Source organism: Melitaea cinxia, chromosome 29 (assembly GCF_905220565.1).
Source record: "Melitaea cinxia chromosome 29, ilMelCinx1.1, whole genome shotgun sequence".
Taxonomy (NCBI): domain Eukaryota; kingdom Metazoa; phylum Arthropoda; class Insecta; order Lepidoptera; family Nymphalidae; genus Melitaea; species Melitaea cinxia.
This window is the reverse complement of record NC_059422.1, coordinates 4,973,470-5,117,648: the sequence shown is the minus strand read 5'-3', so window position 1 is coordinate 5,117,648 and position 144,179 is coordinate 4,973,470. Positions and strand designations below refer to the sequence as shown.

At 31.6% G+C, this 144,179-nt stretch overlaps 1 protein-coding gene across 1 annotated transcript; it reads left to right on the top strand.

The window, feature by feature from the left end:
• Positions 1–24,792: 24,792 nt before the first annotated feature.
• LOC123667849 (homeotic protein distal-less) lies at positions 24,793–119,665 on the top strand. Its single transcript, XM_045601686.1, has 7 exons — positions 24,793–25,141; positions 38,515–38,702; positions 110,597–110,726; positions 111,579–111,766; positions 113,268–113,351; positions 116,635–116,768; positions 118,096–119,665. Exons 1-7 carry the CDS (start codon positions 24,811–24,813, stop codon positions 118,112–118,114), a joined length of 1,074 nt encoding a protein of 357 aa, XP_045457642.1. The 5' UTR covers positions 24,793–24,810; the 3' UTR covers positions 118,115–119,665.
• The last annotated feature ends 24,514 nt before the right edge of the window (positions 119,666–144,179 follow it).

Genomic DNA, 144,179 nt, shown 5'->3' with positions numbered 1-144,179 from the left:
CACACTTCGTACTAAAAAAAAAGTCTTAAAGCCTACGGCCGGAGTCTAGATTGATAGCCGTCTGCACGTTCTACTCGCCAGCTGGGCGTGGCCACCATAACAGGTTACTAAAGCCAAAAAATACCCATAAAAAAATATAATGGCAACCCAGGCGCCGACGATCGATCTCGCCTCACCAACCCGAACGCTGTTCGCGTACAAACGAAAAAATCGCGCCATTCCAACCGACCAATGAGGGGGAAGCCCCTCCCATATGGTGTTACACCTTCAAAGAGGCCGCTCCCATCAGGCGACACTAGCGCCATGGCTCCCATACAAGCGGCGGATAGAGGCACTAATTAGAGCGAGAGAGAAATACACTGGGCCGTTCGTTTCTCGGACAATTTCCTTCAACCGATCATTAAGTGTTTAAATTCAACAGGAGTTGGTCGCGTCGTATTACTTCGGAGGGGTGCGCTATTAAAATATCTCCAAACATTATCTTTAATTGGACAGAGTTTTGTGCTTGTGTGCGTTCGGTTTTTTTTTCTTCTGTGACGTTTCCGTTTTTTCGAAAGTTGATGACTATTATCATTCGAGTTTAGCGTGCGGCGATAGTCAGTGATTTCTGATTGCGATTTTTATGTAAAATGAGCGGCGATTAGAGCGATCGTTGATAATCGAGGACCGATATCGTGATTGTGATTAAAAATGACATCAGTGACGTGAACGAGACCGTGGCTGCGATTCGCGATCTTTGAAAAAAATAATCGAAAAAAAAATAAATAATGACGCCACGTGTTTTATAATTGCAAAATTGTTTATGGATCGCTAATTAATCTGTAATTATATTTCTGTCCCGTTCTGTTACCGACATTTTGATTTCGCGCCGTGTGTTAAAGTTTTCTTTTAAGCCGAAACTAAATCGACTAAGTGAAAAGACGAGTGATTTTGTTTTTTTTTTTAAATATATATTTGGACTATTTTGTGCATCTTGAATTGTGATAGTGATGCTGTGTGCTTCAGTTTAGAGTGACATCGTAACCGTAAGTTTTTTTTTTAATTTTTTTTTTTTTATTTTATATTTGAAACATCGTTATAATCCTAAGTTATTGTGCCTAAGAACATATAAAACTAAAGTAATCCATCCATGACAAAGAAAATAGACTAACATAATGCTACCTAAGTTTTAAATATTTGTGTTTTATATTATTAACCTATTAGGTATATACAAATATTTTTAATGCATTAATATTCTCCTAAAACAAAATTTTGTTATATTTTTCTGAATGGCTGTCGATATTGTTACCGGTAACAGAACATAAACATTTTTTTTTTATAATTATAGAATTAAACTACAATTTGCTAGATACTGTTACATCTTAAATATTTTTTTTATTATAATACCATAGATTCTGTTAAATTGTTCCATTTATTGTTAAATTATTTTTATAGTAGGTAATGTACCTAACTATTTTTATGTAGTTACAAGAAGAATTGGTATATATTGTATAGATATTACTAAAGATTACTGTACTCCAAATACGAATGTTGTGGCCGTCTTAAACAGTCGTGTTTATACTGTCATGATATTTTTGTTAATTTTAAAATGTCACTGCTAATGGGCCTTAATAAATTAATTAATAAAATATTAAAAACTATTACAAAGGTTTAGGAATTATAGTAAATATAAAATACGGCAAATTTCAAATTGCAGTAAAAACCTAAGAAATAGGTATATTCAGTTAATACTACTTAAATGAAATTTAAATTGGTCGTAACTAACTGTTATAAGTATAAGTTGGAATTAGAAAAAACAAGCTAATATTAAAAAAAAACCTAAACTCCATTTAGGTTTCATCCTTTATGTCCAAACTACAAAAATTAAAAAAAGACAAATAAAAAAAATAGTTGAGGATAAGTCTTACATAAATACAAAAGGCGTCCTAGAGTTTAAAAATATTAAAGTAATTACATCTGTGCATAAGAAATTAAAAAAAAAAACTACGTTAATTCACACAAGTTATATTTTTAAGTTTTATTACGTGTAGTTACAAAATATTTTTCCTCATACGGTTTCAAAAATGTTTTAATAAATAAAATTAACATATTGTTCTTAAAATACCTAATACCCGTCGAAGATTTTAATAATCTTTGTTAAAACTCGATAAAATTTAAATGTGACCTCATTACAAGCTTACGACTAAAAATTTTTTTATCGAAATCAGTCTACCCGGTCAAAAATTCTGATGTAAGGAGGTACGAAACTATTAAAAGATCATTTTTTATAAGATTTTAGATTAACGTGGTTACTTCTATTACGAAAATTATTCGAAAACGGGATATTGGGTATAACAGGTGATCACGATCACGAGTCTCGTGATCAAGACATTCGAAGTCAATGTCGAAATATCGAGCTCTGCAAAGCGAAAATAATAAACATGGTAACTATCCCGTTTTCGAATAATTTTCGTATTAAAAGATCATGTATTACAATTAGCTATTAAACTGTCTCATTTACAAAACCATGAATGGTATACAGCCTTTGCCTTTTTAAATGTATAAAATACTTGATACAATAAAACCTCGGCCTCGTCTCGTCGTCTCCAAAATACGAAAAAAAAAAATTAAACTGTCAAATATTGAACAAGTAAAATTAACTAAATTGCTAATAATATAAACAAAGTTTAAGCCGTTACACGAAATGAAATAATCGAAAATGATTTCATTACAGCAATTATATTCGAAACACAAGTTTTACTAAAGAGTTGGGTTACATCAGATCGATACATATTAATTATTCATAATAAATAGTCCTCGTTGTGTCCCCCTGGCTTAATAAATGAAACATCACTTTCGTAAACGGACTACTAAAATGTATTTATTTATATCTTAATAAAAAAAGGTTAAGTTTGAGCCGGATTTATAAAGTCCGTAGCTCTACATATCATCATCATCATTACAGCCTATACGGTCCACTGCTGGACACAGGCCTCCACAAGTTTACGCCAAAAATAACGTGAACTCATGTGTTAGATCGATCTGAAATCGCTAATTATTTTTATGTTTTTTTTTTGTCACTATCCTTTATTTACTTTTCTATATTTCTGTTTCTGTTATGTGCATATAACGGAAATAATAATAGAAAATATGTGGAAATTTCATCTACCTTTTTCCTTATTATGGTTCTAAGCAATGTTGTAGACGCTTTTGGGTACAAAAACCTTAAAACATTCAGATCATTTCAAATCTTTAATAAAAATAGTTATAAATACGAAACATAACGTTATAGATCTAAAATATGGTAATTATTTAAATAATAACAATATTGATTACAGTAATAATTAAGAAATTAATATTTCTTTTGTAACTCTCGAAAAAAAAAATCTCTAGGTAACTATTTTTATCCTTAAAGACTGAATTTTTAAAATTAATTTTAACTATTATTATATTTAATTCCAGCGAATCTCTAAAATAATTATGAAATATAAATAATGAAATATATATCTAGCCGGTTTGTAGCAGTATTTTTTTAACCAGAAACCGTCGAAACTTACAAAGCAAAAAAACGCGACAACACGTAACTTCCTATGCCGTAAAAAAAAAAAAAAAAAACAAAAAAGGTGGCTAACTTTTTCTACCAACTCTGACAACAATCACATATTGTAGGCAATAGATAAATCTCATACTAAAATACAAACCCGGATTTACTTGCATGTAATTTAACTTCTTATCACAACGAAAGACATAATATATAATCATTTTAAAAATGAATTAAAGCGTAATTTTACAGACTACATTTTTTTAGATGTTTATTGTGTTATCAAAGCGATTTAGTAGATCTTGATGTTTGATGACAAAAAAAACCGTCATTGAACAAAGAGAGTAAAATGTTTTCTTTCACTTGTCGAATATTATTTTCATACTATATTTTATACTAGCTGACTCGACAGACGTTGTTTTGTCTTGCGAACTGTCAAACACGTGAATATTTAATAATTGTTAAGCTGTCTGAAACTATCCATATTTTCTGAAAAAATAACTTGAACCTTTTCTCGATAAATGCTATCCAACGAAAAAGGATTTCTCGGTTCGACCCAGTAGTTCCAGAGATTAGCGCGTTCAAACAAACTTTTCAGCTTCATAACATAAGTATAGATGCGAAAGATGCTTTTACGATGTTTTGGAAAACTTACAAGAAAAAAACTACCAATAATATTCTAATAATTTGGATGTCCAGTTTTCCCCAATTGAAGTAGCGGTACCTTATGTCACTCAGTTATAGCATTCTACTGTCAAATAAATTTTAAACCACTGCAGTAATTTTTGAGTTTATTCATTACAAGCAAATAAAAAATAATTTAACCGAGGTAGGGCACAGCAGGAAATTTCTTGCTCAAAATATAGAGCAGCCCGACTGGGGTAGTATACCTCGACCTTACAGAAGATCACAGCTAAATAATACTGTTTTCAAGCAGTGTTGTTTCCTGTTGATGAGTAAGGTGACCAGAGCTCCTGGGGGAATTGGGGTAGGGTTAGCAACGCGCTTGCATTGCTTCTGGTAGTGCAGACGTCTATAAGCTACGGTAATCGCTTACCATCAGCTGAGCCGTACGCTGATTTGCCGACCTAGTTGCATTTTAAAAAAAAATTGCTATTAGTAAAAAGTTTGCCAAATTTAACGTTCTTGAGTTTCGCACTTAGCACCATTGTTAGCGATACATAATTTATATAGATAAGTCTTATGTAGTTGTTTTACGACTCAAACAGGAGTAAGAGCCGGGGGCGAAGCCCTATAAGGTTATCCACAAGCCCTTATATCGTTAAGAGATTTATTTTCATCGCTGTGCTACACAGAGCACGCGGTTTTGTTCATTTTACGGGTAGTTTATTCAGTCCAGAGAAATTATACTCTACAAATGGCTAACTTTTACTTAGATAGAGATTTTACTTTATAAATACTTTACTTTTACTCAAATAGAAAAACGTACAATCTTTTTCAATCCGAAAAACGAAGCAACAAGAAAAAAGTGTGTGTACTTATGTACGCACGAAGTTATACTTCATCGGCTAGCTAACTTCACGTTGCTGACTTCTTCGTTGACTAGCTAACTTCAGGGTGTCGGTTTTTTGAGACGGTGTGCGCGCGCATTTAAAAGTTTACTTTCATCCTTTTTCCCTAACACGCAAAAGGAAGTATAACCTCAAAAAAATAAAATATAAGAGATCTTTAGAGTTCTACTGCTGATATAAAAAATGAGAAAGTTAGTAACTTTGTTACGCTTTCACGCAAAAACTACAGAACCGATTGTAATGAAACTTAATATATAGATAGCTGCAGATTTAGAATAACAGATGGGCAATTTTAATCCCAAATTTGCTCCTGGATCGAGAGTTATAGAGTAAAGCCGTGTGACACCAGCAAGCTTACAAAGAAATGCTAGATATACGAGTACGAGTGTTTTAAAGATTTATATGTGATTTATGACTTGTGTGAGCGTATTAAGATCGGTATGTCATGTTGCGTGTCCGTCTGTACGTTTTTATGTTAGTTCGGTGTTAAATAGCGATATGTGATTTATTTGATATTTCTGGAATTTTAAATAGTATTTAAAAGTACGATTTTTTAATAAGTCAATTAATTGTGTTGTTGTTAGAAGTTTTTTTATTATATAAATATTATTACATTATCTTCTATTTAACAGATAAATTACATTAAACTAAAAAAAAAAAACCTTAAGTATATATATATACATAATATAATAACTAATAATTGTGTTTGCTCGCAAACGAAAAAAAAAACCGACTTCAATTACATCGACGAGTAATACAACGTAGATCGACGAAAAAATAGTCAAGTAACAACGCATTATCAAAGATTACTCAAAAAGTAGTTATCAGATCTCGATGAAATTTAAATGTGACCACATGATAAACTTCGGCTTTCGATTAAATTAAAAATCATTAAAATCTTCTTTCTAACAAAAAAAGAATTATCAAAATCAGTACACCTAGTAAAAAGTTATTGCGAATTTTCAAGAGTTTCCCTCGATTTCTCTAGGATACCATCATCAGATCCTGGTTTCCTTATCATGGTACTAAACTAAGGATAACTCCTTACCAACAAAAAAAGAATTATCAAAATCCGTACATCCAGTAGAAAGTTATGCGGTATAATACAACGTAGGTCGACGAAAAAAGCGTCAAGTAAAAACGCATTATTAGATATAGCTCGAAAAGTAGTTGTTAGATCTCAAATAAATTTAAATGGGACCAATTGGCACACACCACCTTTCGATTAAAAGAAAATTTGTCGAAATCGCTCCACCGAGTCAAAAGTTCTGATGTAACATACATAAAAAAAAAAAAAATACAGTCGAATTGAGAACCTCCTCCTTTTTTGGAAGTCGGTTAAAAAATATTAATAAAAGGAGTCCCTTTAGGCAAGGTTCCGAAGATACTGGCAGCGTTCCCCCTTTGAATAGCTAGACTAATTCTTTGTCCGAAGTAGCTGCCAGCTCTTCGGTCTCCTGTGACGTCGACTAATTTTTGCTATTTCCTTAAATAGTGTTATAGCACTAGAAACCTACCGTGTTAGAAGTGAAATATTAATTTATAAATATTATTATGTTATACTGACAAGTTACTTTTTTTTTTATTTTCGCTTTTTATATTTGTAATAATTATATTAAAATGATAAATAGAATATTAAAAAAAAACTTTTAATTTACCTACATTAAATTAAGGAAGTTACTGACAAACTTTTTTTTTCTTATAAAATAAAGCGATTAAAAATGTATATATTTATACTAAAAAATTAAAGTTGCTAATCTGTAAATTAATGCGTGAAGCAAAAACTTTGTACCCCTTTTTAAGAAAATTGCGTAGACGGAGGAGTACCTATGACATTTCGCACACTTGTAGTTTATAGAGAGAAGGAGTGCAGAATGCTAATATTTTTATTTAAATTGTGTATAAAAATACATTATTAATTAAATCAATAAATAAAAACATTACACACACTGCCATGTATTTGACACACACACACGCATATATATCCTTTTGTTTAATGTTCAAACTTCTAATTTAAATTAATTAAATTATTTAATCGCCAAGTGGTCGTAATTCGACCGAATAATGACCACTTGGCGACCACTAGTAAAAATAAAGACCACTAGTAAAAATAAATTAAACTAATTATAAAATCGTTCGAATTGTAGGTGCTAACGAAAATTCTTTTTACGATAATTCACAGAATATTTACAAACAGCTGATCTATTAAAAAAATATCAACATATAAGGAATATAGCTTGAAGTTGCTTCAGAGAAAAACGCAAATATAAAAAACTCTTTGGCAACCGACCTTTTTGAAGTATAAATATTTTTTCCACAAAATCTATAAAATGCAAGCCGTAATGTTTCTGTGAAATAGCAATAGGGAAATATGTTTTTCTTTTAATTAATAGTTCTCCTTTTTGTATATCTTTTTTTTTGGTTTCGTAATAAAAAGGAGGTTATTAGAAGTATTAGAATGATTTTTTTTTTAAATAGAGTTTGTCCATGATGTCGATCTATGAGAAAATTTTATCAAAAAAAAACTTTGGCAAATGTATTTATAATGATATCATATAATATATACTAATATAATTGAGTAATATAATTAAAATAATAGAATTGATTGCCATAAAAAAAGTTAAAATAAACATATACTACAATATATAGTAATAATATAATTCAACTGAAACTTTTATTAAAATAACTTATAGTTTCTAATGATTTATTCGTTTAGAAACCTGTATAATATAAAATAAATAATTTTAGAGAGCACTTCTATATTTCTTTGTTCTGTAGGTACCTACCAACCTATGTTTCAACGTTTTGTAAGAATATTGTAATTTAATTTATTAAAAAAATTACACAAAGAGCAAAAGTTCGTTAATTTTTAAAAATATCTATATCAAAAATTTTTATCTGTTGGATACCGTTATCCGTCAAACATCAACAACCGATGAAACAATAATTCTACTTCAATTAAAATGTCTTGTATAAAAACAAAATGGTGGACGTTTTGACGACACGGAGACACTAATGTCATAATTCCCGCCACTTTTGATTTTTTTTTTTATTTATTTATTGACTAAGATTTTCTCTGCAATGTCACATTAAAAGTTTTTGAAGTAAAAATTCTTTACGCACACTTGACTTGGGGATTAAGCTGATGAATGCGTGACGAGAGCGTTACGAAAAGTGCGATCGGGAGAAGCGAATGGAGCAAGAGAGAGAGAGTTGCGTTTTCTGCCGTGGCCCGTTAGGTTTCTTATATCGAAGACACAGTGCAGGCCTATTATGCAGAAGTTTTACTTCAGTCGTGTGATGCACATTCGTTTTTTTTTTTTTTTTTCATTCATTTAATTGTTTAAAAATTAACAATAACATATAAACTAATGTACTAATAAAACAAACGGTATTAATAATATATAATACACGGTAATTAATAAAAAAAATATATGGTAATTCAAATTTTTTTTATCGAAAATATGATTAACTGCTTGTTAAATAAAAAATCGGTATTCACACCGTAAAATTTTTAATTATCAAATTAGTGTTAGTTTTGTACGCTTTCTCTTTTTTTTCTACAAATAAACAGTTATAGTAAATTCTACACACATCCAGTTTTTAAATAGTTACTATCTATTCATTTTGCTGTATCGCTTTTGCTCGTAATAAAAAAAAAGTGCGTAAGAAAATAAACATTAAAGAGAATATTGAACTTTAATTATTTATGTTAATTATTATTAATGTCTGAGAAATCTAAGTCGATTTTTTTTATAACGGCTTAGAAATAATGTCATAAGGCAGTTACAATTAGACATATATAAATTAGAAAAAAAAATCAAATACTTATTTAAACATTTAAGTAAAAGTAAAAGAAGTAATTGACTGTAAATATATCAAATATAAGACTTTTTACATTAAAAAATATATAAAAAACGATTCGTGTGAATATTGCTTGACACAGATTATATTTTTTGTGATAATGTTACCATGTTTTAAATTTAAGTAGATGCTTCAAAAAGGAAATCATCTTGACTATTAACCTTTTAAAAATTAATTTAAAATGAAAAAAAAAAATAGTTTTGAATTGTTAATAATTCTTCTAAGTTGCTACCTATATTCTTGAAAGGTTGTGATCATCACGTGTAGTGATGTGCTTTACAAAATGTCTTCACTCCTTTTTTCTGGCTATTTTACTTTCGTGAACCTGAACATTCATCCTATTTTTGATACAAGTTTTTAGGCTTTAGCGTATGTTTTACTTAAATGAGATACAAATGTCATTTTCAAACTCCAAATATTTCAATATATTAAACATTAATTATTATTTACATAATATCAAGTCCTGTGACCATCTTAATTAAAGGTTAACATTCAATAATTAACCAATCATTCAATTATGTTAAAAGTAATGAATGCATTTCATTGAAATTTGACATGATTTGAGTTCATACTAAGAGCTAGGACATTAGATACTTTTTTATGTCTAATATCAGTAAGCTCCCCCTTAAGAAGGGGGTTGAAAGTCAAAACATGGTAAATAACGTCAGCAGTATACTTATAAAATCTGAAAGACCCAAAAATATTTATTCAGTCTACTTAAAGTGTTTTAAACAAAAGCAAAAATTAAAATTAAATTAAATTGAATTCTTAACTAGAAAACTATTCGGAAGTAACGGACAGTCTTTTTAAAATTACTTAAAAAGAAAGAAATTCACATTTTACTATCGGAGGGGAGACAGCTAAACTACTATAAAAGTTAATGATTGAAGGAATTACTTTTTTTTCGTGTCCGTCTGTAAAGATATCTTAGATCACTATCTCACGCAAGGCTGATAATCATGACGCTCTACACTTACAACAACTTTCGGGTTTACTCGCAATTACATGTTAAAGAATATAATTCAAATAACACGACCTCCTTGGGAGAACTTGGGAAAATTATAATTATACAAAAGTTTGATTTGGTTTTTGGTATTCTTTCACGCAAAAACTATTGAACTGACTGTAATGAAGCTTGGTACGTAGCTAGCAAAGATCCAGAATACATACATAGGCTACTTTTTATCTTCTTTTATCTGAATCTCGATTTTTGAGGGAATAATCGTAAGAAATTAAATTTAGATTAGCTTAAGCAACGTCATTTATGTGACTGTAACTGTGCTGTGTGGCTACGACACTAAAGAATTTAGCCACCCCCTCTCTTCCCGTGGGTGTCGTAAGAGGCGACTAAGGGATAACAAGGTTCCACAACCACCTTGGAACTTAAGAAGCCGACCGATGGCGGGATTACCATCCAACTGCTGGCTTTGAAATACACAGGCCGAAGACGTGCAGCAGCGTCTTCGGTGCGAAAAAAGCCAGTACTGCGGTCACCAACCCGCCTGCCCAGCGTGGTGACTATGGGCAAAACACATGAGTTCACGTTATTTTTGGCGTAAACTTGTGGAGGCCTATGTCCAGTAGTGGACTGTATAGGCTGTAATGATGAACTAGGTGATCAATTTGAGAGTGTCATGTTTAGAAGATGAAATAAAAACGTTAAAAAATTATTGAGTATTAAAATATAAGAAACTGAAACAACTGTCTTACTGGCTATAAGATCGTATTACATTAAGTTTCCTATAATGCTATCCTGCTGCATATATAAATAGGAAAGTTTAAAATTGTGTTTGGTACTCACTGATGATATAACAGCTGAATTAAAATTAAATTCGCCACTAACATAGGTAATAGAAGAAAAGATAGTTTCAAGTTATATAGTTAGTCAAAAATCTTCTCTAACTCCGTTTTTATAAAACAATTAAGTTCAGCTTGTATACTAGTAGATTCTATCTTCTAATATATAAAATTCTCGTGTCATGGTGTTAAACATTGAACTCCTCCGAAACGGCTTGACCGATTTTAATAAAATTTTGTGGGCATATCGGGTCTGAGAATCGGCCAACATCTATTTTTCATACCCCTAGGTTATAAGGGGGGGGGGGATTAAGGGTGTTAATAACATATATGGCAAAACAACGTTTGCGGGGTCAGCTAGTAAATAACTATAAATATAAATAAATACTCTACCCTCAAACAAAATCATCGTTACATGCCTATTAAACCTGAGTTTTATACGTCCCGTGTGAAAGACTCAAGCTAACAAGCTCTATTGAGGCACAGTAGAAAATATCTTGCAATAACTCACAGAAGGTTACTGCTAAATAAACATACTCTAACGGGTAGCTGAAACGTGCCGGAAACGCTCCTGTATTGCTGGCGTCTATAAATTACGGTTTCTGCTTACCATCAGGCAGAAGAAGGTTTTGTTTGTTACTTGTAATAAACAAAAAATGGTACTTTACCCGTTCCTATCTTTTTTTAATAGTCTGTAAGTTTAGGGGATGGGAAGAATTCGTCATACATTAGAGTAGTCAAGATATAAAGACAATACACATTACATTACATAGTCCACGTGTTTCTTATTGGTTATTTAAAAGAAAATTAAATTTCGCTTCTGATTATGACCCTGATTATGTTCCCTATGCGCCCATGTTATTTAACTCTTGTATAAAAATTGATATATATATTTCTATATAATTTGTCAAGATTATTATAGATATGATATATCTTTAATAGCAGAATTGGCCCACAAGTGACTACCACTACACAAGCTAGCACTTACTCAGCAACTACTATACCTAGACTAGTTTAAGTGTTGCATAGAAATATAAGACCTACTTGTATTTTAAGAGTGTAAGTATTACGCAGGATAGATGCAGCAGATCTGTGTCTGGTCCATAGCATATCCCACGAATACCGTGTACTAATATATTGATGATGGTATGCCATCAGTAGCTACCATTTAGTCTTTCCATGTAGGTACATGGAAAGACTAAATGGTAGCTAAAAACAAAAAAAAAAACTAAACCCGTAACCTGTAACCGTTAACTTTAATGTTGTGCAAAATATGTCAAACTCATTTTCGGACTTCTAATATTCCGCAGGATATCTAACTGATCATAGACGAACACATCCCACGAGCACCGTATATTGATGGCGATATACCATCAGAAGCTACCACTTACCGTCAAGCCTACAAGTACACTTTCTATTCCCATAATATATAGATGACAACGGATGTCGAACCAGTTACTGATTTAAGATATTAGCCTAGAACTTAATATTAGACAGACCGGCGGAAATGATAGTGCAATCTTATCTATCTTAGATTATAGATAAAAAGTACTCCACAGATTAAATTCACACGTTTATTATGTAGTTTTTTTTTTATTTTGCTACAATTTCGAGTAAATGGTTAATGACTTTTATTAAAAAAAAATATTTATTTCAAATTTGATGTTACATTTTTAACTTGATTTGCATACAGTAAAGAGTTATATTTTAAGCGTGCCCTAGAAATTTTAGACGCATTTTGGTTTATTACGTTAGGATCAAAATAAAGAGTCAAAGATAATATGTGTAAAATAGCTTAAGATGTAATAAAATAAGCATAAAGCTCTTAACTTATTTTATTAAGTAATAGGTAAGCAATAGTTGCTGAACTTTAAAATCATCGTCTCAAGAAGTATTCATTACATTTCAAGTCACTTACAGCAACGAAAAAAAAAACCATTTAACATTGACAGTCTGTCAAAACATTTTACATGTCAAATTCACAATCTGTCAATATCAGACGAGGCTGTATGGTTTAACCTTTGCCTTCTTGGTGGGGATAAATGATAACAAAAAAATCGCAATATGTCATAGAGACAAATGACAAATACGAGTGTATACAGGCGGCAAATAAACAAGTTAGGTTACAACTTACTTAATTTAACTTAGCTATAATACCTTAATGCATCGAGTCGTAAAAGTCGCAATAATTTTAAGCCAGCTGCGTTCGATGATAAAAACGAAGATCAATACTGAATACGAGATAAGAATTGAAATAACATATATTTTAATTATTATGATTAAAATGTCAAAGAGAACACTCGTAAGTGTTAATATGTGTTTTAATTTATTATTATATTAATTTTAAATACACAGATTATAAAAAAAAAACTTTTTGTGTATATTTTATACTACAATAGTGGTAAACAATCAGGCTATAGTAGCAAGGGTAAAAAGGGGGGGAAAGGTTCTTCGGGCCTGTTTATACGAGCTATTAAGTAGCATTCTGTATCACTGGTTGAGAATGGGTATATCATTTACTATATATTTGATTTAATTAATATATATATTGTACTAGCTTAAGTTGAACAATTGTATTGTTTTCTAAAACTTTCCAATGGTACTGCGCTTTTTTTTATATTCTGTAAGAACCTTTCACAAAGTTTTACAAGTAGGTATAGAAAATAGCCCAATCGATCCAGTCATCCTTGATTTTTCTTAATATATTATATAGATGTTTTGTGATACTAACTAAAATCAAAGCAACTCTGGCGTCATTTGAAAAATACATTGACGTCATTAAGATCTAACATAGTGAATGACAGCTGTCAGTTTTAAACATACTACGTTGTGAAATATAATTAATTCTGATTAGAAAAAGAGTACGCTTTAGCCTGTAATATCCCACTACTGGGCATAGGCCTCTTTCCCCATGTAGGAGAAGGATCAGAGCTTAATCCACCACGCTGCTCCTATGCGGGTTCGCGGATATATTCCCTACTATGAGTAACGATCGCTATCAGGTGTACATGATAACCACCAGGACCGACGGCTTAACGTGCTCACCGAGGCACGGTGGGGAGACTCACAAGGACTGCACAAACACCCAGACCACGGCAAACACCTGTATGGCCAATACAAATGTTTGTCGTGTGCGGGGATCGAACCCGAAACCGCCAGCGCAACAGGTACAATCCATGGCTGTAACCGTTGCGCCAACACGGCGGCGAGAAAAAGAGTATTTGTTTTTAAAACAATTTTAATATACATCAAGTGTTATCAATCTTAATTGTTATCTGTTTATCCGTATGTGTAAGAACAACTATTTGTTGTTCATTGTAAGCAAGTTGTCATGATAATTAGTTTTCTTATACCAAGGGGTAATAATCAAAACAGGTCAAGTCTATTTTTCAGCGATTCCACCTACAACAACGTTTGAAAGTAAACTCGTATGCAATAGGCAATAAAACAGGGAAGATCTAAAATTATTTTGTTAGGAATCACATTTTATTTGACTTGGTTTGAAAGGTGTTAAATTGGTTCCGATTCTGAGTAGAAGTATTGGGTAAGGTTTTTTCAAAAGTCCATATTCAAAGACGATTTCCTATGAAACTTACATTCTGATATATTGTTCAGAATTTTGTTAACTGTATTTAAAAAAAAAACTTACATTTTTATTACTAGTCACTGGCTGACAGATACTATCTTTTTTTTAATATATCGACTTTTTAATTTTATGCTATGCGAATCTTGTCCTGCCAATAACGAATAAAAAAAAAACTATTCACTTTAAAACACACATACGACTGACAGTAAACCCTACTTGTCTAGTTGATAAAAATTGACTACCATTTGTCATTGTCAAGACACTTAATTTACAAGTGTAAATTATTACATAATGATTGCTCCTTGGTTTTATTCCCACAAGTCCCGATTCTATAGGAGTTTCCAAATAAAAACTGGGCTGTATTTAGCCGGGTCTTTAACTATGTACATACCTAGTAATTACAAATTATTTAATAGTTATAGTAAAATTAGAGCAGTTTAAGCTTCTATTCAGCAACTCTTATTAATATATGCTTTTATAATTACTAGTGGTCGCCCAGTCGACCATCATTTAACCACAGACTTTAACAATAAATAAAAGAGTATATATGCGTGTGTCTGTCAAATACATGGTAGTGTGTGTGTTAATATTATGTTGTAATTTTTTCTTTATTGATTTAATTTATTTTTATGCGTAATTTAGAAAAAAATATTAGCATTCTGCACTCCTTCTCTATATAAACTATAAGTGTATAAAATTTCATACTCCTCCGTCCACGCAATTTTCATAAAAAGGGGTACAAAGTTTTTGCTTCGCGTATTAATACCAATATAAATTGTTACGGATAGTAGATACCTAAGTAGTAGACAAGAAAACCAAAATAAGGCGGTTTCCGGTACATACATGCTCGGCATTAGAATTCAGATGAACCAAAGATATTTGTTTTATAAAATTTTCATCTTTGCTAATATATACACCTTAATAAAAGAAGGAACAAATTCAAATAAAAAAGAATAACAGAATTTTTTTGCCAAAAATTAAAAAATATAAAAATACAAAAGAATGAGGTTTTATATCTGGAAAATTATTATAGAAATAATAATGCCGCTAATGGACAATGAATAAACATTCAGTATCAGTTCACATGAAAGTATTAATCAAGTAAACCATACCATATTTGGTTCGCTTTTAAAGTATCGCTTTTTGTATAATAATTTAATTAATTTGTAACTAACATTGTTAAATGTATATATGTGTTATTCTGGATCCCCGGTTATTTAATTTGCAAATTTCAATACAATCAGTTTAGTAGTTTTTGCTAGATAAAGTTACAAAAATCCATTCTGGCAAAACACATAATATTAGTAGAATTACGTTTAGGGGTAAAATGAAGGCTGCTTTGCCTTTATATTAGTATAGCCAAGCCGTTTTTTTTTTATTTTATAAAAAAGGCTTGGCTATACTAATATAAAGGCAAATATTTTCCATAATATCAAAATATACTTTAATTATGTTTTGATAATATTTATACGTTAAGAAATATCACCCAAATCTTTGAAAAATATGTATGTACAAAGGGGTGCTTATCCCTACTCTCTTCTTGACAATCTGAAATGAGCAGTTAAAGACAGAAGATAAATTTTAAAACACCCTAAAAAGAACCTCCCAGTTTACCTTTAAAAAATTTGGAAGGTACGACTGGCTATAAAACATCATGTTAGGACTCTTACACATAAAGCGGTAGGATTTAAATTTTGAGTGATATAATTCATTAAAGCAAAATAATAAAATTTAAATATATAAATATTTATAATATATATAAAATGGCATTTATTTGAGATACAAACACTGCTTATAGACACACAACTAGGTATAACATAAAAAGAGAAAAACAAAAAAAAAACAGCATTAGCGGCAGCAGCAAATAAATAAATATATCGGCAAGAGATTAGCATAAAGTTTTAAATGAAATTTATATGATATATTCGTTCGGAAATCTATTACTTTTCCGTTTATAATATTTATAATTCTGTTGCGGATGCTCTACCAACCGTAGTTACAAAGTTTATAATCCCTATGATTGTAATCATACTGGCATTAAGTGGCAATGTTTAAATTTTTATTTTTAACTTTTTTAACGCGTCTAAAATACATAATATTATGAAAATTTAAAAAATAAATTATTGTCTATTTAATTCTTCGGATAGTTATACTAGTATAATTCATTAATTTAATTATATTTTAGCTTTACTATTATACTAGAATTTTATTATTTACATACACAAGACGTTAATTTCATAATTTTTTTAAATGCGAAGTTATGGTAGTCATGGTAGCCGTAAAATAACAACAACATTACAAATCAAACAATTGAGTTATCATGTGTATAAATACTAAATGCAAACGCTTCATACTCAATTCTTCAAAAGATCTTTGTCAAATATAACATTTACAACTTATAATTCTAAAATTGCTCGGTAGAAACCCATAAGGCAATTTCCCACTGCTTCTAAAAGTCGATTTGAAGACTGTTATGACATTTCCCGCGCTCAACAAGTAGCCGCCATTACGATGTAACTGTCAACTGTCAATAATGACAACTAACACAAAATGGCTTCCATTGACACGCGAAGTGTTTATTAATACAAAGCAATTCATAATTACAGGTTTGCAATTGTGTATAAAATGATAGGTTTCGACCGCGGACATATTTTATGCTAATAATTTTGTCACCGGAATTCGACTAAGGTGTTTTGTTAAAAATTTGGTTAAATTTTCGCTCATAATTTATTTTCATACATGTTTTTGAGAAAAATATTGCTTGGAGCATCAAAAATTTCTTTAAAATATAACTTTTATAATAATAAGAGGTCTTTGACATCTCGATTTTCCTTATTTAGAATTTAAAAATTTACCACATCCTGTGAAAATAAAAATAAATAATAATCGAATTGCGGTTAGACTAGGATGACGTTCTCCGATAAAGTAGAATTAAATATTAAATAAAAAATAAGTCGTTGCACTTTTCATAGACAAAAAATACCTGTTAAAATAGTACAAAAACAGAATTATTTTCTAAGAATATTATAAAAAAAATATCACAAAGAATTCCTTCGCCTATTAAACATTTAAAACGACTTTTCGATATGAGTTCATACCGATACAAGGCCGCTAACGAAAAAGATATTTATATTTAACGATTATAAAGTCGGATCGTGTAAAATTATCAAAAACACCGCTTAGCGCTCTGGCCATTAATATGTATAGATACCGTATCGAATCTGATATTTTCGATCGTAAAGCTAGCACGCGAACTAATTAGTAACGAAAAACATTTTATTGTCTTTATTAATTAATACGTTTTTATTTAATCACGATTCGTCTGTGTCACGTTAATTTATTTTGAGATGAAATTCTCAGTTTGTTGTCTATTGCGTGTTAAAAATTGAGGGCTACTTTGTTTTTATGTATCTCATTTTCTTAAAAACGTCTTAAGTTTTGCGATCGTTAATAATGTAATTTCTTATAAAAAGTTTAAATTATTAATGAAAAAAAAATATTAATGTGAGAAAACTGATTTTTACATTGCAACACTATTCTATCCCTAATACCCTAAAAACAAAATGAAAAAAAAAACAACGACATCATAATATTTTGTATCTGCGTTATATAAACGTCTTTATAATTTTCAAATTTTGCTTTTTAGATATGAAAAAAACACCATGACATATGTCATTTAGAACAAGAGATAACTAACTTGGGGATGCGATTAAGTTCCTTATCGCGCTACACTGCCTGCTTGTCGTAGATGTCGCAAATTGTCGCGTCCTATCGCGTCTTTTATTACCAACCTAGGACACTGACAAGTAAAGGACACATAGATATTTTATTTTGAAAAGCGATCCACTAGGATTTATGGTTTCAATAATTCAAGAACAGTGTGAACGATTTTACTAATGTTATTTAGACTTTCGAAGACACAAAGAAGTTTTTTTTTTATATTTAGATAGGCTTTCGTTTAACCACTATTTCACCTGATTTTAAGTGAGAATGTGGATGGAGCCCGCTTACCTAGAAGTAGGCTATTCACTCGCGACCTAAAGATCCCCAGATTGTAGCTATCCGGAAACACAGCCGCAGGTAGAGAGTTCCATTCTTTAACCGTACGCATCAAGAATATACTAGCGAATTGCTTAGTGCGTATAGTGGGTATGTCAACCATATAAGGGTGGCGTAACGCTGTGCATCTGGTTGTTCGAAGGTGGAAGGGGCAGGGAGGAATCAGTTCGTGGAGTTTCTGCGCACACTATCCAAAGTGTACCCAATAAAAAACCGACATGGCGGTCACCCTACGCCAATGGTCCAAGCTTTGCAGCTTTGCAGCAACCAGAGTATCATCACCAATGCGCCTCTTTGCTCGCCTCTCGATTGACTCGAGAAGCTCCAGCTGGTACTTGGCAGAACCATCCCAAAGATGAGAGCAGTACTCCATGCATGAGCGAACTTGAGCTTGGTATAAATTTCAAAGTTGTTCCGGAGTGAAGTACTGTCTCACCTTCGAGACGACGGCCAGTTTTTTGGCAGCTGTTCGAGCCTCTGCTTGATGATAGAAGATGATATCTTGATTAGTGCGGTCAAAATTGTAACATCTATTGAATTTCGAAGACCGTATAAATAGTACCACATTTTTTATAATGAACCCTTAACCTAGAATAACGGAAGTTTATACATTTTTAGTTATTTTTACTTTATAGAAGGTTCAACACAAATATATTATTAAACATATTTATAAGATAGTTGCATATGTAGTACAATGGGCGGCTTATGGCTAATCAGCCAGTTCTTACAGACAAGCCAATATTGATCACGATTTAACCACATCGCACAGAGTAATATCCCACTGCTTGGCATGGGTCCCTTTCTTAACGTAAGAGAAGTATCAGAGATTTATAATAAATAAATAAATAAATATCAGAGATTAATCCACCATGCTGCTCCACCCAAGCGGCAAGGGCAGGTTGGCGGATATATTTCCTACTAAGATGAGTAGCGATCGCTATTAGGTGTATTTGATAAAACCGGGACCGATAGCTTAACGTGTTCTCCGAGGCACGGTGGGGAGACCCACAAAGACGGACATCCAAAACGGAAAGAAATATTTGTATATCCATATGTTATAAACATATTACAAATACTATAGATCAAATACTAAATTAAAATATACAACAATGAGTATACGATTCGCGTACAAAATCCCAGTCAGTCAACCGTTGAAATGTTCCAATGAATATTTGATGGAATTTTATGGACACCATTTTATGGGGTGCCTTCTTTCCCATGGTTCCTTCGTCTTGCTTCACTTGTTTAGTTTATAAAGGATTAAACTTGTAAGTTTTAATGTCCTATAAAACTATATACAGGTACTATAGAGTACTCATTTGTCATTCTTATTTATCTAATTTTGTTCAAAAGTGTTTCCAAAATTACATTATTGTATGTACCTACATTCTAATCAGACTTAAAAAGTTATAGTTAAATATTAAACCTATTTTCGATGAAATTAAAAAAATTCAATATTTTGTAATTTAATGTAACAATATTATAAATTAAATGCAAAATTGGAAAAAGTTTTTTTTTTACCAATAACAATTTTTAGTAACCAAGTGTCACATCATTACTCAATATGTTTGCGAGATCGTCGTTTCCTTGATATATATGACAAAAAGAAATTGTTTTTGTCTTACATCATCAATGATTCTTTCTTCATTTCTTAGACATAGTGAGAATTAGGATATGATGGGGCTGACATGTCTCTATGTAGACAAAAGTTCCTACAAAAGAAAAAATTCGAAAAAAAAGTTTAAAGTGAAAAAGAAAATATATCACAATCTTTTCATAGCTTTCTCTGAAATACACCAATACCTACGATCGGTTTCAATAAGAATATATCTATGGTTTTGGCTACTAACGAAAGATGTTTGACACAATTTATATGGAGCCAACACAAATATTATCTCTAGTAAGCAAATTCAGATAAAAATATTGAAATTGGCTCTTAAACTTCAATTACCACCAACATTATCAAAAGATTCGATATAATTAAAAGAGTTTTGCTTTTTATTCTTCTCTGTTAATAACTGTTAGAGCTTTGTCCCTATATTAATATTTATGTACAATTCCCGCTACCCATTGTAAGGGTTGAAAATGTCATGAGGGTCAATATACAAGTCAAACGTTGGATCCGGTTTTCTGGACGTACATTTTTTATCCATATGTGCAATTATAAATTCATCGATCGTTAGAACTTAAGACTAATTAAACTAATCCTAGGTTAAAACTAGTTTTTACTGCCCAGGATACGTTTTACGATTATAAATGAGGTCTAGATTAGAAATTTAAAATTGTAGTTTTTTAATATTGCAATTAAAACACTCACGTCTTTAATTGTATGTTTGATGTTACAATGTTTATCTTTAAGGTCTAATGGTTCGGTAACGTATTTGTCAAGTTTATGGGAAGCATTTGTTTCAATTCACTTTGATGTTTTTTTTTTTAATATTTATAATTTCCAGACTCGTGATTTTTTTGTTCTATGATAATAAATGGTTAATACATAGTGTTACTAGAAGTAGAAATTTTACTACAGTAATGTAGAAGTCATAATGTCTAACGTAATAAGTATTAGAAAGAAGAAATATTTTTTGGTACATACCTACTCGAAAGGGGTGAATCTGAAACTATCAAATTTAACATTCTAAAATTTCATCAATAAGTGAAGTTCCAAAATAAGTCAAACCGCAGAGACTTTAAGTAAAAAAAGTGACTCTTAAACCCTTGGAGACATCGATCTTGTAATAATTTTCAATAAAAGTTTACACCAATTAGTCGAACCTAAACATTATTATTACTGGCATGAGCAATCAACGCGCACACAAACAAACAAACTTAAAAAAAAATAACAAAACGATTTGACCCGACCTTTTACAAGCGTCGTCGAGATGTTGAAAAAGAAACCAATGATCGAGAAAGATAGATATATGTGAATCTTAATGGGATGGAAAGGGATAGAGGTAGTCGTAATTAACTCAAAGAGCTTGCCGAAAAGGGTTTTTATACCGATTCTTGGGGTCATTTGCTTCGAGGATGAGTGACCACTGGGAGTGCAACGATTTAAAATGCTATACTTGCACTGTACAATGCTACCTATATGGCATTATACTACTATGTTCGTTCTCAAACAATACAAACCGGCTTCATACAAGCATTATTAGGGATAACTCAAAAACTACTAGTCAGATCTCGCTCAAAAATTAAATGGGACCACATGAAAACAAAAAGAATCATCAAAATCGGTATATCTATTAAAAAGGTATTCGGTAACACGTATAAAAAAAAACAATCAAATTAAGAATCTCGTTTCTTAAAGTCAGTTGACAGCCTGGCAAAGTAGCTACATGTAAATAAACTTCAAGAAAAACAAAAGTTAATTTCAAGTACTAAAACGAAAGTTCATTCCATAAGTACGTGATATCTCGTCTATCGTGATATCGTGAAATGTATAATGTACAATAAAATGTATAAACTGCTCTCTCAAATAACTTGATAAATAAAACGTTTACAAGTGCAACAAATCAATATTTATCAATATTTGAGGGTACGTGAAGAAATATAATAACTGACCGGTGAAGTTTATACCTTCAAATTAACACAAAAAAAAATATCCAATTTGATGCAGGCCTTCGGAAGTTATGCGCGTATACAGTTCGGCAATTCATTTTTATCTGAGTTTATTTATATATATTAAAATAAATGATCGCTAAAGATATAACAGTCTCCACATTCCACTGGATAATCGACCTAAGGGCTTACTTTTCTCGCGTTAGTTTTGTGAGAAATTGTTCCTTGAATGGTTCTAAGGCGAGAGCCAATTAGTTTTTTCTAATGAAATAAAAGCAATAAAACTAAATGAGATACTCTTAGAACGGACCACCGAGAATAGGATTATACCGATGTTGATTTGCACTAGTTTAAAATTTGATCGCTAACATATTATTAGTGTTTCAACAATAAAATACTAATTAATCGTAGTCTACTTAATTGGGTGGCATAAAACATGAACGAACTGTTGGCTGTTCCCAAGGTAGGCAAGAAACTTAATTCTTGTATCGTAAGTAACGGCCGAGTGATATAGCTACATTTTAAAAAAATATAGTTAGATATAATATGTATACGCCGATCCCGAGCTAAGTGATTTTATTATATTTTAATTGCAACCCACTTGTTTTAGATCATTTTTTTATAGTAGTTTTAGTGTGATAAGTTTTTAGTATAAATTTTCAAAATATGTTACATTTTGCAAACGGTTCTATTGTATACCATAATGATGCCTTTAAATTATTTTATCAAAAAAATATAATGATAAAAAAATGTTGTAATTACTTTTTGGCGTTTATACGTATGTTTGTAAATGTGAGTTAGCCTAAAAATCTATTTAAATAACTAGCTGACCCGGCGAACTTCATATCGCCTAACACAAACTTTATCGTATGGTATTAAAGTTCAAATTGACTTTTAAGTATTATCACATCTTTTGTATGGGAGTATAGAAAAGTGTTGTTTTTAGACTTTTTCAGGAAATTTAATTTTTTTTTTTTAGAATTTTTCTCTCCGTAAGAACCATCCTCGTACTTCAAGGAATATTTTAAAAAAAGAATTAGCGAAATCGGTCCAACCGTTCTCGAGTTTTGCGCTTAGCAACAGATCAGCGACTCATTTTTATATTATAGATAATGTTAATAATAAGTGTATTATTAATTTTTTAAGCTTTTGATAAACTGTGAACTTGTGTGAATCAAAAAGACACTTAAAAATAAAAATCTATACGTGTACTACATTTAGACTCGAGGCGTGAATTGAACAAACGTATAGTGGAAAGTAGGCTACTGCAAACTACGCCAAACGGCCTATTCAAAATATCGATCAAATTGACATGAAATGAAATTACTTGATTCATTTAACATGTTATTTCGAAAATTTATTTTGCCATAAATATCTGTAAAGTATAGTCGTGATATGTCAACTGATGCAATGATTCATGAGTTGGATCATAATTAACAACAAAAACAAGACGTTGGACAATATTGTTTGAGACGCCATCTCGCCCTAAAGTCAGACAAGTAGGGTTATGTGGCCTATCAAAATTTTTTATGTATACAGAGATATTATTATTATATTCTATCTGGTCTAAAATGATCAAGTCGATTCTTACCTTGTCTATATTTTCTTTTTTCCTAAGTTTTCGATAATAATTTATAAATTATCGTAATGTAATTTGTTATTAATTTTTTGGTAAAATAGCGATTCAAATCAAGTGATGGTGGTGGTAACAGTTAAAAACTTGACAAGAAAATTTTGATTTTGTACAAATTGGCACAACAATCCACAGAAAACGGATTACTAATCATTGAGATTCACAATTTGGCAAGATGAGTCAATAAATAAATTGAGGGTGTAATGTTAACTTTTTTTTATAAAATGAAATTTCTAAGAAGGTTTTAGTTGCTCAAATGACTCACAATTTCGAAAACTATTCGTGTGGGAACTGGCGAGTTTCCAGGCCTTGTAAGGCCTGCCCGGGCTCTTCCTCTTCGGCATTACCCACTATCGAGTGACTTCTTTCCGGCCCGATGAGACGAGGATACGCCTACTATAACTGCTAAACTATAAAACTGAGAGGTACCTTATGGGCTAGTTGGACCTATGGGCTAGTTGGGCCTATGGACTAGTTGGGCCTATAATCTTCGAAGTTGGGTTTCAAAACCCAAATTCGCTCAAGATTAGCTTTTACTGACTACACGCTTAAACATTATTTTTCGAAATTTCATTAAAAGCTTAACAATAACCATTTTATCATCAATAAATTATTTTCGAAATCCAAGATCAAGTTTGTTTCCAATGATTCAATTGAGCGTAACGTATAAATTGTTTTCCACAAAACTCTGAACTCCACTGACCCTATGTGGGTGTTTATGTCTGTTACCGTTACACATGATTGCTCAGAATATTTTTTTAATTCACTTTGTAAGGGTCACGACCTAAATTATTTAGGGATATAAAAACTTTTTTCATTAAAAGATTATTAACGTTCACTTCAAACCCTACTAAATTTTAAGTTTTTAAAAGTCCGAGAAATGTATTGAACCTAACATAACTTTCTTAGAATAGAGACCAAATACTGGAAAGAATTTTGTGTGCGCATTGCGACCTCATTATAAAATTGCAAGAAAATATTGTAGAAATGTTCTACACATTACTTACAAAAACCACATACTTAAGACACAATCATAGTATATAAATATCTTTGCTTATTATATTGTAGTAAGCCTAATTAATTTTTTATTTTTTGTCCGACAGGCGTACCAAGCGGCAAAATTCCAGACGAGCGGCAGAAATCTCTCAAAATTACCCGAATTCAATCCCCAAGCACCAAATCCGGCAACCTGAGTTTCTCAGATCCATTCGGGCCTCCTCAGTCCACGGACGGAGGGGGCCCATCCACCCCCCAGCCGGCCATGACCACCCAGGAGCTAGATCACCAGCACCATCATTTAGGGGGGTCACAAACACCACACGACATATCCAACTCCACAAATTCTACACCGACAAACGTATCTTCAAAATCAGCTTTTATAGAATTACAACAGCATGGGTACGGTCCTTTCAAAGGTGGTTACCAACATCCCCACCATTTTGGGAGTCCGGGTGCTCAACAAAATCCTCACGAGGCCTCAGGGTTTCCGAGCCCGAGGTCTTTAGGGTATCCCTTCCCTCCTATGCATCAGAACACGTATGGTTATCATTTAGGTTCCTACGCCCCACAGTGCGCAAGTCCGCCTAAAGACGGTAAGTTTAATTTATTAATACCTAACACAAATGTGAATTTTTTCTCACGATATCTGTACGTTTTCTGTCCAGAAATAATTCAGAAAGTATTAAATCGTTACATTTAATGGTGTATGATTATATCGACACCATATCTATTTCCAAATTATGTCACTTGAACTGGTAATTTAAGAAAAATATAATTTTTGTCAGCCAGTACAAAAGTGCTATAATAGTTCAAATTGCTACTCTTTGTTCCGGAGGCGTCAAACGACGGCTTAGATCACTGTTGCGTAGGAAATTTTTCAAGCCATGTTGATATAAATATTTAATTCATATTTTTATAGGATACGATACGATTTCGACGTATAATGTGTTGATCGTCAAGGCTATTATACTTTATAGGTTCTGCAACTTTTCTATCACAAAAATTATTAAGCGCAATAAACAATATAATATCCAAAATATATACGGTCGAATTGAGTAACCTCCTCCTTTTTTTGAAGTCGGTTAAAAAGGGACTTATCCAGTCCTTATTAAAAAGAAAATTGATAAGAAGGATTTAAATTATAGTTTTTCATCTGTTTCACGTAATCTTCTCCTTGCTAAAAAAGTCTCAAAAAATCTCTTTGTCTCTTGGTATATAATGAGCTATTATAATTATTATTGCCAAGTAAAACCAATTAAAGTATACGAGATTCAAAAAACCAAGTCATAATATCGTTTGTTATAAAAGTCTTAATCTTCACGTCAAAACAAACGTTACAAGTCGACAGTTGTGATACGTCCTTTAATATTCTACAAAGAAGGGTCCCCCCTACAATTTAGCTTCTGTGAATTCTTTAAGCGTCTACCGACATTACTCGCTTTTTATAAAATATTTAGAATGCCATCCTATATCTACTGATTTTAATAAATGAAAGATATTTTTTTTAAGTCTTAGTTTGATCATTAGTTTGCTTAGTTTTGTTCTAAAACTATTATTATATTAATGGCTTAGTTCCCACTTACAACTTGATTTTATGTCAGATGAGTTCTTGATAATATTCTCAGCAGAATCAACATTCTTAATCAGTGGTAGCTTCGCAGTAAATAAAATTAATTAAAGAATAATAACTAAGAGACATTACGCGACATATGATTCATAGGATGGGAATAGTTTCATCAGTTACGAAACATTTAGAAGTTATTTTAGCATAGTTTTATAATAACAGAAAAGTTGACAAACTTGACTTTTTTAAAATCATGGCCATGTATAATATTAAAAGGCTATATAAATTAAAAGATGTGTGATCTTAGCAAAGTTATATTTCATGCTTGAACATATACAAGTTAACAGAATTGAAATTGAGTAATGTATTGACGGTTTTAGAATTAATAACTATTGATTATCTTGACCATTCAGTCCGGAAAGAATTTTCCAACAACCAACAGTAGAGCAGCAAGTTTGTTTAAGGTTCATTACTCCAATATAATGAAGAGGACTTAGCCCAGAAGTAAAGTTTTAGCCTGATTTAGTTTGATTCAATATTAATAGAAAACCGATCAGACGGTTTTTGTGACTTCTGACCAAAGTTAATCTTTGTTACAGCACAATTGGGCAAATTTTTAAATGACTTCAAAAAAGACGGAGTTCTTAATTCGACTGTACTTTATATACCTAATAACTTTTTACTGGGTGCACTGATTTGATGATTCTTTTTTTAAATCGAAATCACTAGCTGGTCCTGGGGTCCCATTTAAATTTGAACGAGATTTGATGAATACTTTTTGAGTTTTACCTAATAATGCGCATTGTTGTCGATGCAACCTGATGTTGGTTTTTTTTTATTTTTTATTTGCAAGCAAGCACAATTATTATAACTTCAACCCAAAACATACAACAAAACACAATATTAAAACGAAGTAACCTACCAAAAACTGAGACCTTCGCGTTGGAAAGTAGAAATCAAGAAAGATGTATACAAGCGGATACTGCAAAGGAAAATCGACCTTGGCGCTCAACGGCCGCTTAGAAACTCGGTCGGATGGCGTACAATTAGAATCGTGTTTCCTTTGAACCGACGGACACCGTGATCGTTTTTTTTTTAACATCGCGTGTTGTAATCGACTGGTCTATGGTACGTAGCGAAAATTAAATGGGTCAAGTATTTTCAACGTTTGAATGTTCTGATTTTTTTGTATTTTTGTTTACTGATAGGTTGTGTACAATAAAGACGTTAGTCGAAAGTTTTAAATTATTTTAGTTTTAATTTTTTACTTTGCTCTGACTACTGTCTTGAGTTAAAATGTAAGTGTTGTAGATAGCAGTAGGTACAAAAAAAATTATTTCAGGATTTCGTTTCCATTACAATCTCATAGTTGAAGCAGATAATAAGATCATATTATATAAATATGCACTTTTTTATCTACAGCAAAATTATACTAAACCAAGTATTTTGGCAATCAAAAGGGCAAAGTTTTGTCCCTTTACACTTGCTGCCCCACGGTTTTACCCGCGTTAGTTTCAGAAAAAAATGTAATAAAATATTACATAGTCTACATACATCAGTCATATACATCGTCAGTCTACATATCCAACACAAAGCCAAGAATTATTCAATTCGAACCAACAGTTAAAGAGATCAGCGCGTTCATTCTAATAAGAGTTGTGCAAAAAGTTACAGTTATCGAATTTCACGTACGTTTTCTTACACATAATTAACTAACTGGTTATAAAATCATGCAGTCCTTGTGGGTCTCCCCACCGTGCCTCGGAGATCAAGCTCAAAGCAAAAGTTAAGATGTCGGTCCCGATTGTTATCATGTACAAATGATAGCAATCGTTACTCGTAATAGGGATATAGTCAATCTACATTGGAGCAGCGTGGTGGATTAAAGCTCTGATCCTTTTTCTACATAGGGAAAGAGGCCGATGCCCAGAAGTATCTCACTTCTGCGTGTAAGCGTAATAAAATCATATTAAGAACAGAACTAAGGACGTGTCCGTTTTGTCCACACTTAAATGATATTAAATGTTATGGTATTAAGTTAGCTAGTTGGTGCTAATTAATTCTATACTCGGATTCATTCGCCTGGCGACATGCAATTTTGTACAGATTTGAACTCTATGAAAATCTATGGCTAAACACAATTTATTCCCATTCTTTGAGTACTATCCATATTCTTTAGCTAGCTTATGGTTACCTGATTTCAAAATTCTATATCAATACATATAATAAAACTCTAACGAATCGCTGTCTATACATGGAAGATATATGAGAAAAAATACTATCGGGACATTTATCAACGCAAATAGCACCCTATGATTGTTAGAATTTTTGTCTGTTTTTCTATGCGTTTGGGCACGCTAATCTCAAAAACATTTTATCCGATTTAGATGTGATTTTCACTAATATATTGTGTTTGATTCATGTCAATCAGTTCATAAATCAAATAAATAAGTAATGTCAATTTAAAAAATCACACTAAGCAAGTTAATATGTACCCAAATGACGGTGTTTATAATCAAAAATAGCCCAAAAGATATACATATCCTAACATGCAGTCACGTCACTATTCCACGCCGACAAAGTTGTGGGCACAGCTAGTCATTATAAATCGAATGTACAAGAAAAGAAAATGTCTTTAGAAACGCTGCCTGTTTCTAAAAGAGGAAGATATTTCTGAAAAATACATATTAGCCAATTCGTTTCAGATATTATGATACATTTTGTTTGGGTACGTTTCCTTGATTGGATACTTACTGGCTTAGGGTCATCGATATCGGCTAACAGACATCAATCCGTCGTAGAAAAAAAAACAAGAGTGCTTTCGAGCACAAGATTTAAGACGCCTTTCATCATCATCATCACAGCAGCTTTTCGCAGTCCACTACTGACTATAGGCCTCCACAAGTTCACGCCAAAAATGGCGTTAACTCGTGTGTTTTGCCCATAGTCACCACGCTGGACAGGCGGGTTGGTGACCGCAGGGCTGGCTTTGTCGCACCGAAGACGTTGCTGCCCGTCTTCGGCCTATGTATTTCAAAGCCAGCAGTTGGATGGTTATCCCGCCGTCGGTCGACTTTTTAAGTTCCAAGATAGTAGTGGAACTGTGTTATCCCCTAGTCGCCTCGTACGACACCCACGGGAAGAGAGGAGGTGGCTATATTCTTTGATGCCGTAACCACACAGCATAAGAATTCTTTAGATCCATCTAACTTATATCTCCCCCTCAACTGCTGTTCGTCCTGCCCTATAACATTTTTCGCAACGCTCTCGTCACGCATTCACCAGCTTACTCCTCAAGTCAAGTGTGCGTAAAAAAGTTTTACTTCAAAACTTTAGAGAACCTGTTACTGGTTGGTACTCGTTTGTAAGAAAACCGTCGGTAACAGTAATACTGTAATAGTAAGCCGCGTCATCATCTATAGCAACGGGCGTTATACAATCAGTTACATACTAGTGTTTCTCGACATACAACATATTTCGGAAGCAAAAAAAGTAAAAATGTGTTAAATGTGATTAAGTCATTAACCGCAACGCTATTTAAATCTAAATTAAAATAATTATCTAGGATTTTATGACCATGTTGATGTAAATATAACACAATTACTATAAAGATATGGTGTTCATTTGAATCACAATATGAATTATTAACGCTATAATCATCAAATTCCAAAAACATTATCAACAGATTATGTTAAGCTATTATAACAATTAAGTAAAAGATATAGTGATTACTTTTGCGTGCATCAATTTTTATATATTATTCGAAATAGATGAGAACAGATACCAATACGTCTTGATATGTCATGTTTCTTTCATTTTATTAAAAGGACATCAATTGGTTCGTTTTAAGCACTTTATTTACGTCCTTATTACAACGAATTAGGGTCAATTTTAATGATGATTATTTAATTATATGTGTGTAATGGTGTAGCCTTTATTTCATTGTGCTAAAGTTTACATTCCCATGACTACCGTTTTATTTCAACAGTCATAAATCTTGGTACATTTAACAAATTTGTAAGTTAATTATATAATTATTTATTGCCGTTTGTTTTAATATATCTGTTTGTCCGTAGATTAGATAATGGCTAGTGTTCATGAGTCACTTAAATGCGGGTATTTTAGTTGTTTTATTCAAATTAATTTGTATTGTACCTATATGGCAATGTTGGCTGCATGCTATCAGAAAAGCAACCTAATAAGCTTAGTTTTTCACAGTGTTCGATGAATAGTTCAAAATTGCAATTAATCTTTCTAAATTATTTTTACAATTATTAGTAGTAGAAAATTTTTAGGTATTTAACCGACGCTAATTTAATGTTATTCTTATAAAAAAATGACATAGGTGCTATTATTTGAGATCTAATTTTAAAACTTTTTGAATTTGAAGATGAAGAGTCAGTTTCAATATTCTAGCTATCGCTGAATTTTCTTACTAGAGATAGAATTTTGACGTAGGCGGTAAGCTCCATTCCATATAAGTTGTGTCAAAAAATGAAAAAACTACCGCTAGTAGGCAAACCAGAGTTACCTACATAGATTATTGAAGAGATTGTTGGGATGAGTCTTTTTTTACGGCGCTAACCAATACGAAAATCTACGGTTTCGATTATTAAATTTTCATTTTCCTTAAAAATTCTATTTATTCAATATATTTACAAACTATATATCTCGCTGTAACCCACTAGAGCAGAACAATAACCGCAGGTGAAACCAGGCGTAGCCTCTAGTGGCGCCATATATAATTATTATTTTTTTATATAATTAAAGATGGGTACCAAAAGTGATGGCGAATCAAACTGGAAATGACATATTTCGTTTTAAGACCCTTTATTAGGAAAAAAAATTGTTGCTACACTGTCCAACCCGGAACCCCTAAACTCACAACTGTTTCGCCCCAAGCGTCATTACAACTAATAACACACCATGAATATGGACACATTTTAATTACAACGTAGTGTTGTACAACATTTTTTAATATTTTTCGAAGAAAAATTTCTCGCTAGCGGCGCAAGCGCAAGCACGTGTGCCGTACAGTTGAATAGATAAGTGGATTTTAATATAGTACTTATATTAAATAAATTTAATAGATATTCTAATATCATAAAAATTAAAAAATGTGCGTTCATTAGCTGTGTCTTTGTAGCATCTCGTAAGCAGTCCAATTAATAAAAACATTTTACCCGTTTATGAAAATTATAGGGCATTAGAATATAGAGCTCTGACAAATAGAATTAGATCATTACGTCAATATGGAAATCACGCAGCCTCTTTGACGTAAAACGAATCTGTATTGTTTCATACAGCCATAGACTTATAAAGCAAAAACATAATTGACTGTCAAAGTACTCATAATCGACCAAAATTTTATATTTATTAAGCTAGGCATAAAAACACATTTAATTGGTTATTTGCAAATTAAAATATGAATCTATTAATGATTTTATATTTGATATTTAATGCGAATTCTGCAAAGAAGATACGGCAAGAAACTCGGCAGTTACTCTTTAAATAGATTATCAGATACAACTGGTAGGTGAGTTAAACAAACTCTTTGATTTATAGTATGACTAAGCATTGACAATGGCTAATTATTTCTTGATAGGTACATGATGTATCTCGTGCGTGTAGTCGCGGAGTGTAATTGCGTTATATATTATGTAAATCACTTTATTTTCCTTGAAACGATGAAAATTTTTAAACGATCGTGTTTGAACTTGTTACAGTGTATATCATGGTGATTGTTATCATTGAGAATTAAATATTAGACTATTTTCGTAATTGCACGTTTTTTTTTCTTGTTGCTGCCAGTTACAGCAAAATTATATTTTCGGTTTGTCATCATTTCATGCCAGTTTTTATTGATCATAATTGAATACTATATAGTTTTGTCATTAAACGACCAACACTCAACGGCCAACACTAGGATTTATATGTCGATTTTAAAGCTACGCTGTAGTTTATTTATAATTTTGGCTATGGTATGCCTACATGTATCTCTAAGTGCTCCTAAAAGAAGGACGCATGTTTTAAAAGTTGAAACACGTTGCATATGTTTATTAGGAATTTTATATATCGTACAACCGAAGGTTGATTGGAAGAGTCATTATCTATTGATTAGACTACCTTAAACACATGCAATACAGGTGCCTACTTTTAATTTCACTCCAAAAATATTAAAATTACCAACCAGATTACAGATTAATAAATATTATAAGAGGCTTCTTTTTTTCCTAAAGTGCTAATCTCTCCAAGGCTTTAAACTGAGGTTACAGTAGGAAATATCTTGCCCATTGGCAGAATTATAGCCCAACTAAGGAAGTACCTCGACTTTACAGAAGATCACAGCTAAATAATACTGCTTACAAGCAGTGTTGTGTTCTTCTGGTGAGTAAGATGACCAGAACTCTTGGGAGAGGGGATTAGAGGTAGGGCAACGCGCTTGCAATGCTTCTGGTGGTGCAAACGTCTATAGGCTACAGTAATCGCTAACCATCAGGTGAGCCGTACGATTTTTAGCCGACTAGTAAAATATAGATACCATTATTCGTTAGTTATAATTTAACAATAAGGTACGGTGCACATTTCTCTTTAATTATTTTATGGTATACAATGAATAGAATTATTATTATTGATGACACTAACACTTTCGAGCGCAACAGTCAACCCTTAACGATCGCGGTCCAGATACGAGCTCCTAAGGCGCGGGACACACCCCTTTACTACGAATCTCCGTCTTATCGTACTTTTTTATCTCCAAAACGACCCGCCCTGACGTTCTAACGCTGAACAAAAACCGATGACGTAAACTTTTTTCACATTTCATTCACCTGTTATTTTTTTTTTAAATGAAGTTTCGACTTGTGTCTTTTTATGTTTTGACATTAAGCACACCAGACGCGGCTTAGTACCATAGGCTATCCCTTGAAGGGGATAAACGACATAAAAAAAGGTTTTTTTGATATGATTTCAATAAAATAAAATAAAATAAAGTACAATTACAATAATCGTCATAAAATATATACATTTGAAATATTTTCTTTTATTGGTATAAATAATAAATTATTTTAATACAAATACTTATACATATTTTAAAAAGTAACTTGAGTCAAACTCTCCGTATGATAAAGATTAAAAATAATATTAAAATATTAAAAACAAAAAATAAAATATCTGTTAAACATTTTTGCTTAAAATATGAGTTTTTAATAATGACGCAATAAAAGCTTATCAATTTAAAAGAAATTTAATTATGACTGTATTAAAAATTGTGAAAGTAATCAATTTTGGCGATTTGGGCGTAACGTTTTATAGATGAGCGGTAATGATGTAACACATGCTTAAAAATTTAATATTAACAAGTTAATATAATGTGAAAGTAATTAAAATTATAATTTGATTCCCATAAGATTTCTGTGTGTTGTTTTTAATATATATATTTTTTTATGTTTTTGTCCAGTGAAAACCGGCGTAGGTATCGGTTACGAAGTTTTGTAAGTATCAAGCAGACTTGAGACGTTTAATAAATTCATAAATAAACAAAGAGAAGTCAAGAATTTATGCCATATATTATTTTTAAAGATTCACATACATAAACTCACAAATGTTAATAAACACGCCTCGTTTTTTTTGAGTAAATACAGGGTATTTTGATTAGTACTTCTTGAGCTGACTTTAAAATACCTAAATCTTGTTTCAGTAAGCATTATGTATTAAAATGTAATGACTCAGGACGAATATGTCAAATGGCAAATGTCCATTTGGGTTCGATAACTGATTGAGGTAATGACCTGAGAAGTATACTATGTTAACTTGACATCTATCGATATTTAATTCGGTTAAAAGTAAAACCGCAAGGGAGGACTAAAATGTAAAAAAAGCGATTACTTTTACTTACGTTTAAAGACCTCTCCATATAACAGAAGGATTAGATCCTAATCAAACAAACTGCTTGACTGTGGGTTAGCAGGTGATTTAGTCCATCATTATTAGTGTTTACAATAACGAACATTTTTTATTATTATTACAAACACCTACTAAGTGACCGCCATAGTTAAAGTTAGAGTCAGTTTTTTCGTTCACCATTATGTCAAAAATGTCTTAAATAAATGCGACAAAAAAGTAGCAAACGCAAGTCTACACTCTCATTGTAGTCTTAAAGTGTTTTTGTGGATGCCTAAATATTTTTAAAGATTTTTATTGTTTTTTAGTTGGTTCGTTTTATCTTCGCTTTTCGGTAGGCGGCCCCGGGGGCGGGGCGGTTTCGACGCGACGCTGGGGTTACCATGATTTTTAACATGGATTTTAATAATAAATTTATATTATTATATTATTTATTTAATTGAAATTTCCTTGTTTAAAACATGTGGATTAACACGAGGGTATTAGTTGAAGGATTGAGTTTGAATCGATAATGGAAACAATTTTCTATTATTTGCAAAATTATAGCACATTTTAAAAGTTTGACAAAAAATCTATATGAATACGTACTGTGAATAAGGAATACTTCTCAATGACAAAAAAGTAAAATTAAAACTTAAATTTTATGGCAATAATTCAGTTCTTATAACTCTTATATGTGGGTACTTAGTTGAATAACGTTTTAAATATTTTTACAAAAAAATTACCAATTGGTTTAGACATATAACACGAAATATATATCAAATATATCAATACAAATTGTATGCACACAACATCAAAAAATAAAATTTTATTTGCGTCTTTGAGTGAATATATTTGTCCTCACTAACAATTTAAATTATTGATAATTATATATTTGTCACATTTATACTAATTTGACTGTAATATAAATTATATAATTTTGTGTTTTGTTTCATAATTTGTTATAGGTATCGAATCCCATAAACCATTCCTTTTCATAAATACATATAGAGTTTTATTTAAAACTAGCTGACCCGGCGAACTTCGTATCGCCTAACAGTGACTTTTAAGTATTATCACAAATCTTTTGTATGGGAGTATAGAAAAGTGTTGTTTTTAGACTTTTTCAGGAAATTTAAATTTTTTTTTAATTTTTCTCTCCGTAAGAACCATCCTCGTACTTGAAGGAATATTTAAAAAAAAGAATTAGCGAAATCGGTCCAACCGTTCTCGAGTTTTGCGCTTAGCAACACATTCAGCGACTCATTTTTATATTATAGAATGTCGTTTTCATTTATTAAATCAATAGAAATATTAAATGGACACTATTTGCTTGAAATCTATGATTTTCAAATCACTGACTATCGCGTTAAATTAAAATATTTTATAGTAACTATAAAAAAAATTAAAAACACATCACTAAAAACGTATCGACAACCTTGTAACCCCATCACTACAGGGGTGTGTCCGGACCTCGGGCTCGCATTGTTTTGTCCGTCTGTCTGTCGGAGGCCGACTTGAACGTAGATATATTTATATATAATAGCCCTGGGAATCGGTTTTGAAAGTTAGTGAATGGATATGTACTTTAACTTATGCGTGACAATAAAACAGTGTAGTGTCTGAATCACGCTATCGAAGCTTTTTAGATCTGTTATTATATATACTACCTATGAATTGCTAGAGATATTAATTCTGTCAGTATATAATCATTTCATTTACAACATAAGTATAAAAATAATATAAATATAGCTGCAACTATTTTAATTATTGATACAGCTAGTAACAATCACACAGGCAATAGTCCTCTTTCTACATATAGGAAAATGGTCAGAAGCTTAATCCACCACACTGCTCCACTGTGGATTGTCGGGATAATAAGCTATATTAAATACATAATTACAAGTAGAATAAATAGATCAATGCTATTCTATAATGGAATTTATTTATAAATTATATAAATATATTTATTATAATATTTACTACAAATAGACCTCCGTAGGCAATTATTATTCTGTGTCAAGGATCCTGTGAAAGCACACTCAAAAAGACACAAACACCTAGACATATTTGTACATGTTCCTACACAAAACATTTGCCATGTGTGGGGATCAAACTTACTAGACTATTAGTGCATCAGCAAGTTCCTTAAGCACTGCGCCAACGCGTTGTAAATATAATTTGTAGTTAGTTATAAATGGATATAAAATAAATATAGAAGGAATACAATTCCTTATTATATTGTATATTATTCATATACAACATACATTTGTAAAAAAAAAACCATTATTTAGATAATTCAGAGGAATTAAATTACTGAATCATGCGGTTTTTCCGTAATCTTAAACAAAACTAAAAGTATATTTTATTAGTGAGTGAAAGTATCTGATGATTATTCATTAAAATATTTATTTACTTATTTCTGTTGAAAAGAACGGACAAGTAATTACTAAAATAATACAAACGAAATTACATCTATCTATAAATAAATCTCAGAAACAACTGGTCAGATTTTAAAAATTATTTCAGTGTTAGATAGTTAATTTATCTAGGAAGACTATAGGCTATATCACGCTAAGATCAACAGGAGTGGAGCACTAATGAAGAATTTTTCAAAAACGGAATATTTTTCCTTTTGAGAGCTTCCCCAGCTAGCCCAAAGTAACTATTCCACACGCACAAAGTCGCGGGCAGAAGCTAGTATACATATTATATACATACATATTACAAGCTTCCAAACCCTATCCTCCCTTACTGATATGAATTCTAAAGTTGGTGATGATGCATGGATGTTTATTACGCTGTCACGCGAAAACTACCCAATGGATTCTAATGAAACCTGGCACGTAGATAGGTGGGGTTCTGGATAATATATAGGCTAATTTTGTCCTAATTTTCTTACCAGATCAGAAATTGCGCGGGTGAAACCGCGTTAACCAGTATAGCGTTTTTAAGTTATTAAGTAAAATAGCGTGAGGTGTCTAGCGTCTATTAATTTCGTTAAGTTACATATTTTATTGCATAGCAATTTACTAGCCAGCTATTAATACCGGGTTGTGTTACAGAATGTAAATGTTTGTTTTGTCCATCGTATATCATAACCGCGAGAACGACTCCCATTACGGTGTTATAAATAGAGCCTATTAAGATGGATTTGTAGGCAGTTGGTGCATATGAATTGTTTAAGAATTTTGACTTTGTTTTAAGTAACATAGAACGATATGTTCCTATTTCTACTGTTAGGTAGTTCACAATTTACTTATGTATATTATACGTATACTAGCTGACCCCGCAAACGTTGATTTGTCATATATGTTATTAATACACCCTTAATACACCCCCCCCCCATTACTTAGGGGTATGAAAAATAGATGTTAATCGATTTTCAGATCTATCCGATATGCACACAAAATTTCATGAAAAATCGATCCAACTGCTTCGGAGGAGTATGGTAACTAACAGTGACACGAGAATTTTACATTATAGGTATAAATACGAGTTTTTTTTTTGTTTGTTAAGCGCATTAATCTCAGGATCTACTGGTTTGAAATGAAATATTCTTTTTGTTTTGGATAGTCAATTTATCGACGAAGGCTATATATATAGACTATATAATATTTTAATACGTTATCAAATTAACTCGAGTGAAACCACGAAGCCATCAGTAAATTACTTTTTGATCATCCATTCAAGTTCATATACATTTTTTAAACTTGTAATGGAAGAAACGGAAGTTATAGGTAACACAGATTAAACAATATAAAATCAATAATATACAACCTCATTAGAATTAAACCTTCACCGTGATCGCAATCATGAAAAAAAAAATCATCACATCCTCTCGAAGCGGGTGTCGGATCTGATAAGCAACGAAATATAATAACAAGCCACACCGTCTATTATATAGTAGCCAGTACTTTACTTACAGAGTTTTATAGTGAATTTATTGTGCTGTTTTCGGCTTGTTGATTTACGAGAATAAGTTAAAGGATGTATCGCCTGGGGCGGTTATGAGGTAGGAGTGCGCGCCGACCTTAAGTACGTAGTTATAGCTACATATACGTATGCACTAGCTTAACGCTCGCGGCTTTGCCCTCGTGGATACACGTTTGTCTGTTCCATTTTCACAACGCACACAGCGTAATATTATGAAAAAAATTGAAAAATTTAATGTTTCAAGTACGTATGTTGTATAATACTATTCGTTTTATATATATTGAACTATAAGTTTTTTCTAAGAGTTTAACTCGATATCGTGTAGAGTTTCTTGTTAGGCCATTGGATATATTCAAACTTTTTCATGCAACTTTTAACTACGTGGGTACATTATTTTGCTGTATGTAGGTTAAGATAGTTGTGTTTGCAGGCAAAACGTTAAAAAACCGACTTCAATTATATCGACAAATAATCTTCATGAATATAATTTAAATTTGTAAAATGGCGATTAAAAAGTCCTTAAGAACTCCACTTGAATATAGTATTTTTAGACTTCATTACTAATCAAATGAATTTTGTTAACAGAAAAATGTGGGCTATCAGATGACCCTGGTCTAAGAGTGAATGGGAAAGGGAAGAAGATGAGGAAGCCTAGAACCATATACTCCAGTCTTCAGCTCCAACAATTAAACAGGCGGTTTCAGAGGACGCAGTACCTCGCTTTACCAGAAAGGGCAGAACTAGCAGCTAGCTTAGGGTTAACGCAGACACAGGTAAGTGGAGTATCTTTAAGACTTTCTCTTTGCTTTGATTTTAGTTTATGAATGATTATTAGTTTAAAAAAATTGTAGTGTATACTGTATTAGAGAAAAAAGTATAAATAAATACAAATACATAGTATATATATATAACTGCAGTTGATCGCTCATTCAGCGATTAGACCACCTTTGTACATCTTTCATTTTATGTTATTATTTTGTTGTTTCTTTGAATGGTGTACAATAAAGAGTATTATTATTACTATGTATTTGTATAGTAAATAAGTTTTATTTTTAATTTTAAAAATATGACAGTAACCAAAAAGGTCGAATATAAGTTATAAGGTTCGCTAAGTAAAAAAATAATGAAACCATCAAAACTAAAAACAAAGTTGTCTTAAAAACTAAATCTACACCAATTTTTTTCCTAAATACCATCTATTTACTGCATATCTAAAAAAATTGTTTAGGTTTTACTGGAAAAAAACAGACGAAACTTTTTACTTCCCTGACTTTAAAATGTAAGACAATAAAACGATATTTTTTAGAAAATGTCATTTTGCTACTCGTTTACTTATTTTTTTAAATATATTTTTATTTTCTGTACAAGGAAAATATCTGGGACATAAAATCATTCTTTTACTTATCAAATCGGTTCTAAAAAAATGAAAAAGTAAAAAGAAGTACAGAGTAGTAATTATGTCGTAGGTATTAATTATGTACTGTTTTTTTGATTTGAAACAAAACACATAAATATAGACTCTATGTTCTTGTAAATAAATAATAAAATCATTTGCTTTAAAATAAAGACGGTAGTTAAACACGTGTAATTAGTATTTTTTTTTTTCATATCTAATCTGTGGCGGACATCGCTAACGTTTAGAAATACCGATTTAGTCTGCGGTTCTTTATTTTTAATTATTTTAAATTTCTTTAATGTTTTTAAGTTAAAATTATTATTAAATTCTACAACAATATACGTAAAATGTAATCCATTAATACGTGATTTAATTGATAAAAAATAAATAATTTTGTTTAAAAACGTTTCGTACATAGAGCACGAAAAATCAAACACCTAACATTACATAAAACCTTCTTAGTCGAAACTTTTTACCGCTTTCCAATTTCATCTTACTGGTTGAAAAAAAAAAGTTTTCGTCCTACACCACAGATACACGTGACTATCGAGACTCATGTCAGATTGATTCAAAATATTACTATGTTTTTTAATGATATGAATAAGATATAAAGTTATCTTATACTGAAATCATGATTTAAAACAATTTAAACCATAAATATAAGATGAAACAGCAATCACATAACATTACATAAAACCTCTTTAGTTGAATCATTTTCCCGCTTTCCAATTACATCTTCCTGGTTGGAAAGAAAAAAAAATAAAAAAATAAAGTTTTCCCGCCACACCACAGATACACGTAAGTATCGAGGCTCGTAACAGATTGATTCGTTATGTGTCACCGTGTTGAATGAATAATCGCTGTATGGGAGACTGGCCTTTAGCGTCTGTAGAGGTGACATGAGAAAAAAGTTTTTTTTTTTTATTGCACAGAGGTATTGAACGTAAAGCCTGATAATAACACTATGTAATATTTATTCTAATAGTGTGAAATTAGCGACGTGTCATATTGAGATGACATTTTGTTTTTGTGCAAAAGGACATCTAGTTTACTAATACAAATATCAAAAAGTAAACATATACTTAAAATTTAATCATATGTAACATTTAAAAAAAATTAAATTGAATTTTAAAAGGTACACAATTACACCAAGGGTACACACTGTACCCACATCCCTTTTTATTAAATATTAATATTTGTTCTAATACTAGACACAAGTCACTTTAATGAGATTAATATATACAGAAATCGTATTTGCTATAGATTTACACGGAAATATTTTTTATTAAAAGCTAATAATTACTTCGCAAGTAAATAATACAATCAGTAGGTATTTAATCCCTCTTTAACAAACAAACCGATGAAACCAACATAGTAAAAATCACGTAAACACGATTATTCAAATAAGAAATAGCTAATCATGCGAAAATATTAAAAAAAATAACAAAGATAAGCCGATATATCAAAAAAACGTCAATTAAGAACATTATAGTCAAACCAAGCATATAATTAGTTCCCTCTATACGTTCTTAGTACTATGGTAACTGTAGAAAAAGTAATTTCAAGTTAATTTTATTATAATTTAATATTACCGAGTTTCGCTTTGATGGAGTCCGTCGTTAGTGATGTGTTCTTGTCGATAGCTACACTTATTAACCGACTACAAAAAAGGAGGTTCTCAATTCGAGTGTATTTTTTTTATCGAGCAAACAATTATTAGTAATCTAGCTTGTATATTGAAGGGTGTAGATTATTTAGTACAACACTATTACTGAGAGAATTTAATTTTAAAAAAAGCATCTGTATACTTATGTCCGCACGTAAGAAGTTATACTTCATTGGTTTACTAACTTCACGTTGCTAACCTCTTCTTCGTTAACTAGCTAATTTTAGGGTGTCGGTTTTTTCGTGACGGTGTGCACGCGCATCGTAAAAATTGCTGTCATAATTTAACCCTGACGTGCCAAAAGAAGTGTAACTTCAAAAAAATTAGGTGTATCTAGATTTTAATTAGTGTTTGATTACAAATATTTTGACATTTATTGTATTTGAGTGTTTTAAAAAGATTTGGTTATGAAAACGTGATTTTAAACGTTGGGTGTTACCTACAAATGTGTTTATGAGTATTGTACATAAAAATAACAATTAATAATATTTAAAAAATGGTAAGAATATTATCTCTATATAACATCGGTACCACTAATAGCATCTATCGATAACATTTAATCCCATCACTAAACATCATTCTATATATCCATTTGATTATTCATTAATATCTTAAAAAACAATTATATACCGGTCTCATTTTAACAGAAAATCAGTCATAATGTATAAACTTAAAACTTTATATTTTATTTTTTAGGCTTTATATTGTAGATCTTTGGCACTTAATTAAAAAAAATGGATGTATATGTATTTTTTTAGTAAAAAAATATGATTTTATTATAACTAGTGCAAAAATAAGTCAGTTCTAAGTTTATCGTTTTAAGTACTTATAAGGCTCTTTGTTTTACAAGGTTTTTACAAAATAAGGTCAAGCGAACAATTTATTACTGACAAAGCAAAAAAAAATATGATTGATTGGTTTACCTTTCACCGGGATTTTTGGAAGCTTACTTACGTACTCATTATGAAAGACGTTTTTTTTTAATGTCGAAATACATGTTTGTATCTTTACAGACTAAAATTAAAAAAAATTATGTCCCTAAATCAAATGTTTTTTTTTATAATAAGAACAATAATAGAATACAAAATGTATATTACAAAGAAAATATAATTAACAAATACAACCGAGAAAAAGAATCTCGAAAACTTAAAAAAGTTTGACATATAATACATTTCTGGCGCCTTAATTCCATTACAACAGATAAAATATAAAAAAGGACACAGAAGTGTCAATTCGGAACACTGTAATAAAATATGTAATATAAAAATATATATTTTAAAGGCTGATTTCATAATTACAAAGTTAATAGAATAACATGTTTAAAATTAACAAACATAATTAAAAGGGAAAAAAAGTTTGACATTAATAAAAAAAAAATTGGTACCTTAATTCCCTAAGAACAGATAAAATATAACAAAGGTGTCAATTCTAAATAAAAAAGAATACAATATAAAGGCTACCGCTACACTTGAGTGTCAAAAAAACTCATTTGTGATCGTCATGTCGGAATGAAATGATGATGGATGGATTTAATTCGTATTATGTGGATTGTGTGACGAAACGCAAGCGGGTTTTATGTTTCTAGTAATGTTATTTACCGCTTCTAGATTCCCATGTGTTGAGGGCTTATTTTATGCAGTATGAAAAAAGCCTAGATTTATAAAAAATGAGATTTTTTTGTAATAACAAAATTTTTAATAAGTTTAAAAGTAATAATTTTGAAAAATTACCTACTAATTATTCCTATGTTCAGTGAATTTATTTTATAAATTATAAATTTTATCATCATCATCATTTCAGTCTATCGCAGTCCACTGCTGGAGATAATTTTGCTCCCCCACAAGTTCGCACCAAAAATGGCGCGAACTCATGTGTTTTGCCCATAGCCACCATGCTAGTAGGCAAGCGGGTTGGTGACCGCAGGACTGGCTTTGTCGCACCGAAAACGAATTATGCTTTTCTAAATTTATAATTTAATTTTAGAATAGTTAAAAGCTACTAATCTTTTTTTATATGAATAAAATGATTACGTATAACGACATAAAATTATTGTTTTATAATGACCTAAAATTATTTGTACAGTGATCTTTACTAATTTAAAAAAATAACAAATAATAATACAACTATTAAACCGTTTTGGGTTACCGTTTCTCATAAAAAAACAATACTTATATATAAAATAGACTGTCTATGCGACATGTACATAGCCACTTATGTATAACGAACGAAATATACGAGTCATCGTTTCAAATGTTAGAAATAATGACTTTCAAAATAATAAAGTCTCTGATTGGCTGTCAGAGATCCACTGCTGACCAATACTCGTCAAATACGATGACTTGCTTATCAGAGAGACAATTGTAATGATAAAAAAGCTATAGATAATAAAAAATATCGGCTTCTGTAAAAGTGGCGGCCTTTTTATCTTAGCTTGAGTCACGATGTCTTAATGGTAGTTTTTAGAAAGTTGTTTTTTTTTGTTTCAATTATTTTTTTTTTAAGTTTGTTTGAGAATAATGGTAAATGAAATATATTTTATATATAAAAAAATTGTTATTTTTCTTATTATTACTTACATTATATAAAATGCTATTGATAAAATGATACTTAAAAATAAATAAAGTAAAAGCTTTATTGGTTTTAAATATACTCATTTTAAAACATATTTAAAGACATTTTTTTATGAAAGTTCATAGACTAAATCGTTGCTCTTAGACTAATAAACGTAGGTGTTGTTACTTTACCCTAAATCTTAATGATTAAGAGAAACAGAAATACAGTATAATTTAAATATGAATAAATATGGTTCGCTTCGTTCGATCAAATGATATAACTTACTTCAGTTAATAATCATCTTTTAAAAAGATAATTGTGTTTGCTCGCAAACGAAAAAAAACCGACTTCAATTACATCGACGAGTAGTACAACGTAGATCGACGAAAAAATAGTCAAGTAACTGCGCGTTATCAAAGATTACTCAAAAAGTAGTTATCAGATCTCAATAAAATTTATATGTGACCACATGACAAACACCAGCTTTTGATTAAATTAAAAATTATTAAAATCGGTACACCCAGTAAAAAGTTATTGGGGATTTTCAAGAGTTTCCCTCGATTTCTCTGGGATTCCATCATCAGATCCTGGTTTTCTTATCATGGTGCTAAACTAGGGATACCTTCTTTCCAACAAAAAAAGAATTATCAAAATCGGTACACCCAGTAAAAAGTTATTGCGGATTTTCAAGAGTTTCCCTCGATTTCTCTGGGATCCCATCATCAGATCCTGGTTTCCTTATCATGGTACTAAACTTGGGGTATCTCCTTTCCAACAAATAAAGAATTATCAAAATCGGTACATCCAGCAGAAAGTTATGCGGTATAATACAACGTAGGTCGACGAAAAAAGCGTCAAGTAAAAACGCATTATTAGATATAGCTCGAAAAGTAGTTGTTAGATCTCAAATAAATTTAAATGGGACCAATTGGCATACACCACCTTTCGATTAAAAAAAATTTGTCGAAATCGCTCCACCCAGTTAAAAGTTCTGATGCAACATACATAAAAAAAAAATACAGTCGAATTGAGAACCTCCTCCTTTTTTGGAAGTCGGTTAAAAAACAACACGTGTTATTGCTTGATATTTAATAATTAGCTTATTATTATTGCCTTTTTATCAATTTTCGATGTGTAACATTATGATTTATTATCTGTGACAACTTAAAAATACTTATTTATTATTTTTAACCGACTTCCAAAAAAGGAGGAGGTTCTCAATTCGACTGTATATATATATATTTTTTTTTTTTTTTTTATGTATGTTACATCAGAACTTTTGCCCGTGTGGACCGATTTCGACAAATTTTGTTTTAATCGAAAGGCGGTGTGTGCCAATTGGTCCCATTTAAATTTATTTGAGATCTAACAACTACTTTTCGAGTTATATCTAATAATGTGTTTTTACTTGACGCTTTTTTCGTCGACCTACGTTGTATTATACCGCATAACTTTCTACTGGATTTACCGATTTTGATAATTCTTTTTTTGTTAGAAAGGGGATATCCCTAGTTTGGTACCGTGATAAGGAAACTAGGATCTGATGATGGGATCCCAGAGGAATTGAGGGAAACTCTCGAAAATCCGTAATAACTTTTTACTGGGTGTACCGATTTTGATAATTTTTAATTTAATCGAAAGCTGATCTTTATCATGTGGTCACATATAAATTTTATTGAGATCTGATAACTACTTTTTGAGTAATCTTTAATAACGCGTAGTTGCTTGACTATTTTTTCGTCGATCTACGTTGTATTACTTGTCGATGTAATTGAAGTCGGTTTTTTTTCTGTTCTAATTGTTTCTTGTTTTGTTCAATTTTGTAACGATACTTATATGTAAATACATATTGTATTAATAAACTAATTTACTCTTTAAAAAAAAAAAACTAACACAAACTTTTTTGACATTTAAACTATTTTTATTTGTAATCTGTCCCAGTTCGTCATGAAAAACAGAAGGCGGGCAAATTGGAAAATCGTTTTCAATTGTAAACAATTAACTTTAATTGGAAGAAGTTGGGAAGCAATTGTTAAAATTATGTCTGTCGACAGTTGTAGGGTTTCAATAAGTTTAAAATAACTTGGCCTAGCTTAAAACTAATTTAATTGTTTATCTATTGTAACGTTTTGACAGTTATATTACCTTTTTTGTTTTTATGTCACAGATAAAAAACAAATTAAAGTTTTAAACTTAAAAAAGGTTTACTGAGAAACTTTTAAGGCTGTAGAGGAGAGTATAATTAAGAAAAATGAATATTAAGTTAAAGTTCTGTACAGAATTGTCTTATAAAATATTTTTTGCTAATTTATAGTACTTTTAATACTATAAATGCAAGTTTGTATTTATGTTTGCAACTCAATCATACCAGAACGACTGAATGTACCTAGGTGAAATTTGTGCAGAGATAGGCTATAATCTCTCTCAGTATAATATAATCTGGAATAGTTTAAGGCTATTTTTCCGAATGAAATTTTCGATCCCCTTGGAATAAATTTTGGGTGCTTACAGAGCAAGGAATCGGCATGACTTCATTATATAAGTAGTTAAGGGTCGGGATAGGTTAAATTTTTTCTTTGGTTCTGGATAATATAGTATCGGCACGATATCAAAATATGGTAAATTTTATACTATTTTAGCTTTAAAATTTATCAATTGTTTTCTTTTAATATTCATAAATGATACATTCTGCAAATATAAACTTTTTTTTCCATTCCCCAAAGTCACACGTAGTTATAGAACCTACAACTATTGCTTATTATAAAAACTATTTCCTCAGAAGGTTATTCATCTACATTACTACATTCAATTCCGATACAAACAAAAGTATCCGCCCGATGAATCGCATACAATAGCTAGTCCATTTATAATAAATCTTTAAATAAAATTAATGTTGATCTTCATCGTCACAATTGATGTGACACAAGGACGACAAGACAATAAATATTGTTTTAGGTTCGTTTCAAGTGAAAAACTTAATTAAATTCAATATTTATCAATGTTATTACAAGTTTTTAATTATACTTTAAATCTGTGTTATAAATTATACTAATAATTGCGAAAATTCTAAGTTTTATGGAAAAGCATTTTACGCACGCAGCTGTGCTCGCGACTTCGTCCCGTGGAATTTAACAAAAAAGTTATTGCTTAGTTCGCGGAGTTATAAACTAAACAAATTTCTAGAATAAAAGTAGCTTAAGTTACTCCTTACTACATTAGCTATCTGCCAGTGAAAGTCCCGTCAAAATCGGTCCAGCCGTTTCAGAAATTAGCTGAAACAAACAGACAGACAGACAAAAATTATAAATAATATGATTTTGGTACTAGCTGTGCCCACGACTTTGTCGGCGTGAAATTTAACAAAAAACTTATCGTTCAATTCACAAAGTAATAAAATAAATAAATTTAAAAATAAAAGTAGCCTAAGCCTTATTCCTTACTATATCAGCTGTCTGCCAGTGAGAGTCCCGTCAAAATCGGTTCATATGTTTCAGAGATTAGCCGGAACAAACAGACAAACAGACAGACAAAAATTGTAAAAAATATCATACATGTGCATTTAGTAAAAAGCGTTTTTTTTTTTAATTTTACAAACAGACACTTTAATTTTATTTATTTGTATCGATGTACAGATTTATTTTAGTGCTATTGAGTATTAGAAAAAGTATTCAGATCGTCCATTTGTGTTAAAACTATTTAAACCCGTTTCGATTTCATATGAAATTACAATTTTACACAACTTTAAATACGGTTACGGAGCTTTAAAGTAATGTCCCGATCTTAGAAAAAGCTTTATTTATATTCTTAAACCATTACTTAAACATACATAAATTATGAAACAAATGGCATACTTCACATATAGACATACAAAACATTTTTACATACATAAATGAAACAAAGGAAACGTTATCAAAGGAGGTTTTATTAATGAGTTTTTTTATAGAATTGTTAATACTATTATGGGCATACTTTTCTAAAAAATGGCACTGAGTATGATAGCTCAGTATATGTGTGAATTAATTATTCATACTAAAAAGGAATGCCGGTCGTAGAAGTATGTAAAGATTTTTATTATGCGTTTATATTACCAAGAATAAATATATATTACTAGCTGTGCTCCGCAGTTTCACTCGCTTTAGTTTGAGGAAAAGCGTATAAAAATATTTATATATAGCTTATAGCCTATAGTCTTCCGCGGTAAATGTAATAAAACCAATTCAAAAAAAATCAATTTGAACCAGTTGTTTCCTTAGACTTATACTAACAAACGAACAAGCGGTTCAGCTTTATAATATTAGTAGATATAGATAAATTATAAATATTCGTTTGTTCATCAATAATTATACTAGCTGGTCAGAAAATTTATTTTATTTTAAATTATTATTATTATTATTTTTCATTTTTATAAGGTTGGTATACCAACCTTATTCTGACAAAAAAAAAGAATTATAAAATTCGGTGCAATCGTTTGCAATTTGAGCGCGATCTATTTTTATTTATATAGTTTATTAAGGAATTTTATATGTATGCAAAACCGTAAAGGAAATCTTGTATATGAACTTAGTTGATTATGAATCGAACTCAAAGAATTCCAAGAATTATCTTTTATATTTAAAACGTTTTCAATATTGTTTGGTAGTGCAAACGCTAATTGCGAAGAAATTTATGGAAATGTACAAGTTTTTATGATAGATCATCAGCAAAATACTAATGAGTTTTAATGTAACCGCTTTTAACCGGATATAACTGGTTGAAACTGGTTACAACTAGATTTTGTTACGTTATATGCAGTGTGTATAAAACGAGTTGGGTACGATTTTTTTTTACTGTTTTGCATGTAATTTAAATGAGTAAAAGTTGACGTGTGTTTTAATTATAAATACTAATAATATATAATCTCATTTTTTTTTTGTTACAACTTAGTTAAAAATAATCAGAATACGAATATTCTCAACTCGGTCGAGCCGAAAAAGTCACGCATATCTAATATATAAAAATTTCCTGAGAAATGTCTCGACTGATTTTCAAGTTTTTTTTTTTTTTTTGTTTGTACAGGTATGATAATAGTTCGTAAAGTACATTTCATACCGCTAGATGATTAAAAGGTCCCTGTAATTTTTTTCTACTTGTTATTAGTTAGAATTAATGGCTTTCACTAGTGTCAAGATAGCAATATCAATAGCAAGATAGCAATAGCGAAGCACGGAGGAGATTGTATTTGTTTCTATCTAAGCTTCACGCGTGCTGTGTGGCTACGGCACTGAAGAATTTAGCCACCCCCTCTCTTCCTGTGGGTGTCGTAAGAGGCGACTAAGGGATGACAAGGTTCCACAACCACCTTGGAACTTAAGAAGCCGACCGATGGCGGGATAACCATCCAACTGCTGGCTTTGAAATACACAGGCCGAAGACGGGCAGCAGCGTCTTCGGTGCGACAAAGCCAGTACTGCGGTCACCAACCCGCCTGCCCAGCGTGGTGACTATGGGCAAAACACATGAGTTCACGTTATTTTTGGCGTAAACTTGTGGAGGCCTATGTCCAGCAGTGGACTGTATAGGCTGTAATAATGAAGCTTTACGCGTTTGACAGACCAGACAGGTCGTCTGTCGGATCAGCAAGTAGGTATAAAACCTAAATAAAGAATATGAAGATATCAAGATCGATCATTACTTAATAAACAAATCGAGTAATTTGTTTAATTGCTTCATAATATATAATTAACTGTAAATTACGAGTCGATGTATGGAAGGCGGTCAATGACTTATTTTAATGAAAAAAAAAATATGATACTGTTTTTTTTAATTATGATTAAAAAATACAAAGTGTCGACAGCCAGGTGTTACAGCTAAAAATATAGGAGATTTTCCTATTAAAACATTTAGGAGTTATATATAAACTAGCTTTTGTAGTGCTTTCTACATTTATTGAGTTCAGCGAAGAAGGTTACAGTAGGATATATTTTCCTATCTGGAGCAGCCAGCAGTCTGAGGAAGTACCTCGACCTTACAGAAGATTATAGCTGTGAGCATATAATATTGCATTCAAGCAGTGTTGAAGTTGAAACCTCCTGGGGGGAAGAAGGGGGGATACAGACTTCTATAAGTTACGGTACGCTTGATCACATCAATATGTTTTTTTAATACAACTTCGGCAAGATCTAGTTGTATAAAAAAAACATATTATACCTCATAACTTTTTATTGGATGTACCGTTTTTGATGATTGTTATTTTAATCCAAAGCTGATGCTTGTCTTGTGGTCGCATTTTATCGAGATCTAATGACTACTTTATGAGTATACTTTGATAACGCGTATTTTACTTGACTATTTTTTCGTCTACTTACGTTGTATTACATTTCGATGTAACTGAAGTCGGTTGTTTTCGTTTGCGAGCAAACACAATTATTATAAATATATAGTTACGCATTCATGTTTCAAATTTTGTACTAAAACACAGTTTATATATTATTTTCAAAAGAGTAACTGCGGAGTTTCTTGCCGATTCTTCGAATTGGTGGTAGCTTCACTTTTACAAAAATAATAATTTATTTTAAAAGTTTTAATTTATAAAATGAAGATTCGAAAGTGCTCTTGGAGCCTATTTGAATAAAGCTATTTTTGATTTTGATTTTTGATTTTTCCAATTTTGTATTGCCTAAGTTTACTGTAAAATCGTATTCACCTATTTCAAATACTAATTATAACTTTAATACTTTGAATAAATATGTTTGCACAGATAAATAGAAAACAGATAACTAAGTCTTAATCTAGAAAATACAGTTACACTTTTATTTATGTCTTCAATTACTGCAACAACTTAATATTCTATAACTAACAAAATTAAAACTTATGCTCAAGAGAATAAGATTCAAAATTACTAAATAAATTCACTTGTAATCAAAGGGATATGCACAATTTATCACGGATCTAAAAGTACCGATTTGCTTGTTTTAATTAGAACTAGGTTTATGTGATGGTTTGTATTTATCAGAGATATGCTGTCAGTAGCGGCCACCTTCGTTAGTTTACTTTCATGATGTTGGTTTTGTAAAATACTGCCTTACAATATAGCTTATGTCATTCAGTTATAACGTAGCATTCTCATGGAAAGAGTTTTTAAAATCGCTTTAGTAGTTTTGAGATTAACCATTATCTATATTTAAAAAAATGGATGTAATTTGTACGTTCCTTAAGGCCCACGGAAGGTTTAGAAGAAGGTTTAGGGTTACTTTTGATTTGACAGAACGAAGTCTGTCTGGGAAACTAGTTTATAAATCTAGCTGACCCGGCTAACGTTGTCTTGCCGCTAAACGCTATTTAAAAATAGGGGTTGATGGTAGAGGGTTGAAAATTTAGGGTTGTATGTTTTTTTTAATGTTGTATCATAAAAAAATAGAAATTAAAAATTTTGTCTAAAAAATAAAAAAAAAGTTTAGGGGTGGACTACCCCTAACATTTAGGGGGATGAAAAATAGACGTTGGCCGATTCTCATAGAAACCGGATAAGCACAAAAAATTTCATCAAAATCGGTCAAGCCGTTTCGGAGGAGTATGGCAACGAAAACTGTGACACGAGAATTTTATATATTAGATGATCAATTTCTTTATAATATTATTATTGATGTACATAAAACGCTTAAAGACGGCTTGCGTGTTTAGGAAAATATTTACACGTCAGTCAATATTAATGTTTGTGACATTTACATGTTTCTACCATTTTCTTTTTTATTACAAAAGCGTTAAAAGTATTGAGTCTTTTGGAGTTTAAAAGTAAATTATTCGTTAATTTTATAATAATATTATGTTAATTGTGTGTGGCTACGGCAATAAAGAATATAGCCACCCCCTCTCTTCCCGTGGGTGTCGTATGAGGCGACTAAGGGATAACACAGTTCCACTATTACCTTGGAACTTATAAAGCCGACCGATGGCGGGATAACCATCCAACTGTTGGCTTTGAAATATACAGGCCGAAGACGGGAAGCAGCGTCTTCGGTGCGACAAAGCCAGCCCTGCGCTCACCAACCCGCCTGCCCAGCGTGGTGACCATGGGCAACACATATGATTTCACGCCATTTTTTGGCGCGAACTTGTGGAGGCCTATGTCCAACAGTGGACTACGATAGGCTGAAGTGTGTGTGTGTATGTTTGCTAATTAAATATTAAGTAATAACAATCTATACTCTTTATTTTAGAGTATTCCAAGAAAAATATATATAATAACTGTTATTTATTTATATATTTATTTATTTTCAAAAGCACACTTACAACATACATATAATAAATTTAAAATTAAACAATATATAATAACAAAGTATCTGATATACGTGCCACTTACAAGTGTACATAACACTTTGGAATACAATGTTTAAAAGCACAAAAAATCACAAATATTTGAACTTTAGATATACCTACATTAATATAGTTAAAGAAAGATGTACAACGGCGGTCTTATCGCTAAAAGAGCGATCTTTTTCAAACAACCTTTATGTATAAGACACCGAAATATACAAGTAACATCTAAATATGTATTTAAAAAAAACTCCGAAATGTATCGCTTCAGATTGTTATAAATATCCCACTGCTGGGCACAGGCCTCTTTCCCCATGTAGGAGAAGGATTGGAGCTTGATCCACCACGCTGCCCCAAAGCGGGTTGTCGATTATATTACCTACTATGAGTAACAATTGCTATCAGGTATACATAGTAACAACCGGGACCGACGGCTTAACGTGCTCTCTGAGACATAGTGGGGGACTGCACATGACCGAAATGTATGTACATACAAAATTTCCGAAAAACTGCACCAAGTTGCATTCTTTTTGTGTTCAATATTGTCAGGCGTTCAGTCAAAGTTTTCATAACAGAAAAGTAAAATGATATATTCATGAAAAAAAAAACAAGTAAATTAAAACTAACTTACTAATAAAAAAAATAAGTAATTTAAAAAAATTCTTTACTAATAAAATTTATAACAAACTTCTTCGTCTAAAGTTTAAATACTGAACTAAGAATGAAAATTACTGTCACAAATTAAATATTCTAACATAAAAGCAATTAAAACAAAATCACGACAAACTATGTCAAATCTTTCATAAGTTATTCGTTTACAAAGGAATTAAAATCAATTAACATACGGGGGTATTTGAAACTTGAATGCAAGTTGACTTTGTAGAATACTCGTATATAATAATTTTACCAGTTTGTTTTAAGATTTGAATATCGAATGTAAGCTTTATTATGAAGGTTCAAAGAACGGGCTATACATAGGCGTATTAATTTGATGCTTTATCGACGTTTTAGACTTTTGGTGGATGGTGGAAATGAGTTTTTCGAGCATTTGATAAGTATGTTAAATGATTCAAGGTAACTACTTCACTGTCTTTGTCAGGATACACATGTATATACAAAAGACAATCAGAAACTTATATAAGAAGATATTAGACTTTATTGTTACAAGAATACAAATTGACATTTAATGAAAGTAAAAAAGTCATAAGTAACAGAGAATCATGACACTATGACATAGAGGGTGTTAAGGTACAGTAGAAAATATCTAGCATAAAATTTGTAGCAACCTTTACAAAAGTCTTGTATTTCTGTGGCTAAGGTAGCCAAAGGTCCTGAGTTGATAGTGGAAGTAATGTCGACAAAGGGCGTATAATGGTCCTGTATTGCAAGTGTCCATAGGCTATTGTAACCACTTACCATCAGGTGAATAGTAAAATTGTTTTTAACCATCACCACATTGTACCTATAAAACAAAGTAGCTTCCCGCTGTCTGTATGGTTAGATCTTTAAAACTACGCAACGGATTTTGATGTGCTTTTCTTTAGTAAATAGTGATTCCAGAAGAAGGTTTATATGTATAATACATGCATAATATAGTAGAGAAACACTGACAGTTTTAGAGGTTTCTAATGTGATGTCGTAAATAAACACGTTTTTTTGCGCTTACATTGCAAATATTTATTTTATATTTTGTATTTTGTATCAGCATTGCACCCGTGCGAAGCCGTTGCGCGTCGCTAGTAGTAATATTTAAAAAAAAACAATTAATTTAAACAGAGTGATAGTGAGTGATATTATATAGTGAGTGATATTACACAAAAAAAACCCTTTATACAAGTTATATAAAAATGTAAAAAGGGACAGGAAATAAGACCTCTTGACCTTTCAGAGGCCCCTCTCTTTAACTGACCTTAATGTAGAGCGAGCGTTCGCAGCGATCTTTTAAAAATTACTTTTCAATATTTTTATTCTGTCAAATCGAATATTTTTTAATAAGTATATTACTACTAGCTACTAGCTTCTGCCTATGACTTTACTCTTCAACATAGTTGAAGATATAATTATTATTGATTGGATTTAATATCTTTCACTCGTGCAAAAATAGAACAGATGATCATAATTGTGTTTGCTCACAAATGAAAAACTACTGATAGTATTATGTTCCTGTGATGAGTAAGGTGACCAAACCTCCTGGGAAGTGTCGGGGGTAGGGTCGACAAAGTACTCGCAATGCTCGTGGAATTGCAAGCGTCAATAAACTACAGCACCCGCTTACCAGACGTCTGATGATTTGATTGTCACTTTTATGGTGTCTACTATCTGTATATGAATACGTGAAACAAAAACTTTGTACCTCTTATTACAATAATTTCGCGGATGGAGGAGTATGAAATTTTGCACACTTATAGTATATATCCGCCAAACCGCATTGGAGCAGCGAGTTGGATTAAGCTCTGATCCTTCTCCTACATGAGGAAACACGCCAACAGTGGGATATTACAGGCTTAAGCGATAGTTTATATGGAGAAGGAGCGCAGAATGCTATTTTTTAATTATGCATAAAAAATACATTAAATCAATAAAAAAAAATTACACACACTACTATACATTTGACACACACACGCATATATACTCTTTTGTTTATTATTATAGAAGTATTACCGTTGACAACAGAACCTTAATAATGTTCAAACTTATAATTTAAATTAATTATGGTCGAATTTCGACAACTGAGCGACCACTAGTAAAAAATAATTTGACTAAATTATCTATGCACTTTTGACACCTCGAGTCACCAAACTCAAGTAAATGATTTTGAGTGATAGATCAAATTGAACTGTTTTCACCGCTGGCTACCGCAAGTGGGCATGCGTGAAGATAAGCGGTCTCGAGATAGGAAGATGCATAGATAAAACCAAGGACGCGGCGCTATTGTATGTTAATCTTGAGATAGAGTTGTAGGGTGACAGTCATCATGATTAGGACTTTGATTGAATCGTTATTTATTTAGTTTTATAATTGTAGTTTCTTTTTATTTTTATTTAAAACAAATGAACGTATATAAAAGACTATTGATTGTATTATTCTATGTATTAAAATAAAAGTAAAACATCCATACATCCTCATAAAATTTTCGAACTATACCTAATATAAGTATTACATATATATAACTTCATAACAATACGTCAGTTTAGAAATATTTTTTATGTTTCAATTTCGGTCTTGAAATTTGAAGCAGTGTAAACCGTGACAAGAAATTTAATTGTTTTTTTTTTGCTAAATGATTTCAGAAGAATGTCATTTATAGTAAACATTTACTGATAAGTTTATTTAAAATATCCATAAAGAAATATGCGAATGGTAATTTGTATAAAAATCTCGAACTCAACGATCACTCAGTAGGACGTGAGTACTATTGGAGATTGGGAAATATATGCAATGCACAAGCACAAACATCCAGACAACATACACGACTTTCATTATCAATATTTTTGATTATTTACAATTGATTATTATGTTATCAGTAATTATATAATGTAAAGATGTTGAGTTAAAAATTACAAACATTTTAAGGTATCATAATATACGCAAGGAATGTTGAGGATAAATTCTTGTCCTTAAATTAAATAAATTCATCCACTTCCACTTCAGCCTTATACAGTCCACTTCTGCCCGTCTTCGGCCTGTGTATTTCAAAGCCAGCAGTTGGATGAATATCCCGCCATCGGTCGGCTTTTTAAGTTTCAAGGTAGTAGTGGAACTGTGTTATCCCTTAGTCGCCTTTTACGACACCCACGGAAAGAGAGAGGGTGGCTATATCTTAATAAATACATTCTTTTATTTATTATGTTTAACACACGGGCGTTCGTCTGTTACTATGATACCTAACCAATATAATGCTTGTATTATAGGTAACACATGACTGATATGGTTACAATTTTTGACAGACGTAAAAAAAAATGATGATGATACACCTAGACGCAAGATGGAAATTGAACTCACAACCCCTTGAGAAAAACAGATTCTCTGCCAACTGTGACAACGAGCCACTAATGATAATTGATTGCCTTAATTCGCCTATATTTTTACTTCTATTTATTTTCACCTTACTTTATCTTAATTTTCTAGAATAATCTTAGAATTCCGCGAATATAACTAATGCTGGTCACAGCACTCGTTTCGCTAGATGATTTAGTAGGTAGCAAGACCCTACAAAAACCGGCTGGGCCAAGGGAAAACGCAACTTCTACTGCATATTCTTGTACTAATTCTTTACTATTCAACGTTTACGATCGTTTTAACACGTTTTCAATGTAAGGAAATTAGAAAAATTGTAAATATCTACTAGAAATGTTGATTTTTTGCTATTGTTTATTATATTGTTATTGTTACAAAAATTTTAGCACAATAATTGATATCAAAATCAAATTAAAATTTACTTTATATAAATTTACTAAGTGTACCCCGTAAACGTTGTTTTGCCATAAATTTTATTAACCTTCTCAATCCCCCCCCCCCTATAACTTAGGGGAATGAAAAATAGATGTTGGCTGATTTTCAGACCTACCCGATATGCACACAAAATTTCGTGAGAATCGGTCAAGCCGTTTCGGAGGAGTTTAACTACAAACACCGCGACACGAGAATTTTATATATTAGACTCGCTGACCCGGCAATCGTTGTCTTGCCGCTAAACGCTATTAAAAATAGGGGTTGATGGTAGAGGGTTGAAAATTTAGGGTTGTATGTATTTTTTAATGTTGTATCATAAAAAAATAGAAATTAAAAATTTTGTCTAAAAAATAAAAAAAAATATTTTTGGGGTGGACTACCCCTAACATTTAGGGGGATGAAAAATAGATGTTGGCCGATTTTCATAGATACCGGATAAGCACAAAAAATTTCATCAAAATCGGTCAAGCCGTTTCGGAGGAGTATGGCAACGAAATCTGTGACGCGAGAATTTTATATATTAGATATTATCAGACTTAAAAAGTAATTTTAAAACGTCATTGTACACAAATGTTCTATTTGACAAAGCGTGATGTTATATAGTGTATAGTCTGAATATCTGACACATTTTTTTTTGATTCAAGTCAGTAGTTAGTTAGCAAAGTCTAGCATTATTTGCACAGTCTCGAGTTATTAATCAATATCTAACGTAACGCTATAATTACGTAAATATGTCGATTTTTTTATTTCTTTCATACAGATCTTATCTTGGCAATAACGAATGCAACAATAAAATAATTATTCCATTTGGTTTAGTCGTTGGAAAGTTATACGCGTACATTTATTTTCGATATTTTCATTTTTATAGATCGACTTACATACAAGCTTAATACTATAATTAATAAAATATAATTAAGTCAATACTAATTGAAATTTTATTATGATTCTTTGTTTAAAAAAAGACGTATTATCAGATATATCAAGATATACTCTGGAATATAACAGTACACCGGCTCCATGTTTTGACGAGTAACCGTCAGAGCGGAAACTTTTTTTTAACCTGACACATACATATCCTGTTACCGATATGATAAAAAAGTTTTTAATACTTTTTAAAAAATCCGCTTCTATGTTTTTTAAATAAAAGGAATACCTGGGTCTTTAAGTTGTGATATTTTGAGTTTAAAGAACTTAGGTTTTATTTATCAAAAGTATTGTTGGATACATGTAATCAGATCTTTTTTGCTTTTTTTTTTTATTCTGTAATCCGTTTAGTATAAAATTAATAAAATAAAAAAGATAAAAATTACTATAAACTGATTTTTTTTTACATATGCCATATTTTATTTATGATCTTTAATTTCTCGTAAATACAAAATAGAACAGTGGCTTTTTCTAATGCAAAATATAGGTATATCTAATTACTGACAAAGCAGTAATTTATTGTAGGCGTAGTATATTCGAAATAGTGTTATGAAAATGTAAAAAGTATGATATCATATATTTCATATCCAACTGCTGACTTTGAAATGGGCTGAAAACGGGCAGTAGCGTCTTCGGTGCGACAAAGCCAGCCCTGCGTTCACCAACCCGCTGCCCAGCGTGGTGACACACATGAGTTCACGCCACTTTAGCGCGAACTTGTTGAGGCCTATGTCCAGCAGTGGACTGCAATAGGCTGAAATGATAATAATGATGATATTTCATATATCATATAATTTTTAAAACATAAAATATTAAATGAAATTTAAAATGATCAAAGACAATTTGAAGATCGCAGAAATATTCAGGATATATTTATTAATCTAAAGAAATGCGCACATTTCCTTAGATTTATTCTTTAGATAAATTAAATTACTTTAAATATTGCAAAATATTGCTCACAATAATGTTTATAGTGAATTTAGTAATGAAATATGTATAAATTACTATATTATATACATACAGCTGTGATAGCAATTTAAAGATATATCTACCATATTAGAATGACAGAAAAAAACACACTCATAGACAAGTCATAAGTTATGTATAAAATAATATATCAAATAATTACATTCTTTATGTAATCCGTATTCTTGCAATTTTAAACGAAAATGAACCTTACTTTCACTTACTTTTTAAATTTACTTTATTCATTTGACATTTTCTTTTTTTTTATATATTTCACAGATCATCTCTTTATTATCATCTCTTATCATCTCATATTATCTTTGTATTAATTGTTATGTATTTATTCATGGGTTATTATAATATTTTAGTTTTCTATCATACTTTATATATTCATATCTCATGTTTAGCTTCAAACTAGATGCATATCATTATAGCAGGAAAACGTACTGTTAACAAAAAAAAATTCTAAATATAAATTAAAAATTAAAAAGATGAAACATCACCTTCTCTTTGATGAAAAAAAAATTAAAATTGTCGATGCCATACATAGACAAGAATGGTTTCGGCGTGAAACCATAGCATGGAAAGGAGACCTGCGCTAATCAATAAAAGACTAACCAATTTTATAATTATGAAAGAATAAAAATTAAAAATATATATATATATATGTTTTTTTTTGTTATGAAATTAGTCTTTTAAAAGGAAATTTATAGTTGGCTAAAAAGCTATAACTAGAACGTGTGAACGCTAAAATATAGATTCTGCAAAAAAAAGAACGCCCTTAATTTGACAGCTATTAAGTATTGTGGAGATAATCTAATAATAGTTAAAAGATTATGTGGTGTCATGAGACACCAGGTAGGAACAAAGTTCCTTCAGATAGTATAGAAGCAACACAATTTGAAAAAAAAAATGTTGAATTTTATATATATTTTCTAGTTCTTGGTTTTTTTTTTTTAATTTTATTGATTGGTTTTTAATTAAGTACATAAAAATATTTAGGAAATTTAGTATTTTAGAAAATAACAAATACCGTAAAATAAAATAAATCAAACAAAATAATAATAATAATAATAATTCAAACTATTAAGTGAAATAAAAAAACATGTCTTTATTTATTTTTGTCGACAGTATAAAATTACATAAATAATTAAAAAAAAGTTTACTAGTAATATTTTACTTTTACAGACGTCAAATTATACAGTCCTGTGACTGATATTACGTCACTTCCGTTATATATTTTTCTTACGGTTTTAGTACCACATTTTTTTTCAGTTCGGTCGCCCAGCCAAATGTCAAGCCTGCCGTAAGGAACTTCGTTCCAAAAGTTCGAATTGTTCATATATATTACGATGATATAATACTTAGGGCCGGTTTCACCGGTTGTGATTAAAATTTATCCTGTGGATAAGTTATGAATAGACTTTAATAGACGGAGGTAGAATAAACCATTAGAACATTTATCGTTCATATTTAGTTAATAAACTACATATTTTAGTTTCAAGCTTGAGAACAGAAATATCCCATGAATATAGCGAATTTCTATGGTAAAATATAATATCATACACTATCATCTGTTGGATATCGTCATATGTTTTCACATAGCATTATCCACAACTGGTATAACTGTTCTTAAACTGTTTGTGTATGTGTGTATGTGTGTATGCTATGAAAATTCGCATGAAAAGAGGTAATATTTAATATACCTATGTATTTTACTTTGTTTTGAGCTACTCAGAAGTACCTTTACGTTTTTCTGCTGTCTCTACAGTACGGTGACTTATGTTATCTATGTGTGCGTAAAACTGTCAATGTCTACGTTTCCTGCAATTAAACAGCATCGAGGTTTCTTATTCAAGAAATATATTGCATATGTTTATGTGTAATGCGCAGTATTGTTAGACCGCGCCGTGGCGTCACTTCCTCTGGATTTTCCCAAGTTTTTTTATATTTTATTATCTGTATTAATAAAAAACAATGTATGTTTTTACGATGACTTTCAACTTGCATAAAAATACGCTTAAAAAACTATATTTTTTACCTTTAAACTCCAAAAAAACAAACAAACTTGCATCATTTTTTTATATATAGTTTTGTCAATGTCAAGAACACTATTAAAAGTAATTAGTTTTATAAATGGCAACATTAAGTAATTACGTATTAAAAAAACATCAACCGCTTTAAATATAAATCATGACGCTTCTTTTTATCTTTACTGCGAGAAAAAATATATATTTTATTTTACTTGATATGGTTAATTATTTATAATAATTATAGTACTATGAATAATTTACACAGGATCATACAACGTGTTTCACGGCCATAACTAATAAATAATACCATATGTACATACTCTTGCGTAATAAATAACTTCATTATTAATCACAAGACTGAGTCAGACCTCCGGAAGTACAAGACATATATTATAATATCTGTAACACTCAAAATAATAACGCAAAATTCAAAATAGCAACTTTACTGTATTGTTCAAAAGCAATACATCCATGTATTTTGAAATAAGAATCAATTGTGTTTTTGAATTTCGAACTCTGACTAACGCGTTGCATGATTTATGAACGATGCAAATTTTATGCATGTGATTGTTCATACATATGGTTTATATTTAGTATATATTAATTTTAGTATAATAAAATGTGTTGTACGCTAATTTATTCGATACAAAAGTATAAAAATTGCATTATTAGAAAACATCGGCCGTCAATCTACACGTTCCAACATTCTTTCAAATAAGTTTCGTAACAGTAGTTAGAGTGAGATGGATATATGAAAGTATGCCGTATTGGAGCAGGATGGAGCGCTGAGTGCAGCCTCAAGGCAATCAACGTTTACTTAGTTCGCGTTTTCCATTAGTAACACCGTGCTAATAATGCGTCACTCGACTTGTGTGGCGATAGTTCTGTGTTCGACACGGTGTTTCATTGTGCAACGCTTGAGTGAAGCGTTGTTTTCTTGATTTCCAAGTATCTGTGTATACTTCTTTTCTTTCATGAGAGCCTAGTACTTCGTTCGATATAAATCCTTTAGAGGAAAAACGATTTGATCCTTTTTTATTTATAAAACTGGTTTTATTTAATTATTTATTAATCTCTTCAATGTCAAATGCTATATAAAATACCTTTTTTTTATCGTTTTAAGACTTTATTTCGTATATTTGATCATTTAGATGCTATTATATATGAAAATGATTAAAAACTTTTTTTTTTGATATTGTTGAATTGTACAACAAATAATAAATTAATATTGAGGCTATATTTTACCTTTACAAAGTTTTATCACTAGTTCAACTAGTGTATTCAAAATATATACAATGTTTATACTGCAGCAATATTTTGTATTACAAATAGTTATTTTTTTTTTTTCTAATAGCACTATAATAAATATTAAATAAACAAATCTTTGCATTTAAAAAAGAAATATATATAATTCTCTTGATTCAAGTAACAAGTCCACCAAACATAATTTTAGTTAAACAATGAGTTATAAATATAAACCGCGTTATTTCTTTCTCATGAAAAATATCATTAAAACATCTTTTTAACCCGATGTTAAATATATAATCTTTATTTTTAAAACAAAGGCAATAAAAATGTAATATAAACACGTTTTCTGTTATATTTATCGCGCTACTTTATGTATTTATATAGTTTTTGTGAGGTAGAGCGTAGCGGGAAATATCTTGCTTTGAATCTGAAGTCCAACTGGCGAAGCACCTGGACCTAACAAAACATCACAGCTATATAATACTGCTTCCAAGTAGTGATGTGGTCCTGTGTGATTAAGGTAGCCAGAGCTCCTGGAGATGACTAGTGTAGACAGCTGGGATAGCGTCGACACCGCGTTTGCAATGCTCCTGATGTTACAGGCGTCCACAGGCTTACGGATTCCGCTTACCATCAGGCATACCGTACGCTTGTTAGACACTATCTTTTACAATATATGTAAATTATACGTCACGTTGTTTGTCCGCGATAAACTCCTAAACTATTTAACCGATTTTAATCAAATTTGCACACCGTGTGTAGTTTGAACCAACTTGAAAGATAGGCTATATTTTATTTCGATACAAATAATTATTATATTCACAAAAAGCTAGTCAGCTAGTAGTGGTATATAAAAATGGGGATAAAGCAATAAATAAAAATGTATGTTATAGCGCCTGGTTATTTAGACATTAAAATCGTATGTCACTACTAAATTTAACGTAGGAGGTAAACAGTCCAAATTAATTTTTAATTATTCACGAACTATCCATAATTGTAAACACTTTTTGGTAATTATTATTTTTAAGTAACTCAACTTCGCAAGTATGTTATTTTTTTTTTCGTAAATATATCATGTCATTTTTTTTTTCTTTTTTTGTACAAACCGTGTAGTTGTCACAAATTTAATAACATAATTTCTAAAGATAAAAAACCTATGATTTTATACATAAGCTGTTTTGTGATTATAAAACTTTAATATTGATTCCTGTGACAATTTTTCATCTCGCTGACGGCCTGAGACGGGCTGAGAGCCGTTTCATACGCGTAATATAATTACGATGCTATAACACTAGATCCAGGTCTTGTTTATTACTATCGCTTTTATTAATAAAACGGTTTACATTACACCTTAATTACTTTGCCTCGAAGTTATTATATAAAGTATTATCTTAAGAGTTTTTTTTTTTCATTATAGTGCGATAAAAATTACGTGTCCTCTCAAATAATAAAAACAGAAGGGTAAATAGAAAGGGGGAGTTTTTTTTACTCTTCCTTAGTCAACAATACATTTATTACTCTTTGAAATCCCCTTAGAGTCTGGTGACCGCTTATTATCTGTTTTTGTAAAATGTAGTGTCTACATTATGACTGGCGTAAGATTCACTTACCATAAGGATTGTAAATTACCTTAAAAAATATTTATTGAAATTACAATTCAAATTTAAATTTATATACATTACAATACGATTGATTATAATACGACAAATGTTTAAAAGATACCTATAGACTATTCTTACTCTGACTTACCATAACTTACCCACCTAAAATTGTCGACTTATCATAACGTTTGCAAAACTTGCCACCTAATCCTGTCTACTTGCCAGAAATAAAAAAGAAACAAACTCGCTTTCATACCGTGAAAGTAACTCAGTCACCGGCTCATGACTAACTAATGCTAAGAACAACGAAATACAAAGTAATTAATATAAAATTTCGCTGTTGGAAAAAACGTCTGTTACGCATCGCGAACATTACGTTGCTGTTTTTTCAGTTTTATACGGCTAATTCTTTTTACCCAACTTCGAAAAAGGAGGTTCTCGATTCGACTGTATTTTTTATATGTGTTGCTCGTAATTTTTTCCTGGGTGTACCGATTTTGGTAATTCTTTTTAAAGGAAAGAATGTACTTATAATGTTAATGTGTGATTTATTGTTAATAATTCTGATTTAATTGATTATTTATCCGACTACTAACACAATTACTACAATTTAACTTATTATACCCCATTTAATAAAGCACAGACTACTGTTATCAATTCGATTCCTACTAATACTATAAATGCTATAGTTTGTAAGATTGGGTGTATGTTTGTTACTCTACTACGCGAAAAATATTTAACCGATTGTATTGAAACTTAGTACGTAGATAGTGGAAGATCCCGAATAACACACTTACTACTTTTTATCCTAATATTCCCGCGGGATTGGAAGTTAGGTGGGTGAAACCCCGGGTTCCAGCTAGTGTAATAACTTGTAAATAGTCATACATTTTTAAGTAAAAACAACGCGAAATGGCTTATAAATTCGCATAAATCTACGAGAATAAAAATGTTACTAAAGAAATTTTCTTTATAGAACTGTCATTCTTCAGCTATTTGTGGTATATTTTAAAAACAATAAAAAAAGTTTGCTGGAATGGAATTGGCGCTCCGGGTAAACAAGTACTAATACGGTTAATAAAATTAGCAAGTCTTATAAACACTTAAATGAATATGTAATACTATTCCAGCCTAATGAATTCTTCCACACATTCGTCCAACGGTTATGTCTAGACCATGTCTAGACATGACCATCGTTGTGTATGGGCCAGGAGAGAGCCAAATTGCCATAAATAGGACAAATAATGACTGAATGACACGCTTAAAGTTTTAATACTTAATTATAATAGCATCATCATTACAGCCTATACAGTCCACTGTTGGACATAGGCCTCCACTAGTTAACGCCAAAAATAACGTGAACTCATGTGTTTTGCCCATAGTCACCGCGCTGGGCAGGCGGGTTGGTGACCGCAGTACTGGCTTTGTCGCACCGAAGACGCTTATTATAATAGCAATATAATCTTTATTGTACACAACAATAACCAACACAATAACATATTATAAATAAAGAAGCTGAATAAAGAAGAATTAGCTCTGTGGTTACGGCATTAAAGAATATAGCCACCCCCTCTCTTCCCGTGGGTGTCGTAAGAGCTGACTAAGGGATAATACAGTTCCACTACCACCTTGGAACTTAAAAAGGCGAAAAATGGCGGGATAACCATCCTACTGCTGACTTTGAAATGCACAGGCCGAAGAACGGAAGCGGAAGACGGACAGCAGCGTCTTCGGTGCGACAAAGCCAGCCCTGCGGTCACCAACCCGCCTGCCCAGCGTGGTGACTATGGGCAACACACATGAGTTCACGCCATTTTTGGCGCGAACTCGTGGATGCTTATGTCCGGCAGTAAACTGCGATAAGCTGTAATGATGATGATGAATGATGAAATAAAGAAAAGTGTACAAAGGCGGTCCTCTCGCTAGAAGAGCGATCTCTTCCAGATAACCTTTGAACATATAGGACACGGCGTAGTGAAAGCGGTAGGAAAGTGTACAGTGTACGTAGTATTATATTAAGTATACCGACAAATTTTATTAATTTATGAATTTATTAAACACTTTAAAACAAACAAATTCCTTTTTCCTTTTTTAAGCATATTAATGCCTGTGCCAGGAGACTGCGCTCTTACATTGACGTATCACAATAATAACATAACGAAAGTAAAAAAAAACCTTACAATATTAACATCACGTTTTGGTTCCTTTTCTGCTTGTATTTTTACAGTCTACTGGAGACAGGCTACTTTAGTGTAAAAAAAAAAAAAAAAAAAACGACAACTTAATGCGTCAAACTTTTTAATTTTCTTATATTATTAAAAAAGTAGGTAATTAAAAAAAAAGTACGACGAGATTCGTTAGCAAACGTCTTTATTAATTTGCAATTAAAATATAATTATCGAAACACCTGTTCGGATTTATGAGAATTGTATAAAAAACATGTGAAATTTCGTTTACCCGGTAAGTTCGGCGAAAGTGGTAGGGTGACTTGCCGGCTTTGACTTTTAATTGACATTGATAACGGTGTTAAAGGTAAAGGTTCTTTAGTTGTCCGTTTTTCGGTACAGTTGTAAAACAAATTGATTGATGTTACGGTTTTATTTTTTATTTTTTTAATTTGTGAAATGATTTTTTGAAGTGCTTTAGATGTTTATTTGAATACAGTAATTTTTTATTTTGATTTATTCACACAACAAGTACAGTAAAAATGTATATTAGAAATGTATGCAAACTAGTAGTTAGTGTTCTAAATTACACTTCACAAATATTAAACTGATCTATTTTTTACTATTCATATTTTATTTTTATGTAGATACCTTTTTTATATATATAGAATTAGGTCGGCAAACAAGCATACAGCTCACCCGATGTACCCGACCGTAGCTTATTGACGTCTGCAACACCAGAAGCATCGCAAGCACGTTGAGGACTTCCTCCCAGGAGCTCTGGTCACCTTACTCACGAACAGGAATATAACACTACTTGGAAGGAGTATTATTTAGCTGTGATCTTCTGTAAGGTCGAGTTGCTACCCCAGAGGAGTTGCTCCGAAACCGTACCTATATAAATAAAAGTCGCCTTTATAAAAAATCGTCAAAATGTATGTACGCCCGTAGCTTCTGAATGACTGCACCAAAGTAATTCTCTTTTATAGCGTTTGTCAGAAATAACGTTTGTATAAAAGAGTATTTAATAATAATAAAAAAACAGTATATATACGAAAAAACATGGTGGTACAAAATTAATTAAGTCCTTATAGTTTATTTTCATTAAATATTGAAATTAAACGGTTTTGTACAGTGATGTAGCAAAGTTAATCAATAATAAAATAAAAATTGATACTGTGAAGTAGAGCAACGTGATTGATTGATCTCTTACTTCTTTCCTATGGGTATAGAGACCTAGTATGAGCGGTGAGGCCTATACGTCAATTGACAAGTTTGTCATTTTTTCTCTCGTCATTATGCGTCCATCTTTTATTCCTAAACTTCACTAATGCTTCTCACTAACCTAAACTCATCATCAAGTATACAGTCACTAAGATAGATAAGGTAGATACTCGAAGATTAAAACTCACATCAAACGACAGACTCATTAAAAAAAACAATTTTTTTTATCAAGCATCCGCTTCTAAAATAGTATCGTAATAAATTTCGTATACATACCATAGACGTGGATTGTCATAATTTTACTATATGTATAAATTTATTAATTATAATCATAGTAGAGCAATGGATCCTGACTGGCGCCGCTCAGCCGCTAACGGCTTATCAATATAAGCTTTCTAGATATCTATCAAGTTGGGAAATTATGCGAAAATAGATTAGTTATTACGGCGCGCTGGAATATAGTGCCTTGCCTGACTGGTCCCTTCTGGGCACGTTGTCACTTCACCTATAGTTGACGTACTTGGTTATATTGACAATGTGTGTATATCGATAGCTCATATATCGTTATGGCTATCGATTTTTTAAAAATAGAATTTCGTAAGATTTTTGACAAACACATAAATCAGTTTTGACCTTGATTGACCCGATTTATTAACTTAGTGCCCCGGGTGAGGACGCCGCGTTGGCGCAACGGTCACAGCCATGAATTGTAACCTGTTGCGCTGGCGGTTGCGGGTTCGATACCCGCACATGACAAACATTTGTATTGGCCATACAGGTATTTGTCGTAGTCTGGGTGTTTGTGCAGTCCTTGTGGGTCTCCCCACCGTGCCTCGGAGAGCACGTTAAGCCGTCGGTCCCGGTTGTTATCATGTACACCTGATAGCGATCGTTACTCATAGTAGTGAATATATCCGCCAACCCGCATTGGAGCAGCGTGGTGAATTAAGCTCTGATCCTTCTCCTACATGCGGAAAGAGGCCTATGCCCAGTAGTGGGATATTACAGGCTGAAACGAAACGTATCAACTTAGTGTCTATGTTTGTACAATCTAGTTGTTTTATAAATTGACAATATTTGTACTCAGCAAAGAAGTTAGTTAGGAGTATTTCAATATCATCACATCATCATCATCACTTCAGCCTATCGCAGTCCACTACTGGACATAGGCCTCCACAAATTCACGCCAAAAATGGCGTGAACTCATGTGCTATGCCCATAGTCACCACGCTGGGCAGGCGCCAGGCGGGTTGGTGATCGATTTTTAATATAGACATACAGTTTCAGACACAAAGTTCCTAGTAACTTAATATCAGTGATTGAGTACTGTAATTTTATTACGTAGTGACATTATGTACCTAAATGTGTGTGTGTGTATGTGTTAAATTAAAATAAAAGTTAATTGAAAGGATTTTTCAACACACGCACAAACACATGTAAACATATTTGACTGTGTTTGTATAATTTAGCATCTAAAATATAATTTAAAATATAAAGTAAATTTTTAATTAATTTATGTATACATACATATATGTATCACGTTTTGTTTTAAAAACATATCTTACCGGTACTTGATTTTCACCTGCGTTGAAAGTTATGACCGTTTTACAACCACATAACGCTATGTTTTATTACGTTATAACTTACTTCCGCACTTCTATTTAAATACTTATTAAAATATCAATAAATTTAGATTTTAAACCAGAAATAAAGAAAAAAAAATGATAATTAAACGGTAAATTATCTAACCCGTACTTTTACCTATTTCGTACTGCCATATTTTTTGTTAATGTATCCATTTTGACATGACAACGTCTAATAGATCGATGAAAGGCTGCTGCATGTGCGAAAAAGGATGACTCATTGTCCCGTTATGTACAATGTACGCTTGCCCCGCATCTATCTCTCTTCCACTGTCCACGTTGTCACCTTAAACTATCGTCCGTAAACCAACTTTACAGACAACCAAATTTTTTTACACGCATTTTATTAGCTTCACCTGTATATTTGTATGTTTGTAACCGCCTCTTTTGGACTTCATTTTGATCCACTTCTAACTTTCAGATTTCATTTAAACTTAGTAGACTTATCGAGGACCGATGACAATACATTTATTTAATAAGATTATTTCTTTTTAGTTTTTTGCTATTTTTTTTTATTGTTTTTTTTTTAGCTTTTATTTGTTATTTTATTTCCTTTTATATACATTTCCCTGACAATAACGAACACAACAAAAAGAATTATTCAATCTGGTGCAGTTGTTAAGCTATGCGAGTACATTCATTTTTATTTATATAGACATTAAATGCTGTAAATTTACAACCCGACAGTACCCGTCTTATGGAGGTCAGAAGGACCGCCTCGACCATTCATTCAATACCTAAGATCTGCGGCGTACATAAAGCGTTACTCGCGAATTCGTAAGCTTAAGAATGTGTTTTAGTTATAAAATGTTAACCAGTATACATATTGTGTCATACTTTACTTTCGCTTTTGAAGCCTCGTTATCTTTCCTTATGTCCTAACTGAGGGATATCTTATGAATAACCTTGATAATAAATGGAATGAGTTACGGTAGAATTGTGTTACCAATTAAAACAAAAATCAAATGAACAAAGAGGTGTTGGTATTTTAAATTAATAAAGTCAAAACCGCGATATTTGTCTATCAGTTTCATAAAACGGGATACACTCATTCCTTCACACAAAATCTGGAATCGTCTGACCGGGGAAGTCGGTACCTTTACCTCACAGAAGATCACAGCTCAATAATACTACAATCAAACAGTGTGTGTCTGTTGTGAGTAGGGTAACCAAAGCTCCTGGAGAGGGGGGTAGGGTCGGTGACGAACTTGCGATTCTTCTAGTGTTGTCGGCAATCGCTTACCATCAGGTGAAGTAAACGTTTGTTTGCTGGCCTACTTTTATTTAAAAAAAATCAACCACAACGTCTGTATAACCTAATTAACATACAAAACTAACACTTGGCAACACTGGTAGTTACCTAAATAACAAAACCTTGAAAAAATGTGTTTTGAGGATTAATCTTGTAACCACAAAGACGACATTTTCTGTAACTATGTTGTAGTCAATTAGTGATACTAGCACTTTCCCTTCTCATTTTACTGTTTCTCTCATTCTAGTTTTTTTCAGACTGCAGCTGAATGGTTGTTGATGTTCTTTATAGGATGAAACAAGCAAATTATTGTACGATCCTAATAGTAAGCGGATATCATAGTCCGTTGACGCCTGCAACACTAGTAGCGTAGCAAGTTGTCAACCCTTCCGCTGCTGTAACACCTGTCGTCCTGTCCTGTCCTACTACGAAATACTTTCATATTATCAAAATCAAAATCATAAACAGCTTTATTCAAATAGGCTCCAATAGCACTTTCGAATCGCCATTCTACAAATTAAAACTTTAAAAATAAATTATTATATTTGTAGAAGTAAAGCTACCACCGATTCGGAATGTAGATTATGTAGAGAAGAATCGGCAAGAAACTCCGCAGTTACTCTTTTGAAAAATAATATGTAAACTGTGTTTTAGTACAAAATTAGTAACATTTTAGGTGTTGTGTTAGGTAGTATTTAGGTTCCTAAAGTATTCTTAATATTAGAATTGTAAACCAAGTATCACTCGTTCAGATTTATGTCAAAAGTTTTGCATCGCCGGGAGCTCCTAGTATGGTACACATAAACAGGAAGGCAACACTACATGAACACAATGTCATTTCTGTTTATATAAAAATTGTTATAAAATTGTAACTTGTAATTTTTCTAATTAGTGACAAGGTATGCTAAATTGTAATTTATATTTATGAAGTTAAAATTGTAATGTAAATCGCTCAATTACCATTTTTATGTCTTCTCGTAAACGAAACTGCGGGTAAGAATATGTTTACTAGTTAGAAATTTTGGATTTACATGCTTTGTCTTGTATATTGTTTGAATCGAATTTGAAATATGAAAAACGTAAATCGAATGAACAAATTTTGAAATATAATGGAGGTTAATGATTTCGACATTTTTTTTTTGTTTAGTAACTTTTCGCTATATTTTTAAATTACGTTTAAAAAAATAAAAGAAATCTTTTTTTTTTTAATTAGTCTGTGATATAAATTAATGACTTGTATTTTAATAAGGTAAATTCTATGTTACATTAAAAATGGCATGTTACATTAAATCAATGAAATTTTGTCATTTCTTTATAAATAAGTAAAATACTTTGTAGCAGTTGAATTGATTTAATTATGTAGCATAATAACAAATAGAATGTTACAATTATTACTTATTTTAAATCTTACTTTAAAACATCAAACAGACATCACTAAGTGTCAATACTACAAGAAACAACAATATATGTATATATTTATATAAGTATATTATTGTAGTTAATTTACGTTACAATTACAAACAATAAACAAAGTCACACAAAAAGTATCACAAACAGACTAATACATAAATGTATGACATGAAAATCTGCATTTTAATGTATTATACAAAAAAAAATCATACATACACAACATTACTTCGAAACCCGCATCGTTCACGTAGACGCATCAGACATACATCTTTACGTACAGACAAACATCAATATGTTCTTTGTGTGCTAATATTATAAAGTTGAAAAGTTTGTTTGTTTAAGCGCGCTAATCTCAGGAAATCCTGGTTCGAATTGAAAAAAAAATATTTTTGTATTGGATAGCCCATTTACCGAGGAAGGTTATTTTTTTCCTAAAGTTAATGTGTGGGAAACCGCGTGACACAGCTAGTGTACTAATAAAAGAAATATTTTAAAAACTTCATTCTGTAGCTTTATCTACGTTAGTATTTTGTCACGACGTTTTTCGACCTGGAATTTTTACTAGAAATTTATATTCTATGATGAAGGTTTTAGAGTTATGGTGATGATTTTTTTTAATATAAAATATGATATAGTGAATAAGGTTTTTTTTTATTTAAAAAAATTGCATACACATCAATCGCTGGTTATCTAACACACACAGGCTTTAAATTCCTTACCTTAGAAGTTTACGACCTTGTGTGTATGTAAAAGATTTTTTTTTATATATAAAGACATTACAGTTAAATAACTTAACAACATTATACATACAATTAGTAACAAATAACTTCTTACAGAAAATAATAATACCAATATCTTCAAAGTCGGTTACAACAGTACCCTAAAACCTGAAAGGTCGGTTGGCACCACAAAAAGTTCCGTAGTTACGTCGTAACTGACATACAATTACATTTTAAGGCCCTCACATCGAGTTGATTAAAAAGCAATAATGTCATTATCTAGCCTCTCACAAAAACTACATTAATACGTGTATATTGTGACACGTGCACACAAACATACAAAATATATCACTCAAAAATCATCCTTAAAGTCTCCAGCAACAAGGCGAAAATCCCTTAAAATTAAACTTTAAGTTAGTATGGAACTAGTGTACAATGCAACGTATAAACTTACAAAATATGTTATACAATATTGACTCTTACTGCATTAAACTAAAAGCGAAATTTATTTCAAACTTTTTGGTATGGAACTAGTTGTACATTGCAACACATCAACACAAAACTTCAAAAATATATCATACGAAATTGATCCTTAACATTGCGGAAAAAAGGTGACATTCGAACTTCTGAAATTGAATTCTTTAATATCGAACTATTATGTAACAAGTTGTATGAAAAACAAGAACAACAGATGTACATAGACGATGTTATCATTATTTTATTTCTCAATATCCATTTTTTTAGTTTTAATAAAAGTTTATTGCAACATTTTACAAAAAAAAGGAAAAACTCTTTTGTCAAATTGTAATTAAAAAAAAAGCAACTGGCTGAATAGATAAAAAAGTTTAAAAGTAAAAACTCTCTATTAAAATTACAATTAAAAAAAGAAACTGTCAATGAACAAAATTAAAAAATAAATGATTTATTAATAAGTTAATTAATTTATATGAGAATACTGAATAATTACACTGATATTACTGTTCTAGAATCGTATATGTAAGTTCTGTGTGATATTTATTACTCGACGCATAAAAACTACATAAAGTTATTATAAAACGGATTCCAGTTTGTGAGAAAACGTGAACATAGGGTTGTCATTTATTAAGAAAATTTAATCAAATTAATTAAAAAACAATTACAGTTATACACACGAGTGATTTTAGATTTGAAATTTTAATACTAAGGATACTTAAGTATCCTAAAAATTAAAAGAAGTTTTTTTTTTCGAAATATTCCGGATTCCCTGTAACAGTAGGGCTAGGGTCAACACCGGCATAGCGATTGTAATGCTCCTGATATTACAGACGTCCATAGGCTATAGTATTCTCATACCATAAGGCAGACCGTACGCAACATGTATATAATTGTGTTTGTAGACAAACGAAGAATAACCGACTTTAATTATATCGACAAGTAATACAACGTAGGTAGACGAAAAAATAGTCAAGTAAATACGCATTATCAAAGATTACTCCAAAAGTTGTAATCAGATCTCAATGAAATTTAAATGTGACCACATGATAAACATCGGCTTTCGATTAAATTAAAAACCATTAAAATCGGGTACATCCAGTAAAAAGTTATGCGGATTTTCGAGAGTTTCCCTCGATTTCTCTGAGACCCCATCATCAGATCCTGGTTTTCTTATCATGGTACCAAAAAAGAATTATCAAAATCGGTTCATAAACGACGGAGTTATCCCTGAGCATACATTAAAAAAAAAAGTTTATACGGTCTAATAGAGTAACCTCCTCCTTGTTTGAAGTTGGTTAAAAATAATTTAATGTTTAAGGGGATAAAAAAAATCTACAATTATAAGGTCTACAACAAATTTATACATAATCTAAACTATAAAATAAAATTACAAAAACAATATAACATAAAAACAATAATAAAATAATACAACCATGATTCGTACAAAAAGTTGTTATTGACTTCTACAATATAAAAAAAAAAAACTATAATACTCAAAAGGATCAAAACAGAGATCAAGTTAAAATGGTCGTTGTATCAGTCGTAAAAATTAAATAGCTTACAACTTGCGATCTAATAATATTTATATTTAAGACTTATCATCTTGAGGTTTTACCTGAATAACTTATTTGAAATTAGAATTCTTTGGCAAAAATAGACATACACTATTCGATAATATAACATATCTCTGGTTTATATCTCACTCAGATCCGGTCAGTTGTGATTTAATAACATGTAGCCAAACTATCGAAATTATTGTATTAGTAAGACTAACAGAACCGACTGGTATTGGTCCATCCGTTCTCATTTGTTGTTGGTTTGGATGTTCTCAAGTCTTGCGCTTAGCAACACATTAATAGATTCATTTTTATTTTTGTAGATACAACGATTACATCAGGGAAAACTCGAAGCCAAGGTTATTGTTCGTTACAACACCAGCTACTCCTAACTCTAGAAGTAACACCGACCGTCTTGAGTAAGCATCCGGCATTCAATAGAGCCAATATAACTGACCATACGGCTTGACCCCTCTTAGAATACCGACAGAGTACATTTAGAACCGTTTAAAACCAACCGAAGGCTCAGATCGAACTGGTCGATGTATTGAGCTATGAATTAACCAGTATAACGTGATCCCTCGTTTTGTATGAAAACGGGTCTCGTTGTACGGTATCGGAAGACGCGGGGGGAGCGAGGTAGGTTAAGTAATATCGGTCCGGCTTAACAACTAGGACGTCACTTGAGCACATTACGGGTTTAATCGGGACTTCCTACTTATACCCCGAGCGTACAGCGCCGAGATTTGTTCCAATTTGAATTTCGAACGTTTTGAAATTCGATCGTAATGAAATGACAGATTCATTAATACAAAAGTACCCCTCTACTTTGTGCGAAAATTTTGATGCTATCACATGTTATGGAATTCTACAGAAACAATAATATCATTCTCTAATCAATAAACAATTATTATGCCTTCCATTAATGAAAACAAAACAAAGCTGCCCTACTAAATTACACTACTACACATTTTTTAATCCAGACTAATAGCCTAGCTCTGTACTAAATTTCGTCTAGATCTGTTCAGTCGTTCTAATGTTATTAAGTAACAAACACCCATCAAAAAGATTTTCGCATCAATATATATTAACACAAAAATAATAATTTAAACTTTCGCATTTACTATACCAGTAGTCAAACGCAACTACAATAAAAATAATAATAAGGTATGATAAAGAAACGGTAGTCATTTACAATTCTATCCCTACAACTCGCAAACCCATTAAAGTTTTACGATAAACACTAGACAATTACTTAACAATAAATAAAACTAATAAAACAACAGGCAGTTAAAATATAATTAAAACGAGAATAATTTATATCTTGTCAATCATTCACATTCCTAAAGAGAAAAAAAATATTACATAACCTGTTAAAATAATGTTTATGAAATTTTTAAGTTCATGACATTAAGACTTATACGCAATCACTTTGACCCTCAAACTGACAGTTGATAAAAAAAAAGGAAAAAGAGCGCGTGAATTCAGAAATTAAATGATTGTGTTTGCTCGAAAAGGAAAAAACGGACTTTAATTCTTATCGACAAGTACGACAACGTTGATAGACGAAAAAATAATTTAAAAAAATTTAATACGCGTTATCATTACATATTATAAAACATAGTCTCTTCCCGCTGTCTGTATTCTTAGATCTTTAAAACTACGCCACGAATTTGATGCAGTTTTCTTTACTAAATAGAGCGATTCTAGGGGAAGGTTTATATCGCACCTTTAATAAAACAAAGATGTAACTCAAAATTTGTGGATTTGGAGATTTTACAAGAAAACCCGTCTTCGTCGCGTAAAGAATAGGTAGACTTCGACTCCGGCGTTTTAACTATAAGATACAGAGAGATACGCGACTGTTGCTCTCTTTTCTATGAACTGGAACTGACAAGTCAGTTCTTATAAAGTGGCGTGATTCAGAGATGCACCGGCAGTGAACGGAGATTAAAGTGCTGCCGTTTTGAGTAACATCAAATAATTCGATATTAGATTAAAAGGGATTTAAAATAAAAAGATGATTTTTGTTATACTTCATTCTCTCAGAAAACGCATTTGATAATGATGTGTAACATTTGGATTTACTTCGGTTTTGTTTTAAAAATTGACAAATTTTACAAAGTTAACGCCTAACACTTCAGTTTTATATTGAAATATAAGCCTTAGTTGTTGGAGTAATTGGTTAAGTATCACTTTATTGTAATAAATAAGGCTATTTATAAAAGTCACTTTTGTTTACTTCTTTTTATTATTTAGAATGACGAAAGATAAGTAAAAACTTTCAACATTAATTCCCTTTTCGTGTAAAAGTTAAGAATAACTTGTAACTGTTGTGCTTATTTGTATAGGTTTTGAAAACGGAGTCGTCTTAGAGCTCACAATTTTTGTTAAGTTTCAGCGTATCGAGCGTAAAAGTTATAAGATAAACATAATAGTGTATCATTCATTACAACCTATACAGTCCACTGCTGGACATAGGCCTCCATAAGCTTTCGCCAAAAATAGCGTGAACTTATGTCTTCGGCCTGTGTATTTCAAAGTCAGCAGTTGGGTGGTTATCCCGCCACCGGTCGGCTTTTTAAGTTCTAAGGTGGTAGTGGAACTGTGTTATCCCTTAGTCGCCTCTTACGACACCCACGGGAAGAGAGGGGGTGGCTATATTCTTTGGTACCGTAGCCACACAGTACCCGTAGCCACACAGTACTAGAGACTAATTGTACCTAATTCTTATAATAGTGTATAGTTTTTGTTTTGTTTAAAAAACAATATTTGTAGCCATAAAGAGATATATAAATATCGAAAGATTAATAAAAATTTGTTTAATTTAAAAAAAAGGTGATAAATTTCAGTTTTCGTTTTATAAAAAAATGATGCATTAGTACATACAGCATCATAATTACAATTAAATAATCATAAAACGAAACATTGTGATTTATTTTTAAAACTTTTTGTTATGTTTTAATACCAAAGAGAATTTTTTTGAAATACTACCTAAAATATTAAGTAATTTTTGGCATAAAGAGATTTAAGTCGGAACTTTTTTTTCATCTCCATTTTACAGCTATTATAGATTTTAACACAGTTGTTTTTCTATTATTCTATTAATCTCTGTACTTTAAACTACTGATATCAATAATAAAAGTCATTAAAAGCATTACAAATAATTGGTAATTTTTAATCAAACACAATGCGGAAAAAGTGCTAAACTTCAAACGCCAATTCCCACAAATTGCGATTTTTGAGTTACATCTTTGTTTTATTAAGGGTGCGATATGTATAATACATGCATAATATAGTAGAGGAACAGTGATAGTTTTTGCAACCGTGCGAAGTCAGGGCGGGTCGCTAGTTAGTACTAAGTCGAAAAGTACTCGTCTCGATCATATTTAAATAAGACCACATGACAAACATCAGCTTTGGATTTAAACAGAATCATCAAAATCGGTACACCTAGTTAAAAGCTAGGAGGTAACACAAAAAATACAATGTAATTGAGAACTTCCTCCTTTTTTGAGAGCGCTCAAAAAAAGCGCGCGAATTCGGAGATTAAAAAAAGTTAATAGACAAATCGATTTATTGTCTGTGGCATCTCGCTTTGTATCTGTGCCTGAGAATTATCTGTGGTTATGCAAAATGGCGCGCATTGTTACATTTTCCGTTGAATTACATTGTTCTTATAGTGCGCTCGTTTGTTGTTTTTGATAGAGACATTAATAGATAAAAGTATGAGAAAATTAATCTTGCTGCCATTAGACATGACGGATTGACGTCACTATAATTTCTTTATGATTAAAGATTGTATACGTGTAGTTTAATAAGCGAAGCAAACGCGATAATATGTATTACTAATAATGAATGAATAATTTTAAATTTAGTTGAAGGCATCGCTGGAAATATTTTGCTCAAAATCAGATGCAGCTGGCCTGGGGCAGTACCTTGTCTTTCCGGAAGATCACAGCTCAATCATATTGCTATAAAGTAGTACTATGTTCCTCTGGTGAGTAAGGCGACCAGAGCTCCTGGATATGAGTTGCGTTGACAGCGTAGTTAAGTTAGTCCTAGTAATGAGAGCATCTATTGGCGAGGTACAGTGAACACTTACCATCAAGTGTTCTAGATAAAATTTAGCATAGCAAGTTAGATAAAGATAAAATTTAGCATAACAATATATTGTATTAAAAATAACACCATAATATTTGGTATGGGGTAAATAACTTAAGAGTAGAAAGTTATAATAGTAAAACGTATATTTTTGTTTACTATCCTTTACTCGTGTTAAGATTTTTCAACAATAACGCATCGTTATCGCTTCGTTTCGCTTCAACAGTATATTCAGTCCTTAAGAGAGCTAAATATAATATTTTCATTAATTCTCATGCTCATACATTTATATGAATATGTGTAACAATTATTATATTGTATGCTTATTTATATTGTTTATAGAGTGAGACATGTGTATTTGTATGGGAATGTGAGATTACTATTGAACTACTTGTAACTACACAGATAAATTTTTCATCGTACATTAAATAGTAAATATACTTAGCATATATATGACATATGACAATAACGAATACAAAAAAAGAGTTATACAATTTGGTGCAGTTGTTCGAAAGTTATGTGCACATTTTTTTCTTTTTTTATGTAACTAGGTCGGCAAAGACGCGTACGGCTCACCTGATGGTAAGCGATTACCGCAGCTTACAAATGCCCACAACACCAGAAGCATAGCAAACGCGTCGACCCCATCACCCCGGGAGCTCTTGTCATCTTACTCACCAACAGGAACACAAAACTGCTTGAAAAGAGCATTATTTAGCTGTGATCTTCTGTAAGGTTGAGGTACTACCCCAGGCGGTCCTCCCCACTCCATATTTTAGGCAGGACATTTTCTGCTTAGTCCTACCTCAGTTGGGCACAGCAGGTTTCAAAATCACTTTACAAACTAAAATTATATTAGTTTTAATTAATTCATTATAGTTAAAAGTGAAGCTACCACCGATTCGAAACGCAGATTCTGCTGTTACTATTTTGACTAGTAAATTTTTTTAAGATTTAAATTTCGAAGTAACCTTTTTGAAAATTAAGTCAATATAATATATACTTACATATAAGGGAATATATCATATCGTGCTAGTCATATTAGCAGTGTTACCACTTGAATAAATCGATTTTTTAGCGTTGCCATTAATCAAACGAGTATCATGCGATCATTTTATGTATCGTTACGTGTTAATAGCATTTATAGTGAATTGATGGTAATTTTAAATTGTTTGTTTATTTTTTTTTTAAATACATACATTTAATATTATGTCATTTAAATTTATTTCTACCTCCTTTTATTGATATTTATTATATATGTTATACTTAAAAAATATATTTTTTAATTAAAGTATATCAACAGTTGCATAGGTTTGTAGAGTTGTCGCAATGAGTTTTATAATATATAAATTCATATAAAAATCAACAAATTTATTTACGTTACATATTTGGAATTAAAATAAACAAATTGAGACATTCATTAATAAATCATATCTTTTAACAATAATAAATTATATTTCAATGTAAAATTCGATTTACAAAAAAAAAATACAATTTTAACTGTCGTGTCTTACGCGTGCTTGAAAAGTTGACATCAGTCGATATAAATTAAGTACAACGTAAATGTAGGACGTTTTACATTAAAATCAAACAAATAAGTCTTATTATCTGTAGAATATAAAGATAACTTTTTGAACGAACATTTTTAAATAACGAACAATTCAAACCACACATAAAAAAAGAACAAGGGATAGCTTTGATTATAATATAAAGAAGAAAAAACCTACCTTTTTCCTAGTTCCTGTTAACAATCCCGCGCAATAGATAACTATGAACTATGTTTTTTAATTTCGAACCTTAAACTATATGTTATAAAGTTTACATTCACTCATTTGTTCATTAGTGAACGGTTACAAATGATCGACTTCACAACTAATTAACCACTAATGACGTAACACACAAAAAAGACATCAACGTATCAATCAATCATTCCCTATTTGAAAAAAAACCGAATGATATAATCGAATGACCATTCATAATTCGAAATTTGAATATTGAGGCCTTTTGTTGGTTATTTTTTTTATATAGAAATGGCTATTGTTCTATATAAGTTATTTTTTTTTTCTTAATAACGGCTACTGCATTACAAGATGCGTTGTAAATTAAACCTAACTCGTTGTGTCTCATGGTTTTGTCTGTATAGCTTCCGACTTCTGGTAACACTGGGATAAAATTTAGCTTGTGATTTATTCTGAATATATAACTATAAACGTACTCAGTTTCATTACAATTAGTTCAGTAGTTTTTTAGTGAAAAAGTAAGAAACGTCCATCCATTCTCATAAGCTTTGGTATTTATAGTATTGATGGTAGTAATTTTTATTATTACAAATTAAAATTACAAATTATATTTGAAATTTAATATAAATTAAGCTGTTTGAGAAACAACCTTTTACAAATAACAACGATTTATTTTATAAGAATTTTTTTTAAAAAAATAACGTAAAAATGCAAGAAATGATAAAAAATAAACACGAAGGTAACGTTAGGTTCCTTTGTAACAATAATAATAAACACAAACACCGTACATCAAGTCAATGTGCTCGACTTTTGGAAGCGGAAATGTCAAAACGTCGTAATTTTTGTAAGTTCACGTCACGGCTCGAAGCGCTTTTATAAAGTTACGTATATTTTTTTTAATTCTTTCATTAGAATAATATTTTTACAACTCACAATGTTCATAGGTATATGTCATACAGATTTTGACCGATAATTATTTATTTTTTTTTTTTTTTTTTAATATCGCTTCTCGGCCTTTCGCTTTTCAGCTAAGATCAAAGTGTGTAATTTTTTTTAATGGTTTCACATCATTTTGACGACTTCACTATCACCATTATAAAGCTCAAAAGTTTGTTTATTTACTTAAACACGCTAATCTCAGGATCGAGTATCTCGAATTGAAATTTTTTTTATGTGTTGGACAGTCCATTTACCGAGGAAGGCTAAAGGCTATATAATATTGAAATTAACGCGGGTAAAACCGCGGGGCACAGCCAATAAATAAATAAAATTACAAGATGCGAGAATATTCATACAAGAATTGGGAATATTTGGGCGTTTTTAACCAACTTAAGTATTCTGTTGCTTTATAGAGTGCTTTATAGTATTGTGTGTGGCTACGGTAATAAAGAATATAGCTACCCCCTCTCTTCGCGTGGGTGTCGTAAGAGGCGACTCAGGGATAACACAGTTCCACTACCAGCTTGGAACTAAAAGAGCTGACCAATGGCGGGATAAGCATCCAACAACTGGCTTTCAAATACACAGGCTGAAGACGGGCAGCAGCGTTTTCGGTGCGACAAAGCCAGCCCTGCGGTCGCCAACCTCCTGCCCAGCGTGGTGACTATGGGCAACACACATGAACTCTGGGAGGCCTATGTCCAGCAGTGGACTGCGATAGGCTGAAGTGGTGAAGTGGATACCCAGTAGATACGGCAACTTTTAATAAAAAAAACTATTGAGATAGATAGAACAAAGCAGGAAAATTCTTGACTGTATAAATATTTAATAGCAATAATTCATAGAAATGTTGCGTAAAACATCTGAATTGGAACACAAACTTTATACTTATATTAAAGTTAACCTAAGACGCCGCGTTGGCGCAACGGTCACAGCTATGGATTGTGCTTGTTGTGGGTTCGATCCCCGCACATGACAAACATTTGTATTGGCCATACAGGTGTTTGCCGTGGTCTGGGTGTATGTGCAGTCTTTGTGGAGACCACCGTGCTCCATGACTCACCGCGCCTCGGAGAGCACGTTAAGCCGTCGGTCCCGGTTGTCTATCTACTCCTGATAGCGATCGTCACTCATAGTAGGAAATATATCCGCCAACCCGCATTGCAGCAGCGTGGTGGATTAAGCTCTGATCCTTCTCCTACATGGGAAAGAGGCCTTTGCCCAGAGGTGGGATATTACAGGCTGAAGCGAAAGTTAAATTAAATATTATTGAACCAATTTTAATGACTCTCAATATTAGATAGCTACACAATCCAGAATCAACATAGGCTATAATAGATAACGGTATAACACACATCAGTGGAACAGTAGCGAAATGTCAAAGCAGATATTGAAGTTGAGATATCGTTCTTCAACAAGAACATTTCAAAATAGTCTCAATGTTTTCGCGAACATGAATTTCCTTACCGAGATCGCAATTAAGATTTCCACATTAATTTTCTTATTTGCCGCAAGAAACACGAATGATATTGATCGAACATAAAACAATGATTTTTCTAGACGTACACAAAGCAACATTTTTATGCGAAATAAAAGAACAGTTTATCGATAATCTCACGATAGCGGAGTTATAACGCTTGTGCATCGAGCGTGGTTACCGAACGATGACGTCATGGTTGCGTGGCCACCGCAACAAAAATATATTGACACTCAAAACGTTCTATATCAAACCCTGCTCTGAGAGAATTAGAGCACGTCGTTTTGTATAGAGGCTCAACAAACTCTGGTCATTGTTAGTCGATTTAAAGTAGTTCTCTTTTCAAATTTGAATGTTTTTTAAATTGCTTTTTTATTGGACTAGAATTTATGACGGCCCGCGTCTGTTTTGCCGCCAAATGTCAGTACGGTAACTTAATTACATTTTTTCTTCTTTTATTATTTGTTTAACTTTGATTGCTTGCGTAATACTCATCAATTTTCATTTGTTACAGGTATGTGCAACAAAGGAGTAATAAATTTGAGTTAGAAAAGGTTTGTGAGCACAGTTTTTTTATCTGTCAGACGGTTGGCGGGAAAACTTAACATAAGCATATACTGTTTTATTTATCTGTGGCAGTACTCGTTATTTTAAATAATTTATGATTATACTATACCTAGAAATGTTACAAGAGGAAGTTGATTTGCGTTTTTTTATTTTTTTATTATTATAACAGTGGTTATAGACGAACGAATTTATCATACATCCTGTCAAAATATAAAAACTCTTTGCGTAACAAAAGGTACGTTTTCAAATGTGAAACCAATTTGGTTTCGCCATATTTTTCCCACTATTACGCTAGCGTAGTTAATAGACAAAATGGCGGCGTCACGGGCGACACACACGGTAATGGCTTTTATCTTAAGTGTGGCATCGGCCTTAGATGCATCCGCAATGCGGACTTGGACTTAGATGATTAACTATAAAAGAAAAATTACATAATTATTTCTTTATGTTTTCTAACACAGATAGCGAAAATAAATAAAAAAACATTTACAACAAACGGGTGCTGTAAGGAATGTAAAGTTACCACTATAAATATTGATTAAAAATATTATTTCTAGTTACCACAGATCTGTTGAGACTTTTTTTACAAAACACATTGCATTTGTTACAATTTAATATCTATATATAAGTATAATTTAATATTTTATAAAATACATTGTAATTTTTACTTTCATGTTTTTAATTAAAATGTTGCAATCATAGTACAGTACATATGACATATGGTACATATGGATAATGTATCGCTATTGCTAATTTCCATTTTCTTATTATGTTAACTTTTCAATAAAAAAACTTCTCAATGTGAATGAATGTGTTACTTTATTTGAATTTCACACACACACACACACACATACTTTTTGCCTTATAATGGCTTTCACTAAAAATTATTCTGCAGATAATCATTTGCAGTTCAGAAATCAGGATTACATTAAAGATTAATCAAATACAATGTTCATTGACTCCATGAACTTTCTAGAAGAATATTTCAAATAATTTCCAATGTATTTTGGAGCTTTCAAAGCTTCACTGATTTTGGGAGTCGGGTACTGAGATCCAGCAATAAAAAGTTAACCCTTTAGGAGAATCCGAACAATGAAGAATCGTCGACGACGACGGAGAGACGGATCGATGAGAGTGGAGATAAAATTGACAAATGCATGTTTTATACAAAAGTGTCATGGCGTAATGTCCTAAAATAGTCCACATATAACTTTTTATTTACAATTCATAACTCACTTCAACTACTTCCGAGAATCAGCTGTAAGCAGAACAATTTGTATGAAGTTTTATAATTTTTTCATTGAAGTCTCGTTATAATTTTAAATTTCATTTTTTTTTTTTCTAATGACAGTTAGACAGCCCCAGCAACTGACTAACGCTAGGCGTTGCCGAGTTTCTTCCCTCAGGACACAGGAAACTTCCCAGTTTATAAAAACTAGCTAAGCTCCGTGATTTTAAACGTGTTAATTTGAGGGGACTGATGGATCAATACACATGAGTTCGCGCCATTTTCAGCGCGAACTTGTGAAGACCTATGTCCACCAGTGGACTGCAATAGGCTGAAATGATGACGATGAATGATGATGATGAATATGAGGGAAAAAATAGCTTATGACCTTACTCGGCAAATGGGCTATAGAACACAAAAATAAATTTCTCAATTCAACTTTAACAAACAAACTTTTCAGCTTCATAATATTAGTATTAAATTTTGTATAGATAATACAAATGTCGTGGTCTGGGCGTTTGTGTTTTGTGTGTTTTTGACACAGTATGTTCAAGTAATCTGAATACAAAAATAAAGGAAAATTTTATTTGATGATCCTTCTCCTACATGGAGAAAGAGGCCTATGCCTATAGCAGTGGAATTTTAAAGGCTTAATCGTGATCTTTGATCTATTTTTTTTTTTCTTTAAGTTTACATTTTGACAAAATTCGTCCTTACAATTAACGAGTAATAGTAAAAAAGACGAGTAATAGTAAGTAAGGCGAGGACATACATTTCGGCAATTCATTTATAATTATATATTATTATAATTTATTTATAAATAAGATGTGTACGTACAGCTTAAGTCCCATAATTTAAAAATAGAATTGAAAATACATTTTTGTAAAATTAATATATATTTTTTTATTACGTACGTGATTCATCTTTAACTCACGTGGTCAACGGAGCGTCACGAGTTTGATTCCCGGCTCACACATTGTTATTAATGTTAGTTTATTATTTAGCTTGAGGATTTTTTGATTCTTGGAAATTTACGGTTGGTAAAGTACACGGTATCGTGACCCCGATCTTGAGCTTTCAGATTTTATATTGTTTTCTAATATAATTATTTCTAAAACTAGTAACGTACGTAATTCAACTACACACATATGTTCATACATATACGAGTAAGATGGTAATGTAGTATTTTTTTTATACAACTAGGCCGGCAAACAAGCGTACGGCTCACCTGATTGTATATGATTACTATTGCTCATAGACGCATGAAACACCAGAAACATCGCAAACGCGTGGCCGACCGTACCCCCGATCGCCCCCAGAATTTCTGGTCACATTACTCAACACAGGAACCCAACACTGCTTGAAAGTATGAAGTATTATTTAGCTGTTAACTTCTGTAAGATCGAGGTACTTCCCTAGTCAGGCTACTCCAGATTTTGAGCTGGATATTTTGTACTAGTAACTTCGACGTACTTCGATCTTATACAAGATCACAGCTAAATAATACTGCTTTCAAGCAGTGTTGTGTTTCTGTGATGAGTAAGATAAAGTTCTCGTGAGTAGGCTCAGGGGTAGGGTCGGCAACGCGTTTGCGATGCTTCTGGTGTTGCTAGCGTCTATCTATAAGCGATATTAATCGCATACCATCAGGTGAGCCGTACGCTTATTGATCAACCTAGTTGAGTAAAATAACATAGTCCTGACTACGAGTAACACAAAAAAAGAAAGAATAAGAAAATTATACGTACATACATATCTTATTCTTATATAGCTATTTAAATGTATTTATAATAATATTTTTACTAGCATGTCGATAACAACAGATGGTTTTATTTATGTGATATTAATGACCAACCCTGTGACAAGAATGGGGGTTGGAATGAGCCATTTTAAAAAAACACGAAGCGGGTTTGGTGATAAAAACTTGAAAGGGCAAAGATATTTATAGTTTTATTATCGATATTAGATCGCTAGAGTAATCATGCGGTTTTGCTCGTGTTGTTTATTATTTCATAAGTTTATATTGATGTTTTATAGCCTATTATGTAATTAAATGTAGATGTTTTGTAATTAAAATAATAAGTTTAAATATAAATTAACTTAATTTGTGTTTAAGTAACAAGCACACAAATTCTAAACTTTATATTTGTAGTTTTAAATTTGGTTGTTTTAGGGTTATATCATAGTTGTTTTGTGTTACATCTATAATATAAAAATGAGTCGCTGAATGTGTTGCTAAGCGCAAAACTCGAGAACGGTTGGACCGATTTCGCTAATTCTTTTTTTTTAATATTCCTTGAAGTACGAGGATGGTTCTTACGGAGAGAAAAATTCAAAAAAAAAATTAAAATTTCCTGAAAAAGTCTAAAAACAACACTTTTCTATACTCCCTCCCATACAAAAGATTTGTGATAATACTTAAAAGTCAATTTGAACTTTAATACCATACGATAAAGTTTGTGCTAGGCGATACGAAGTTCGCCGGGTCAGCTAGTTAGTAATATAAAGTATCATTATTATTATTATTTAATTAAAAATGAACATCCACGGGCTCTAAAATTCCCGTATTTAATTAAACATCATGCTAAAAATATGATTATTAAGGTAGGTTAGGTAAGGGCACAGCAGGAAACTTCATGCGCAGTATCTGGACTGGGGAAGTACCGTAACCTTTTTTTTATATATATATATCACTAGGTCGGCAAACAAGCGTACGGCTCACCTGATGGTAAGAGATTAGCGTAGCTTATAGACGCCTGCAACACCAGAAGCATCGCAAGCGCGTTGCCGACCCTATCCCCAATCCCCCCCCCCCCAGGAGCTCTGGTCACCTTACTCACCAACAGGAACACAATACTGCTTGAAAACAGTATTATTTTGCTGTGATCTTCTGTAAGGTCGAGGTACTACCCCAGTCGGGCTGCTCCATATTTTGAGCAGGGAATTCCTGCTGTGCCCTACCTCAGTTAAAGAAGATCACAACAAAATAGCACAGCTCTCGACTAGTGTTGTTTTCCTGTTGTAAGTGAGGTGGCCAGAGCTCCGGGGAACTAGGATTAGGGTCGGCATTACGCTTGGAATGCTTCTGGTGTTAGAGCCGTCTCCAGGCTGAAGTTACTGCTTACCAGCAAATGGACCATGACGCTTGACGCTTCAGCCTGTAATATCCCACTGTTGGACATAGGCCTCTTCCCCATGTAGGAGAAGGATCAGAGCTTAATCCACCACGCTGTTCCAATGCGGGTTGACAGATATATTCCCTACTATAACGATCGCTATCATGTATACGTGATAACAACCGGAACCGGGAAAATGGACCATATGATGCTTGTGGTATTAAAAAATCCAGTATCATCATAATAAACGTAACTTATAAAGAAATATTAATTGCATTGTAAAGCATTGCAAGTCGCAGGTACAAGTTAGTTAACAATATGACGTCACAGTACATTAGCATACACAAAAGGCCTGTTTTGTTTATAATTTAGAGCATTTTACTTAAACGATTAGCATAAAGCTATTGAGTGACATTAACTGACCGTTAGTTTCTAAAATTGGTAAACAAATGGTTTTAAAGTATTTACTATTTAAATGTTTATGTTTATATTTGTTATGGTAATTTATCGAGAAATGTATTATCAAAAAGGTTTTAGTTGTGTTAATGTAAATAACAATCTCGATACTTTTAAAATTGACTAACTCTATTCTGATTTGTTTTTGATGTTAGATTATCTGTTAAGTGCGATTTCTTTGACATAAAAATTAAGGAAAAAGTATCCAATTTGGTACATAAATAGCTTAAAATATACCATATATTGCATTTTAATGCTACCCAAATCTTGTAAATTAACACTCAACGGACCCCACTAAGATTTACTACTCTTAGTACAGTGAAGATACTAAGTTTGTTAACAATAATTGCATTATATAGCTTCATTTGCTCATTATAATTTTAAAATAAGCCATTAGTTTTCTTTCTGAATGTAAATTAGTTCAACAATGTAAGAGATACTATTTTAGATTTTTTTTGCTTTTTTTATTGTTGCTTAGGCAGTGTTATTTATAGGCAGCGTTTTATGAAAAAATGTAAAAACTTCTTATCATCTAGTTCTATTGTTTTTTTTTTTTTTTGCTTAAGTAACACTAAGTAGTGTATTCTATCTTTTTTATTATCTTGATGTTAATTATTGTGCATATATTAGAAGAAAGCGCAAACGTAAATATATCTTATATTTATAAAAGTTATAAAAGGGCAGATTTTTTTTTAAATTTTATCGTTCTTGTTAATTTTTATTTTTGGGACAAAATTTCTATTTTTTTTTAGTATTAGATCAAAGACACTTAACAAAATCCTTGATATACGTACATCAAACAATTATTATTTATCATACATTTTGATGGATTCATCACATTCATATATTTATTTGAAAATGACACATAAAATAATTACAAACATCAAAAAAAAAACGAAATACGAATGTAACAATTCAATACAATATTACGGTGCAGAATATAGACAACAAAAGAAAAATAAATACACACCAAACGACAACCGGACAGACGGACAATGTGTGTGCACATCAATTATTATTTATAAAATAACAGTTTTGTTCATACAAAATAAATTTACGCATCGTTGCTTCACCGGTTTGTATGTATGTGTGTATGTATATAGGATGTTTGATGATTGATTAATTACGAACGTATTTTTCGTTTACTTTCTAAAACTGTTTGTATATAGGTTGTTTTTGTTTTTTTTTCTTTGCGTGTTCTTGACAGTTTTTTTGTGCCTGACAATGTTTTTCTTTTTTTTTTATAAAGCAAATGATATTTATTTATTCGATGCATTTGAATTAATGGAATTTATTAATGCAAAGGTATGTACTTAGATACTGTGCTTAAGTTTTTATTGACAGTATATTTTTTATGTTGCAAAGATGTTAGTGCGTTGTGTTTAATGGATTTTAGAAAAAAATCTAAAAGGAGAAAAAGTTAAAAGGCATGTTTTTATTTGTTATTACATAAAGTAAATAAAAATTATATTTTATGTAAGTATATTTAAAACTGTACTTTAAAAGAAATCTCTAATATGTGTAAATTAATTTGTAGACAGTCGTAAATTAAAGAACAAAAACTGTCATCACTATCCCATAGAAATCATACCATAGGTCAAACGACATTTTTTTTTTAAATCGAAAATTGGCAACATCGCTGTATAACCCGGCGTGTACATGCACATCAATTATAAAGGCACCGCGCGGAACCGTCGAGGGCGATTCGGAGGTCACGTCTTGCTAACGAGCGGACATATTATAAAAACATGAAAAAAAAAACAAAAAGAAAAAAGCACCAACGGTTTGCGAAAAAGTTTTCACTTAATTCTTTAATCGACAGTTGATCGCATCTGATTGTACCGTTATTGCGCAAGTATCGTTAGATTATTCCATTGATTAAAAGTAGTATTAATTCAGTCAAAAAGTACATTTTCAGTATACCAATAGACTTCTAGGCTCAATTAGGGATGAACATTTTGTATAAAGGATATAACTATTATTATTCAATATTCCTTGTAATTTTCGATTGATTTATTTTTAATAAAAAACGAACCAATAGATAAGACCAAACGTTTGATTCTTCATTTGAATATCGAACTAAAACCTTGTACTTATTGGTATACTTAAGTGATTTTTACTAGATTGATATAATTCTACTAGTGTATTATTAAGAAAGTAAAAGAAAAAAAAAGAAAAAAAATCGTTCTATACTGTTTCTTTAATATTATAAAAATACAGTCAGTGTACAGGAAGTTATGTATAAACAAGAGTTATAATCTCTTAAATCCGGGTAACATTGTAACGTTAAGTTATTACGTGTTACATAATGCAATCATACCCGGATACTTTATTCCGGTATATATTTAATACAATACATAAACACAATGTACATTACATAATAGTAATCTACATACAATTTTTTTTTTCAGCAAAAGATAGTCTCAACTAAGTATATACTAATTAATTACAACAATTTTTTTTTTCGGATTTTTGATTATTTAAACATTTAAAAAGGAGGTTTTAACCTCCTTCTGCATTCTATTTTCCCTCCAGAAATACTGTGTCTGGTCAAAAACACACACACAATACAAACCAATAGCCCAGACAGCGACAAACATTTAGACAGTTTACAAAATATTGTCATATACGGAGAACGAACACGCACCTTTGTCTCAGCCAATTACTTATATTGACCACTGCATCGTCTAGCAACTAAGTTAGTATAGTTCAGCAGCTGCCAAACGTTTTTTTTTTGTCGGTGATTAATAACAGGCTGAGAGTAGGTTCAATTCGACATGGCGCCCAGCTTTTTCCTCTGTGAAAATTCTCGTTACGGGTAGTTAGACTATGCTATCACCGTGCCTCGAAGAGCACGTTAAGCCGTCGGTCCCGGTTGTTATCATGTACACCTGATAGCGATCGTTACTCATAGTAGGGAATATATCCGCCAACCCGCATTGAAGCAGCGTGGTGGATTAAGCTCTGATCCTTCTCCTACATGGGGAAAGAGGCCTATGCCCAGTAGTGGAATGTTACAGGCTGAAGCGTAGTTGGACTATGAGACATCTGTTGAACATTAGATTACCTTAGTGACTTCATATATCTATATGACTTCATTTATCTACATGTTTATTACTTCATAATTTATATACTTAGCTATAGTAGACTTATTTATTTTTATTTCAATGCACCTTTAGTTATTACCAATCAAATTAATAAAATACCTATATTGCTTTTTAAAAGCCTATTTACTCAGAATTTTTATAGTCTATAAAGATAAGAGATAAAAACGGGTAACTCAGGTGCAAACGAACTTCAATACATAATAAAACTATGAATAATAAGCAAATTTAATTATATATTAAAATATATATATAATACAGTTTCTTAATTTTCGTTTAATGGCACAATTATTTGTATTTAAGATCGGTATCAGCTTTTAGCTTCTAGTGTAATTGTTGTAATTGTTGTACGCGAGTGATAATGTGTTGTTTTTTTTTTGCATAAGTAACGATCCGTGTAATAGAATTGTTGTTACATTGTTCTATATTCGCTATTGTCGTTAACAAAATATTGTTGACGAAAACATTTTTGGAAATGGTGAGATTATTTATCTTTTCTATGTTTACTGTATTTTATTATAAGTGTCTATGTGAAGTCTATCCTTCTTACTTAGTGCGCAATACTTTAAGCGATTTTCTATTCTGCCTGTAAATCTGACTTTTGTAAATTTGACTATAAAACCTTTTTAATTATTATACAAAGAAAGCAGGTAATATTCTGCTCATAATCTGGTCCGGCTGGGGAAGTATGTCAACCTTACAGAAGCTAAATAATACTGCGCTCAAATATTTTGTTTCTGTAATGAATACGGTAGCCAGAGCACTCTAGCTCTAACCATTTGTGGGTTAGGGCTAGAGGCAATAACGCGATGCTTCTGGTGTTGTTGGCGTTCATAGGCTACGGTAACCGTTTACCATCCGGCGAACTGTATTCTTGATAGCACCTTCTATCCACCATCTATCCAGCCTTACATAGTCCACTGCTGGTCATAATCCTCCTCTTATGTTTGCCACTACGTTCGGTCCTGCGCCCTCTGAATCTAGAGTCTTCCTGCTATATTCATAAGGTCGTCAGTCTACCTAGTTAGAAGGCAGCCTGTACTCCTTTTGACGATACGTGGTCGCCATTCGAGAACCTTCCTTCTCCATTGGTTATCGGTTCTCCTTGTAAGATAGCCCGCTGATTGCCACTTCGGCTTGCGGATTTTGAGAGCCTTGATGTCAGTGATCTTCGTTTATCTACGGATGTCATCATTCTGGATTCTGTCACGTAGAGTAATAGCAAGCATAGCTCTCCCCATCGATATCTGAGCGACCTTAAGCCTGTGTAGAAAGGCTAATGATAAAAGACCACATCTCAGCTCCGGAGGTCATCACTGACAACACACACTGCTCAAACACTTTTGACTTTAGACACTGAGGTATACTGGACTAGGAAATACTTTGTAATTTTCTGAACTCTGCCTCATAGTACCAGAAGTAGTGATACAACACTATTAGAAGGATAAAACGCTGTAACGATCATCCCGCTGCCCGGTATAAGTTTAGTTTAGCGAAAACATTGTTTATTTATGGTATTACTCTCAAGTAAATAGTATCATCATTTAAAAATCAACCTCTTTACTATTCATTCTATTTCGCGTAATTTCAACAATGTCAAGCAATCATTTTCCACAACGAAATATTAATAAACGAAGAATTCAACTGACCATATCAAGTACAACAACTCCAAAAAACTCAATTTGTAAATTAATTAATGAATCAATTAACATTATAACTGGACAAATTAATAGAATAACAAATTTGCTATTAAAATAGTGATGTCCATTTGAACAAATAACGATAGATATAAAAATTAATCAATTAAATAAACATCGTTCGCTGTGTGGTCGCGAAATTAAAGCGCATTACGATCACTCATAATCTCGCGGAACTAGTTCCATACACACACAGAGAAACACTGCGTTTAAACACACACAAACTTATAAATACACACGCATACGTCAACGATCACGCACACTAAGAAAAAAACTGATATGCATCGACCTACCAAGTAATTATATGTTTACAAACACTGCTATATACTTAGCCATAGCACGGTGTAGTGATGGAGACATGTCGGTTATCGACTCGATAATTATTATAATTTTAGCGTCACATAAATCATCTCATATTTCATATTTAACGAACATTTTTGTATTAAGATATGCATGAGTCAGTTTCGTCGATTTATAGTTTATTCGTTACTTATATTATGATTAAGTCACCTGTCTTGATGTATACGTCCGCTATTGTGTTGATGAACTTTTTGTTTCATTATCATATTTATACGTGATATGAGATATACTGACCATCGTTTATTTACATATTTATTTGTTGTTTAAGAAAAAAATACATTCCTATATGAATGACTATAGGTACTATTAAACACTCCTAAAAACTTAATCAAGTTTAGTTTAAAAATGCCGCACTCGCAAGGGACAAAACAGCTGTGTATGTAGGTTTTTTTCTATTTTATTTATTTATTAGAATTATTACAAACAGTATATACAAATTTATTTCTATATTATTTATTTATTAGAATACATAAACCTACGACAATGTTTTAAATGTAGTCCTTTGTATTCCGAACACAATAGTCAAGTTGGCAAATTATTTGTCAGTAGTTTTTTCTTTTACTTGAGCTGAATTAAAAACCAAAAAACAAAAACATGCCTTTTTTATTGGTCTAACAAGTAAAAACTATAAAACCGCATAATATCGATAGAAACACCCTTCACTATTACTGACGGCTCTCGCACGTACAAACAGACAGTGTTATCAGAATAATGACAGATCTCAAGTCGAGCCGGTACGTGAGGCGAAGATACCGCAAGCAAATGCACCGTTCTAAAGTGACATTGTTAATTTATTCAATTTCCAACCTTATTACCTAACCAATAAAGCCCAAAAACGCATCAAATAGAATAGAAACTAGCACATTTCATACTTCGAAATTCATTTTATGAAATACGTCAAAGATAACGGTAAAAGTATCGATTTAATTGGACGAAAAATGAATAATAACATCACTAAAACCGGTTTTTTGCCAAAATAGGATTTTTATCGCGGATAAAACTTTATTGTGTATGAAACAAAACAGATTCTAAGAATAGATAAAAAATATCCATAAATCAAATTTATGTTATCTGTCCATCGACCGACCGAGTACCAGGCGGACATGAACTTAAAAGAACTTTATCACAATTTTCCGTGCATAAAATTTTATATTAGAATTTTTATTATTTACAATTCTATTGAACAGATAAATTAGCAAGTTATATGTGGAGGTGTTGACACATTAATGTCACAACACGTTTTTTTATGTTTTTTTTTTTCTGAGGAAACCTAATCGAGATGTTTTCAAGGAAAATCAGACATATTTGTGGTAGGAAGTTATCGAAAATCGATTTAAATTACCTACCTTACTTATAACAGTCCCAGTAAAGTAATTAAAGTAACTATTCGAACAACGTGTATCATAATATATCAAGTAAATTGTATTATATGTATATATATATCCTTCTTGGTAATAAGATGAAAATGGTCCTACGTTTTATAAGCCTAGTGTAATATCTTCATACATTTATTTTAATAGTTGGTACAGTGGTACACATTGTTATAAAATAACACAATAACAATTATTCGAGTGATTCTGTTTCAGAAAACTTTCCAGTAAACTATTTATATTAAGTTTTATCGATAGTAAAATTGTACTGATAAACTTATATATTATTTAGGATCTCCAATATTATAGCATTCTAACGTTATAATCGAATTATAATATAAGACGTTTCGATACGACTCGCCTCTGGTATGAAAATGTTTCTAATAATACAATGTTTCTATAATTTTTTCATTAGGAACTTTTTATCACAGATGTAACATCCAAATCATCATTAGATCCTGACCTTCAGTTTCATTATAAGTATATAGTCTCCCCAATGTGCCTCGGAGAGCACTTTAAACCGTCGGTTCCTGTTGCTATCATATACACTTGATAGCGATCGTTACTCGTATATAGTAGGGAATATATCCGCCAACCCGCATTGGAGCAGCGTGGTGGATTAAGCTCTCCATCCCCTACATGGGAAAAGAAGCCTATACCCAACAGTACATGCAGGCCAAAGCGAAGCGATAAGTACACATTTAATTTATGGTTATGGTGTACCTATGTATAAATCCGTATTATCATGCCCAATAATATACAGCAACTTATAACGCTTCAATATTACTGCAGTCTCAGTTTCCAAGCTACTAGGTTATTAATGAAAATCCTTGAAAACCATATTTTACCCACAACAAGCAAATTGCATTTGATTCTGGTCGTCTTGTTGAAGGAAAACACAGTCAATAAATACGTTAGTTTTATAGATCGCGAAGTATCAAGGGGCGACCTTTGTTTCTCACGTTTATACCTAGATCTAGCTTGAGGCAATCTAAGATTTACGCAGGATGTTGTAAACTGGCGGTGATTATCTATACCTTAGAGTAAATACTTGATTGAAAGTACTATGCTTGATATTGGTTGGCAGACGTGGTCTCGAAGCCTTGCTTCAAGTGCTGAAAAATTTAAAACTAAACTCGTTTCTTGTTTGAATATTATACAGCGCTTCCAGCTAAAAAGTGTAGTAATTATAATCTGACTATTGAGTTAAAAATACATATTTTAAATCCAAATATTATGTATTATCTATATTTATTAGGTCTTAGTAGGGTCGGGTCACACTTAGTTAGGTAAATATAAATTACAAGATTTCGTGTACCTATGGTCTATTATCTATAATTTTTTTTTACACCTTAGTAGGGTCGGGTCACACTTAGTTAGGTAAATATAAATTACAAGATTTCGTGTATGGCTAAATGATTTTTTTATGTATAAATAAATTAGAATTAAAACTAACGTAATCGTAACACAAGTAAAACGACAGGGAACCGAGAAACCAGAAACTGTAAAACCAGGAGAACCAAAACATAGGTTTTTTTTTTAAAGATTTTTAAACCGATGTCAACTAAAACTAAAGAACTTCGTACTTCTCATAGTGGTTATGGATATTGTAGTCATATTTAAAAATGCTCATACAAAGAAGATTAAAATAGTTCATTTGACAATTTAAAAATTATATGTACATAAATAGGTTATGTGTGTACTTCACACGCCATTACAACTGAGACATACAAAACGTTAAAAAAAAAATTGTCACAATTTTCCACAACGCTGAGCACTCTCACAGCCCGCAAAGTGGACTGTCCGAAAAATCTTAGAATTGTAACTAATTCGTATATAATTAGGGAACCCGCTTCCGTCTTGTGAGAAAAACCACAATTGCGCTGTTGCGTGCTGCACAGAAACTATGAGAGAAAAAAAACTTAACAACCATATCCAACCTTATTCAGTTCAAATAAAGTTGATATTTATAAGTTATGTATCATGATTTTACTTATGTAAAACCGATATAAAAGTGACGTTTCTCACGCCATCTTGTTTTTTTTCATTTTTTTTTTTGTTTCGTGTCGTAAGAACAAAAATTTATTGTTTAAATTTGACATGTGTTGTGGATGTCTCTTTTTGTCTAATTTTGCCATTATAACCTTTTTTATTTTGTTTTCGAAACGTATAAAATTATTTCCTTTTTGATGTTTTTATTATTTGTAAATTATAACCTAAGTATATTAATGTTATTATGGAATACTTTGTTTGTTTTTTAAGGGAGCTTATTTTAGCACCTACTAAGAAAATTAGTAATTGTATTTGTCTTAGTCTGTCTATTGAGACCTGAAAATTAATCTTATATACGAGTATATATAATTATATTATTATGAAGAGTTAAAAGTAGTAAGGGTTGAAAAAAGCTATTTTAAAACTACATTAAAAATGTAATTATATACATAGCTGTCACTCTTTTCATGACAATAAGTAAAATTGCAAAATAAAATTGCTTTCCATGTATATTAAAACTAGTCTGAAATATATGTAGGTATGTATAGATTTAAAATGTAATTTAATACACAATTCTTAAATATAATCAAGAAAAACACATTTACGTCAAATAAATAAGGATACAGAGTCTAGTATACATTTTACTATCGATCAATTTATTATGTTATTACGATACAACACGATAATGCCAACCTTTAAAATATTTATTGGCTTTTAAGCCGACTTTCATAAGGAGGGGGGGGTTTTGTGTTGGTCTGCATCAATTTATTTTTTCGGCAATAACTGCGTAAATTGTAGACATTCAAATATTAACTCATTAAGTTAATTTATTTTAATTATATTTTATTTTATATGGGAGAAATGGACTTAAGTGGAATATTGATAAAATTAGAAGTAACAAAATAAGACTTTTCTTAAGAAAGTGAACACAAAAAGAAATTTGAATAACGTCATTACCCAAAAGAACGTAACATTTAAATAACCTAATAATAATTCTGTAAAATAAACCGACTTAGAAAATACAATTCCACCGAAAATATTTACCGGCATACTCTCTCAAATCTCATTTACAATACACAAAATCATTTCGTCCATCCGATACAATAATTTTACTAATAAACTCAGTCTGACACTATTATTTCGCATCATAAGTTAACCCTGCGATATCTATTACGTAGTCGAGTAACAAAATAACGAGCCCGGGAACTTAATACCCCTTTGTAAAGGGAAACTTAAATGATATTGTAAGGAGACTATTAAATTGACTATTTCATGGGATTTATTAGCTTAACGATAGATCAGTGGGTTTTTAATATTACTACGAATGTAGCAGTAGGCACCTATATAGAACTAAACCTTATGTTATCTTACTCAAAATACGTATGCCAATCAAAAAAAAATGTTTAAAAAGGTTTTATAATATTTTGGTGTCGTAATTAAATTAAAATATTAGCATGTGATAGGAAACCTAATTTTTTTTTTTTTTTTGAATTTAAAATGTAAGGGATAATCAACATCCGCAAACCTACAGTGGGGTAAACCAAGCTAATTGTGGACATTCAACTAATTTTAGTTGAAAAAAGTATAAAAGAAATTAAATGAAATTTAGACATATGATGAAATCTTGTTCTATCTTAACGATTCAACCTGTAATACCACAGCTGGGCATAGGACTCTTTCTCCATATAGTAATTCTTCCTTATTCTTAATATACTACACTGCTCCACTGCGGGTTGGTGGATATATTCCCTACTACGAGTAACGAATACTTTCAGATGTATATGATAACCACCAGGACTGACTTTTTAACGTTCTTTACGAGGCACGGTGAGAAGACCCACAAGAACAGACATCAAAACCGGAAAGCGATATTTTTGTACTAATGCAAATATAATCATACACGGCGCACGTACCACACCTGAGCAGTTTCTTTATCTTTCTAATATATATAATTAATAATGGCAAGATAGCCATCCAACTGCTGGTTTTGAATTACACAGGCCGAAGACGGGCAGGAACGTCTTCGGTGCGACAAAGCCAGCCCTGCGGTCACCAAACCGTCTGTCTGCCCAGCTTGGTGACTATGAGAAAAACACACGAATTCACGCCATTTTTGGCGTGAACTTGGGGAGGCCTATGTCAGGCTGAAGTGAATATTATAGATATTTAAGTTTGGGAGTATGATTGTATGTATGGATGCTATTATGTAAAAAAAATGGATGTATTTTATTATAATTTAGTTTGTAGATAGGCAAATATCAATATAACAGGAAATCCCATTAGGTAAGGCGCCGACAAAACCACGAGGATTGACTAGTATTTTATTTTATCTTATGGCAATAAGATTGCGAGTTCAGTAATATTAATATTTAAAAACAGCTTAGCGTAAAATTGTATATTTATTAAATTTTATTCTTTAGATAAAATCCAAAATGGCCCTCTAGAATAAAACGAACTCACAACAAGAAAAATATTCAACAAAAGTACAACAAATAAAATAATTAACAAAAGAAAAAATAAAACATATTATTATTCAATCTCTTTTCAAACAAGTCACTTTTCCCGTTAAATTTAAAGCATATGGTGCTATAGCCACCCTTGGATTTACCATGGCAACACTCCCAGAAAATTGCAATCAATTAAAATTAGGGGTATTATATAATAAACCCTATTTGTTTGATTAATCAAATTTTGACTGTGATAATATGGATTGATAATTTTGGTTACCTAGTGATGTATTAGTGTCACATTTGCTATAAAATTTTTTAGTAAAAAAAAATTTTCTAATTTCAATTGTTATTTGATTAAATTTAGTACAATTATAACACGATCACACCTGTAACATCCCAATGCTAGGTAATGACATCTTTCTTCGTGTAGAATAATTATTGGAGCTTAATTTTAAAAAGAAACTATTAAAGTCATTTGATTCCTCAAATCAAAAGTTATGTAGCACTAATATTAACTTATCTTAATTTATAATAGTAATAGTTATGTATTTAGTTCTTTATTTTGTTTGTATTTTTTTTAAATTTTAATCCTATATGTTTAAAATCTTTTGATGCTGATGTCTCAATTGTCTAAAGCGCATGCTGTAACTACCTTTAAGAGGAATTATATGTATATACTTAATACCTTTGCATATATCTAATTGTAAATTTTTTAAACATACAATTCTGTTGGTGGTTCTAATTAAATAAATAAATAAATTAATTAATCCACCATGCTGCTCCACTGCGGCTTGGAGGATAACAGAAAAAAGTTTATAATGGTATTTTGGCCTTTTCCGAAAATATGAATTTCAATTACTATTTTTATATGTACCTAAATATTATACCTAACTTTCTAATGTACAACTACCGTAAAAGTTGCCAAAACTGTTTTTTTATTTTTATTTTATTTAAATTTTATAGCGAGAATAAGCATCAACAGAACCATTGACTAACCATTGACTTATAAGAAAATTAAAACGTAACAACAAAAATTACAAAATAATGAAAACATTACATCGAAAACAAAGAACCATATATGGTAAGTGATCTTTTTCAATGTTTTAAAACTTGAAATACCATCAAACACCCTGACCCCCATTCCGAAAATTTCAGAAATTCGTAATAAATGACGGACAAAAAGACAAAATCATACTGAATTATTCATTTGACGATCTCGCGGGCACATCGTGTCAACTCGCGATTGGTATAAAAAGTCCCGGCGAGGAATAATTTCGCCATGCTTACCGCACTGTTAAATTCGATTTTACGTCCCCTACATATTCATTTTATTTCTTTTGAATTTTACGCGAGGCCTGTTTCTTTTGTGTCGTGAAAAAATATTATCTGTAACAGTTCAACAATGGTTTGCTTTTGAATAACATTAACGTGATTTTAACTGTATAATAATTATACTTTACCCATTTAACTAAAAAGATAGGAAGTAAAAAGATTAGCGTTTGTTTTTGTTTTTTATTTGTTAAATTTTCATCAACTGCCCACTTAAAAATACAACATAATATTTAGGTTCCTGTAATACGAGTAAGGATGTATTTTACGTTAAACGTATAAAAATCGTAAAAATATCCTGTCATTGTTGTCAATTCGATATATTGAGGAGGTTTAATTACTCTCTAGATTTGACTAAACAAACATATTTCATTTCTGACCAAACAATTAAAGTAAGATACATGAATATCCTGTGTCAATCCGAAAACACATACAAAAAAACGACAAGCTCAACCCTGAGAAACATCAAAAACATCTTTTTTTCTTATACAAATATTTGTCATGAGCGAGGAATGAATTGGCGATCGCAACGCAAAAGCAAATTGCTGTGACCACTGCACCAACCCATCATGGCTAATAAAAACTTCTTATCATATACTAAACTTTTATAATTGGTTGGTTATAAACCTACTTATCATACTAAACAATTCTTTGTTTTTACGATATTAGCATTTTAATGTTAGTTTAGCTTTACTTAAATACTATTTACTATTTAATTACTTTAAAGTTAGACATTATAAGCTCAACTCTAACTTCTATCAATCAATTTGATTCTAACTTGATTTACTACTGTTCATTGTTCGAGCATAAATACTTAAGCTAAATTGAAATTACACATTTAGGTCAAAGTGATATATTTATTACTGTACTGAGAAATAATTATTTTATCAGCAATAAAAATCATTCTGTCAAATAAATAAATCTACATGAGATATCTCATTATAATGTTTCCTTTACGAGTATGGCATCATATACATATTTAATTACTTAATATGTTATATTTATATAGACTAGTCCCTTAAACCGGTTTGAACCAGTAACAAAAATGCAGCAGGACTGATTTTAACGCTCATACATCCATCGGAAAATGTTAATATATTTGACAACTGGTTACAAGTTTATCGATAATAGAGAAATAAATCATTTCGTCAACACTAATCAATAATTATAAATTCGATTTAGCGATGACAAAAACGTAACAGTCGATATGACATATACATTTGTGTGGAATAGTGACGTAACAGGACGAGTTTTTTAAAACAAATATCGATAAAAGATATCAATACGATCCGACAGCGACAGTGGGAAAAAATCGAATGCCCGCGCGTCAGCCGTAATAAAACTGTGTCGGCGAGGATAAAGACATTTCGCGAGCGGTCTGCGGGCTTTCACCTACACGGGCAAAAAGTTTCGCTTACTTTTTAACGACAACGAAACCTCGGTACAAAATGATAAAGTCTTTTAAAATCATCAAAAAACAGTAAACACATTGTACTATATTATTATGTAAAATGAATCAAACTTTAAATCGAATTCAATACGAAAAATTTGCAACAGTTTCATGTGCTATCATTATTTCGTTTAAGGGACATTTACGCCCTATAAGTCACAACAAAGTATCGCCATAAATTCACATTGCGTAAACCATTAGTGACGCTCGTTATTCGACAAAAACTGTTTGTCGACATCGATACACCATAAACGTGATTAGCAATCAATGGCTGTTTTATTGCTTGCGTGTTGCTCGATTGCGAGATGAAAGACTTTCATTCATAACGAATGTATTTAAATACATATTAATTATTACTAATTCTTTATTAGTTCGTGTATATGTTTGTCTATAAACATATGAGTTAGCTTTATAATAAATTAAATGTTTTATATGATCTAACAGTATTAAAAAGAATACGGTAGCTTACACTATTATTTTTATATATTATTATAATTTCGCGCATCTAACTTGAGTTCGTATTCGTTTTTACTTCAGTCTGTAACATCCCATTGATGATTGATCCCATGATCCCATTGATACGCGTCTCTTTTCATGTAGGAAATGCATCGTTTATATGAGTCATAAAATAATTAATTATTCGATAAATAAGTTATAATTTTAGAAAGTTTCATCCTAAATAATCCAAAAAATATTCGTACAAATAAGACAGTGAACGTAGGCTACAATTATTTTATTTATTAAAAACTATATGACCTAGCGAACTATGTACCGCCATATTTTAAATATCGCCATAATAATTGTATAATGTCGTCGCTTTTTTGAAATTTTCATTTATATAAACGCTGTCTTGACAATAACATAAAGAAATCCAATTTGATGAAGTCGTTCAGAAGTTATACGCGTACATACATCTCGCCAATTTATTTTAAATATAATATTATAGTTATTCAATTTTCAATATTGAACTTAGCACAGTTTTGTTATACATGAACTTTCAAAGCTATAAAAGAAACAACAAAACTAGTGACTTTCATTTAATTACTATTTAAAAGAATTGTTCCTTATGAAACGACAAAATATCTTTTAGAAGCAACAAAGTACCACACAATAAAATAAATCCAATAGTTTTATTCTCGGTAACTTTTATTTTGTAATCGAAAGACAAATTCAAGTTGAAGTCGCAAACGATGTGACCGCGACGATGACCACTTGACGTATTTGTGCCAAACGAATATCGAGAGGCGTGGAGATTGGACGGGAACGAAATCGAACTTTTTTTTTTATTTCTGGACCGTATGAAAATTTTAATAAAGAAAAGAGTTTTATAAAAAGCAGGGTACACTAATTAATTAATAATGTCTTTATTGAAAACGATACTATTACAAATAAGATTATTAATATAAGTATATTTTTTTTATTGAAATTAAATACTATTTTTAAAATATTTTAACTTATTATCCAAGAACGTCTTTAGATCATAAAAATAAACACAAGAATCTAAACATTTTTTTTTTATATAAAAATAATGTATCAATTTAAAAATAATTATTATCGATATATAAATAATGATATGTACATCACTTAACATCGTTAAAGAAATTTATTACTGTTCGTAATTTAATTGGTCCTACTAATCCACTCATTGTGGTGACTCTTGTTTTTACGGCTATCACTACTCCACATAAGTTGCAGTCATTTATTATAGCCTAGTTTAAATAGGAAAGAAAATTTAATGGTTATGAATAATTTTATGAGAAAATTAGCTTTATGTAATATATTTATCCCTACTAATATTATAAATGTGAATGTAAGTTTGTTTGTTACGCTTTCACGCGAAAACTACTATGAAATATTCGACACATATTCTTGGAAGTATTAGAAGTAACATAAGACAATTTTTATTTAAAAAAATTCAATGCGAGCGAAGCCGCGGGTAAAAGCTAGTTAATTATATTTAAGCTATATTTAATATATTTTTATTACAAAGAAATAAAGAGACTACCTTATGTTAATGACAAACTAATTATTCTATTCAAACGTTAATTCTGAGGAGATCAGTGCGATTGAGAATACAATCTAAGTTATTTTTTAAGACTGGAAAAAATATTGATATCTAATTTGTAATAGAGTTAGCTTAAATCGTTAAAAATCCATGTGGGTCTATAGTAAGTAATTTTAACTTTTTTTTTGCTATGAACAGTATTGATTTACTATACACATAGTGGGACCATTTAATAAGTTCTAAATTGTTTTCAAACTATTTTTGGACACATCAAGACAATTAACTTTTTTGTTAACTTTGAGAGTTAACTTAATTAAATATTGCTTCAGTTTTTAAATATTCTTTATTGTATTTGAAATAGTGAATATCTTTTTTAAACAATAATTTATATTAAGAATGAAAGTTTTTTGTTATATGATTCACTTACTACATTTTTAATCTGTTGGAAAATAAGAACAGTTAAAATATCCTATTTTGTTTTAATTAACATTTATCAAATTTAAAATATATGTACTTAATAACACATCTTTATGTATAAATAACACAGTACATAACAAAATTTTAAATGTATTATTATGTATTACAAACTATTATAATATCGAACAAGAAAAACTGACAGTGAAAGATTAATGTAAAATTTTATTCGTTCATTATTATTTTTTTCAAATTAACATAAGTACTCCTACTTGTAAGACGATTGCGTGTGCTAATAATAATATTTCGCGCTAGCGTCAAGGATAATTTATGTTTTATATATATATATAAAAAAAATGTATCTTAGAAACTACAATTTTAAGACAGTGGTAAAAGACTATACAGCCACATTGATAAATTGCTTGCCATCGTAAATGTCAAAAAATATCAAAAAAGGCATGCCGTAAAAAATTTACGAAAAATATGACGTTCGAGTTCTTAATTTAGAAAAATTCAAGTAAATTAAAAAAATAGGCAGATAAAAAAGAACTGGCAGTATATAGCATTGATAAAAGGAAGACAATTTCAAAAAAGGAACGCTTCTCCACGTCATTCAGTGTCCGGCCTCGGTATGCAGTTTTGTACCAGCTACTGTTTTTTTATTGAAAAAAGCACTGAACAGCGTCATGCACTAACGGACATCGCATTAATATTAAAAACATTTTTAATTCATTATTTATATTGAATATTTTAATTTCGCAAATTGACTCGTTTTAACACTGATTGATAGGTTTTGTAATGTTATACTTATGTATGAGTTGATTGTAAGAACTTGTTTAATTTTAATTATGACAACAAATAATCTTTAAAATGTTAATGCCTTTCCTTGTGGCAAATAATTTATTCGACGCCTTTATTACGAGTGTTTTTTAATATTCGTAAAATTTTAAAACATTTAAGTTTCCGATTCCACTTCTATTAGACGTACAGTGATACTTTATATCAATCATACTCTACTACTACTATACTAGACTTTTCTAATTTATAAGATATCTAACACAAAAATAAAATTAATCAAAAATGTTTCTTATCTCTTAAACGCATTGAATTATCTCTCTCTACCTCATTACAACTTATAACAACGATTAAATAATCTTAAAACTATATAAAGAGAAACGTTCTTTCACCTAAAACCATTCGCCAATTATACAATTTACTATCAAGTTTACTAGATAAATCCATTTGCATGGTAATCAATAAATGTTAACAAAAGACATACCGCATGACATCGTCCATTCGAGTGGTGGAATAGCTGTATCCGCAAGGTACCAAGTTCTTAGTGCTATGCGGTCTATGTCCGATATTTCTTTGTACTCGCCGCCTCGCTGCCGTCCCAAGGTATGCTGGCGTGTGTTGAATACCACCGTCCCTGACGAAATGCTTTGGTAACTGGTAAACGAGTGGCTTATTTTTGTGCGAAAAATTGATAATTTTTTTAAAATTTAAAATTCGGATTTAGTTTTTTTTCGGTTGATTTAAAATTATTATTTATGTAAAAGAAATATTTTAAATTTAGTGTTCTTGTTTATTTAATTTCTTGATATGCTTTGAAAAAAATGTTCGATTTTCAAATTTTGTTTGCTCGTTTTTTTATTTTTATTTGAAGATTTTTTTTATTAAATGAGATAAGGCACAGCACCGAGCAGCACTCCAACTGGGGAAGTACCTCAACCATACAGAAGGTCACACCTAAATAATACTGCTTTCAAGCAGGGTTATGTTCCTGTAGTGAATAAGATGCTCCTAGGGGGATTAGGGGTAGCGTCGGCAACGCGCTGGCGAAGCTTCAGGTGTTGCAGGCGTTTAAAATAAGCTACTGTTATCGCTTACCAATGAGTTGAGCTGTATGCTAGTTGTATCACGTTTCAAACGTTTTAGCCTGTAATATCCCACTGCTGGACATAGGCCTCTTTAACCATTTAGAAGAAGGATCAGAGCTTAATCCACAATGCGGGTTGACGAGTTGTATAAAAGTCATTGATTTGTCAAAAACATTTCTTTACTCTTACTGGACCAACCGTCTACGTAAGATTGCCGGTGGTGGCAGAATGAGGAATGCGGAAAACCGGGATGTTTGGCGCGAACTTGGGGAGACCTATGTCCAGCAGTATACTGCGAAAGGCTGAAGTGATGATTACTTTAGTGTTCTGTGTATATTCTTCGAAATACATATGTATATATTTAAAGGTATCTACATAAATTAGAAGTTAATTATAACTCAATATATTAAATAATTTCTTTCCAGCATAAATAAATTTTATTTCAGAAATGCCAAAATGCTTAAAAATTAATGACAATATTTTTTCTTGACTGGACACTAAATATATATGTATACTCATATTTTTAAGTATATATATAAAATATATACGTATAAAAAAGATATTACTTCCGTATATATACAACGTTTCTCATGGCTATTCCGACAAATGTTACGTTACCGGGAAATAATACAATTGCGGTTGTCCATATGTTGCGGTGACAGCCATCTTGTTTTATATTTTTTAAACAGAGCCCTCGGCTATTGTCAATGATGTGTGGTTAGATTCTGCCAAGTTTGGAATATTACATTTTTTTCGTTTTGACTTTTTTTATTATTTTTGATGTAATTAAACTATTTATTTTGGCTATATTAAATTAAAAATAAAATAAATATAACAAATTTCATTATTCTTAAATAGGATTTAATACATAAATATAAATATTTTTATCAATATTTTATATTTTTCATCACAAAAAAAGTATGAAATCACAATATAGAGTAATTTTATTGTAACCTTTATGGGAGTCAATTGTTGAGAATACCAATAGAATAGGTTAGGTATGAGGGTTAAGCCTTCGTGACTTGACCTGACTAATCGAAGGTAGGGATAGGGTCTAGTGATGGGATATTTAAATATTGATATCGATAAAATGGTGTTTAATATTGTTTTTATCGATAATAAAAGTAGAAGAATAATTTCATTATTTTTTTATTAATTTAATACGTTATCGATTAATGATCAATTACATGTTTAAGTACCAATAAAAAATCAGAATAAATAACTTTTATAAGGTGAAAAGTATTTAATTTAATTTTTAATAATAAGCATATTACTGGCACAACAAAATTACTCTTTAAAGATAAAGTAAACTTCACTTTTTTAAATATGGTTATCGATGGTATCAATCTGACATTTATGATAAAAGGTTTTTTAAATGTCAACCTTTTTTTAACACACACACGTGTAACCCGACCTTTTTCCCTTAATAAAGATGCAGTTAATTTTGATGCAAAATTTTACTAAAATCCAAATACTATTTATTTAATGAAACGTATGGTACAAGTTTCTATAACTATGTTCTGATAAAAATACTGCGACATACTCTTATTCAAATGCTTTTCATTCTAAATTAAATTTCTTAGCAGTTCCAGCTAATGCTAGACCTATAAGTAACTCAACTGTGCTAGTTTATATACAAAATCTATATAATAAGTAATCTAATACTTTTGATTTGTGATTTCATCGCCAGCAATTTCGCTGTACTTCTCTCTATCAGATTTCTGTATATTATCCGTTCTTCTTCTATAAGTCATAATATGATCTTAAACAGCCTATAAACTTTATATATAAATAGGCTATTAAGCCATTAAAGTCATAAGTCATTTACACGGATAGGTAAATTTCGTTTTACGTCTCTTTTGTAAGTAGACATTCGAAGTTAATTTATAATTTTATATATATAAAACATAATTGTTGTCACACGCAGTAACCTGTTAAGTAATTCATCTTGATATATCGATTAGCGTCCGTCGATCTGTTTAAAATTCACTTCACTTAATGTCATATTGACATAAGCTGTAATTTTTCCTTGAATACGTATGATTTTTAATGCTTATTATGTCTATCTTAAGGTTTATTGATACGTTGTAGCATTTAATATCAATTATTGGTTGATACCTGTGACTTTGTCTACTTTGTTTATGGTTGTACAAAATGACTACGAGTTCGCAATTGTTTATACAGTAATAACTTCACTTGGATGGTGCATCAAAATGTAACCTACGTGATAAGTCAATATATTTATTGACTTCTTAAATTTTGGATGGGAGTTATACCTTAAAACAATATGTATCAAGATGGTATCAAGGCAATCATTTTTATAGTGTGAAACATTAGATTTATTCGGCATCGGAAAGGTCGAAAGTTCGGAGCTCAATACACTGTTGGCGGATATATTACCCCTCTCTGAGACACGATGGGGAGACCCTGGGCAGTAAATATTAATCACTTAAAATATGGATTTCCAGGATCAGAACTATGTAAATAAATTATTATATTTTGCAGATTTTTAATTATGGTGAAACGTACAGACAACTTTGTTCTAAAAATGATTGTTTTACGTTTTATTGTTCTTATAAAGAGCCTCATAATTCGATTTTTATAAATATCTCTTATGCGCAGACATTCGTTGTAACATTTTTATTATGTATATAAAAATTGTGTTGTATGTATAGTTTGCGTTGTTTAACAATTATGTGATTTATTAAAAGTAAATTGAAACCAATCTTTGTTTTTTATGTTATAAATGTGGAAAAACTTTTTATAGTAAAAACTAATGGGAAAACTTACTACAAACATAAAAAGGAATGATCCAATTCCTTGCAGTTCGGAAGTTGTCAGCGTACATACATTTCGGTTATTCATGTTTAGTTATATATTTATATAATCATATACACAAGTAAAGGCAAGGTCAACTAGCTTTGACATGTTATGTCACAAAAACTTGATACAATTATATTAAGCTGATAAAACTATTTATAGATTTAGAAATTTTTTATAAACCACATACAAAATGTTATAAATTAATATTCCAATAGTAATTAATACTTACACCTGTCAATATAAAATACTTGCCAAATATTTATTTCGTATTAAATATTTTTATTTTATGTATTACTAGCTGCGTCACGCGGTTTTAGCCGCGTAATTTCCAATCCCGTGGGAATATCAGAATAAAACTAGGCCTATGTGTTATTTTGGATCTCCAGCTATCTACTTGCTAAGTTTTATTAAATGGGGTCCCTTTAGTTTTTGCGTGAAAGAGTCCAAACATATGAGATATCCTCACAAACTTTTGTATATATAATACTAGCTTTTACCCGCGGTTGCGCTCGCATTGAATTTTTGTGTTATTTTGGATCTCCAGCTATCTACTTGCTAAGTTTTATTAAATGGGGTCCCTTTAGTTTTTGCGTGAAAGAGTCCAAACATATGAGATATCCTCACAAACTTTTGTATATATAATACTAGCTTTTACCCGCGGTTGCGCTCGCATTGAATTTTTGTTTTAATAAAAAGTTAAAGTTACTTCTAATACCTCAAAGAATATGTATACAAAGTTTCATGATAATCGATTAAGTAATTTTTGCGCGAAAGCGTAACAAACAAACTTACATTCACATTTATAATATTAATAAAAATAATAGGGAAATAGAGATTAATAAATTTACTATTACAAGTTTCAATAAATAATTGTACACGTTACTAAGAACCTACCGCTGTTTAATATATAAAAATTATTTTTTTTTTTTTTTTAATTAAATATTTTTATTTCCGTATTTACACAACATATTCAAGTAACAAGTGACAAAAAATCAATATATCATCATAGATTTTGAAACTTTATATTTGTATCTACTGAACTTTTAGCTATGTTATAATATTATAATAATAATATTATAAAGAAGAAAAATTTAATTTTAATTTGCTTACAACGAATAATCTCAAAAATTACTGAATCGATTTTAAAAATTCTTTATAGTAGATGATACGTCCTCACTGACTAGCATAGGCTTTATTTTAATACAAAAAGGAACTGCAAAAATCGCGTAAACGATGGGGACGAAGCCACGAACAGAAAGCTTGGATGAAAATAAAATGTGTGACAACAATTTATATATTATATCAACTTGATATTTGTATCTCGATGATCAATATATACAAAGCAAGTTATAATATAATTAATGTCGATAAAAATTCTTCAATACTTATCGATAAATTTTATCGACACGTTCCATCTCTACAGTAGTAACGACTCACCCCTAAGCCCCGCCTTCTCTCACGCAACCCTGTGCGTGCTAGTTGCTGTATTTTTTCCACTGCGTACATTGAATGCCTGAAGGATTTTTTTTTCAATGAATACTTGGAAAAGAAAACATTTTAAAAATTAATATTTGCTTTTGTGAGACTTTTTTTTAATGACTATATTTTAACTAAAATTCACAATGATGATTGATGACTACGAAGATTTTCAATCTTAATATAGGTACTAGCTGACCTGGCGAACTTCGTATCACCTTATTTTTTTCTGAAATATAATAATAACATAATATATCAAAATAAAATATAGCCTATCTTTTAAGTTGGATCAAACTGCACACGGTGTGCAAATTTGACTAAAATCGGTTAAGTAGTTTAGGAGTCCATTGAAGACAAACATTGTGACACGAGATTTATATATATTAGATATAAATTACGCGTCACCTTGTTTTTTTCAAGAAAAAAATAAGGTAGTACGAAGTTCGCTAGGTCGGCTAGTAATATTATTTAGGAACAAAACGATTCGGCCAATTTAGTCAGCTAATGGGTATATACGCTGTATTTCATGCAATGCATGGCTAAATCTTATATAAATAAAAATGAATGTTGCTAAGCGCATAACTCGAGAATGGCTCGTCCAATTCGGCTAATTTATTTCTTTGTATGTTCCTTAAGGCCCACGGAAGGCTTCATTACAACAAAAAAAATACTATTAACTTTTGACAGAACGAAGTCTGTCCGGGCGGCTAGTTTATAATAATTGATAGTTTTCTGAAAGAGTAACTGCTGAGCTAAGTACTTGCCAATTGTTGTCTGCAGAATCGAGCTTCCGAATCGATAGTGTGAATTAATATTAATTACAGCTATTAGGATACAATACATAATAAATAAAGTAATAATTATAATGATAGTGTACAAAATAATGATACCGATCCACCTAATCATAGTATCTCAAAATCTAGGTACCATTTGCCTATTGGCTTCGGTCTACTACTTTTTGTGTCTTTTGTAAACACAAATGAATTTATACCGTTGTGAGCAGTATTTTATGTTTCCTATTCAATTCAAATGTATAGTAATACTTAAAAGAAATACGTGTTAATCCTTAGTTGTACCTAGATACAGTTATTAATCTTATTTTTCCTGTTGTTACCAGGTCAAGATATGGTTCCAAAATCGGCGCAGTAAATACAAAAAGATGATGAAGGCAGCGCAAGTGGGCGCAGCACCACCCGGTTTAGGGCTCCCACCCGGGAGCCCCCCTAATAACAATCAACTACTCCATGGTGAGTAAAAAATAACTAAATAAAAACTTCAATTTATTCAAACTTTAATTTAATTTTTTTATTATTATTTGTTTCAATCGATAAATATAATACAAGTTGTTAGGGATAACTCGAAAAGTACTCGTCAGATTTCATTCAAATTTTAATCAAACATCATGACAGATAACAGATAAAAAAAATCGGTACACCCAGCTACGATGTCACACACATAAAAAAAATTGCAATCGAAGCGAGAACCTTTTTGAAGTCGGTTAAAAATTACAGGCCTTTCATGTCAACAAACTTAAGTTAACTTAGCTTTTACACTTTAGTTACTTAACTTTTTCTTCAAGTAAATATGCGTGCTTTGAAATATAATTAGATTCAGTCACTTTTAGACATAAAGCTATAAGTTTTAAATGTATGCATTTGTGACCATTATTATGCTTTTCGGGTATGTTGTTTACAGTTATCTGTTGTCTTATAGTCATATAAACATCATATAACATATAGCCTTTGAAACATAAAAATATATATTTTAATTTATTTATTACTATATAAAGTCAAAAACAAGTACAAAAATGTATGTTTATAGAAAATATAAGTTAGCTAAGCATGAAGTTGCTTACCTAAGAAGCAGACGATAGTGTTTGAATGTTAAATAATTAACAAATAATAAAAATATCTATTTTTATTATTTGTTAATTATTTTATTAATAGTAACCAAATAGATTATCGCTTTTTAATAGTCAGACAAACGCTTTTCATTATATTTGAAATGCATAAAGTTTTAATGAATCAATAATTTCAAAAACCTACAAAATTTTGATTCTACACGAATCAAGTTATTAAGATAGATATTTCTTTTCCTAGGTGGAGGAGGTAGTTCCAGTGGCTCTCAACATTCCCCGTCCGCGTACCAAAGTGGGCCGACGCAAGCCCACTCGCCCACGCCTAGTTCGACGCCGGTCTCAGAGCTATCCCCAGGCCTATCCCCGACTGGGACGCCGTGGGATGTGAAGCAACCGCCGCAACCGTCTTGGGATGTAAAGGTTGGATATGTAAGGAACATTTAAGACAGATAATATTTGAATTACTTTAGGAAAATGTAGACCAAAATAGGTTTATTAAATTCTCTTTATGTATGAATTAAAATAATTGTATTATTTTCTATTCAAAAGGTCTTTTGAAGTCTAGTGGATTAAAGTAATATTTTAATTGAACTTTGATATAGGATGCTAATAATTATAAAAAAAATTACTTATTTTAAAATCGTCCTTTAAAAATATTTAATGTATATGAGAAAATTACTAAAATCATACTTAACTATAAGCTTTCCTTTATTCTTTTTTATTTGTTTTTTTTTTATTATTTTTGTTTTCATTGATAGCTTATGTTTTATTTATCTAAGAGACGCTTTACTTTTTCACTATTCTGTTATTCACAGTGGATAAATTCAAAGAAGCAATATGTAAACGTCTCCTTTCTGGATTATGGTATTCGCATAATAAATCCCACTAACGATTTTGAAATTGTTTCAACATAAAGTTTTTATTAAAAAAGAGATTAATAGATAAAGCGCATTCGGTGCAGGATTACATCGTTGATTTTTGTTAAAGATGTGTGGACATAGTGACGCTGTATTTCATGCAAGATATTGCTAATTTTGTACTATAACATAGTTTATATATTATTTTCAAAAGAGTAACTTCGGAGATTCTTGCCGATTCTTCTGTGCAGAATCTACATTCCGAATCGGTGGTAGCTTTACTTTTACGAAAATAATAAACACCTTAAAATTTTAATTTGTAAAATGACGATTCGAAAGTGGGGCTATGTGAATAAAGTTATTTTAATTTTGAATTTGAAACAAATGAATTTTTTAATTTCTAATATATAAAATTCTCGTGTCATGGTGTTAAACATTGAACTCCTCCGAAACGGCTCGACCGATTTTAATAAAATTTTATGGGCATATCGGGTAGGTCTGAGAATCGGCCAACATCTATTTTTCATACCCCTAAGTTATAAGTGGGGGGGCTAAGAGGGTTAATAAAATATAAAATTTTGTGTGCATATCGGGTAGGTCTGAGAATCGAACAACATCTATTTTTCATACCCCTAAGTTATAAGGGGGAGGGGGATTGAGAAGGGTAATAAAATATATGGCAAAACAACGTTTGCGGGGTCAGCTAGTATCCCATAGAAATACTTTATTTTTGTAACAAAATGTGCAATAAAAAATATATTACTAAGCGAACTAACAATAATCTTGAAATAATAATAAGTAAACTGTTACAATTTTATTAAGAATATTAAAAATACATGTTTGTATTATATAATGATAATATGCGACACAATTTACAATTTTAATTGTAGATAAACTACTGCCGAGAATGAATTTATTTCTTATGTGATTTAATAAGGAAGTTAGAAAACGGAAACATATAACAACATCCCTCTAATAAATCAACCAACCAAACACATAAAACCACCAACTTTATAGCATTACAAATGGCCAGAGCCAATCTTACTAGCGTCTAATAGATAATGTTGTTACAGCCGACGGCTGGCCGCTCACCGGATGGCACTTCTTGTGATGTGAAGCCTCCACACCAGCAGTCGTGGGACCCGAGGGTCGGTTATGTAAGTATTAAATATCTATAGCATACAAACACGTTCGATTATTCCTAAGATAAGCAATTTAATACTTGTGTCTGGTAACAGCTTATTAATGTAGCTAATTTTTTTTTTTCGATATTTGATAATTTATATATGATACACACACATGCGCACCTCTAGACAAAAACGTATATAATATATACATATATATCTACTTAAAAGATTTTTCGTTTCGTTTACACTAAATTTAATTTTTTTTTATCCATTTTTTTTGTTTATTTAAAAAAAACTATGTTTCACGCAATGTATAGTGCTGTTGTATGTATTAGTTAATAGTGGAAACTTTATTGATTTCAGTTATTGTAATTAGTCATAATATAATAGATAATGTAATATAAAATTGTATGTTTCCCAAATAAAAATAAAATAAAATAAAATATATAAAATACCCCTGTGATAAAAATACATTTTTACAATCGAAATACTCTTATACATACAAAAACATATAAAAACGACATATAAAAACTCTTAACTGTTTTCAGAACTTTATTTAGCTTTAAATTATTTAACGGTAACTGTAAAACTTGTGGGACTTTTACGATCCTACTCGTTCTCTCTGCGCCGTAAAAATTTGCTGCTTCATGTACCTAAGCTATTGAGAAATCTGTTACAAAAAAACAGTAGCTATTCATTACTGTTATAATTCACTGTATGGTTACGGCAGTAAAGAATATAGCCACCCCCTCTCTTCCCGTCGGTTCCACTATCACCTTGGAACTTAAAAAGACGACTGATGGCGGGATAACCATACAACCGCTGGTTTTGAAATACACAGGCCAAAGACGGGCAGCGGCGTCTTCGGTGCGAGAAAGTCAGCCCTGCGGTCACAATCCGCCTGCCCAGCGTGGTGACTATGGGCAAAACACATGAGTTCGCGCCATTTTTGAAACGAACTTGTAGAGGCCTATGTCCAGCAGTGGACTGCGATAGGCTGAAGTGATGATGACTGTTATAATAATTCTTATTCAATAATTCAGAAAAATGCAGAGTCACGTATATGCTTTTTAGTTTCTTTTTAAAAAAATAACGTGTTTTTATAAATATTGTGTACAAGGAAAATCAGTTTACCCAAACGCTTTATTATTAACATCAGTCAGTCAGTTCAGTCAATTTAGCCTATTGCAGTCCACTGCTGGAGATAGGCCTTCCCAAGTTCGCGCCAGACATCCCGGTTTTCCGCAATCCTCATCCAGCCTACACCGGCAATCTTACGTAGATCGTCGGTCCAACGACAATTTTAACATAGTTTTGGTGAATCTAATGACACATTATCTGTTAAAATCTGTCAAATAATTGAAGCTGCGATATCTTGTATACATAATGTATTTGAATCGTAAAACTTTTATAATCGTGCTGTACTACCTTAGATTTAAATTTTCAAACTTTTAAATGTACATAATTAAAGAAAGTATGACAAATGAATGTTTCACCAGTTTTGGAAAACTCTATTTGACGGATGACAGTATCCGCTCGTAAAAAGTTTTTGATTGGTTATTTTTTTTTTTTTTTGCATCACATTCTACTAAATTTATAAGATATTTCAATTCACGTATATTAATATTAAAGTTGCAGTTAATTGATTGAGGAGAAACAAGTCCTACTAGCCTATTCTACCTCCTGCTTTCAAAGTCCATTTCTATCGTCATCCGTCAAATATCCACAACTTGTGAAACAGGCCCTTAGTTTTATCTTTATTGATCTTTCAATTATTGACCTTTCCTACAAAAATATTAGCTCTACAAACATCCACGTGATATCCACTCTTACCATTTATTTTTTCTTGTTTAACAATAATTCATTCAGGCTTAGACCACTACCGAAAAATAAAGACAGTTTTACAACTCACGCACAAAGTATTAAGACTGTCAATTCGTGCATCCGTCCTACCATGAATGGCGTAAAGCTAATAAAATAAAGTACAATATTTTCAATTTATGTAAAACGTTAGGTGCGGCCGTTAACGCCCATTTTCCATATATAATATTAAACGTACAGACACGCATTCTTTATATACATAAATGTGTGGGAGTCTATCACGCTATGCTTGATGACAATGTCATATAACATAGTAAATGTGTGTGTAATCGCTCGTAATTATTGTGATTTTGTTGATTAAATGTTTGTTTTAGTTCTTTTTTTTAATTAAATTAACTCGTGCTTTTATTACTTGATATTAACCTTCAATTGCATAATTAAAAAATTGCTACGATAAAGTTAATTTGATAAATTTTATACATTTTTTGTCCATATACAGAAGGGTATATTTTTAGTGTTTCTTTGGTTCGTAATTATTTTATTATGAAGATATAAATACTTGGTAATAGTATACAGATGAGGTAGAAGTTTAGTTCGTCTCTTTGTGCTAGATTCAATTCAAATTATAGTTTTAAGCTTGCGGCAGATTCATCGTTTAAGATTTGCTGTAAAGCTGGCCAAGTACGAGGTACTAAGGATTCGGATAGGATACACTAAAAATAATCAACGCAGAAGGAGTTAGGGATAAAAAAGTGTGCCAATAAATAATAATAATAAATTGTTGTGTCATGGGACACCAGGCAGGAACTAAGTTCCTTCGAATAGTATAGAAAAACACAATTTTTAAAAAAATGTTGAATTTTATATATATTTTCTAGTTCTTGATTTTTTTTTTTAATTTTGTTGATTGGTTTTTAATTAAGTACATAAAAGTATTTAGGAAATTTAGTATTTTAGAAAATAACAAATACCGTAAAATATAAAATAAAATAAATCAAACAAAATAATAATAATAATAATTTAAACTATTAAGTGAAATAAAAAAATATGTGTCTTTATTTATTTTTGTCGACAGTATAAAATTACATAAATAATTTAAAAAAAGTTTACTAGTAATATTTTAGTTTTACAGTCGTGTGACTGATATTGCGTCACTTCCGTTATATATTTTTCTTACAGTTTTAGTATCACATTTTTTTCATTTCGGTCGCCCAGCCAAATATCAAGCCTGCCGTAAGGAACTTCGTTCCAAAAATGAACAAGTAGATTATTATTATTATTATTATTAGATTAACAGAATCTTCCAAAACTCCCAAAAATTGTATATGTTGTTGTATTGTATTTTAGTATATGTACAGACTTTCAAACATTAAACTAATAACATTAGCATTGATCTAGATCAGGCGTGTAAAACCCGCATTAAACAGTAACTTTAATCATAATTGTTAAACATAAATCTTCAACCCTAAATAACAAATCTCTTTTCCCCCAGGGCGCGCCCCCCGGCCCTTGGGACATGAAGGGCGCGCACCACGCCCTCCACCACCAGGGAGCCCCGCAACCGCACCCGCCCTACGTCCCTCAGTACTCCTGGTATCAGGCTGATGCAAACCCTGGACTTTTGACGTGAGTATCTTCAATATGGGTTTTCTTTCCATTCATTAGTATGTGTCTGGTCTTTGAGGTTTAGAAGATCAGACATTTAAAAGCTTTGTAGTAAAATGTTACAATAAGACTGATATTTTTTTTTTTTATAAAAAGAAAGATTTGATTGATTATTTGTATACTAAAATTAGTTTACTTATTTTTATAATTCCTTTCATTTTTCATTTTTTATTTATTTTAGTTAGACATTTTATAGATTTTTTTTGTTCTATATCCTCTTTTTTGTAAAAATATCACCCTAGATAACGCTCTCTTTATATTTATTATAATTTTTCTTCTGATACTTTCGCGTTTTAAAATCAGAATCAGAAATTCTCATTTCATACCTTATCAGGTTTTATTTATCTTACTTTATTTGGGGTTTTTCTTGCGCTTACTTCAATCAAATTGTTTCAAATTTTTTTCTTACTAATCTTCAGGAATATACTTCCTATCTCTTATATTATAAGGCTTTGGAAATGTTTTAAAAATGTTACGCTTTATAACTTATTATTATTTCTCTATTTTCTGACTATCAAAACAGTAGCCATAAAATTTAATATTGAAAAAACTCAATTTAAAAGTCTATTTAAAATATTTAAGGCCAGATATTTGGTTTAAAAGATTTAAAATTATAAAAAAATCATTAAAAATATAATATTGTTACAGCGAAAATGGCTTAGCTCTGTTCCATCGGATGGGTTTACGCAGTCAGTTCTTGGGATCAAATGAACAGAACAATTATGACAGCTGAAGCATTCACTGAATAGAATACCGAATTATAGTTACTAGAATTATAAAATTATGACCAGGTTATAATTTATATTATATATAGGCAATTCTATTAGGGGCTACGTCTGAATTTCGTTTCAATAAAAACTATTAAATGTCTCAGTTTTCTATTATTTTGTATTTAATATGAAATAAATCGGAAATATTTGTGAAACAAAAAGGATATAATTATTTACGTTTCCTATATTTCCTCTCTGTATATCTTCTGTGACATGAATTTTTAAATAATTTCTCAACTATTAAACCTTGGTCATAATTCATTTAGTGTTTCAATTGATAATAATGGCATACACTGCGATGAAAAATTATAACGTATTTAATTTTTTTATTATTATTTATTCTTTATCTGTTTTAAAAGAAGAGGAAGCGTAATTATTTAATATATTAAATTTTTTATTATTAATATATTCATTATTATTTTTCGTGTATAATAGGAAAAATTTATAACAAAATTACGTCCTTCCTCGATTGATATGGATTTATAAATTATTAATAATAGAAAATTGTTTGTCTACAGGGTCTGGCCTGCCGTCTAACGATCGTCCGGCTCGAAAAAAAACAAAAAATAACACTAAATAATAATAATATATCACGTAACGCTAAACGCGCACTATGCGCATGAAATGGCGCACCGCGCGCACAAAATGGCGGTCCTAATAAAGAACGGCACAACCAAGATTATTGTTATAAAAATTATTTAATAGTAATAAAGAAAAATCATTGTAAATTTCTAATAAATAATAAATAGGATAAATGTTTATAATGGTTATTGTAAATTTAATGTAAGAAATGCTGAATTTAGTAACGGTGGCCACGACGAATTTAATAAAATCATTTAAATAAATAAATAAATATTATAAAGTTTGTTATAATTTTTCCTCGCAGCGTATGCCATTATGAATTATATAATAAAAAAAATGTACAATGTTGACTGATGTACATAATAATGTCATAGAAATTGTATTCTTTTTTATTTTTGTTGTATATATGTTCAACAATGTTGTATGTAATATAACTATATATTCATTGGAAGTTGTGCAATAAATGTGTAAGGATGGAGTTTTTTGTGATTTATTTGGATAGTTTTTCCATTTTCAGTAAAAATTTCGTGTGGTCACCGAGGTAAGTTTTAAAGTCAGTGTTGCCAGCTGACAATTGAAAATAATATTATATAGAGTAATCTTGTGTATGTACAAGTTTATGATTGCAACACTGACAGCAATAGCAAATTTTTATTTCACTTTTCAGCCGTCTTTAAGAATAGTTGCTACATTTAATAATTTTGATTTTTTTCTTCTTATGTTTAATTATTTTTTAAATAAAAAATATGTATGTAGTTCCAAATATATCACCTAAATATTGGTGCTGCTTATTGTAACGATGGCTGACAAATTTGCTACCATTAAAAAGTTAACTAAGCTTTAAAGACATTTTTTTATTTATTTTATAGTATTTATCATTAAAATCAAACGGGAACACAAACCAGTCTGTTGTGATACATAATTTTAAGTTTTTTTTAATGGCGTCGTATCAATAAACGTAATTTTAATCTAAAGAGTCTCTATATAATTAATTAACAGCTACCTAATAAAAAAATACATTTATTTATATGACGTCCAGTTTTTCCGGTGAACTATGTTGTATTTATAACAAAAAATTGTTCAAAATCGTGTTCTATATGCAAATCTATTTATGCTGTTATTATTTCTAATGCAATCTGAATTTATTTGTAATACATACTATAGTCTGTTAGTACAAAAACTTTGACAGATGACAGATAAAATCGTAATTTTTTTTCAGCCGCTGACAGTCCTGTCAATATATCATTAGCAGTAAACACGTATGAACTTTTTTTAAATATTACGAAATTAATAACAAAGTTTTTGACTAAAAACAGACTAAGGTATAACTAGAATGGGTCTTACGGGAAGTCTATGTAAATACGTTTTGTAATATATAGAGAATATATACATATAAATATAGTTTAGATAGTATAATTACTTTACAATTACTATGTATTATAAGAAAAACGGAAACAAAAAAATGAATTAATTTCTTTGTCAAATAAAAAATTGCAAAAGATTTCATTTTGTGTTTTTGATTTACCCTGCCATGTCGTATATTACACATTTGGTATTAAATATTATAGTAAATATCAGCAGTAAATATGAAAAGAGTTTTTCTTATTTTGAATACAAATATAAATATATATAGAGTTATCCTTATTGCAAACGAAAAAAATAGTAATTTATATAAAAAAAAGTGCTTTAGACTCATGTGAAACTTCTCTATCTAACTTATATCTCCCTCTCAACTTCCCCCCCCCCCCCCCCTTCCTCCATAACACTTTTCGTAACGCTCTCATCACGCATACACCAGCTTATTCCTCAAGTCAAGCGTGCATAAAAAGTTTTACTACGAAAATTTATAGCACATCTTCACAATACATTAGAAAATATTCAAAAAACTTGTGATGTATCTTTTTTACACTTTCACGCAAAAACCACTGACGCGACTATAATAAAACGGATAGCTATATAGGATATATAGATAGCTGGATATTCAGAATCACAAACAGACTAATTTGTATACCAAAATTCCCACGAGATCGGAAACAACGCGAGTAAAATCGCGCGGCGCAGCTATTGTTATACAAGTATATAAATAATAATAAAAAAAGACATGTTACACTCAACGGTCCCCACTAGATGCACTCCTGTATCGGGATACGAAACACACCCACACACACACACACACACCCGCACACACACAATACATAAGCACAAACGCCCAAACCACGACAAACATCTGTATGATTAATACAAACGTATCCTACGAGTATGTGAAAGGAACGATCCCGCAACCGCCAGCGCAACAGCCGCAATCCAGCGCTGTAACCGCTAACGCGTCGTCAAGATATAAGTAATACTGAACAGAAATATGAAAGGAAAATTTAGAAATAAATAAAGTCTTACTGAAGTACGTTGAGTGTAGGAAATAGGATTAATTGTAATTAATTATATTCAAAACAATTCTCGTACTTTAATTTTTTTTTAACATGATCTTTTATTACGAATCAGCCTGCAACATCCATTTCTCCATGTAGGAGAAGGATTGCAGCTTACCACCACGCTGCTCGACTGCGGGTTGGCGGATATATTTCTTACTATGATAACGATCGCTATCAGATATTTATGCCAACAACCGGGACTGACAACTTAACGTGGTCTCTGAGGCATGGTGGGGAAACCCACAATGACAGAAGTCCAAACTAGAAAATCCCTTTCGAGCGGGAATTATGTCAATGAGCCAATATGGATCTGTGTGACTGCGTTATTGTGAACCGAAATTGTTAATGTGAGATGTTCAGTATAAGTCAAGACATATTACTTTGTCAGAAAAGAATCAATGTGAGCCGATATGACTCTCTTTGTCTTTCCACGTAAATTTACCCCAAATATCCCAGTGTTCTAACGCCCTGATAAAGAACGAGAATTGACACCAGTTTTGAAACATGCATGGCTGGCAGTGATATGTCCCGCAGTGCTAAATTGAAGACCTCTTGCCTTTTTTACAAAAAAATTTAATTATGAAGAATATGATCAGCAGGGAAGATGTATAATTACTGTGTAGAACCTTACAAGTTTACTGTTTGGCAAAGGTTAAGGTTTTATGATGTTTGAATGTCGACTGTAAATGTGTGGATAGTGTCCGTGAAAGTTTAAAAACTTGTATCGAATAATAAATGTTTGATTATCATATTTTTAGTAAAAGTCACCAAAAACATTTTTCATACATTTCCCAAAGAATTGCCCATACATTTCTCAAAGATTTTTTGGACAATTTTTTTTTATATCACTAGGTCGGCAAACAAGCGTACGGCTCACCTGATGGTAAGACCGTAGCTTATAGACGGCTGCAACACCAGAAGCATCGCAAGCGCGTTGCCGACGCAATCCCCAGGAGCTCTGGTCACCTTACTCACCAACAGGAACACAATACTGCTTGAAAACAGTATTATTTTGGTGTGATCTTCTGTAAGGTCGAGGTACTACCCCAGTCGGACTGCTCCATATTTTGAGCAGGAAATTCCTGCTGTGCCCTACCTCAGTTAGGATTTTTTATCAAAGTATTACGAGTAATATAAAGATGGAATACATTGTGGGCATACATTAGCGTCAATCTTTAAGTGGATCAAATTAATTTGTTCAACAACGAGAAAAAATCGTCGTGGGAAAAATTACGCCGAAAGAAATTCTTATACGTATTCGTCAATGTGTACCTCCTTAAAAGACTGCCCAACTGTGGGATATTAAAGTACCAGACGTTTCAGTATGCAAATAAACGGCATTCTTGACAGACTGATACATACGCTAAGTTATCCCTTTGGAATTATTTTATAAATTTATATAATTACACTTAAATTTTCTTGTTTGTTTGTACTACTTTGGATCGACTTATAAAAGTATTTTTTTTTTACGTTAGACGGTAAGTGGATACCGTAGCCTATAAACTCCTGAAACAACAGAAACATTAGAAACGCGTTGCTGGCCTTACCCCAGACTGTTTCTATGAACTCTGGCAAACTTACTCAGAGTAGTATAATTTAGCTATGATCTTTTTGGGGAAATCAAATTGTCGAGAATAACATTTTTAAGACTACACGTAGGATAGCAGTTCCCAATCATATCTAAAAGTCTTAGCTATTGGAATGGATCTCAAGCGAAGACGGGTATCGTGCTAAGTATGTAAGTCAAGTAAAATATCCGTTGTAAGTTTGAAAAATGTTGTCTCAAATTAATTTGCACGTGCAAGACGCTATCTCGTAATATATCTGCTTTGCATACCGAATGCTTTCAACAATTTGTTCTTCTTGTTGTTTTATTTAGCGTCGATTAAGATGACGATACACTTGACAACAATTTTGTAAAAATTTTACTAAAATTTAATTTTTCATAACTTGATAGATGATATTTCTGACCTTATTTCAGATTTTGAAATAATTTTATCAAATTAATTCTATTGATCTGATTTATGACTAGTCTTCGATACAATATGACCTAAATCAGATCAGATCTAAGATAGAGATCCTAAGATAGTTATTTTAAATTGCTTCTATTGATCTGATTCAGACCCAGACCAGACCCTGGAATTCAGCGGACTAGTGAGCTAGAGTGAGAGTATAACTTTTGAAGTGTTATCTTAGTTTTGTGATTTGTGGTTGAAAAAAAATCTGTTTTTACAGAAAGACTTTCAGAAAAGTCTTCACTGTTCAGTTTCACTAAATTAACGAACTAAATTATTTAATAGATTATCATCATTTTTTAAAGTTGAATATACAAAGATTGTGTTGTTAATCCGTTTCCTTAAATTTGCATTAAGAGTAGATCGAGCATTAATTCAAATTAAAGAAGTTATGCTTTCGTCACACTCGACAGGTACTTAGCCACACGCAAGAATGGCATTGCCTTACTGAGCACCATAGTAACACTAATGTCTTTTTAACAGTGATGTACTGCTACCGTTGAAAAGAACTTTATATATTTCGCATCATCGAATACTCAGTCTGACCAAGGCATTACTCCTTTGCCGAATTTCTGAAAAAACGGGTAAAAATATTCCTTAACATAAACTAAATTGAAATTCAACAACCTCCAACTGAGGTAGGGCACAACAGTAAATTTCCTGCTCAAAATCTAGAGCAGCCCGACTGGGGTATTACCTCAACCTTACAGAAGATCACAGCTAAATAATACTGCTTTCAAGTAGTGTTGTGTTCTTATGGTGAGTTAGGTGACCAGAGCTCCTGGGCAGGGTCTGGGGTTGTTTCGGAACGCGCTTGCGACGCTTCTGGTGTTACACACGGTGGGGAGACCCACAAGGACTGCACAAACACCCAGACCACGGCAAACACCTGTATGGCCAATACAAATGTTTGTCATGGGCGGAGATCGAACCCGCAACCGCCTGCGCAACAGGTACAATCCATGGCTGTGACCGTTGCGCCAACACGGCGTCCAGCCAAGCTCCAGATTCCAAGTTAATAACTTAACTACTTTTCAAATTTGTCCCCGCGTCAGATTTTTATAATTACAAAAACTCATACGACCACACTTACGTCACGCAACAAAACCAGTGTACAACCCACTTAACAATCATATTCAAATGAGCCTTGCTCTAGCTAAACTTAGTAGACTCACATTTTTTTCATTTCGCGGGAATCTTTGACATACTCATCCGATGTTCCCATTAGATTTAATTGATTTACAATCGTGCGTGTTACCCTTCCTCCCTCGCACCCTACTCCTCACGACTCCTCTCCTCCCGCGAAAAACGGAGCGGTCGCAATTAAAATGGCGATCGGCAGCCAATTAAAAATGCGTTTATTGAATCATCCCGTTCAAGAGGCCGACGCTTGTGCGTTTTTTACTTAGCGGCGTCGGTGCAAAGGAATAATTGTTTTTGTCTCAATGTCCATATGCGTTCGTAAGAAAACGTTGATGGGGTATGTATGGCGATGACTGACTGGCTGGGTATCGTGGCTTTACTCGCCTTGTGATGTCGCAATAATCTATAGGTACTTACTAATATTATATCGACAAATAATACAACGTAGATCGACGAAAAAATAGTCAAGTAACTACGCGTCATCAAAGATTAATCAAAAAGTAGTTATCAGATCTCAACAAAATTTATATGTGACTACATGATAAACATTAGCTTTCGATTAAATTAAAAATTATCATAATCGGTACATCCAGTAAAAAGTTATTGTGGATTTTCGAGAGTTTCCCTTGATTTCTCTGGGATCCCATTATCAGATCCTGGTTTCCTTATCATGGTACCAAACTAGGGATATCTCCTTTCCAACAAAAAAGAATTATCAAAATCGGTATATCCAGTAGAAAGTTATGCGGTATAATACAACGTAGGTCGACGAAAAAAGCGTCAAGTAAAAACGCATTATTAGATATAACTCAAAAAGTAGTTGTTAGATCTCAAATAAGTTTAAATGGGACCAAATGACACACACCACATTTCGATTAAAATTGTCGAAATCGGTCCACCCAGTCAAAAGTTCTGAAGTAAGATACATAAAAAAATACAGTCGAATTGAGAACCTCCTCCTTTTTTGGAAGTCGGTTAAAAATCATTGTCACATAATGTGAATATTGTAACACGCATAAAAAGTTCAGTCCAGTTGAGAGCTTTCTCCTCTTTAAGTTAGTTAAAAATAAAACTCAGAGTTGCAATAAATTTTACAACTCTCATAAATTACAGCCAGATCAGATTAATCTTAAAAAATAAAGCATTAAAGTATCTCAATCTTATGGAAGGTCACGTCCGAGTTGCTGTTAAGTAGTGTTGTGTTCTTGTGGTGATTAGGGTAGCCTGGTACGTTGTGTCGGCGTTAAAATTTTGGTGTTTCAGGCGTCCGTGGGCTACGGTATTTACTTACAATCAGACGGACTGTTCGCTTGTTTATCATCCTAGTGAGAATACTCGTTGATAAAAGATCAAAATCAAAAATAACTTAATTCAAATAGGCTTTTAAAGCACCTTTCATAATATCATAAAAAAATTAAATTTAAATTATTTTTAAAAGTAGCTTCAGCTACTACCAGTTCGGAATTCAAATTCCGCAGAAAAGACCCGCAAAGAAACTCTGCAGTTACTCGTTTGAAAAAAAAGTATTTACTGTAAAAAAGTAGTACTGTTTTTTACTTTTCAAAAAAATATTTCGAATCTACACACTTATAACACTATATAAATAAAATTATATATGTGTGTAGTATTTTCTAGAACTCTAGTCAATTCTTACGACACCAAACAGACGTGAAGTTGAATCTTTTCACATTTTGATCATAAGAACTTTTTTCCATGCGATATCAGTTCATCATATTGTAATAAAAATATTGTTTGTACTACTCTTTCTGTGACTTATTTTATTATACGGTTTTAAACAAAAATATTATAGTAATGATGAAAACAAATGTTTAAGAACTTAAACAAATACTAATACGTATTTTACTTATTAAATAAATTACTATAAATTTATAAATAACTCGGTACTAGAATAATGTATATTTGAACCTAATTAGTTTTTTTATGAATGTGTAATTTGTATTTTTGTTACATGTTTGTATGGTTATAATAAAAACCATATATATATCAGCTTCAACAGACAACTAGAGTTATATTCCAGTTTCATACCTCGGGGCTTATATTATATTTTAGGGAGTAGGTTAACTCCTAAAACATGAAACATATGTAACTTTTTTTACATACGAAACAAATGAAAGTACAAAATAAATGACGACAAATCATATACAACGGTTTAGTTCTCGGAGATACTATAAAAAAATACGCTTAATTTTTTTTTTACTTTCATTTTTAACATACGTTTAACATGGCAAGAATACTATTATGGAATATTATGACGTTGGTAACACTTGATGTAAACAGGTTAAAAGGTTGCATATGCTAAGGTAGCAATATTTTTTTTTGTTTATTCATCCACTGTTTTTGTGTTTTATCCACGTTTATAGTTGGATGGGAATGCATACAAAATGGCTATTTAAAATTAATAATAACTACTATACATATATTTTATGCTAGCTGACCCAACAGACATTGTCATTTATATTGCAAACTATCAAACGCATAAAGATGGAATTTCTAATCGCTACATTTTCTGAACTTTTTCAGTTTTATCCACAAATTTTAAGTACGTACGCGCTGATATCCGAACTACTGTACCAAATTGGATATTTCTTTTCATTGTATCCATTTTGTCTGGACAAATTATGAATAAAAAACCAACAAAGACGATGATTTCATAAAAAATAAAGGCATTTTAATATTAGAACTACTGTAGACTACAAATGCAAGGTAATTTCAACTGAGATCTATGAAATTTTTATAAAGACTATTTTATATTTTATAAGATATGAAATTTTTATCAAATAATTTTATTGTTTTATTAATTTCTGCGAACCATATTTTTTTAATTATTTTATATTAATTAAAAATATAATTGTACACAAACAACAAACTAAAAAAATAAATTTAAGTAAGCACTTTTAAATATGTAAACTTTTTTAAATTTTCAACAGCACTTCATAGCTTAAAATAATCCTAAATACCCACAAAATGTGCTAACTAGACAGACAATTCCAGGCAAAGCCGCGTTACAAACCTAAGGAACAACAAAAACGGCATATGCGCGAAACGCCTTCGCTAAAGTGTCATTTAACAAATAAACCTTAAAAAAATGAACCCCAAAAACTAACTGAATACGACGGAAGTTCACGCCTACGGAACCCTTAAAAAAGACCCTTCGGTATTACAAAAAGAATTTATAAAAGAGCTTTGAAAGATGCTTTTTTAACATCTGTGCGACTGGCGTCGATGAGATGTTTGCAAAGTGTAATTTCGTGTTTTACTTTTGTTACTAAGTTTTAATTACATTTATATGTTACAAGACTGTTGTGTATATACTTAAACGTTATACCTGTATAACATATTGTATGAGTGGTATATTTAGGTAGGGAAAAACGCGTTAGTGCAGCGGTCACAACACTGGCTGTTGCGCTGGCGGCCGGGGTTTCGATCCCCGCTCACAACAGACATTTTTATTGGCCATATCGATGTTTATCGTGGTCTGGACTTTTGTACTTATGTATTGTGTTTCCGGACCCCCGACACAAGAGAAAATCCTAGCTTTCGATTAAAAGTAAATCATCGTAATCAATGCATGCAGTAAAAAGTTATGAGGTAAAACAAATTTCAGAAATACAGTCAAATTCAGAACCTCCTCTTTTTTTGAAGTCGGTTGAAAACTGAGAGGAAAAGTTGGGTAGCCACCATACCCAAAGTAAACACAATTTTATGTTTTATAAAATTGAACTCCATCTGGAAGCAAATCTCAAGCACAATGTCTTGCTCCTTAACAAATAATACAACCGGGAACAAATGTTTTACGATTTTAACACGATGTTTATTTTTAATTAAATAATCATAAGCATTACTTTATTTTTAAGAAAACTTATACATTAGAGATTTATACCTAAAAATAATAATAGTACGTAAACTTAGATACAGCTAAGTACTGAATAAAATATATCAGTGGGTACTTTATAAAGGTATCCGTTTAATCTTTCGATACCTAAACTGCAGCAAATTAAAATCAATATCTTTTTATACAACTAGGTCGAAAAACAAGCATACGGCTTCACCTGATGGTATGACCTGTCGGCATGACACTACCGTAGACTCTCCCCAGGAACTCTGGTCACATAATATATGGTCACCTAATAATTCTCGTGGTTAGTAAACCACAAAAATTATAATAATGAATACATAGATATAGATATACACTGTCACTAGGGACCATTGCGTCTGCAAAGTCGTCGAATTATCGGGAGTATCAAAATGACAATCGCGGCTTTTTTTTATACAACTAGGTCAGCAAACGCGTACAGCTCACCTGGTGCTAAGCGACCGTAGCTTATAGACGTCTGCAACATCAGAAGCATCACAAGCGCGTTGCCGATCCTATCCTCTATCCCCCCCCCCGTTACCACAGGAACACAACACTGCTTGAAAGCAGTATTATTAAGCTGTGATCTTCTGTAAGGTCGAGGTACTACCCCAGTCGAGCTGCTCCATATTTTGAGCAGGAAATTTTCTGCTATGCCCTACTTCAGTCAAGTTACTCGTTGCCGATCCTATCCTCTATCCCCCCCCCTGTTACCACAGGAACATAGCACTGCTTGAAAGCAGTATTATTTAGCTGTGATCTTCTGTAAGATCGAGGTACTACCCCAGTCGGGCTGCTCCATATTTTGAGCAGGAAATTTTCTGCTATACTTCATGCCCTTTAGTCAGGTTACTCACGTAAAAGTAAAAGTGTTATTGTGACTGAGAAAGCTTAAAACTTTGTATGTAATAAAAATGTATATAATAAATATATACCAATCGGCGATTACATAGATAAAACACAGACATTAACTACCTTAGAAATAGACAACCGTTTTTACGTTTAAGATATTTACTTCGCTTCAGCCTGTAATATCCCACAGCTGGGCATAGGCCTCTTTCCCCATGTAGGAGAAGGATCAGAGCTTAATCCACCCCCTATTCCCCATTATGAGTAACAATCGCTATCATGTGTACATGATAACAAGCGGGACCGACGGCTGGTGGGAAGACCCACAAGGACAGCACAAACATTCAGACCACAGCAAACATCTATATGGCCAATACAAATGTTTGTCATGTACGGGGATCGAACCCGCAACCGTCAGCGCAACATCCACAAGCCAGTGCTGTGACCGTTGCGTTAACGCGTCATTATTTACTTATTGATGATTTACTTGGTGATTTACTTACTTATTTGGTGATTTCTGTCAAGCTAGTCTCATTTTATAAAACCGGACTAATAAAAAAAATGTAAATTAAATTATAAAAAAATCTAAGATTGGCTGACGAAGAAATTAACTACTTTTAGTATTTATATCGATTCATAATCTAATCAAGAACGAACCGGAACGCTGATGATGCACACCGTATATTTAAAGCCTGTTGCTCTGGTAGTTGATAAGGTTTGTCCTAGACATAAGTTACGGATAAACTTTAACAGCAGGAAGCAAAATATTCCATTACCTGTCTCGTATAAATTAATAAACTACATTTTGTAGATTCACAATTTCAAACAGTAATATCCCATAAGCAATGTATAATTCGATTGTGAAAACGGATAACAAGTCTTAAACTTTTATCTGTTGAATATACACTAGATAGTTTTAACGGCAACCGGTAACACAGGCACTTAGTAAAGCAAGCCGACGTTGACCCTAAAAAGAACTTTGAAAAATCGTACAAATTGTCGAGATAGGCATTAAAGGTTTTTTACACAGTCCGAAAGATCTCTGAAATAACATGCCTCTCCCAGATACGATGGTAAGAAAGAATTGTTTTTGTGTAAAAAACTTGAGAAATATACTGGGACTTGCGCGGCGTCCACAAAGCGTGCTTTGAGTAGAATGGCAAATGGATGCATGAAACTACATATACTGTCAAAATGGACGCGACATTATTCGCTTTGAAATAATTTTTATAATTCGACAATCTCTTTTGGGTTTTTTAATTATATGGTTGGAAATAAAAATTATTTTAAGCCGATTTCACAAAAGGAGATTTCTCAATTCGACTGTATATATATATTTATGTGCTCGCAGATAACTTCGTCGTTTATGAACCGATTTTGCTGATTCTTTTTTGTTAGAAAGAAGATATCACAAGGGTGGTACTATGATAAGGAAACCAGAATCTGATGATGGTATTCCAAAGAAATCGAGGTGAACCTTCAAAATCGTATTGAAGACTAATGCGTTTGTTAATTTTTTCGTCTACTTACGTTGTATTAGTTGTCGATGTAATTAAATTCGTTTTTTTTTTTCGTTTACGAGCAAACACAATTATGTTTTATTTCATTTCTGTGTTTAAAATTAAAAATGTTTTGTACTGTATCTATCAATTAATATGTTATTCTTTATATGTAATTTATAATATAAATAACTAGCGACCCGCCCCGGTTTTGCACGGTTGCAAAAACTATCAGTGTTATTCTATTATATTAAGTATGTATTATATATAAACCTTCCTCTTCAATCACTCTATCTATTAAAAAAAACCGCATCAAAATCCGTTGCGTAGTTTTAAAGATTTAAGCTTACATAGGGACAGAGAAAGCGACTTTGTTTTATACTATGTAGTGATGAGTAGCCAATAGCTCTGACTGTTGTGGATTTGGTTCATGCTCTAAGTATGAGTGTAGTGTGTATTTACATATACTTGTATTATTTATATGTACTATTATTATGAGAAAATATGTATCTAAATCAGTTACCTAAACACAAGCATTAAGTTGCTCAACTTAGGAATAGACGACCGAGTGTCTATGTTAAAACATATTTACATTTGATATACGTATATTAAAAATATATAGTCAATTACTTTATTGTACCCTTGGAAGCACATTTGATAAATAATATTTAATTTCATTGATAACAAACATAATTTAAATAATTGCTATAAGTTTGATAATGACCGTCGACCGAATGTCCTTTGGGATTCTATTAATAAATGAAAAGCAAGCGAAAGAGCAGTTATTTGTAAACAGTAAAGGATTTCATCGTTGTTGACATTAGTGGCTTGGAAGAGACTAGCTTGAGGCGTAGTTTGCAGTAAACCTGCCTACGGATCCGAGGGTTGTGGGTTCGTTTGCCGCGCGGTTCTGAAATAATATGCATATAAATGTTATTTATTGTTTATATTTACATTTTTCAGAAAAAAATCCTCATCAGTCTGCTGTATAAAAAGCAAGCATTAAGTTGCCTACTTTGGACACAGGCGATCTTACGTATATACTATAAAATATTTTACTTATAAAGGTTACTCCATTCTATTTGAAAAAAATATACTATATCCAGTAATATCAAAAAAAAAAAATCTTTATCACTTCAAATAATAAATTACAATAAATAAAATCTTTAGCGTGCATACACATAACGCGTGGTTATAAACCGACTAATAAACAAAAATGTATATTAAAATTATTTCTAGTTTCTCAAGCAAATTTTTTTTTTTTTTTTTTAATTATTATTTAAGCCTTCTCCAATAAACGCAGCTCCCTGTAACAAGTAACTCCTTAAACTTCTTGATATTTACGTGACAATAAATTTTATCTCCGTCTTTGCGCCCTAAAATTAAGCTCCACAGGGTCCGAGGTCGGTAGTTACGAGGATGATACACCGCCATCTTGCCCTCGTAAATATACAATATTGTATACGCTGTTACACGAACAGTACAAAGATAGATCGGCCTCTTAGAAGTTCTTAGACTGATAACTATTAGGCACTACTCGTAATTACTGTACTTTTGATTTACTAATTATTTATTCTTACATTATTGACTACCGTTTTTTTACTGTACGGTTAAAAAAAATTCGGGATTGCTGACGCGAACTTGGATCCTATGTCCAGCTGTTGACTGCATTAGACTGACTGAAATATTCCCGCTAAATTAAAAATCAATCAACTTTCAAACGTGCTAGTTCTTGGATTAGACATAATATTGAGGTAAGGCACAGTAGGAAATATCCAGCTCAAAATTTTGATCCACCCGACTGGGGAACCTCGACCTTACAGCTAAATAATACAGCTCACAAATAGTTTCGTGTTCCTGCAGTGAGTAGGGTGTCCAGAGCTCCTGGATATTATCTGGATATTATGGAGATTATTTATCGCCTGCAATTTAAAGTAGACGAATACGATGATATATGGTTGTCTGCTAAAAATCTGGTTTGAATGGCGGTTGGCTAATATATTATATCCTGGTCAGAAATTTTTAGCCAACTGACTTTTTGACTAGCACGTTGGCGCAGTTTTGTAGTTTGCATTCTGTGCCTCAGGTGGCGGGTTCGATTCCCGCCCGAGTCTGGGTGTAATATGTGTATTTATATATTTATGTATGTATTATCGTAAACAAAATAGTTATAACAGTCGGCTGTTACCTGTAACACAAGCATTAAGTTGCTTACCATAGGAACAGACGACCGTGTGTGTATGTTATAAGATATTTATTATTATATTATATATAGATATTTATTTATTTATTTAACTCGTTTACGCCTACAACCAACGTCCTCCAATAAGATTTACTCCTTTGTCGGTGGTCCGGAATTACACAGAAAAGCACAAACACCCAGACCATGGCAAACTAAGGTTTAACTGAGGTAGGGCACAGCAGGAATTTCCTGCTCAAAATATGGAGCAGTCCGACTGGGGTACTACCCTCGACCTTACAGAATATCACAGCAAAATAATACTGTTTTCAATCAGTATTGTGTTCCTGTTGGTGAGTAAGGTGACCAGAGCTCCATTGGGGATTGGGTCGGCAACGCGCTTGCGATGCTTCTGGTGTTGCAGGTGTCTATAAGCTACGGTAATCGCTTACCATCAGGTGAGCCGTACGCTCGTTTGCCGACCTAGTGACATAAAAAAAAAATCTATATGACACACACAAATTTATGCCAGTGGAACAGCCATAAGCCAGGGCTAAGACCGATGCGCTAACGCACATACAATTGAACAAATGGGTGAAAATCGTTTAGTGCGCATCTACTACTGATAGTAACAAACCATAAGACATTATTATTATACATATATGCGAATACCATAGCCTACAAGGAAAAGTTAAGATGAAGCGATTTATTGGTCCTTATCTAAGCATCAAGCAGTAGATTAAGATCAAAAGCGAAGATAAGAGATTTTTTGCTGAAGTCTGTTTACTATGGAAACTTGGCTCTAAGACCGTAAACGAGAGTAAAACAGTGCGGGTGGTCTAGTATAATGTATTATTTTATACGTTTTTTGTAATACGATTCATATCTAAATATATATGTGTAATAAAATTGAAACCAAAGTCTGTTTATAAGATATTATTAGAAAAGAGACTACCAATTATTATGACGATATACACAATGGTAATAACAATTAAACTATAATTTTTTCTACGTATGTCTTTTTCTATAATACATATACAATTAATTAAAACGCAGTTTCCACAAATATAAAAATTAATAAATAATCGAAAAAAAACAACTTTTTAAATAAAAATAATTTCCAACTTAATTAAAAAACGAATGAAACGACAGATAGTTAATTTTCTATCTTCCTTGTTTCGTGAAAAATGTTTAATAAATTTTATTACAAAATTTTAGCATTAAAATAACGATATGAACGATAAAAAACTCAGGAAGTACACCATCACTTCTAACATTCACACCACAGGAGCAATGAATTCGTTTCGGGATGTAAAGGGCAGAGATGGTTATCTCTCTCTCTCTCTCTCTGTCTGTCTGTCTCTCTTCAGTTCTCTCACACAGCGAACTGACACAACTGTTCTGGTTACTTTACGCAAATGTCGTGTAAGGGATTTGCACTTACCGCTAGCCAGTTGGGAAGCTCATTAATGTTGTTATTTGGCTACAGATACGTTCCAGAAAAATATGTTTCTTCCGGCATCTGTTTGGTGTAGAAGTTCCTAGACACCGTTTCGCGTATTCGATTCCAGATTGGGGCAGATCTTCGTATTTGTGTAAACATTTCTTTCTGATCTAGGTGTATGTATGTCTTTTTATGTCACCCTATCGTACTTACCTCGGAGAACACGTAAAAATATCGGTCGCAGCTGTTATCATAGCGTTACTTTGTAGAGAAATTGTTGATTGATCCACATTGAAGCAGCGTTGTGGATTGGTTAGTTAGGTCAGTGACCGTAACCTATGTGGAGATAGAGGCTTTTTCCCAGCAGTGGGACGATACAGAGTAAAGTTAAGTTCGCATTTATTCCAATTCATGATCAGTATAATCAGACAATATTACAAAGAAAGTTAAAAGAAGTAGCTTGTATTATCGCCTACAACAAGTTTCAACCTACCCGCTGAGTTCGTCGGTAACAAAAAAATAACATTTAACATCCCGTGACATCCTGGCATCACGCGGTGTTTCAAGGAACAGTTGAGCTACGATATATTAAGGAATTACAATTAAAATTTATAACGATTGACAATATTTTTTTAAAGACTGCAGAGTTCTCTTTTGCAATTTATTCCTAATCTGTGGTTGCTTCTTTTTTTATTAATCTATATCTTTATTAATATTATAAAGCTAAATATTTAGATTGTTTCATCTCAGGAACTACGGGTTAGAATTAAATAAATAATTATCTATGTCTCTCAACACGTCTATTCCTAAAGTAAGCAACTTAATACTAGTATTTTTTTTTTAAATATAAATCAGGAACCCACAAACTTCGACAAACTTCGGGGGCTGTGGGTTCGATTCCCGCCTCGAGCCTGAGTGTGATATATATGTATTAATTTATATATAAGTATTGTTTATATCTATATATCGAAAAAATAAATCTAACTTTATAAGTCGACTGTTACCTTTAACACAAGCATTAAGTTGCTTACCGTAGGAACAGATGACCGCGTGTGTATGTTACATTTTGCAGAAAGCAAGGTCACTGCACACTGCGCCAACGAGCTAGTCGGAAGCATTAGAATTGAAAAATTATATTTGTGTTAGATAATCCATTTAGCGAGAAATGTTTGGTATATCCTTAAATTAATGCGGGTGAAGCCACAAGTGACTGCTAGTATAATTACATAATTGCAAAATTACATTTCAAAAGTTATAAAACTTACTATAAAGAGGTTTATACTTTTAGATTTTTTAATAAAAATTTAAATAATATAAACATTTGTATCATTTTTAAAATTAGTAGGTATAAAGACTTCATACCCCTTCAAGCACAATCATTAAATAAAATAATGTGCTATTGTATTCACTATTAGCTGATTTTTTTATAAATCTGTCAGGGGGTTGATGTAATTATAGTAATTTTGCAATAACGGCTCAGTGGGCGACCGACCGACACGCGACTGTCGTTTATATATTAATCGTAATAATTTTATAGTTTTCTATTAACAAGATATTTGTAATTATTTCTGTGTTGTGCTTGAGGTACTCCAAAACTTATGTTAGTTTAGTCATTTACGAAAAAACGTAATTTTTATTTTTTATGTAATTTTTAATTTTTAGTTTTATTTTTGTATTAATAAGGTGGCAAACAAAAGTATGATGTGTTTTATAGTAAGCAATTTCCGTATGAACTCCTGCATTATCACGAACTTCACACGCGTTGTTGACCCTACTATCTCTGTGAACACGGCAAAACCTAAGGAGTCGTGGCTACCTCAGTCACTACAAGAGAACAACACTATTTTTTACACTAATTATTTAGCTGTAATCTTCTGTAAGATCGAGATAATTTAAATGGTACTTTACGAGTTGTTCCAGATTCTACTACATCCGATCCTCTAAAAGTATCAATCAGTCTAAAGAATTTAGTAGGTACGCTAAAACTGAAACGAGATAGCAATATTTTAAAATATACCCATCTCGCTCTAAATCTAAATGAACAATGTTCAAAGCAATAGTAATTTTCGTATCATATTTTAGGCGCGTGTCGTTATTTCCATGTTAATACTACGGTGTTGTATTTCAAATAGCTATTACCGTTTCTTAAGCGTGTCGATTTGTTATATAATTAATTCCACGTATGTATTCCGAGATATATAATATGGCTGTTTGTTTATATATTGAAATTTAAGTATAGGCAAAAAAAGATTTTTGAATTAAAACTTCCATACGGACACTTGTGGGGTATTAGCTGGTGAATGCATGACGAGAGCGTTACGAAAAGTGTGATCGGGCGAACGGAGCAAGAGAGAGAGGTGCGAGCATACATTTTCTTTCTAACTTTCTGTCATAGCTAGTTCCGTTTCGTTTATCTAAGACACTGCAAACCTATTGTGCAGAAGTTTAACCTCAATCGTGTGGTCTAAAGCATGTACTCGTTTTTTTAATATAGGGATACTTACAACTTAAATATTTTGGTTATATAAAACATATTTTTTTCTCTCTTTGAAAAATAATAGGGAATTGAATAACATTTTTTTTTTTCAGATTGATTTCATTAATTAAGACCGTAATAGCCCACAACTGGGCCTCTTTCTCTGATTAGGAAAAGGGACATTTTTTAACATTGATGATAAATATCATGACAATCAATGCCTACGTTTTTAAATATCACTAAGATTTGTAAAATAAGCGTCTCACACTCCAGAACTTCCATTACAATAAGGATCCGTTTCAGGAGACAATCGGGAACCAATAAAAACGTATAAATACATATAAAAATGTATATGTCAACAGTCTTCAAAACTAATGTGGCCTAATAAATATACATCTTATACCATTTAATTATTGAGAGATTCTTAAAATATAAAGTGTCAACCTGTAATTTATTGTAAAATCTTATATATAAAATTCTCGTGTCACAATGTTAGTTACTACTCGTCCGAAACGGCTGGACCGATTTTTATGTAATTTTGTGTGCATATCGGGTAGGTCTGAGAATCAGCCAACATCAATTTTTTATACCCCTAAATTATAAGGGGGAGGGGGTTAAGGGGATTAATAACATATATGGCAAAACAAAGTTTGCGGGGTCAGCTAGTATACCTATAAATATCAAATAAAAACAATTACTGTAAAGGTTGCGTGAAAGCATTTCCAACCTCACAAGACTTTGGTACCTTCTTGTTCTATGCAATAATTATTTGTGTATTGTTACATTTTGCGCGTTAATTATTATTAAGCAAAGCCGAGACCGCGCCGAAGTACAAGTATATAAATACAAAAATGAATCCGCCAATATGTTTGTCAAACGCATTATACCGTCCACAATGGTAACAATACACCCCCCTTCCGAGTTTTATGGGCGTGGTTGACAAAAAATATTCTATCAGAACGCTTTTAAAGCTGCATAAAGATATACAATACAATGTTATAAACTGGTTTTGATGAGGTTTCGATAGTTGTGCCATTGCTATACTTTAACCGACTTCGTAAGTGGATATGTGAAGTAGTTAGTGGGAAAATGTCATACCTACTTTGGATCCGATATAAAACGTTATTATTTTAGATGGATATTCACGGCCGTGTAAAATTATAATATTTCTTTAAAAACTATGTTGTTTTTTAAGATACATTTTCCAAAATTTTATAAATTCATAAGTATTCTTTATAAAAAATAATAAATGTTTAACATTTTTACCCAACATCATAATGAGATTTTAATATAAAATTTATCAATGCTTTATATTTAATAATACCCATTTGTTTTATCTCAGTACACCTACTCAATTGCCTATGTCCGACGTCAGTGGACTGCGATAGGCTGAAGATGATGATGATGATGAAATATTAGCGATCGCTGTCCGTTCATATCTTTTGCACAGTAAGTAATCACAAACATGACATATACTAAAAACTTCTCCTAAACTCGCTGTATCTTATAGTTTAAGTATTATTCCGATTGGTTCAGTAGTTTTCGCAGTTTAACCGAACAAAAAACCGGTTCACCATTTATTAGTATAGATAGTTATAAATCTGAGGTCTTATTATACAATTCTACCGCTTAATTAAAATATTAGATTTATTCTTTAAGCGTTTATTTACAAAACGCAATGAAATAACTTCATTTTACTATATTTGAAACATTCAATTTTAAGGAAATTATCCAGCACTTTTTTAAATGTTAACATTGAAACAAAATCTTTAAAAAACATTTTGTACGTTCGTAATTTTTATACAGTAATAGGATCCCGAAATTCTCTGAAAGAAGTTCTTAAACTAGTTTTTTAAAGGAGTCCCGCCCTTTCCTTTAATACGATCTATAACGGAAGTAAGGTGAGAAGAAAAAGAGCTATTAAAAATACGTTATACTAGCCGTCCAGCACGGCTTCACCTGCATTTTGATAATGTCGAGTTGATAGAGTTTTGTTTTTAGTATGAGGTGTATTACTGTTTTATGATATTAATACAACTTCTTTACGCACGCTTGACTTGGGGAGTAAGCTGGTGAATGCGTGACGAGAGCGTTACGAAAAGCGTAATCGGGCGAGGCGAACGGATAAGTTCGTGAAGATAGAAAGTTTTACTTCAGTCGTGTGGTCTAAAGTATATTTGTTTTTTATAGCTATTTTATATTATGGTAAAAAAGCGCAAGATCCCTTGGATAGTAAGCGGTTACCATTACCCGCCTAACACCAGAAGTATCTCAAGGTTATTGCTCGTCTTAATATTGCTATAAATATAGCCTATCTCCAGGATATTTACCTTTTTCGCTACAGGAATATAACATTATTTAAGAACGGTGTTCTTTAGTTGTGATTTTCTAGGAGTTTGAGGTATTTTCCGCAGTTAGGCCGCTTCTGATCTTGAAGACAGTTTTTACTGTGCCTTATTTGAATTTTTGATAATAAATGGTAGTGAAAAGAGTGTTAAATGTGTAAATATGTGACAGAGATATAAATTAGTATTTAATATTAGTCTAAAGAGATGTATGATTAGTCTAAAAAGATTACTGATAAAAGTCTATGACATATCACCATCGAATCCCAATTTTATGGGATATTTCTAGTCGCAATTGTGTATTTAAATGTTGTAATTTATCAATTGGGGTACACAGGCTTTATCTATCTATTTCACCCCTTTCTTAAAGTATATTCGTGCTTATCTGCAAGGTAAACTTTATCAAGAAACGGTGAAATTGGTCTTAAACATATGCCTTGGCAAATATATTTAAAAACTGATCCACTCAATATACAAGCTTATATTGGCTCAATATTATGTAATTTTTACATTATTCCCATAATCCTCAAACATAATCCGGAATCAATGCCGCTTCTGTAATAATGTTGCCATAAACACCTTTGCACAGTGGGACATCGAGAGCATTAGTACCGGTGCATTATAAAGCTGTGAGCACAAAAAGATCAACTTTTGTGTTGTATATCATAAGCGACAGCGGGTAAGATATACAGTAAACTATAAGATTGAAAAGAATTAGGAAAGCTAAATTTCAGAATAGTTTCATAGGACAGAACTAAACAATGATTATTAGATTAATATTAGGTATAACGAAAGATTAAAGACTAGGTACTACAACAAGTTTGCGAAACAGCTAAGTCGAATACAAAAATAATCATAACACTGGTACTTTAGTTGTTATCAACGCTTTTTGTAGTCACAACTGATGTAATACTAACGTTTACGCTGTATATTGTATGTTGTGTGTATATTCAGCCTGTAAAATCCCACTGCTGGGCATAGACCTCTCCATGTAGGAGAAGGATTGATGCTTAATCTACCACGCTGCTCCACTGCGAGTATGTTCCCTAGTATGAATAACGATCGCTATCAGGTATTTATGATAACAACTGGGACTGACGGCTTAACGTACTCTCTGAGGAACGTTGGGGAGACCCACTAGGATATCCGAACCGGAAAGTAATATTTGTACAAATACAAATGTCCGGAGCGGAAATCGACACTATACGCACCACTACAGCAGAGTGATTGTTATGTAATACTTACTGAAAAGAAAACAAAGAAATATTGTGACACCTACATGTAGGTACACTATTATTGTCACACGAAATACTGATAGTCCGATATGTCACATAGGTAATGTGCGTCAGAGACGCTCTACGAAGTCGAAATTAGCCGATTGTCTTTTTCCAAAGGTGATTCGATGTGCATTATTTACTGCTGGGTACTGTTGTGGTAATTGACTTAAATAAATAATAAATTTATTTTTATTTTCACGACTATAACATGTAGGCTTTTATAGTTAAGTCGGAAATTGACAAATATGACATTTAAAGTTTAAGTTTCTAGAACGCGATGCTAGACTTTTTTATTTAAATCGATAATTATTTAATTTCTACGTATATATTATATTATATCTATAATATGAGCCTCGATTTTTCTTTAGACCACCGCCTAAGTCCGCGTTCACACGTCGTCAGCTTACATTAGCGAGTTTCGGCGCCCCGCTGTCTCTTATTGTGACCTCTGCCTAATCGCGATTCAGCTTTTGGCAGTCATGATTGAGTATTTATTGTGAGGGCTCCGTATGTTTTGGCGTTATGCATATTTTTCTCTCTTTCTTAAAAACATAGTTACCTTAGTCGGCAGTTATCTAAGTAACAGAGACTAAGTTAGTTACTATAACATATGACTAATTGTAAAAATTAAAAAAAAAATCTTAAGAATTCTTTCGAAAATACCTTGGTTTTCCGTGTAGTTTATTATAGAGATATCTTATATGATTCTTTACTAGATTCTCAAGATTATAATGGAAAAAAAATTACAAGAAGTAGTAAAAGGTATACATAACTTCGTCTGCTAAAATTTATCGTTTTAATTGTACTTCTTGTTTCAATGTTTTAATATCGAAATGAAAATAATATTCTAATAGATATTTAGAATTAATTGATTTTATTTGCGGTTTTCACTTTGAATTCGAAAATAGGGAAAGTGAGTTGACTAATAATATGTTTGTCTTTACTTTTACAGGATTTGATTTAAGTAATTTATTTGTCCTACGGTCACCAACCCGCCTGCCAAGTGTGGTGACTATGGGCAACACACATGAGTTTACGCCATTTTTGGCGCAAACTTGTAGAGGCCTAGGTCCAGCAGTGGCCTGCAATAGGCTGAAGTGATGATGATGATGATGATGATGATGATGATGAAATTATTTGAAAGAAAACTACATCGCATGGATACAGTGAATGCACCTTAAAAGACGACGTTATCGTATACAAGTTTAGCTTTTTTGCATTTTAATTTTCATATTTTTTTATTATGACATTCACACTTGTCAAAAAAATTCTACCACATATATAAATAAAACTCATACATATTTATATAACTATAAAACCCTAAATATCAAACTACCCCCAACCACAAAATAACATTTTTCAAAAACGTCTCACCGATCCCTAAACCAGAAAAACAAAAAAATAAAAAAACAATATATTCTCGCCTGCTTCTGTTCGCCGCCGCATTAATTTGTTCTTGATGTTACTTCTCATATAAATATATTTTTTGTCGCTTCGAGTCTTTTCGGTAGGAAGGCGAGGTATTGTTCCACTTACGACTGTCTGTGCCTCACCATTGTATAAATGCTTATTAACTTTATATATGTATATGTATAATGATTTTTTTTAGAATAATTGCTGAGTTTCGCTGATTCTTCTCTGCAGAATCTATATTCTGAAACGGTAGTAACTACGTAGTAACTAAGATTAATTTATTAAAAACAAATATAGTTTTAATTTATTAAATGATGATTTGGTATAACCAAAGTCTATACCCGTTAGTACTATAGGATTACTTTTTACTTTAACTGGTCAATTTCAACATGGCGTTGAATACTATTCAAGCGTATATTGTCTTGAAATGCACGGCGGTGATATAAAATGCCTCTCATGCAGAGCCAGGGAAAATATGAGTCACGGGCCTTCCAATGCCAATCAACAATAGAGCAGCTTATAGGACAAACTCTAAGGAATATAGACATTTTTAAAACAATAGGTCTTGCTTGTTGCAGCTTAAACATTTTTTTTTTGCACAAAAGAATTCAATAATAAAATACAAAGTATATTGTCTGAAAGCGGTTATATTATACGTCACTACATATAAATAGTATAAAACAAAGTCGCTTCCCGCTGTCTGTATGCTTAGATCTTTAAAACTGCGCAACGGATTTTGATGCGGTTTTCTTTAGTAAATATAGTGATTCTAGAGAAAGATTTATATGTATAATACATGCATAATATAGTAGAGGAACACTCATAGTTTTTGCACTCGTGCGAAGCCGGAGCGGGTCGCTAGTATTTTTATAAAACTGAAATGAACTTGACTTTGAAAAGAGAACTTAAATTATAGTGAAATAATTTTGTCCGTGTTAGTTTCGCCACCGTGCCTTGAAAAGCACGTTATTCTGTCTAACCCATTTGTTATCACAAACAGATAGCGATTGTCACTCATAATGCGAAACATAGCCCACAATCCGCAGTGGGACAGCGTGCTTGATTAAGCTCTGACTCTTCCCCTACATGGAGAAAGAGGCTTATGCCCAGCAGTGGGATATTACATGTTGAATAAATGAATAAAATATAAATAAAATATTTTTTTTTTGTAAACAACATGGTACAGATAATTATGTAATTGTTCGTTAGTAAGTACAGTTAGTTATAAACACTGTGTTGCACTAACGCCTATATCCGGTATAAAACGGAACAACGAGACAAAAACAAATGCACAATACCTCAAAATGTTGTATCAATCCTGCCTGAATCAATCTATCAATCGTTCATATCTCAGGTACGAACCATCACACCGTAAGTGGAATAAACTCAACAAGGACGTTTTTTATTAATTTTCAATATTATTAAATTCGTGAACAAGAAAACAATAGTATGACCAATCGCTCATGCCGGTGATGGATTAACTGTTTTTGGTTTTAATCCGTGATTCCGGTCACGATTGTGTGTATATTTATGTCATTTCGTAGTTCTAAGAACTTGGTTTAATCCAAACTAAAGCTTAAGGTTAAATTTTGGTACATAAGAAAAAATTATAAACTTTTTAGACGTTTAATGAGATATGATATTATAGGAAATGTCTTCCTTAAAATCTACGAGTAAAATAAACAGAATAATAAAGTATTTCAACGTTACAGACGATTACAGCCAAGTTCAACCGTTCTCAAGAACTTCATATGGTGAGCTAGATAGCCAAAGCTCCTGGGGAGAGTCAGAAGTATGGTCGACAACACGTTAGCAGTACTCCTGGTCTTGCAGGCATCAGTCATTGATATCGATTTGTCTTAATAAAAATTATAGAAATATATAGGTAATTATAGGTACTAGACAAGAGGTTGGTGTACTTGTCACGAGAAACTAGCCGATAAACCAGGCGTTGCGAATTCAATTCCTGCTCATTACAAGATTTATATAATAGTCATAAAAATGATATGATAATAATCGCATAATATTTTATGAACGCATGTAAGTAAATATATATTTACGTTTTGCATTTTCCTTAAATTACAATTTCATTTGAAATATTTTTATTAAAAACTAGCTGTGCCCGCAACTTCTTCCACGTGGAATTTAATAAGATAGCTGTTGTTTAGTTCGCAGAGTTCTAAAATAAAATAAAAATCTAAAATAAAAGTAGCCAAGTTACTCCTTTTTACATCAGCTATCTGCCAGTGAAAGTCCCATCAAAATCGGCCCAGCCGTTTCTGACATAAGCCGGAACATACAGACAGACAGACGAAAATTATAAAAAAAATGTTATTTTGGTATATGTATCGTGTATACATACATATGAATTTAGTTAAAAGTGGTTATTTTAATATTACAAACAGAAATTACAATTTTATTTATTTGTATAGATATCAAGTTCTTACATTAATTTCTACAGTGTCTGAAATCATCCACATTTGCAAACGATTATTCTTCATAAGTTAATCAAAATATTAAGTAGGACAACAGTAGCGCTTTTGCCTCTGAACAAAACTAGCGTACTATCCACTAGGCCATAAAAAAATCCAAAATTATATCCAACATATTGTCGGGCTATTCAATTAATCCCTAAACAGCGGGGCGTAATAATAACATAGAAGGGTTACTTCATTGTACTGAACAATGCCGTCCACGCGATTTTGTTTATTTCATCAGAATCTGTCATAATCTGTGTATCGGTACAGTGGGGTAGAATGTTCTGGAAAGTTTTTTAAAATTTGTACCAAAATATTTTAAAAGAAAAAAATAAATCTTCAAAACAAATGTGTAGTTACCTATTATGATATGTATTTTGTTATTTTTTTTTTACTATCAAAATGTGAGTAAGGTGACCAGAGCTCCTGGGGGGGAATGGGGGTAAGGTCGGCAACGCACTTGTGATGCTTCTGGTGTTGCAGACGTCTGTAAGCTACGGTAATCGCTAACCATACGCTTGCCGTACGCTTGTTCGGGACAAATTCTTTTTCAACCGAAGAGAACTAGATATTATAACGTCAATACAATTTCCTACCTCC

What these genes read in the sequence shown, in the direction of transcription:
- LOC123667849 (XM_045601686.1), top strand. Translation starts at nt 24,811, where the DNA reads ATGACCACCCAGGAGCTAGATCACCAGCACCATCATTTAGGGGGGTCA. An exon ending in TAGGGTTAACGCAGACACAG is followed by an intron (nt 38,703 to 110,596) that starts GTAAGTGGAGTA and finishes TGTTGTTACCAG; the next exon opens with GTCAAGATATGGTTCCAAAA. An exon ending in TAACAATCAACTACTCCATG is followed by an intron (nt 110,727 to 111,578) that starts GTGAGTAAAAAA and finishes TTCTTTTCCTAG; the next exon opens with GTGGAGGAGGTAGTTCCAGT.